Source organism: Danio rerio, chromosome 12 (genome assembly GCF_049306965.1).
Source record: "Danio rerio strain Tuebingen ecotype United States chromosome 12, GRCz12tu, whole genome shotgun sequence".
Taxonomy (NCBI): Eukaryota; Metazoa; Chordata; class Actinopteri; order Cypriniformes; family Danionidae; genus Danio; species Danio rerio.
The window spans coordinates 23,980,454-24,104,342 of record NC_133187.1 but is presented as its reverse complement, the minus strand read 5'-3'; the positions used below and the strand labels follow the sequence as shown (position 1 = coordinate 24,104,342).

General features: G+C 35.4%; 2 protein-coding genes and 1 long non-coding RNA gene across 17 annotated transcripts; 1 reads left to right on the top strand and 2 right to left on the bottom strand.

Moving 5' to 3' along the window:
- The first annotated feature begins 5,503 nt into the window (after positions 1-5,503).
- nsfb (N-ethylmaleimide-sensitive factor b) lies at positions 5,504-90,691 on the top strand. Of its 14 annotated transcripts, none has more exons than XR_012387618.1 (25): positions 5,504-5,608; positions 8,710-8,795; positions 8,924-9,023; positions 16,331-16,370; positions 18,264-18,430; positions 19,444-19,551; positions 19,639-19,714; positions 20,692-20,847; positions 26,932-27,131; positions 28,834-28,999; positions 29,095-29,169; positions 29,952-30,139; positions 32,801-32,896; positions 34,269-34,425; positions 37,000-37,133; positions 37,255-37,321; positions 39,342-39,421; positions 42,578-42,712; positions 48,222-48,335; positions 56,748-56,803; positions 56,896-56,970; positions 59,346-59,446; positions 64,139-64,238; positions 68,378-68,542; positions 84,264-87,877. XR_012387618.1 is itself a non-coding variant. In NM_001354163.1 (23 exon segments), coding segments are annotated over 21 exon segments (2,244 nt in total). In that variant the 5' UTR covers positions 5,541-5,596; the 3' UTR covers positions 56,927-56,970; positions 59,349-59,621; positions 59,653-59,758.
- On the bottom strand, positions 10,336-13,484 carry LOC137490441 (uncharacterized). Of its 2 annotated transcripts, XR_012387996.1 has the most exons (7): positions 13,220-13,484; positions 12,990-13,077; positions 12,172-12,255; positions 11,997-12,051; positions 11,822-11,897; positions 11,571-11,747; positions 10,336-11,235 (listed from the first exon to the last, which is right to left on the bottom strand). It is a non-coding gene; the product is annotated as an uncharacterized lncRNA (long non-coding RNA). The 2 variants fall into 2 exon arrangements; XR_011009908.2 differs by lacking the exon at positions 13,220-13,484 and having other exon boundaries at positions 12,990-13,146.
- wnt3 (wingless-type MMTV integration site family, member 3) lies at positions 67,947-112,013 on the bottom strand. The gene is given in 4 exon segments (NM_001114552.2): positions 67,947-68,488; positions 72,494-72,759; positions 80,619-80,860; positions 111,578-112,013. Coding segments are annotated over 4 exon segments (1,068 nt in total). The 5' UTR covers positions 111,658-112,013; the 3' UTR covers positions 67,947-68,008.
- Between the last annotated feature and the right edge of the window lie 11,876 nt (positions 112,014-123,889).

Below are 123,889 nucleotides of genomic sequence, written 5' to 3'. Positions count from 1 at the left end.
GAAAAGTTTTAAATGAGGTTTAAAAACCCTTGTTACGTCCTTTTAGATGTTAATATTAAACTAGGAGTAGATGACAATAACATACATCAGTTTAATGTGTGTGACAAGCGGATGGAGAAAGAAATAAACTGAATCAAATAATCACTGCAATTATTTATTGCCCATATATCCCATGAAAACCAGTGAAAATATATTATACAGTGAAAGAAAAATATTTACAATGATTAAATAATGAATTACCTGGGGGGAGAGGAAGTAGTTGAATGTGCTTAAATCAAAGAAATAAATATAACAAAACTCAGTAACTGTTTTCACCAAACTAAACTAAATATGAAAAGAAAAGCATAAAAAGAAACATCTTCAACGTACCAAACGTCTTAACTAAACTGCTCTAACTAAAAACAAAACATACAGAAAACAGCACATTCTCCTGAACCTAATGAACTAATACAAAATATCAATCTGAGTGTTGTATATGTATATCGCGCGACTTCCTCTCCCCCCAGGTAATTCATTATTTAATCATTGTAAATATTTTTCTTTCACTGTATAATATATTTTCACTGGTTTTCATGGGATATATGGGCAATAAATAATTGCAGTGATTATTTGATTCAGTTGATTTCTTTCTCCATCCGCTTGTCACACACATTAAACTGATGTATGTTATTGTCATCTACTCCTAGTTTAATATTAACATCTAAAAGGACGTAACATATAATTGGGGGCTCGTCCGGGATTTGAACCCGGGACCTCTCGCACACAAAACTAGCCAAAATTAGCCGAAGTCTTTTCCTAAATGTCTTATTCTCAGGAAGTTCGCCTTAGCCTAAGAAACAGGGGAGTTTTGAGATCGACCTGAGCTTAAACTCCCCTCGCCCTGCGAAAGGAAGGGAGGCCTGGGCCTTTGGATCCCCTTAGCTCAGGGCTCTTTCCCGGGTCAGCAAGTCAAACAAGCTATTTATAAATCATGAGCTAAGTGTAAACATGAGTGCTACAAATTGAATTATAAAGTACATTTAAGTTTCCCCATTCTTAAAAAACAAAAGAAACAAACATTTTATTACTCTAAAATCTTGTTAATTATAAGTATTATAACTGATGTTAAGAGCATTAATTATAATTGATATAATTGATCCCTATGTTTTAGGAAAATTAATTGAAATGAGGTGCAAACATGTTCACAGATTTGCTAATAATGTTTTCTTAATAACTTAAAACAGCATATTTAATATGTTTATAAAAAATGTTTTGATTTATAAATAAACAAATACAGGCTTCCTCATTCAAAAAAAAATCTTATTACTCAAATATATTGCCAATTAGGCTTATACTTGATGTTACTTAAAATTATGTTAACTATAATGTTAACTTTAATAATGTTAACTACATTTGATATTGATCCTAATATATCTTGAAAATGAACTGAAAAGTTTTAAATGAGGTTTAAAAACCCTCAACACATCAGCTTAATGCTTCATATTTGATAAGTTTGAATGTTTTTAGAATGAATAACAAAGTCTAAGTTTCTCAATTCATACTTCATTTGATTTTACTCTTACCTTCATCATGTTACTAATTTGAAACAGTAGGTTTTAGGTTTACCTTAAAAACGTCATTCAAGATTTCATAGCAAAAACACAGGTGTAGCTACTATCTTTCTCTGAACATCTTCCGATTTAAAGTGAATGTTGCAGATCTCTGCAAGGGTGAATCTACAATAGTTGTGGTAAGCAAGACTCCAGTGTGCTGTCTATAAAGACTGTCATTTTATTCACTTTATGTCGCCCTCTGTCCATCCATCTACCAAAAGGATGACAGAACTGACTCAGAAACTCCATCAGAAATTAGTAGATGGAGAGCAGTTGAGTGATTAATGGATTAACTTTCAACTGCATATTTTAAGTTTCCCCCAAAACCAAACAATTTCATATAAATAAAAGAGAGAAAATGAGTGAATAATTAAAAATATTACCTACTCGAATGTTATTATTGAGTACAGCCTACAGTTACAGTACATAAACCTCTTATTCTAATCAAATATTTTAATTATTATGAATCAAAATAATATAGATTGTTTAAAATAACATCGAAAATGTATTCATCTGTAAAAAGCCATGCGTTTTTAAAGTGGATAAAAGCATATTTAAAAAAATTATGCTTCATTGATTCAAATAGTTAAACAATTGTGTTCAACATCAAAGTAACTGTAAAATCATAAAATAAAAGGACACTGCTGTGACATTAAATATTTAGTACATCAAGAATATGACTTGGTGCTTAGTTTGGAACCTCTATGGCCCCAAGATTCTCACAACATTCAGTCAAGGTGGGTGAAGGAAAAATCATGGTTTGGGGTTATATTCAGTATGGGGGCATGCAAGAGATCTGCAGAGTGGATGGCAACAACAACAGCCTGAGGTATCAAGACATTTGTGCTGCCATTAAATTACAAACTACAGGAAAGTTCAAATTCTTCAGCAGGATAGAGGACCTTCTCATTCTCAACCTCCACATCAAAGTTCCTGAAATCAAAGAAGGTCAAGGTGCTCCAGGATTGGCCAGCCCAGGCACCAGACATGAACATTATTGAGCTTATCTGAGGTAAGATGGAGTAGGCATTGAAGATAAATCTAAAGATTCTTGATGAACTCTGGGAGTCCTGCAAAACACTTTCTTTGCCATTCCAGATGACTTTCTTAACGTTATTTAAGTCATTGCAGAGATGTATGGATACAGTCCTCCAAGCTCATGGGAGTCATACACAATATTCATTCTTTTTCCATTGCACCATGACTTTATATTCTATACTGTCCATTATTTCTGTTAAGTAACAAGACTTTTGTCTCAGCAAAGTCAGACCTTACTGTCTGTAAACTAAAGCGTAATCTAGAGGCCTTTGCCTTTCATATAAGCCACTCTTGATGCCAAATGATCAACTAGAATTTAAGTTATTATTTGTTGTTCCTAAAACTTGGATAGGCGACAAGACTTTTGTCCGGTAGTGTATAGCTATGTTTCCATCCGCCTATTTGTATGCACATTTTCGAATATTGCAATAAAATTGTTTGATGAAATTGCCAAGATGTGCATATATTTTGAAAATGTGCAAAAAATGGATGCACACAACTTGAGTAGAATAAACTTTTTATCCGATAAAAAAAATGCATAAACTACGATAAAAACACATTTACAAATAAAAACCTTGTATGTACATAAAAAAGTGACATAATAAGAGATCATGTGATAAAATAAATGGGTGTGATGGGGCAGCATTAATGGACAAATCAGCAGGCCAACTACATTAAACCCTCTGAAATGTTGTTTTGTGCATTCTAAAATGGGCCTTAGCCAAAGTTTGTCATCGTGCCTGTCAACTTTTTGGTGCCACTTCACGAGAAAGCGATGATTTTGTTCTTTTTAAATGATTGGACACTTTATTTGATACTTTATGCAACATTGCAGTTTTGCATATACATTCAGTTATTGGATGGAAACATTGACAACAAAGACTTATCAAAAGAGAAACTTTCTGTTGGATGGAGGCATCGCTGATGTCCATGTACATAAACATAGTTGTTACAGAAAGTGAACCAATAAATCAAAATGTCATTTTGGAGTTTATCATTTTTTACTAATTTGCTTATTTCAATTCACAGTAAAACACAAACTGAAGACACATTCATATTAAAGACTTTCTTTCAAAAGAAAAAAAAAAAACAAAAAACAGAATGAATAAATATGACAAGCTTTGTTTGACTCTGTATTTGTTTTGTTATTGTGTCTCAAATCTGAAACTTTGCTGCCTTTGTGGGTCTTCTATTGAGCACTACCAGTGTCTTCAGGTCACACTCACCAGCCACTGCATCTTGACAGTCACACTTAATACCTTCTGGTGACCCTCACCAGTCCCAGGGTCTTCCAGTCACCCACAACATAACATCTGGTGACCCTTACCAGTCCATGTGCTTTCGGTGACCCTAATCAGCCCATGTTGATTCAGTGACCCTCACCACCCCCTGTGCATGTGGTGAACCACACCAGCCCTTGTGCATTTGGTGACTCTCACCAGCTCTTGTGCTTTCGGTGACTCACACCAGCCCTTCTACTTACCCACATGATAAGATTTGGTCCCCCTTACCTGTCCATGTGCTTTTGGTGACCCACATCAGCCAAAGTGCTTTCTGTGACGCTCACAAGCCCCATTGCTTTTGGTGACCCTCACCAGCCCCTGTGCTTTTAGTGACACACACCAGCCCTTCAAGTCACACGCACCATAACATCTGATGACTTTCACCTGTCCCTGTGCTTTCTGTGACCCTCACCAGCCCCTGTACTTTTGGTGACCCACTACCAACACCTGTACTTTTGGAGAACCAAACCAGCACTTCATTCTAGCTTCAAACTTCATACGAAGCCAGTCAAATATTATACTCAGCTATATGACAAAAAGCAAATGACAAGTTAATAAAATAAAACTGATGGATCAAATAAGAATATATATTTTTTATTATGAGTCAGTGGCAGCTGAATTCCAACATTCTATAGAATATCTTGTTTTTTTGTTCAACAGAATAAAGAAACGCATATAAGTTTAGAACCACTTGTGTGTGAATTGATAGAATCCTCAAAAATTCAGAGTAAAGAAAGACTGTGCCTCTTGCGCCATCTGGTGTTTGATTGTTTTGAGACGGTTTCTCTGTAGGAAATAACCCTGATTTCCAGTCACATTTGTTATTCTGTCCAGTTGTCATTTTTTGAAAACAAGACAATAAATGACAATATAGTTATTTAAAAGAAAAATGTATTTAAATTTTTTATTAAAAATAAAAAATAAAATCTTATTTTAGAATTAGTTTGAACGAAATGCTATCATATCTTTATAGAATAACACCGTTTGCACCAGGTTATTTTGTTTTCCTAAAAATAAATCAGAATTAAGTCTGTACATTTTTACATAGGCAATTGAATTTATGTAGCATTTTCTTTAAATATTATTTAATTTAATTATCCAAACCTCAAAAATAAATAAACGACTGCACGGCGGTGCAGTGAGTAGCACGTTCGCCCCACAGCAAGAAGGTGACTGGTTCGAGCCTCGGTGAGTCAGTTGGCGTTTCTGTGTGAAGTTTGCATGTTCTCCCTGTGTTTGCTTGGGTTTTCTCCGGGTTTCTTATTAATGGGTTGCAGCTGCAAGGGCGTCTGCTGTGTAAAACATATGCTGGATATGTTGGCAGTTCATTCCGCTGTGGCAACCCGAGATTAATGTAGGGACTAAGCCAAAAAGAAAATGAATGAATAATAAAAAAGCTAATCAACTCTTGTTTTTTTCCATTTAAGTGTACAAAACGAGTAAAAATAAAAGCATATAATTTTTAAAAATGAGCTCAAATGATGTACCTGCAAACTGTGGATGTGGTTGCAAAAGTTTTTCATGCGTAAAACAAAAATTAATGCGTGCTTTTATTTTGGTGGAAAGATGCTTCCTTTGGTGCTTCCGGTCAGATGTTCGCATCAGGTTAAGCGGCCGCTAGGGGGAATCGTCTAGCAGTGTCGTTCTTACGGAATTCCTCTTGGTCACCTGATAAACGCAGAAATGGCTGGCCGAGTAAGTATTACTTTCCCGTTAAAGTTATTTTTGGTTAAAACGTCAATATGTATCTTTTTGAGAGTCTACTAAGTAAACTCAAAGCTGAACTCCATTCATACGTGTTGTGTTTGCACACGTCATTCACGCTCATGCAGAACCGGAAGAGCTTCACATCACATCTTATGACTCTCAAACTTAAAGCGCTGTTTCAAGTTTTAAGTACAACTTTCTAATGTTTTTAAAATGCAGTTGTTTTTGTTAAATGAGTTTGATAAGTGAAGTCGGCAGGATGCGTGTTGTTACCCTTTGGCTGCTGTCATTTCAGATGTTTCAATCAGAGTGAAAGAAAGTTCATATTGTTATAAAGAACCAAATGACAGCGCAACGTTAAGGGAATTGAGTTAAGAATCCTCAAGACACCTAAATGCAAATAAAAACATGATTTTAGGCATTAGTTTATCAGACATTTACTAATGTAAAGACTTGAACCTACAGAGGTCTGTATTGTTGTTATTATTGTTAACTACGACTATTGACAAATGTGCCCTAAAATGAAAATGTACTCACTATTTATTCGCCCTCAAGTGGTTCCAAACCTTTATGAGTTTTTTTCTTCAGTTAAACACAAAAGAAGGTATGTAGTAAGAAATCAAATACTATGGAAGTAAATGGTAAGAAGTTTCCAGCTTTCTTCAAAATATATTTATTTGGTTTCAGCTGAAAAAAAAAGCTCATAATGCTGTGAAACAAGTAAAGTGTGAGTGCATAATGACAGAATTTTCAATTTTGGGTAAACTGTGCCTTTAAAATCATAACAAACTAAACTATAAATGTCAAGTAATCTCTAGGCAACAAATTGAGTAAAATAAAACGTTTAATTTAAAATGACTAAAATAAAAATGTAATCAAGACTTTTAAAAGAAATACTATAACCAAAAAGGCAAAAGTTACTAAAATAAAATTAAAAAGCTAATTCTAATTATTCATAAATATTTGCACACATGAGACTACAAAACAAATGGCACACAATATGTTCAATGAAGTAATTAAAATTAATTAATATTTGTTTTTGTTTTTTAACTTTATAGTTTGTAATAGAAAACAAAATAATTATACTAATTAAAAATATATTACACGAAGTCAAGGAGCATCATATTTTGTTGTCGACATCAAATATAACTAGCAAAATTTCATCTTAACAAATATTATTACACATAACTTTGTGAAACCTCTGGGTAAATAAAATGTCCAAATATGGGTTTAAAAATATTCCACCATCATTCAGCATAACATTTTTTTTATTTATTTATAATTATTTTTTTATTTATGTTGAAAGAAACCAAAATATTCAGACCTGAAACATCAAATGTGCTTTGAAGGAAAGCATAAAGATTTGACAAATGGCAAATTAATAATTTTGAGCTCAAGTTACACATTTTAATATAAAAAAATCAATCAATAAATGAAAAGCTATTTTCTGTCATGACCCAAAATACACATTTTAAATTTTATTCATTCATTTTCTTTTCGGCTTAGTCCCTTTATTAATCTGGGGTCGCCACAGCAGAATGAACTGCCAACTTATCCAGCATATGTTTTATGCAGCGAATGCACTTCCAGCTGCAACCTATCACTAAGAAACATCCACACACACTCATTCACTACAGACAATTTAGCCTACCCAATTCACTTATGTCTATGGACTTGTGGGGGAAACCGGAGCACCCTGAGGAAACCCACGCGAACGCGGCGAGAACATACAAACTCCACACAGAAACGGCAACTGACCTAGCCGAGACTCTAACCATCAACCTTCTTGCTGTGAGGCGACAGCACTACCTACTGCACCACCACATCGCCACATATTAAATTATTTATTGTATTTGAAATGAATATTAGAAAATAATTTCAATTTGATTTTCTCAAATGTCACAGTGAAAAAAAAAAGAGAAAACTTTGTTTCATTAATGGCTCATAGGTACTTATGCAAATCATAGAAATTTGATAAGCAGCTCCAAACACAGTGTGCATTATAATTATGGCATGTATGCTTGAGGAGATTATGTGCGATTCAGAAAGTCCAGAATTTATTTCATGCTTGGTAAAACCACACTAGTGTTTAATACAGGTCTTCAGTAATCCTGTAAGTTCACAAAGCATTACTGTATGTTCTCAGCATTTCTTTCCTGCAAGCTAAACCGAGTCATTAAAGATTTGTAGAGTATTTGAATAATTGAATGTGATGGACGCGTTTCTATTTTCCATTTAAAATGTTGGGTTTTACAAATGTTTGGTTGTCTTTTTGCCTTATTTTTTGGACCAGTGTCAGTTCTAGTTATGATTTGAATTTAGTAATTAGCATTAGAATTGTTTTATTTATTATTTCTCACACCTTTTGCTCTTTTTTTCTGCCAAGTTTCTTATCTAAAAAATAATTTAATAATCTTTAAAAATTAAGATTTGAATAGTCTTTGATTCTCGAAGACACGCTTGTATTTGTATCAGAATACAATATGAAAAACACCATAAAAACACTGTGTTTTTGCTTTTTGTTTTGCATTTCTGTATATTTCTGTACATTTAATAAATATGTTTTATATAAAAAATGTTATTCAGTCAATTTAAGCAAAGCTAAATATCAGTATATTTAATTATATTTAAATAACAAATCAGAATATATAGTTAAACATTTGGCTTTTACTTTTATTCAGTTAACTCAACTCTACTCAAAATAATGATAGTATAAAAAGAACACCATGTACACTGATTAAATATATAATTACATATTTAAACATTAGAAAATTACCATTTCAAATACAATATTTAGATAGCTACGAAAGTAAATATTTAAAATGTCTTAACAAATAAAAATGCACAAGTAAATTTGACTGTTAATTTGAGAATTGTGTCAGTATATTAATTAACAGAGGTTGATCTTTGCATCGAACAAGGGGTCCTTTGTGTGAAAATGTGAAAAGACCACTGATCTAGTAGTAATTATAACAAATACAAAGAAGCATGTTCAAGCTTTTGACTGCCAACATATACAAGTCCACATTTTTGATTTCTGTTGTTTGCTAACATTTCATCAATCCTTTGCTTGTTTTTTTTTTTCTCAGCAAATGCAAGCAGCGAGATGCCCAACAGATGAACTGTCTCTCACAAACTGTGTGGTGGCAAGTGAGAAAGACTTCAAATCTGGGCAGTGAGTATTTGATGCGCATCTGAAAAAAAATAAACCCTGAGATGTGGTTATATTTAACACATATTTATCAGAATGTATGTGTCTGATCAGCTGTTCTGTCCCTCTTGCTCTCTCTCACACTTTTATAGGCATTTGACTATTAAAACCACTCCAACCCAGAAATTTGTTTTCACTGTGAGAACTCATCCAAGCGTGGTGCCAGGAACCATTGCCTTCAGTCTACCTCAGGTACATGTTTTTGTCATCTTTTCCCAAGGGATTGTCTAAAAGCCACTGATGACACATAATGTACTCTGTATGGTTTTTACACAGTCATCATTGGTTATGTCTGCTGTTCTAGACATCTAGATTTAAAGCTAAAGTTATAAAGACTTTATGCCACATAAGTGTATGGATGAACAGACTCGAGTGACGATTTGCTTCATTATGTGATGCTATTGAAGCTATTTTTTATGACTTTTAATTCTCACAATTATAATTTTTTTCCCCCCAGAAATTAGTCTTACAATCTGGAGTTATAAACAAATGAATTGATTGTAAAGTGTTGAAAATAATTTTGAACAAATTATTATTATTTTTGTTTAAAATGAGTAGATTTAATTAGTTAATGAGTCAGAACCATATGAATTAACCTATAATAAACATAGTTAATATATGTATTATTATATTATAGACCATGTTCTTTCGCAAGAAGCATATAGTTTTACTTATTAACTGCAAAAGGTAAAATGATTTGCCCTTCTGTAAAATTAATTCCTTTAAAAAAATTCTCAAATGCTTCTTAAAAGAGATTTAAAGAGTTTTTAACACCTTTTAAACAATAGTTTTAATAACTAATTTGTAATAACTTTTTTGTCTTTGACATAGTAATGACAGTACATAATATTTACTAGTGCAAGATACTAGTATTTAGCTTAAAGTGCTCAACTAATTTAATTAGCCAAGTAATTGGGCAACACAGGATTGTTCTGTAGCCAAATGAATTAAATCAATTCTTAAGGTGCCTAATGATACTGACCCTAAATATTTAAAAAATAAAACAGCTTTTATTCCAGCTAAACTTAAAATAAAAGTAAGACTTTCTCCAGAAGGAAAAAATGTAATAGGAAATACTGGAAAAAATCATTGCTCTGTAAATATTTGAAATAGCTATATTTCACAGGACAGCTAATTATTTTGTTTATACGGTGAAGATAAGTTGATTTAATTACGTGTATGTACACATTCGTATTAGGTCATAAATATATTCCTCAAAATTGATCTACACTCTCAGAAAAAAAGGTACAAAATTGTACCTTTTAGGGTACAAATGGCCCGTCACTGGGGTGGTACCCTTAAGGGTACAAATTTGTACCTCTATTTAAAGGTACAAAATTGTACCTTCTACATTTGTACCCTTTAAGGGACAATTTTGTACCCCCACCGAAGGTACAAAAATGTACCTTTTTATATTATATAGCATTTTCAGGGTACTGACCCAGGCATTTTGATCCTTTGGTGACTGCATGCACAAATAAATAAATAAAATATTTCGGTTCGCAGATGTCCATTTTTATTTATTAATGTAGAAATATTTCATTACAACTCACAACTGAATGTGTCAAGAAATAAAATTACACAGTAAATATAAAGCAGACATGTAAAACAGTAAAAAGAACAATTTAGAAAACAAATAAAAATTGTTCACTCACTGTACAGTATATAATCTACCCTTAATACAAAGACCACAAGAATACTGTTTAAGATTTATAAACACATTACACAGGCTACATCAAGTACTTCACTTTATAAAGTCCAAAGTATTTGTCTTGAGTCAGAATACTCAGTCTTAATAAATAATTTGTCATCAAAATTTTCTCTGTATTTCAGAATGAAGGCAATGTTTCTCTATAAATTGCTTCAACAGTGCAGAAAACCAAATACATCAGTAGCCTCTTCCTCAACATCAGTAGATTACTCCTCATCATCCTCAAGTGGAGTTGTAAATTATTTTAACACAATATGTGTTTATGCTTTTGATAAACACGACATGTAAGGCACTCATATCTGGAAAATGTTCTTTGATAGTCATTAGGTCCACAAGTTATTTAAAAATTTGCTTTATGCATGAATGAAAGCAGTGTGCTGGATTAACTTGATGATTGTGATTATCCCAAGAGCATGTAAAGAAACAAAAAACAAGGTTGATCACTCTGGTAACTGGAGTAGATCTAGGCTCGTCACCGTCCACCGTTCATTCAAAACATTCCACTGCAGAAACATCAAGGTGTTCTTCTAATAAGATGGATATGTCAAAAATGTATATTCATCCACATCATTAGCCCGGCCAATCGCAATCCCATCAACTCTGAAGACTGCCGTGACTCGTCTTGTTAACACAGTTGTCCAGTCGGTGGTGTCCTCCTGTACTTGAACTGTTGGATGTGGTGAAGATGGTTCACTGTAAATGACAAAGCAATAATTACATTAATATCAGTCACTCTATCACTGATGAAGAGAAAATCAACATGCATAGAAAGTAAAATAATTAATATTCACTGATTTAAAAAAAAAAGTATCAGATTAAAAGACTAATATAAATTTCATTCATTCATTCAATTTCTTTTTGGCTTAGTCCCTTTATTAATCTGGGGTCGCCACAGTGGAATGAACCACCAACTTATCCAGCATATGTTTTATGCAGAAGATGCCCTTCCAGCTGCAACCCAGTATTACGAAACATCCAGACACACTTATTCACACACACATTTATACACTACAGACAAATAAGCTTACCAAATTTAGCTATAGCGCATGTCTTTGGACTTGTGAGGAAACCGGAGCACTTGGAGGAAACCCTCACGAACACTGGAAGAATATGCAAACTCCTCACACAAATGCCAACTGACCCAGCCGAGGCTCGAACCAGCGACCTTCTTGCTGTAAGGTGACAGCACTACCCACTGCATCATCCTAATATAAAGAATATCAAGCATTATAAAATGCATTTATTACAGCATATACTGAACAGAAAACAACATACGCACCGGAGCACAACAAAATGTTGAAGTGTCTCGCTTAACAAGGCTGGCAACATGAGAAGTGCTGCTGTAAAATCAATTCCTGGAACATAAGATGTGGCATACAAACAAATATGAAGGAATCCATCCAAAGCTAGAATTTAATAATATTAATCAAGTGGAGAAAGCTTAGAAAGAGTACCTTAGAGTCAGGTCCATAGCATTCTTCAGTTGATCTCTCATCTTTCGATGAAAACCTAGAAAATAATTTTAAACACGTGGGTGTACATTTATTGTTGTTTGTAAGTAAAAACCTACAAATTTAAAATAGTATGTAAGCCATTAAAACCATGGTATAGATAATGAGACATACTTACATCTTGTAACTGAGCCATGCTTTCATATGACATGCCTTCATTGGTCTGATGCTGTTAGGCTGCATTATGTTGTTCAATCTTGTCCTGAAATACAATTGGAAACTTTATAAACTTCAGGAAAGCAATAAGATAAAGCAATAACTATTTATTTATAGTATTTTATTTATATATAAGTATAACGTTAAACGATGGTAAAGCACCAACAATTCTGGACATGAGAGTTTGTGGACACTCCTCAACATTAATGTAACTTAGACACTGAAACGAAGATATTTACAAGCATACACACGCCACGTTTGTAACTAGCCACGTTTACATAATCAGTCGCTTTGCCGGTGAAAAATTGTGATTTTTCTTCACAAAATGGCGGTGTATATAACCGTCTAAAAATACATTTCCGCGGTCAACCGTGGCTAGAAAATGGCCTCAAAATAGAAAACATTATCGATAATTACAAATTCCAGTATTAATAACAAAAGGTTTTAAATCAAGGTATATGAAGACTTCAGTCGCGGCAGCTCCGGGCCACACCGCACATTACTCACGGCCCGATTCCGGTGCATGGTTACGGCAGCGTCGGCTCGCTTCTGCCGCCGCATCTGGCCCGAGTAACGATACAGCAGACAGACTCGGGCAGGCGAGAATCTGGCCGCAACTGGCCAGAGTGTATTTTGCTATCTGGGTTGCGATAATATTCCGCCGTGGCAACACTTATTAATAAAGCAGTTACGTAACATATAAGGCGCGAATACGTAACGTAGGCGATAAAGGGAACTTTTACACCGAGAAAACTAACAGCATAACGTTATAGTACTTACCTTCTATAACGTTATGTCCCTCGGTGACTTCGATATCACATTGTATTAACTTCTTTAATAAGCTGCAGACATCTTAGCAAACTCCATCCTGCAGGCCAACGTAACGTTACACCAGCCAGCCCGGAGCACAAAGCGGGGGAAAGCCGAGACCAGAGAGTCAGACAAAATCAACAGAACACGGCTTCACATGTAAAAATGAGACTGAAAATATATCTTTAATACATTCTTACAATGAAAAGTGTGGACTCCAAAATAGACTTTTCTTTGAAGAGCGTGCGAAGTTCTGTCCGCCTCAGTAACAAACACTACTATAACGTCTCAACAAGCCAAATTCTTAAAGAGACAGCAACATCACCACCTGTATGAAGATGCTGTCACTCTGCATGGTTTATTCTACATGATCTCATATATATTATTGCGACTTAAACAGTAAGCAAAGACCAGTATTTACGTTTTTAATGATTAAAATTACATTTAATTATAAATTAAATCATTAACATTTTTGAGAAAAAATGTAATTTAAATACATGAAAAAAAATAATTATTTAAATATTTAATTCAATCAATTTATTTATTTATTATATTTTTAAATTATGTATTTTAGTATTAATGTTTAGTATTAATACATTTAAATTATTGTTATATAGTGTCTTGATCTTATCATGAGCTGAGGGTACAATTTTGTTCCTATAGGGAAACAAAATATATAATTGTACCTTTAAAGGTGCCAAATTGGTCCTTTACGGTACAATTTTGTATCAAAATGTGCTATAAAAGGTACAAAAATGTACCTTTCAAACCTAAATCTGGACATTTGTACCTTTATAGCCCATTTGGGTACAAAATTGTACCCTAAGGACCAATATGGGACCTTTAAAGGTACAATTTTATATTTTGTTCCCTCTAGGAACAAAATTGTACCCTCATTGTACCTTTTTTTCTGAGAGTGTAAGTATATTGATAGAAAATGTGTATTAACCTTGCTGATGCATGTAGTGACATTTTTTTATTGCCATATAGTGTGGGATTGTTACACTCCCGCTTAATGTTGTTGTGTTTCTTAACAACCTTTATTGTTTTTGACTGCTTATCCTTCACCTATTAACATGAGAGCAGCAAGACACCTCAGGTACTGTTGTAACTTTCTCACAGTGGTCTTATTTTTATGACACAATGTCATATTAATGAATAGGGGCGTAACGATATTAAAACCGAACTGAAATATCGCGATACACCAGCCATGATACGTATCGCGAAACTCTAGTGGCGTATCGCGGTACTCTCACTCCCCTTGCTGCCCATTGTTGAGGTTGACGTCACTTGTCTCTAACTAATTGAACCAATTTAAACACATCTTTATTATCACATTTAATTAAATTATTTTAGTAATGATGAGGTTTTGTTCTAAATATTATATTCTAAAGTTAGTATTTTAGTGCATGTCATGTCATGTGACTTGAGTGAGCATCACACTCGTTACTACTGGACGCAGGATGGCTGCTTCACATAGTACTGAGATTGCAGATTCCCCAGACACATTTAAGTCATCTGTGTGGAAACATTTTGGTTTTCCAGTTGAGTACAGGAATAGAATTCAAGTCGTAAACAAAGCGCATGCCTGTCTGTCTTAACTGTTTCACGAAACTTACTTGTAAGGAAAAACATTTAAAAAGTGTGGTAATTTCACAATGTGAGGGTGTAAGCAACAGAACTTGCAACAAAAGTGATTTAATGTACAAAAGTGAAACCAGAATAATGCCCAAATATACAAAAAAAAGAGTAATATAATAAAGTAGCAAATTCAAACAAAAGTATCTAACAAAAATTAGTTAAACTCGAGCAAGGGGATGATAGTGAGAACAAAAGAAATAAATATAATAAAACAATTCTAACTCATGAATAACCTCTTATCTCGCTAAAACTGATGAAAAGAAAAAAAGGTCTTCAGCGCCGTGCGCCGCATTCTTCCCTGTACTGAATAAAATAAACAAAGATGACCTTCACCTCTTACCTGATGTCTTTAACAATACATTTTCTATGTGTTTGCAAAATGGAAATCGTATGACATTTTCCCTATTCACCTTACACTAAGAGTGAACTTGAGGAGATACAGCTATATTGTCGGGAAGGAGCGGAGCTAAAAAATAATATACAAATCAATTGAAATAAAAATGTACAAACCTCACAAAATTACTTAAAGTGGGCAAAAGTAATGCAAAATAATTTTGCCCAAACGAAAGTTAAGCAAAAACAACGAAAATCATAATCATGTCAGAAAAATACACGAAAAACGAGATCAAAGGAAAAAGCGCTCTCTCTCCCGCTCTTCCTGACATGCTTTTTACATTCCCGCGCTGCGTCGCCAAATGATGATAGATCGGTCTCCTGACCAATCAGCTGTCAAAAAGGCGGACCTACAGAAATGACAGACATCAGCTGTCATGAAGGCGGACCTACATAAATGACCGGCATAGAGTTAGCGGGAGAGAGAGAGAGAGAGAGAGAGAGAGATCGGGAGGCAAACATACAGACGGCTACAACCCTAACATTAGTTTCAGACACAACTGCAATGTATTTTACTGGTGAATATGTCATGTAAAAACACTTTACAAACACATTATATGTATATTTTTTCATTAACTTAAACGGAAACCTATCTATCTAACTGAAACCATAGATAATCTAAAATGAGCGTCTGTGTCTGCAAGCCTCTCATCGGAGAATGTGGATATTATGGTGTTTTTGAAGATCTTTCACTAGTCTACACTGCAGTTATTTATTTAATTTTAGTTTACTTTGTTAAGATGGCTGCACTAAAGAGAATAGTTTTTTTTCTGACTAGTCTATATTGGAGGTATTTATTTAATTTTAGTTGTTTACTCAGGTATCCTGACTGTACTAAAAATGTGATTACAAAGTTAATAAAGAAAAAGTTAAGATGTTCTTGTTATTAAGTGAATTGTCTCTTAGCATTGCTGTTAACATGACATCAACTCTAACCCCACAGCAAACAGAAACCGAATCGTACCGAACCGAACCGTGGCTCCAAAACCGTGAACCGAACCGAACCGTGCCTTTGGTGTATCGTTACACCCCTAAAAAATGAAACACAACTTAAGAAATGTTCACTTAATGACACTAAAGAATAAATAATTAATGTGCTGTACAGTAAGACCATCTACAAAGAGATAGTTGTGTTTGTGTGATCTTTAGCAGTAGGATCTTATAAACTAACTGTATAATAAGTGTGTGTCTTGTGATATGTAATAACTTGGATTAATTATGCATGCAGGCTAAATAAAACATAATGTAAACTTATTAAAATGCTCTCTGTGTCACAGAGAAAATGGGCTGGACTCTCTCTAAACCAAGATGTGGAAGGTACGTGTGTAGTTCATTATTTTTTTTACAGTACTAGGTGAAATAATAAAAAATATATATATTTTAAAGAATTTAAAATAAAAAGGTTGCTCGTAAAAACAACACTATTTGATTAGCTGATGTGTGCATTGACTAATTTTTTATTTTTCTCCATTTGTTATGAGAATATTTATTGTAGTGTCACAACTCTTTGGTTGGGAGATTTTACTTTTCACAACTCTTTGGATGGAAGAGCATTAGATTGAGCCAAATCATTTTGATAAAATGTGGTGAAAAAGAATGAATTTGTTATTATACCAATAAATTACACCAATAAGTTAAAATGTAGACGAGTTTCTCAAAAATGTATTGCAAATGTACTGTCTCAAAAAACGGTAATATTGTGAATTCTTTTTATTAATATCATGAAAGTTCTACAGTAACTTGGTATTGTTCTCAAAACCATGATATACTAGACTTGCTTTTTGAAGATGCTTTTATTAATAGAAAGTTAAAAAAGAATAGCATTGAAATTGATCTTAAGTAAAACTAATATCTTCATTCTCATATTTTTTGTTGTTGCTGAAGAAAAGTCTGTATTTAAAAAAAAAACAAAGGACATTTTAAAAGCTAGATTGTAGTAAAGTGTGGTGTAAGTAAGGTGTTAGCATAGTTTAGACTGTGGGTCCAAATCTGACTATTTGTAGACTACCGGTCAAAATTTTGAGGTTAGATTTTTTATTTGAAGAAAATTATTCTGTTCATCAAGGCAGCATTTAATAAATGTAAAAAATTGTAAAATATTTGTACAAATTTTACATAACTGCTTTTTTATTGTATGCAGTTTCAAATTAAATGCAACTCTAGTTATTATTGCTTTTATTACCATTAATAATGATTAATAGTAATAGTAATAATGATAATAATAATATGTACATGTACTCTGAAGACTGGAGTAATGAAAATTCATCTTTAAAATCACTGGAATAAATGATTAAATTAAATGATAAACTACTGTTGAACAGTTATTTTATAGAGCAATAACATTTCACAATTTCACAATTTTTACTGTATTTTTTGATGAAATAAATGCAGTCTTGGTGAGCAAGATAAGCTTATTTTAAAACATTCAAAAATCCTAATGACCCCAAAACTTTTGACCGGTAGTGTATATCTAATTGGAAACGACTGACTGTTCTCATTATTGTATTGAAACTGGTCAGATGCTATTTGTGAATGTCTGCATTGGATTTTATGCCAATAATGTTGTACTGCATTTCATACATAAGAAAAAAACGAACAAACAGACGTTGTGTTACTTTAAGACAAAATGCTGCCGTTTGTGATGTATAATAACACCTTATGAGGCAGCAGCACAAACAATGGAAACTGGTATGTGTGGTTTTCATGCGTTTTGACATCTTTGCTGGTCTCAACAATTAAGGAGGTGTATAGACCAGCAGTACTGGTAGGATTTTAGCATTTTTCACCAGACTTTCACTTTGCAAAAACAACCCAGACTTGTTTCTCTAATAACATTCAGCCTTTTTTCTACAAACAACATCTGACATGTCATGTTCACATTTTACATGATGTAAAAAAGCCAACAATAACAACTCAAAAATATGATAGGATCAGTCGTGATTTTGTATCGTCAAATGTACTATCCTAAGAATGTCCATATGAATTATATGTACAGTATTTACTAACAATACACAAAATACTTCATATACATAATTACATTTTTGATGATATTAATTTTGATCAATAAAAAGTGTTCTAACATTTTTATGAGATATTTGGTTCTATTGTGTTTTATTAATGTCTACACCCAAACTCTAAACCTAGCTCTTACAGGAACCTGTTGAGTTTTGTTAATGTCTACACCTAGCCTTGATGTTGTTTTGTTTGCAGTGAGTGTCTACAACTTTGACCCGTCCAGACAGTATGTGGGAACCATGACAATCGAGATTGACTTCCTCCAGAAAAAGAGCATTGACAGCAACCCTTATGACTCTGATAAAATGGCCATTGAATTTATTCAGTGTTTCACTGCACAGGCCTTTAGCATGAGTCAACAGGTGAGACATTAATCAATCTTGAATGTTATTGTGTTTTGACAATTGTGGTTTGATCCCCTTGGTTTGTTTGGTCCAAAACAAATTGACACTTGGGGCCCGTTTCAGAAAAGTAAAAACTCTTAGTATGTTAACGTCGAACTGAGGGAAACTCTGAATTTTCCTTTTCAAAATGGAAGAAATGCCTAACCCAAGAAACAGGGTTACTCAAGCTTTTGGACTTCTCCTCCCTATTTAAAGTGCTGTTTAAATATGTATTCGTTTTTTAGGTATTTTATCACATTTCAAGTAAACATATTTAAAGATTTTTAAAATTTTTAATTTTTTATTGGGAATAATGAAAGGTATTAAGTCTGTTTTCTTATTAAGTTTGGACTTAAATTATGCCTAAATCAATTATCTGTGAATGTGGCAATAGTAAACATAGAAGTTTTCTTAATATAAATTAAAACAAGAATATTTGGAGTGTTGGCAAATTGACAGTAGCTCCACCCTACAAAGTTATGCAATATTAAATATTACAAGTGACCAGCAAACTTGAAAACTTAGAGGCTGTTTACACTACAGCATTTTCAGGCAAAAACTGAAACTTTTTTTTTTTTTTTTTTTTTTTTTTTTTTTTTTGCTTGTACCTTTGCCCAGCAACTGTGTTTTGTGACTTAAAATGCACACAAATATATCAACAAAAATATAAATAAGATAAATAAAGTTTTTGAAACTCTGTCATTATTGTGTCTATGTAAACGCACGAAAATGAGAGTAAGCACAAACAAACACACCACAATGTTGGAGTATGTGGTTGTGTTGTTTAAGGGAAAACTTTTGACTTGTTGACTATGTTGTTGTCATGTAATCATATGCACTGAGTTATGTTATATTTCAGTAAAAGAAGAAAATAATTTGTTTGAAAGTGGACCAAGACCAAGTTGTTTTAACTAACACCCTTAATAAGGTCTGTGAGTTTTGTATGTGTTGTTAATGTTGTGGCACATTAACCTGTATCTTCTTCTTAAAAGTTTGTCTTTAGTTTTTGTGACAAACTCTTTGCGCTGGTCATAAAAGATATTGAGGCCATGGATCCCAGCATTCTCAGAGGCGAGCAGAACTCTAGCAAAAAACACAAGGTACCTTTTCCTTGCTTACTTGGACCTTATGCATATTAGCATGTTAAGAGATGTGGCTTATTTAGCATTTTCCTTTTCCTTTTTCAGATTGACATTGGTCTACTGCATGGCAATAGTCAGGTGATTTTTGAGAAAGTGGAGAGCTCGTCTGTCAATTTGATTGGTAAGTGTTTAACCTGCAAATTCTCATGACTCTTATGAATCTGATATACACAAGTTTAATCACATACACTTAGACATTTATTTACCATTTAACAGAAAAAAACAACAGCATAATAAAATAATGAACTTCCCGGTACCTTGCAGAAATGACTGCCACTTATATTCTTAAATGTCTGCTAGCATCCTACCAGTGTCAGTTTTTATGAACTGTTCCACAAACTCCAAAAGACCTAATATTTTAGAATAATTTGTTTATATGGAAAATATAATATACATGATCATGTTCATTTACATTTTTTAAGTTTTTTTTTACAAACCTTACTTTTTTTGTATAGCAATATTATTTATTTTATTTATATATTACAATTGAACATCAGCTAAATAATTTTATAAAGGATTAAAATAATGTAATCTGTCAGCTCAATGAGCCTTTTTAAAGATGATTTCTTATTAAAAGTAATGACAGAACACAGAAAAGCTTCTGCAATTAATATTGCCAAAATGTTTTCATCCATAGTAACACTAGATTTTTTAATGTACAGTGCCAGGCATATTTTTATAAAATTACAGGCAATAAAAACAGATTGCAAAAAAAAAAAAATAAATAATTATATATATATATATATATATATATATATATATATATATATATATATATATATATATATATATATATATATATATATATATATATAGGGTAAGTAATAGATTAATTCAAAATAATTCATCTGTTAACTTTTATTTCTGTCCTGTGGCTAGTTTTGTCCAGTGATTTACTTGAAACGTTAACAGGTTTCAAATAGTGTAACAACCAAACTGCACCACTAGATGGCAGTCAAAACACATGTGTTTTTACCCACACCTGCTGTACCTCATGGTACTGTTACTCTACATTTTTTACATGTCAATTCATTTTACATATGGAGAAGTTAATTATATTACGTGTCTAAGCATTTGTTTTTGCAAATTATTCCACAGGGAAAGCAAAAACCAAAGGCTCTCGTCAGTCTATAATCAACCCAGACTGGAACTTTGAGCGCATGGGCATCGGGGGCCTGGACAAGGAATTCTCAGATATCTTCCGTCGGGCTTTTGCTTCACGAGTCTTTCCTCCAGACATAGTAGAACAAATGGGTGAGTCTTTGATTTTGACTGGCTGTATCATTTTAAAAACCTTCATAAGGAATCACTTTGGGTACCAGGTAAATCAGGTCACATCAGTGTCACTAGTGGTAAAATTTTAGTAAAGGTGCATTTGCCCGTATTTTTTTTTTCTTCCTCTGCATCTCTTTCTGTTTAAGTTTACAGAAGCACAACATGATATGGCCGACTTGAATCACAAAATGTTATGACTCTAGTTGAAGAAAAAATGAAAAAGTGAAATAAGATGGCTATAAGAATAGACATACAGCGCTCAGACCTTCCCAGCACTTGATCCTTACCAGAAATGAAAATTGCTTAAAGTTATACTCGATCCTGACAGAACATCCGCATGTTGTCTTCACTTTTGCTGTTGGCGTACAGTCAAAAGCCTAGTTTGAATTATATTGTCAGACTGCAATCTGATTGTGTATTTATGATTTATGTTCACCCTCTAAACAGATCAACAATTGTTAAAGATGCTATCCAGCAGACTAATTCCCATCAGATTGACTCCTGCAGCGAAAGTATTATAATCATTTGCAGTTAAAGCTGCTGTCTGCATTCCATTCCCAGCTTTTAGGCACTTGGGTCTCTTTAGTGAGTAATTATGGACAAGTGTTCTTATTTGCGTGCAAAAAAATGTTCTCACCCAGAAGTTCAGATGGATTATGAACAGGTGTTTATTTTGACGAATCCTAAATGATCATGTCCACTGCTAAAAACTAGCACGATGCCATGCAGAACACTTACCTATTATCAGAGCATCTATTATAGGCTTACCACCTATAACCACCCAGAATTCTGTAATATGGAGTAAGCTTTTAGCTTTGCACCCAATAATGTCCTAATTGATGTACACCCTGATAATTCAAATCTCTTTTTTTGGTTTGAATTTTGCAATAATTATTTAGTAGTTGCTTTGCACACAATTAGTTTTGTTAGTTGGTATGTTTTGTTGAATCTCAACGAAATGTATATCCACATGTTAAGGCGTGACGTATGGAGTACTGTTTCCGAGTCCAAGTACTGCTACTCATTTGAATTGAGAAAATATTTGTTTATGACCACTTTGTAGTCATATCACACATTAAAGTGAAAATCACGTTGTACACAACAGTCTCTGGACTTTCTGTATCACAGACATCAATATTTTAAAAATTTATAAAAAAAAAAAAAATCACTTTCTGGCCATCGGATATTAGGCATATATTAGACATCATTTTCGAATGCATTACATCGCTTTGTAAACGTTTATTATTACCATGTTTTGAGTCTCCCCATTCGGACTGATAGAGCGTTTGGACCCAGAACTTTGTGTGACATCACACGTATTGTCTACATAACAGTGAAAAGTTATTCAGTAAAAAGTGTTCCTTGTTTACATTATGTCTGCCAAATGTAACTTGTATAAAGTGAAAAGTAATGGTCATAGTACTGAGCCTTGTGTTATTCCATATCAAACTTGTAAAGGATACGGTACATCTTAATTTATTCATTCATTCATTCATTTTCTTGTCGGCTTAGTCCCTTTATTAATCCGGGGTCGCTACAGTGGAATGAACCGCCAACTTATCCAGCAAGTTTTTACGCAGCGGATGCCCTTCCAGCTGCAACCCATCTCTGAGAAACATCCACACACACATTCACACACACACTCATACACTACGGACAATTTAGTCTACACAATTCACCTGTACCACGTGTCACATGAACATGCAAACTCCACACAGAAACGCCAACTGAGCCGAGGTTCGAATCAGCAACCTTCGTGCTGTGAGGCGACAGCACTACCTACTGCGCCACTGCCTCGCCCACATCTTAATTTAGTGCTACCATTTTTTAATGGTTAGAAAAGAATAATTTCAACCATAGCAATGCAATTCCACAAATACCAGCATGATTTTCTAACTTGTCCATGTTGATAGAATCAAATAGTATCAAATGCTGCACTAAGGTCTAGTAAAGCTATTAGCAAATTGCAACCACAATCTGATGGTTAAAGCAAGTAAAATGGTCTAATCTCACACTGGAATTCTCTTCATATACATTTTTCCCCCCAGAACGATACTAGTTGTGAACATTTTTATAGCTACCATCTACCAAAAGAAGTAGGGCAAGAAAAGTAATTGTCCAAGTAGTAAGCCTTGCATTACTCTATATATCAAACTTGTGATCGATTCTCTACCATTTACTTTCATTTACTGTCACAAATTGATAACTGTGAGATAATTATGATTTAAGCAACAGGAATGTAATTCCATTAATACCAACAATTTTAAGCCTAACCAAGTTAAAGGTAACAAATAATATCAAATGCAGCACTGAGGCCCAGTAATGCTATTAACAAATTGCAACCAAGTTTAGATTATAAAAGCAAGTAATATGGTCTCGCACTTCTTTGCAGATATCAGTTCTCTCTAAGAATGAACATAGTTGCGAAGATACCCCTTTTTCACTTCTAATAGGACATTTGGTCAGAAAATTTAGTCTGCAGTTTGCTAATTCTAATCAAGTTGCGTTTAAGTAAGATGCTTAATAACAGAAGATATTTCTGGGGATAAATTTTAATAAAATGACCATCTACCAATATATTAGCAACCCCAGAACACTCTAGCAAACACAGAGAACACCCTAACAAGTGTATACCCCTGCTTTAGCAACCAACTTCCAATGGTCTAGCAAAAACCTGTAGCAGAAGAGTAAATCTTCAGAGCTGACTAATTTTCAGCTGATTTAACACTACAGATATGGTTGTGCTTTTAAAGAAAAGCAAGTCTAATGCTATTAAATCGTAAAGCATTTAAACAAGGTTCATGCAAGACAGAACAAACAGTTCTGAAGGCATATTCTTGTAATCTGTCAGATGATTTGATCACGTCTACACACACTCACAGAGAGCTATGTGTGTGTGTGTGTGTGAGATGACCTTTTGTGGTGTGAAGGCTGCAGGAGTCGGCCTCTGGCCCAGGCAGCTGCCTGCTCTAATGAGATGGCGGGTCTTGATAGCACAAAGGTGAGCACCTAATTGGGCTTGGTTTTTGGAGCCCAGGTGCTGAAGGAAGGTGCGGCTGTGCGTCTGAGTATGTTATTGTCTTACAGCACTTGGGTGGGAGTTTACACCAATAGACCCAGTTTCTCCCAAAAACTCCCACCACCTAAAGGTCATCTCAGTCTGTCCATCCATGGCTTCGTTCTTCTCCTCCATAAAAGGTCTGAACATCTACCCTCCCTCAACCTGAGTCTGTCATCAGGTGTAAATGGCCATGCTGATTCTGATCTCAGGCCTGCTGGTTATCTCCAGCCTTCCCGCTCAGTCCAAATGGCAGCCAGCAGATGTTGTTAACCAAAAACAGGCCTCTTGTCTGAGAAATGCCACTGCTCTTCAAAAAGACCTGTGTGCTACTTTGAAAACACTTGATTTGGACACACGAGATTGTTTTCCATTACATTAGAACAGAATATGTCCTCTTTATTAGTTTGTTTTTCTGTTTAACTACCAACAAAAATTATTCAAATATAGAACAAAGTCCTTTTATAACATAAAGTTGCAGACCAAAACAGTATTAATTGTCATTTTACACTTTTCAAACTTTTCCACTATTATTCAAACCCGTGTTTTACTCCTTTGTAAGCAATTGTCTATTTACATATATTTTATTTATAACTGTTTTTTAAAACTACAAAGCAGAACATAAAACATTTATACCAACCATAATACGTTTTATACAAATAATAAGGTAAAATAACAGAAAAAATAAACAAGTGAATAATATAAAAAACTAACAACAAGAAGTAATAATTAAAAAAACAAAAAAAAACAAGCACCAGTCTATCCAAACATGCACCATGCACCATATAGGGTAAATAATATACACCATTAAGTTTTACTTCATCGAACTCAAAACATTAAAGAGTGAAATTGTCCTTGAATCATGCCCTACTTTCAACTCTTAAAAAGATAAGCAAAGACAAGGCCCCAGATTTTTTCAAACTTTTTAGAAGCATCTGCCCTAACAAAACAAATTCTTTCAAGCTTAAGAGCAGCAAACATTTCAGTCAGCCATTTATGAAAAGTAGGTGGTAAAGCGGATTTTCAGTTCATCAAGATCACCCTTTTAGCCACCACCATACCAAACACGATAAACATTTGCTGATTATGTGACCATGCTAACACAGGGTCAGAGCATCCAAACACGGCTAATTCAATATCTGGACTAATGATTTCTCCTAAAATATTTCAATAAAACTGAAAAATGTTTTTCCAGAGCTCCGAGATCTCAGGGCAAAACCAAAATCTGTCTTTGCATCTTGCATCTGTCACATAACGGGGAAACTGAAGGGAACATTTTATTGAGTTTAGTTATGGTATAATGTAGCTTATGTACCACTTTAAACTGTATGAGTTGTAATCTTGCATTGATAGAACAGGTATGCTTCAGCCTCTCTTCCCAGGTATTATTTGAAATGTTAATTCCAATATCCTCTTCTAATGCCAATTAATTGTGATCAGAAGAGACCGCAAATTGGTAGACAAACAAAGAAACAAACCGCATCACCAGATGTTTGGCCATAGGAGGTTTACACAAAAAATTGTATATATTATCGCCCTGGGGCAATTCTTGAAACTCAGTAAAAGAATGTTTTATGTACCTGTAAATAGTGGTAAAATTGTGACTGGAAGAGGTTAAAAGCTTTATACAGCTGTTGAAATGAATGTAACAAATATCCCATCTATATTAAAATCTTTGTCTGTGGTCAGTCCTTTTTAATTGTCCATTGTGAAAATATCTTCTCTGTCTGGCTAGGTAAGACGTTTAAGAAATTATTAATGGACATTTGCACCGAGGGGCATGTAAAGTTCAAAGTACAATGTATTCTTCATTTAATTCAAAGTATTAATAGAATTGAGCACTAAGCAGTGATCTTTAATGATTTTAAATATAAATCAATTAAGTATGGTCAAAAAGTGATCATAATGAATATATATATATATATATATATATATATATATATATATATACATACATATATACATTTATTAATATATACATTTATTAACCTACACATTACATGCATTTAACAAAACAAAAAGCATTCAGTATAGATGTAAATTCATAATCATGGAACCCAACCAACATGCATACATATGACAGGAAATTATATCACATAGAGCCTTTATACAGACCTTTTTGTCCTTCATTAAATTTCTAAAAGCATGTGTGAAATAAATTTTAGTTTTTAACTTAGCTTTCTCTCATTGTTATTCTTTTGGTGAACCGTTAATCCTTGCAAGTTAACCTACTGAATAAAAATATTTGTTTTGGTAATCATCACCGAACAATGTCTGACCATTTTTGTGTTTGAATTGTTGGTCCTTCTCTGTTGATGTCAGTTGGATTGCTTCAGCCATGAAATTCTTAACCTCTTAACGTTAGTTTGCTACTAGAGAAGGATACTCAAAAAGAAAGCCCCCCCTACTTTTTTTTTCAGTTAGAAGTACATCAATAAACTGAAATAAAAGTCTCAGTAAAATCCAATTCATGCAGACCTGAAATGAAAACTAGGGCTGGGTCGATAAACGATATTATATCGAATCACGATAAAATATTTGTGAATAACAATGATAAGCACTGCACTTTTTTACTTTATAATGATCTAAGAGCCAATCATACAGCAGAAATGTGCAACAATGAGAATTGGAAAGTGTGTTGATATTAGAGATGGAAGGAATTTTTAGCCATCGAAAAATTATCGGACGAAAGGTTTATGCAATTTAATGGACCCTCTAATTTTTGTATCTTCAGTCATTGTTGGCATACTCTCTTAAATCTGGAAGCATTTATAGCGAAATATATATTGTTATAGTTCAATATGGAAAATAGTTATCGAGATTGCATTTTTGCCATATCACCCAGCGCTAATGGAAACATTTGTAAATACCAAAAGCACTTTAAAACTATATTATAACAAAATGAATACCATTGTGACACTTTTTTTTTTCTTTTTGCGAGCGCCCTTCTATATTATTCTGTGATCATGCTTCAGCATTCCTCAACCCCTTTTCTCTTTCCTTAGGTTGCAAGCACGTGAAGGGAATCTTGCTGTATGGACCACCCGGCTGTGGTAAAACCCTAATGGCACGGCAGATTGGAAAGATGCTGAACGCCAGAGAGCCAAAAGTGGTCAACGGGCCAGAGATTCTGAACAAATACGTGGGAGAATCGGAGGCCAACATCAGAAAGCTATTCGCTGATGCTGAGGAGGAACAGAAGAGGGTACGAAACCAGAGATGGCATTTTGTGCAAATTATTCAACACATTGCACGCTTGGGGAAAAAACTTGTGTTGTTTCCATGCATTCACAGACTTTTTTGCACAACCTTACATTCATCTGGCTCTGTGACGGAACCCGCCGATATTTGACACGTTAAAGAAAGGTTCCTCTGTCAACAGTCAAAAAATAAAAACTTTTTTGGGGTTTGCACAAAGGATGCTGTTCCCAGTTTTGGGTGCTCCAGCTGCTCTACAAATAACTCCAAATTGCTGAAATATACTTACCGAATTACTGTAAATGGCCTTGTGTTTGCTTAGAAACATTATCATAGTTTGTTTTTTCCAAGGGTGATGTGCTGGCAGAGATCTGCTGGTTCTGGCTTTGTTGCGAGTGTGATGTTGTGCTGGTAGACTGTGTGACTACATGACATTGAAGAGATCACTCGGCACCTCTTAATGAGAGCATTCGGCTATCTGTAACCCCTCACCCTGACTCACGGGAGGCCACGCACACTCATACTGGCCTCCCATCTGCGCTAAATGTTACAGCCTTGCCTCTCACTGCCTCACAGATGAAGAAGATAAGGCCTTATTGTGGACCACTGTCACCGAGTTTATTTAGTACCAGTGCATTCGCCAGCTTGGCATTTAAAGGGATAGTTCACCCTAAAATGAAACTTTTCTCACTGTTTACTCGTTTTCAAAGCTTTCTGAGGTGCTTTCTTTTGTTAAACACTAAAGAAGATGTTTTAAAGAATACTGAAAACCTGACACCCACAGTAGATAAAACAAATACTATGGAAGTCAATGGTTGCAGATTTCTAACATTCTTCAAAATATCTTCTTTTGTGTTCAACAGAAGAAAGAAAGTCAAGGTTTGAAACATAATGATGATGACAGAATTTTCAGTGTTGGCTGATCTATTTAAAATGAGAGATTAAGAGAATTATATACAGAAAGTTTTAAAGATCATATTAAAATCACAATCATATTTAAAATCTGGATATATGTTAATGTACTGATTTATAATATATTGTTTTATGATATATTATATTACTCGTTTTTGAAGAAAATCCTTTCAATAAATATTTTATCTTTGGTTATATCAGTACATTTATATCTGGAGCTTAACTCAAAGTTATTTTGCTGTCCAGTGTATGTGGATATTTACTATTCAGTGTGCTTAAATTAAATGAATTATTTACTATTCAATTGTGATGTTTGTTTAAGTATTCAACAACAATTGTTAACTAAAAACTAAAATTCAAAAATTCAAAATTCTTAGGAATTTTAATTCCGAAACCGAAAAATTTAAGCTAAATAGAAAAAAACTACATAGATAAATTAATGATCAAATAAATAAACTAATAAACTAATCAGACTAAAAACTAAGCATCACTAGAAACACACTAAAGTTAAAATAAAAACTTAAAATAGAAAACTTTTTTGATTTAAAAAATATACTTAAATCTAAAACTACTATTAAAACTTATTTTATTTGTTACTTCACAATTAAAAAAATAATAATATTAGTCTAGTATTAGTTAGTTAATCTATATTAGTCAGTTACTTATGTAATACATTTGGTATTACCGTATTTTAATATTAATATTACAAGTGTGCTTTATTTGACAGTGTTATAACATTACATTAACAATAAGTGGGAAGTTATTAAATAACTTATGTTTTTTTTCTGCTTTTGAAGTTGGGGGCCAACAGCGGCCTGCACATCATTATATTTGACGAAATTGATGCCATTTGCAAACAACGTGGCAGCATGGCAGGCAGCACAGGGGTCCATGACACTGTAGTGAACCAGCTTCTGTCCAAGATCGATGGTGTAGAGCAGCTCAACAACATCCTGGTTATTGGTAAGAACTTCCTGTGAGATTATAAAAACTGTACACTAAACTTGCACTTTAAAAATGCATACTTCCATATTTATTGCATTTATTTTCTGTTTAAGGCATGACCAACAGGCCTGACCTGATTGATGAAGCTCTATTGAGGCCGGGTAGATTGGAAGTCAAAATGGAGATTGGTGAGAATCACAGGAGCTGAGTTGGACCAAAATATTATTGCTCAGTATTTGAAATGCTATATTTTATTGCATGATGTTATGTGTCTTAATGTAGTTATTACATGTATTACATGTAGTCTTAATATGTTTGATATCATAGCAAAAATAGTAACAAAAAAGCAACAAGAACAATGTTTGCTCAACATAAAATAATCAGCATAGCAAAACTTTCAACAATTTACAAAAAAGTTATAAAAAAAAATGTGTGTATATATATATATATATATATATATATATATATATATATATATATATATATATATATATATATATATATATATATATATATATATATATATATATATATACATATATATATCTTTCATTCATTCATTCATTTTCTTGTCGGCTTAGTCCCTTTATTAATCTGGGGTCGCCATAGCGGAATGAACCGCCAACTTATCCAGCAAGTTTTTACACAGCGGATGCCCTTCCAGCCGCAACCCATCTCCAACCCATTTTTTGTTATTAACCCTTCTCTGAAATTTTAAGTATTTTTCTGTAATTTCCAAAGTGATGTTTCCAAAGTATCCTGCAAAATAACTATTAAAATATTATGTATTTTACTTTGATCATGGCAAAGACAAACAAAATTAGTTATTAGAAATTTATCATTAAAATTATTGTTAAAAAATGTATTGAATAAAATATTCTTTCCATTAAAAAGCTTAGGAAATATTTGAAAAATTGGAAAAATTAAAGCTTTGACTTCAAGTGCGTGTACATGTATTGTTTTTCTCCAGGCTTGCCTGATGAGACGGGTCGTGTTCAGATCCTAAATATCCACACGGCAAAGATGAAGCAGTCAAACATGCTGGCCAAAGACGTTGACGTAAAGGAACTGGCTGTCGAGACCAAGAACTACAGTGGAGCAGAGCTGGAAGGGCTTGTTCGGGCTGCGCAGTCCACTGCCATGAACCGTCACATCAAGGTCTGATCTCAAATATTTCATCCAGACTGCACTTTCACCGTCAGAACTAATTATGGTTATTTCAACGTGGTTGACCAGTTCTGAACTTTGTTCTTGGTTGGAAATTATCTCAATTCACAAAAATTGTTGATAATGCAAATACAAAGCAGTTTACATAGGATTACAGTGATGCTGGGGAAGAGACATTTTAATGTTGTCTAAATGCTGTACTTCATTTTAAATACAAGAAAGGATTGTGTCTGTGCTTGAGGCATTGGTGATTGTGAAGTTAATTTGATTGCTTATATTAAATATCCAAAACCCTTAAAGAAGTGTTAGATATTTTGCTGATCTATGTACTGTATGAACATTATACTCAATGTTTTAAAGAATGTTGAAATCCAGAAAAATAAGACATTTATTTATTAGGTATATCCTGCCACTATCTTCGGGCTGGGCCGTGATGAAGCATTTGTGTGTTTTTTTAGGCATTGCTTAATTAGCCTAATTGTGTGGAGACCTATACACAAACTTGTATTGAAAGCATTCAACTACTTTCATAGTGTTTGTGCTCATATAAGACAAAATTATTTGTGTTTAAAATTGAAGACAGCAGGATGGACATGTTTAAATATTATTAGGTGTATTTGTCTGTTTAAAAACGCACTCAAATCCTAAAGCATTCACTTTTGCTCATCTTCAAATCACATGTACAGAAGTTGATCTGAGAACAGTGTCTTATACGGATCGCATCTTTCACACTAGCTGCACCTGCAGTGCGCAGCTGATTGTCTGCTGCTACACAGATCGATCTAGCTTTATTCTATATATTTACCTATCTATCTGTATATATAAATACACTTTTTACTTTTCATCTGCACCAAGGCCTGCAGCAACGTCCTGTGCGTGCAGTGTGAAACAGGGGTTACATGAATTGACTGATTTCAAGTTTGCATGGTGAATGCAGCCATTTTAATATTAATTTCAAGTTGGTTTAAAGCCAAAATAAATTGAAATAAATTAATAATTCTCTCGAACAGCTCTTGCAATTAGACTACATTTAAGATCAGCTCTTTGATGCTACTTTCGTTTTTCATAGAAAGATACAGGAAAATGCTTGAATGGGATGACAGCGGGATAGAATGGTAAAAAATTAGAGAATCCTGGCAAAAACAGGAGGGTTGACGGGTATAAAGAAAGGATCATAGTCAGCCTTCAATGTCCTCTTTTGTCACTTCAAGTCAGCATACCCCTGAGAGTGAGGTAAGATAAATCTTAACAAATTTCTGCAGTTCAGATAACAAGAATTGTAGTTGAGAATGTCTGTTATAACAGCCCCACATATTAAAAAAAATAGTAAATAGGGAATAAATCGAGCTCAGGCTCATAATAACAGTGTGTTGGACAGGGTTGGGTTCGAACACGGGGTGCACGGGTTCAGGTAGAGTTGGATTTAATTTTTTGGGCTCGATCTAAGCTTTACATGTGCAACAATGCTACAATAAAAGAGCCAGTAGGTGGCAGCACTTTACTGTTTTAATGAGTCAGTAATTGTATCAAGTCATTTCAATGATTTGTTCAAATCAGTTCATTCATTTAGAATCAAAACAAGTGACAATAAGAGTGTAGCAGTGAAGCATTGGCTGTGTCCAAAACTGCCTACTTCTCAGTAGGTACTGTATTTGAATTTAAATGTACTACTCTGCGTTAGAAAAGTATGTTCTATGTACGTTCTATGTACGTTCTATACAGTATAAATGTGAGCAGAATAAATAGATTTTGGATGTACTACATCTGCCATTTTGTCATGGTTATGTGACCTACTCCCGTCAGTTGCGTCGCTTCACTCCTATTCATGAATTCTGTCGCAGGGCATCATGGGATAGTGCAGTGTGCATGGGATGCGCACTTTAGAACCTTGCCGGAAGTAGTAGGTTATCCGGATTCTTCTTGCATACTGTTTTTCGAATTCTATGAATTTGGACATACTACTCGGCTCGCATACTGTTTTTAGCGTCCTATATAGTATGGAAGTATGCGGTGTTGGATGCAGCCATTCACTTAAAGGGGTAATTCACCCAAAAATAACATTTCTGCCATTTTTTTTCTTATTGCAAGTCAATGGTTACTAGTTTCCAATATTCTTCATAACATATTCTTTTGTGTCTTTTAAGTCAAGGGTGGGTAAGCAATGACAGAACTTTAATTTTTTTAACTTTCCTTTAAATGACTCAACCAGAATGTCTTTAACTTCTTGTTTATTGATTTCTTTTGTATAAAATTAATATAAAACTTCTATTGACATTTCTGTCAAATTTAAAAATACAATATTACTTTTTAACTGCATTTTAATAGGCTTCATGGAGCAGTGAATCCTTTCACACTGTGTTTTTTCAGTGACATTTAAACAGTACATGAACAACAGTTGCCATTTTACTAAAGATGATAACTATTGCACATCCCTAGCTCTGTAAGTGCATAGATATCTTTAAATTGCTGGACAAACTGTGTGTCTGAGTGAGTGGCACAGCATATTTGATAGTGTTGACACATAATGCTCCAATGTTTGATGAAGCTTACACTAGTGTGATGGGTCTCTTACTCTCACACTTCATAACATTTCATGTTAATTAAGTGAATGAGCTTGAGGATCAACCCGTGTGTGTGTTTGTGCTTCTATAGGCCACTACTCAGGTAGAGGTGGACACAGAAAAGGCTCAGACTCTGCAAGTCAGCAGGAGTGACTTCTTGGCATCTCTGAATAATGACATAAAGCCTGTAAGTTTACCCTCCATTATTGTGGATTCCGTTTTGCATAATATTACACTGTAAAAAATTCTGAGGTTCCACAAAAATCCTCCATGTTGTTCTAACACGTAGTTAAGACTTAATTGCTTTTACAAATTTAAGTGGGCTGAACATAAAATTATCAAGTGGTCCCTAAAAATCGGAATAATGTTGTTTCAGCTCATTTTAAATAGGCAGCAGAAATAATGTTTTTTGACTGTATGTTGACTTCAAACTAGGGCTGCACAATATATAAATTTAGCATCAAAATAATCGAAATAGTCACATTGCAGGCTTGTCAATGTCAGGTTGGGATTATAGTTGACGAGAAACTGCAGTAGATAAAGTTATAGAAACAGAATAAACAGTTCAGAACACATTTAATTCCTTTTATCTTTCTTTCTGTTGTTCTTTTTCAATGTAAATTGTGTCAAACATAGGTGAAGTTCTAATAAATTAAAACTGCTTCAGTCTAGTTTTCTCTGTTGAAGTTCAGTTTAGATTAGTTCAGTGTAATGTAAATGTTACTGCTGAAAGCCGAAACACATGCAACAGAAAATAGAGATGCAAATTTAATCCTAATATAGGGAAAGTTTTTCTTTTTTTAAAGCCTGTGACTATGTAGGAATTCAATTCAACCATTTGGCTACTAGAAATGATAAAACTTGTAGCTTTAAAAAAGATTAATTGTATTTAGTTTTTTTTTCCAATGAAGTAGAAATCAAAATCATGAAATCAGACAAGAATGGGCATCGTCAGATCATTTTAAGACAACTTTAATGAAGGGTTTTGATTCAATTCAAATGTTTATTCCTGTATTCAGTGCTACTTTATACTTGATCATTTAATTTCTGTACCTCAGTACTCTCCAGAAAACCATAAAGCACCTTTGATTTAATTTGTATCTTTTCCCCATTGTATTAATTTATGCTTGTAATTAGTTTATTATATTTTATGCAGATGCACTGACTCCCAATCAGCGTGAAATGATGATTTCTTTTCAAACAAATTTATTTTAGATCATCTTGTGAAATTATGTTCATATTGTGCAGTTCGTCCAAACCACCTGATCAGATTTGATGCAGGCATACTTCATTACTGGCATCAAATCTGGTCCACTTTGCTGTTTTTTTTGTTCACAAACCACACATTTACACATGAGGTGGCTATTATTTTACATTCATCATGTAAATGAATTATTTTGTGAATTCTACACTTTTGAATGAGTCACTTGAGACTGAAACTAAAAATTGTTGTCAAAGTATTATGATATGTCATTATTCTTAATTTCAGCAGTAAATAAATTGATTAATCATTGTTTAATGATTTAATCATTTCTTTCTGTTTTTATCCCCCTGTTAAGGCATTTGGTAGTAATCAGGAGGATTACTCCAGTTACATCATGAACGGTATTGTGAAATGGAGCAATGCTGTGTCTGACATACTGGGAGACGGAGAACTTCTGGTGCAGCAGACCAAGAACAGTGAACGCACACCCTTAGTTACTGTTCTATTAGAGGGCAAGTCTTATACAAACAAACACAAATACAGTGTTAGCTAACTGAAACTAACTAACTAACTAACTAACTAAAATCAACCAACTAACTGAAATAGTGATGTTACTACTCAATGGCAGGTGTTTTGTGTTGCGTTTCCATGTTTTATGTGTGAAATCCTTCTTCCTTAAACCTAGAAATGCTTGATTTAATTTAAGGACTGGTCTAGACAGTGAATTGAGTACAGATGCCTGTGTGGTTTTTTGCTTGGTTAATTGTTCTGATGAATTGTTTGCTAAATCGGAGGTTGTTTTGCTGAAGTTGAGGTCAGTTTTGAACAAAATAATTGTGCTGCCAAAGTTTTTAAAATTGATGTCAATATATTTAAACAAAATAATAATAATTAAATAAAATAATTAAATAAATATTATCATAAGGTAATATTGCTATTGTGATGACACTGTTTAACTATAAAAAAAGAATGAAAGGGTTATTTAGTAAGAATTTAAATATTTATTTGCTTAACCAGTTAATTAAGTGTCAATCTTTTTTTGTACATAAAATAAACCTGGAATTATCCTGACAAACCATCATATCATAAGCAGATATCATATGTCATTTTCAAGTTTATACCCAAAAAGTGACAAAAAAGAGAGTTTAGTTTACAGCTGTACTTTCACAATACTTATATGTATGCTTCAGTTTCTTCGTATTTTATGTTAAAAGCTTTTTTGACAATATCTGCTCATATGAGTGACACGTAGTGCTCCTAAATCTTATAAATGACCCAAATTCAGAGCAGATGCAGAAATTGAGTTTGTGTGGAACAGCAACATTTTTCTCTGAACAAGCATCTCTGTCACATTTTTCTCTGAACAAGCATCTCTGAGTCAATGAACACACTGGGTCATGAACTACTTGTATCTATTTAATTAAACCACTGCCATTGCATAATAACAATTGCACTAATCTAACAATTTCCATTAAAAAATTTAGAAATTGTTTAGACCTACACTAAAGAATTACTCTCTGAGGTAGAATAGAAGTTACAATATGTAATAGAATAACCTAAAAATAACTCTCCAATAGCTCCAAGGTTCAAGACACCCTCGAGTACTTTTTTATAGTTTTGTTTGTGCTAAGCATCAGTTAAGACAACGTTAGCACCTGTTCGCTTTAAGTTCGGGTAAATTTCGATTATTTTGAGCTTTTGTGAGCTAATTTCTAGCTTTTGTAAGCTAAATAAATTTAAAAATCTATTTTTTAAAACAATTTTTGGGCGGGATTAACATTGCTGACGTAGCGCGTATCCGAGTGATGATGCATCGGTTTTCGTTGTTACTCATAGACAAAGTTTTCTTATCCTCATGACTGCACGAGCGTTCTGCTGACAAACTAATATGGACATACCATAGACCCACCAATCTGTGCGACAGTGTGTGACACTGTGCACGACATGCAGTATTTAGCCGTTTATTAAGGGTTTTATGTGTTTGTTTTCATGATCCACGAAGTATGTTGCATGGCTTTCTCTGCGATACTGTCTGGGCCACCGATACAGCCAAGCTGTTTGTGTGCAGCAAGCATTTTTGTTGGGAGAGCTGAACGAGAATTGGAGAAGGGCAGACTTTGTTTTTTATCAGTTCAGTTAGTTACCATTCAGACACATCACCTCTATCCATGCTGCTGCGTTCACACTTGTTTAAAATCTCCAGATTACCGGCAGTGCTAATGGTTGGAACAGGGTAAGATACCTGCTGTTCTGCTATCCACATTGTTATTCAGACTCGGGGATTCAGGAGGAAAGAAGTCCTCATTTATAGTGTTTATATAAACATGATTATCTTTATAATGGTATAACAAATTGTTGATATAACTAATAACAGGGCATTAAATTATTTGCCATTTATTTTTTTGCAATTTAACTTGAGCCAACTGACAAAAGTGACGCCCACTCCTCCCTCTGCTTGCAGCGCTCCACGCCCATCATGAAGCATTTTTGGAAAAAAAGAAGGTAGACTTAAACTGGAAGAGGCAGGTTTCATGGTCCTTTAGAGGGATAATTCACCAAAACAAATGAACATTCTGTCATCATTTACTCATATTTCACTTGTCACAGACCTGTTTGAGTTTCTTTTTTTTTTCTGCTGAATACAAAGTTAATTTTGAAAAAACTTGGAAGCTGATAACAGTTGACTTCCATAAGAAATATTTTTCCTACTATGAGTGTCAATGGTTACCCATTTCAACTATTCGTCAAAAAAAAAAAAAAATCATCAAAACAAAAAGAAACTGAGAATGTTTGGAAAGGTAAATTATGAGTAAATAATTTGTTTTTGAGTGAACTATTCTTTTAAATATAATTAGTTATATTTTATATCTGTTATTTTTGAAAACCGAGTAGCTGATTGTAGATGACATTTAAATTACAAGTAATGTATAGCTTGATGTTACAGTACACACACGCTGCTCTCACATTTACCCAAAGGCTCAAAAAATAGCATTCTTTCCTGCTCTTGTTCTCTTTTTCACACAAGCAAACACGCACCAAAATGCTGCAATCTGATATGACTGAGAGTGTGAATGTTTCTCTCTCAGGGCCTGCTCACAGTGGTAAGACCGCACTGGCGGCCAAGATTGCAGAGCAGTCCCAGTTCCCCTTCATCAAGATCTGCTCTCCAGACAAAATGATCGGCTTTACAGAGACCGCCAAATGTCAGGCCATAAAGAAGGTAACAACCTTGTATATGTGGATTAAGGCATTAGCAGACCCGTGCTTGAAAGCACTTGTTACAGATGTGATGTTCCAGCCTTTGACCTTTAATAGTGACTTAATTGTTTTTCTCTCTTTAGATATTTGAGGATGCCTACAAGTCTCAGTTGAGCTGTGTGGTGGTGGACGATATTGAGCGACTGCTGGGTAAGTTCATTAGTGTAAATTAACTCACTCTATCTCTTTTTATGATATTTATTGGCTTTTGGTCTGTCATGGATAAATGAATACGACACTTAATGCCAAGTTCAGACTGCATGATTTAGCCCCGAATTTGACTTGCCAACAGGTTTTGAGAAATTACAGAGAAATGCCTGAAATCACAGCCAAATCAGTGCTCGTTTACATGACTAACAATCACACAGTGTGAACTATCAAAGATGCAAGAGCCCTGAGAGAATCGAAGATTCAAATCATGCTGTGTGAAATGTGTTCTGATTGAAAATAACATCGGCAAATACCTACAGCCAATGAGAAAGCAGCACCTACTACTATGGGTATCTGCAGGCCAGCGGGAGGTAGGGGAGAAGTTAAAAGGCCTTCTTTTTGGTCTATTTGGACCAAAGAAATGGAGGAAAAACTACTGTAAATTTGGTAGGAGCACCTGTGTCTGTTTGATGTGTCATGTGAGCAATATCATAACCGGGTTGAAAAAGAATTTTTTAGAGAAATTCCCTACAAAAGCCACTTAAGAAAAATAAGAACATTTTCTACCCCACTAAAGGCTTCTTTATCATAATGTAGTTAGTTACAAAATATATACTACATGGCATTGCATTGTTACCATGTCACTTCTCGTGTGTGTTTGATTGTGAGCCATAGTTAGCGGACTGAGACAAGGTTGTCGGCAGTTTTCCTATTGCAAGTCATGCAGTGTGAAACCCCCTAAAAAAAAGTCTTTCAGAGTTTTATGGGAATGTGTCAAATAGTGATGAAAAGCACAACAATTAAAGAGAAGAGACATTTCATTTTTATATTCGTTTAAGGAAGAAATAATGACCAGCAGTCTGCAATGTAAAATGCAATTATAAAGTTTTCATATAAACAAAATTTGTCCTGCTTTTGTCTTATCACTGACACTATACATTCATTGGCCACTTTATTAGCTACATCTTAGTATCAGGCGTGACTCTTTTTGCCTTCAGAACTGCCTTAATCATTCATGGCATAGATTCAACAAGGAACTGAATTAATTTCGCTGAAATTTTGGTCCATATTAACATGATAGCACTATTGGATTGAGAGCTGGTGACTGGAGGCCAATTGAGTACAGTGAACTCATTGTCATGTTCAAGCCAGTCTGAGATGAGTCACGCTTTGACACGGCACATTATTCTGCTGAAAGTAACCATCAGAAGACGGGTAGACTGTGGTCATAAAGGGATGGACATGGTCAGCAACAATACTTGGGTAGGCTGTGGAGTTGACACGATGCTCAATAGGTACTAATAGGCCCAAAGTCTGCAAAGAAAATACCCCCACACCATTACACCACCACTGACCTGAAATGTTGATAAGAGGCAGTATGGATCCATGCTTTCATGTTGTTGATGCTACTATCCGAATGTCACAACCGAAATCGAGACATATCAGACCAGGCAACGTTTTACCAATCTTCTATTCTCCAATTTGTGTGAGCCTGTGTGAATTGTAGACTCAGTTTCCTGTTCTTAGCGCACAGGAGTGGCACTTGGTATAACCTTTTGCTGTTGTAGCCCATCCGCCTCAAGGTTAGACGTGTTGTTTGTTTAAAGATGCTCTTCTGCATACCTCAGTTGTAACGAGTGGTTATTGGAGTTAGTGTTTCCTTTCTCAGAAATTTGCGTTAATGAGCAGTTGGACATGTTTACCTAATAACGTGCTCAGTGAGTGTATAAATGGATATAAGGACTAAGATTAAGCCATTAATTCAGCAATTTTGAAATATCAGCATATTAATACTTAGATTATTTATTAATCCTGGGTTAATAGTAAGCTGTGTAAAGCAGTATATACTACCCAGTGCTTAGAATGAGCCAGAGTTAACTATTTCAAGCAATGTGCAGCCATGTATTATTATAGGGGCGCATGTAGGCCTCATTTCATCTTGTGAGGTTTTTAAATTAATTGATGGTTTACATACCAAACTTGGCTTACGCTGTCTTCCATCATATTTTTGACTTTACAGATTTTGTTCCCATCGGGCCTCGGTTTTCTAACCTGGTGCTGCAGGCTCTGCTGGTGTTACTGAAGAAACCTCCTCCTCGGGTGAGAATGATGTGTAATACTGGCATCCATAGACAGGGAGCAGCACCTTCTCTTACACAGAATAAAATGTGCTGGACAGAATATTTCACTCTGTAACTTTAGTCAATTTCACAAATTCAACTGAATTAATGTATCACTACATATTTTAAGTAAATTTAGGAAGAAGAGACACTATAAAAAGCATTCAGAAGTATGATTACTATTTTATAGAATTTTATTTACACTTTAATGTAATATTTGCATCTAAGATATGTGGAGACACTCACTAAGTGTTCATAGGCACATCAGAGTTATTTTAGTCTGCTATGATTTATAATTTAACCTCTAATGTTAGGGCTTTTTAAAACCTCTAACCCCAAGTATATTTCTAAACCAGTGTTTTCATAGTGTGGTCCATGTAGGATTGCTTGTGGTCATTTATAAATAAAAATATTGACAGAAGTTGCTAGTCAACTCATATCAGTCAAATAACTGACTCTGCTAAAATGTTCATGTGAAGTGTGAAGATTCATTAATTTGTCTGTTATTTTTGCAATGTATTTAAAAAAAAAAAAAAGCATTTTAAACATTATATATATATTATATATATATATATATATATATATATATATATATATGTGTGTGTGTGTGTGTGTGTGTGTGTGTGTGTGTGTGTGTGTGTGTATGTCTGTATAATGTATTTAAGGTATATATATTTTTTGACTGTCTACAGAACAAACCATCATTATACAATAACCTGCCTAATTAACCTAACCTGCCTATTTATCCAAATTAACCTAGTTAAGACTTTAAATGTCACTTTAAGCTGTATAGAAGTGTCCTAAAAATATCTAGTCAAATATTATATACTGTCGTCATGGCAAAGATAAAATAAAAGTTAGAAATGAGTTAATAAAACCATTATGTTTAGAAATGTGTTGAAAAAATGTTCTCTTTGTTTAACAGAAATTGGGGAAAAAATAAACGGGGGGCTAATATTTCAGGGGGGCTAAAAATTTTGACTTCAACTGTACATATTAAATGCTGTACTTTCTATTTTTCAAAGAATTATGCAACTGATGTTTTAGTTTACACAAATATTCTGAGCAGGACAATTCATAACAATGGAAAATGTTTCATGAAATCATCTGAAATTCAGCTTCGCCATTATAGGAATTAATTACATTTTCAAATATTTTACCTTAGAAAGTGTTATTTTAAATTATACTTTTGGTTTACACAACCACTGTACATCTTTGGTGGGAATAAAAAATAATCACAAATATAAAAAAAAAAAAAAATATTCAGCAAATATCATGCCAATGTACTCGAAAAATGTGAAAAACATATTAAAAAGCCTTTATTGACACGGCTATTTCTTAAAACTCCGCCTTCGTATTTTGGCAAACAACTGCCTTTATCAGGGTAACAGCGATCATGTGCGTCTGGAGTTTCTTTTGAATACTTTTGAATGATCTCATTAGAATATCTAAACAATACTAAATAATATATAATAATATAACTCAACAATCATCATTAATTTAACATTGAAAGAGGGAGAAGAAAAAACGTAATAGAAAAAAGTTAATAAATAAAATAAAATAAAACAAATAAAAACGATAATTTGTATAACATTACATACATACACAACAACATATGTCTTAAATAATACAACGTAGGTAGAATGAAACCACAAAAAAAAAAAAGAAAAAAAAGAAAAAAAAATATATACACACACACACACAAAATATGTACAGTTGAAGTCAGAATTATTAGCCTCCCTGAATTATTAGCCCCATTGTTTATTTTTTCCCCAATTTCTCTTTAACGAAGAGAATATTTTTTTCAACACATTTCTAAACGAAATAGTATTAATAACTCGTCCTAATAACTGATTTATTTTCTCTTTGCCATGATGACCGTAAATAATATTTGACTAGATTTTTTCTAGACACTTCTATACAGCTTAAAGTGACATTTAAAGACTTAACTTGATTAATTAGGTTAACTAGGCAGGTTAGGGTAATTAGGAAAGTTATTGTATAATGATGGTTTGCTCTGTATACTATCAAAAAAAAAAAATAAATAGCTTAAAGGGGCTAATAATTTTGACCGTAAAATGGTTTTACTTTTATTCTAGCCGAAATAAAACAAATAAGAAGAAAAAATATGATCATCAGACATACTGTGAAAATTTCCTTGCTCAGGTAAACATAATTTGGGAAATATTTTAATTTTAATTTTTTTTATTTAAGAAAAAACATTTCAAAGGGGGTTTAATAGTTCTGATTTCAGCTGTAAATATAGACAAATAAACTAGTCTAGTGTACAAATAAATGCAGATAAACATGCATGTACATATACAAATACATACCCCCTGAAAGAGAACTGATATATTATTCAAGCTACATGTGAACACTTTTTGTTTGATTTTTGTATCAAAAAATATTGTTGACCCAAACATTTGACAAAGTAATATGTATAATAGTTTATATTTTACTAAAAGTGGTCAACCACTGGCTAAACTTGTCTTAAAGTGGTTAAAAATTTACATATTACAGACATAAAACCTTTATTACAGCTCATTGAATAGAGGTGTCTTCTGTCACATCACACTTTTTACAATTTTCACATTCTTTTGACCAAAACCACTAACCGACTATCTGAGTTTTTGGCTACATTTGAAATATTTATCCGAAGCATTTATTGTTTTTGGCTGTGGCGATGTTTTTCTTGGTGAACAAGTCCCCCAACAAGCTCCTGTTGTGTCTTGCTGTCTGGTGGCAGTGAGTGTGTATGTCGTGCTGTGTTTATAAGGTGTTTTGAATAGCTGAGGGTCTTTTCCTCCAGATCAGGACTGTATAGAGCAGCTCTCAGTAGGGAGTCGGGTCTCGGGTGAGTCGATAGAAAGGGTTTGTGAGAGAGCCGAGACCTGGCAGGCCCGCAGCCTGTGTGGCACCTCATTTACATGCACTAGCATATAGTGGACACCACAGGGGGGCGACCCATAATCCCCTGTGCTCGCTGGGGCCTCTGGGAATGGCCCACCTCTTTACTACATGTAGCTGGGCACCATGGCTATACTAGGAGATCTTGAAAGTGAGCCAGTGAGAGATTCTGACCTTTAGTGTTGATTTGATATGATTTGATATGTTTGTTTGTTTGTTGATCCTGCAGGGTCGTAAGTTGTTGATTCTTGGCACAACTAGCAGAAAGGATGTCCTGCAGGAGATGGGCATGTCCGACTCTTTCAGCACTACAATCCACATCCCCAACATCTCTACAGGAGAACATCTAATGGAGGCCCTGGAGGTTAGAGATAGAGGAATTCATAAGGGCCACATTTTCAGTTTGTTTCAATCAATCACAAGTGTAAAATGCTAAATATGGGTGAAGATTATTTAAATGTATTGCTTATTGTCTGGATAAAGGCTTGTGCTTTATCGCTCATGCTTACCATGAGCATTTTTCAAGACATTTTTCGTTGTTTATACCCTAGCGATGTTAACACCAGGTTAAAACAATAATTAGTTTTGTCACGATTACAGGTTTCAAGGTAAACTACGGTCAGTTTGACCAGTTAAACCGCTTAAAGTGTGATTTAAGTCACATTAATCTTTTTTCTTTCAAACTATTTTTTACCATATTTGCTACATGAGGAATAAAGTCTGCTAGACATACTGATCAGAATTGTGTTCAGGCAGAGAAAACATTATTCATGTTTTTAACAAATTCCTAGACACAAGAAAAAAATATTACATGACAAGCTATACAGGGGTGCGTTTCCCAAACATGATGTAACTCGCAGCTGAACTATCATAGTACGATGCAACTTTTTGGAAAAGAACAATAAAGTGATGAGTGTTTCTGAAAACCCGTAGTTTCTCTCGCAGATCCATCGTTTGAACCACATTAGTTATAACGTAAAACGCCTATAATGATGCTGTAAACGAGGTGGTAACGACTTTGTTAGAGAAGAACCCCATAATTTCTTTGTGCAAATTATATTGTTTTAAGCGGACAAAGAAAAAAGAAAAAAAACAATATTAGTTTTGGTAAAAACATGCACTCGTTTTTCCATATTATTTTCCATATTTTTTCAATGGCACATATAGGGCCTATGTTTCCTTTGCAAATATTATTGAGGACATTACATGTTCTACTCTAAAACATAAAATCACTTACAAAAGCTAACACATATTCTAATCTCATATATAAATAAATAAATACTGAGGCTATTTATTAAGAAATGAAATTTAAGATTTATTATTTATTAGGAAATGGAAAAAATCATACTTATATTAATAATATTGATGATGGTAATGATTATGATAATAATAATAATTATCATTATTATTATTGCTATTATTATTATTATTAAGTGGGATATTGTTTATTTATTTTTTATTTTTTGAAAAGTCTACTTTTACAACTTGACACATGCAAACCACTGCAGAAATGTTTTAACCAACAGACCCATGTCATATACAGTACAGATTCTAAATTAATAATCTACTACAAATTTAAACGATTAACGTATGCTATGTTTTTTTTTCACAAGCTTTGGAGACTTTTAACATAATTTCCACTTTTAAATAATAGGTCACCTATAGCTTTCAACATGAGCCACGGCTGTGTTCAAAATGACATCAATGTTTTCAAAGTGCACTGTGAAGGGAGCGCAATTGTAAACACGAAGATTGCTAAAACTGAACTGAACTGATCTGTAAAAACACTTTGAAAGCAAATCACGCCTAAGAGAGATGACTTTAATGTTTTTTTTTCTTTTTTCTTGTTTTTTTTTATAATTCTAAGTTTAAATGTCAGAATGTTCTAAACGAATAGGGCATAGGGGGATAACTAGGAATAGAACACAGCCAGGAACTTTGTTTCTAACTACAGCTCCAGAAGTGTTGTTGGAAGCATACAACTGGGACGCAGTTTGCAAATGTTGGAATGACGAGTTTGGGAAACACCAAATCAACAAACTATGTTTGTAACAACAGAACTTGCAACCCTAGTTAGCTAACGATTGTTTTCGGAAACGCACAGCAGGTTTCCTGTTTCTGGCACATAATTCTATTTTTTTTATTAGCATTGCCTTCAAATTAAATTATATTTCTGCCACTGTATATATGTTTTCATGACAATTTGTTTTACATCTACAACAGAATTTTTTTTTTTACAGGTTTTGAACATGTGGAAGGATTAGATCTTTAAAGGATTAGATCACTTTCCAAAATGAAATTTTTCATATATTGTTCTCGCCCCTTTGTCTACCAATATTCATGTTTCTTCAGTCAAAACATACATTTTATAATAAAAACGTGCCTGATTTTTTTGCCAGATACTGGACTTAAATATGTAAATACTTTGTAACCACTAAATCTCGTTTCACAGTATTTGGGATGCCAGCATTATCTTGATATTTTTTCTTGAAATGTTTTCCTTTAAAACCTTAAATTATTTGGGACTAAAGAAAGAAAGAAATGAGCATTTTGGATGACAAGGGGGTGAGAAAACTATCAGGAAATGTTTGTTATGGAAGTCAACTAATCCTTTAAAGAAGGTCATCCTTAAATGACATTCACTCAAAAATGAAAATTACCCCATAATTTACTCACCCTCAAGCCATCTTCTGTGTCTATGTCTTTTTCTGACAGATGAACAGTCAGAGTAGTTTTGAATTTTCCATGTTGTATAATGGTAGTGACTTCCAAAGCTTCCACAAGCACATCAGTCTATTGTAAAACTAATCTATTAGGGTGACAAATGTCCAATGAAGCAGATCACAATGTATTTTTAACATAAATATTTATACATTTTAATTATAAACTCACCAGCCGATGGTCAGCTGTTGGCCTTCATCAGTCCATCAGTCAGGCTAGTTGGTTTGGTATGTTCCATGCGTCGCCTCTATCGGGTTAACCACTGATCTTGTTGGCCTGATTCAGCTTGCAGAATCGTCATTGGGGCTATCAGCTGAAGAGAGCATTTTAATTATTTATTCCGCAATGAATCAAAGTGCGAGTGTGACGTAGTGAAGTAGAAAGTACACAATTCCCCACATAAATGGCCCTTGTAGTTTTGAGCATTTCTCAAATATTTGCAAACGATATGAATTATTAGATTATCAGACATATTTGCAGGAGTGAATCCCTCCCGGGTAAGGGGCAATTACCGTGTTAACGATACAATAGGTTAACAATTACAATTAACGATAATGGTATTAAATGTTGCTTTGTTTATGTTTTGTCTGTATGCATCAGAAGTTCATTTTACTTCTATGGAGCAAGAAAGCATTACTGCCCCCATGCAGAGTGGAAAGATATGTCTTCTTGTGCAGGTGCAGAGTGTGGCTCTCATTTCAGTTGGCTTTCGTCCGTTTGGTGGGGGGACACGAGACGACAACCCAGTTGGGTTTCGTTGGTGCTAGTTGTTAGCAGGTGTCCACTTGGTGTGTCCTGACCCATAGCAATATTTTTTCTTTTATATATCTATGATTTTAAAGTAGCATGTTCAGTGGAACACTATCTCTATGCTGATGATGCCGCAATTTTAGTGTTTCATCAAGACAAACGGCACTGGAAGACATTGAGTTCACAGTTAAGAAATTTGTACTACTGCTGTTTGATCATAGTCTTTCTTTGCACATAGGTAAAACAGAAGCTATCTGATTTGCTTTAAAAGTGAAATTAAAGAAAGATGACTCTGTTTGTGGTTAGGATTAATGATTTGATGATTGAGTCAAAAAAACGTTCATTGATTATTTGGCATGTTAATTCATTAATTTTCTTTTCGGCGAAGTCCCTTTATTAATCTGGGGTCGCCACAGCGGAATGAACCTCCAACTTACAGAGGCATATGTTTTATGCAGCGGATGCCCTTCCAGCTGCAACCCATCACTGGGAAATATCCATACACACTCATTCACAATCATACACTATGGACAATTTAGCTTACGCAATTCACCTATATCACATGTCTTTGGATGAGCGATTATGCTACCCACTGCACCACTTGCTGCTCCTTGGCATGTTTAATTGATAATAAATTATTAGGAGATGCTATGGCAAGAAAGGTTTTAATGAAGATATGTGGAAAATTAGGTTCTTAGCAAGGCGAGCTGACCTGTTGGATGTTTATTCTTTAAAATTATTGGCAGGAGCTTTGATTCAACCCCATTTTGATTATGCTACTTCATTTTGGTATAGTAGCTGCTCACAGAGTATAAAGGAAAAATAGCAAAAGGCACAAAGTAAATTAGTATGAATAATTAAAAAAAATCATAATTTGCACAGAGTTTTTTTTTTTTTTTAAGAATTAAGTATATTAACTGCTAATAAAAGAGTGTGTTTTAAAAAATAATAATGTGGTTCCTAGTTATTTGGTGAACTTCTTTCAAATGGGGGAGGCAATTACATACATATAGTACTAGGGGTTGGGATTTTATTATTTCGTCACCTCGGTATTATAAGGTTCTATCTGCGTTCTAAATGATTTTGAAATATTGAGCTTTAAAGATTTTGCATTCCCTAGCAAACAATATGTGTGTAACGTTTTGTTTCAAAATAAAAAGTCTTAAAATTTAAACAACCTATAAAAAACATTCCATAATGTAAATAAGTTGTCATGTTATAAGAATATGCCAATAACTTAATTTTGACAAAAATGTCAGATAAAACCTTATAATTCTAAGGTGACGATTTGTTTATTTAAATTTAGAAGTGTAGTGGGGAAAAATATATTTTTAGAAACAAGTGCAATCATCTGGAACAAATGACCAAAAATGATAAAGCAAATAAAAGACTCAAAAGATGGTTGTTTGAAGAGGATAGTTTGCATGGTGCATGATGATGGTTTTTTGTAAGTCATTGTTTTGTGAATAATTTTGTTACTGTTTTGAAATGTGGAGGTACCGTTTGTCTTATGCATTAACTGTATGCAGCCATACTTTGTTTTTTTTTTTTTTAGCAGCGAGGACCACAATGGAAACAAGCCCAGAGCTTTATTGTGTTTTTATCCTTGACAATTTTATTTCAAAATGTAATGGATACTTGTATTTTTGTAAAATGTGCCTAAAATATGTCAAATAAAGATTCAATTTAATTCAAAGCTACAGGAATAGGAGCGTCTTGCAGGAACCAATTACCATACAGTTTGTTTATCACAGAATACATCAATGAACAAGAAAACTAGCCAGTTTGTCATTACGGTATAACGATAAACAGTATATTACTCTTACAATGTTGTGTACGTGTGACTACATCAATCCGCTTCATAAGACATGCATTAACCCCCTGGACCGCATATGGGTTCATTTGAAGCTTTTGAGAGCTTGAAAATAAAAGCCACTATCCAACAACGTGGAAGAGCCAGGTTACAATGTAAAATAACAGTGTAAAAATCCTGGGTTCCACACAATTCCTTCATGTTGTTTCAACACAGTTCAATGAAGTTAGCTTAATTGTTTTTAGAAATGTAAGTGGATTAAACGCAACACAATTAAGTTGACCCCCCTGCCATAAAAGCCTTAAGAATTATATTTTTGAATAAGTATTTTGAACAAGCAGAGTTTTTCTTTGAGTGTACTCCGACTGTGTTCGTCTGACAGAAAAAAAGTATACACAAAGATGTCTTGAGAGTGAGTAAATTATAGAGTAATTGTCATTTTGGGTGCACTATTTCTTTAAAGGGATAGTTTACCCAGTTTAGATAGTTGTTTTGTTGTGTTCAACTGACTTTTATTATTAAGTCATTTTGTTTTTGATTGTCTCTCTGCAACCGTAACTGATGTTCTCTCCTCTTGTGTGCATTTCAGCTTCTTGGAGGCTTTCAGGAAGAAGAGCGAGCGAATATTGGCAAACAGGTGAAAGGACAGAGCGTGTGGCTGGGCATTAAAAAGCTGCAAATGCTGATTGAGATGTCACTGCAGGTGAGACGAAGCAAGACCTTTTCACCCAGCAGGTTGTCTAGACGCCTCTCTGAGTCACCGCTTTCCTGCCAATAATTATCTGCGGTTTGAGTCACTGTCAAATGTAATCATTTTATGGCATCGTAATGAAAACAGGCCCTTCCAGATGTGCCTTCTCTGTTGACACACACACACAAGTAAACAGAGGCCCATAGTCCTCATCTGCATGTCATTTGGTGGATGTGGCCTGTTTCTGGAGCTGATTGAAACCTTTCACTTTTGCTGCCAAACAACTGACTGTTCTCAGAAATCATGCAATAATGGTAGCTGCTCATTGCTGTCACATTATAGATCAATATTGATGTGGAATGCATAAATAGAAAAAAAATGTTGCTTCATTTGGCAAATTTATATTCATTCATTCATTTTCTTGTCGGCTTAGTTCCTTTATTAATCTGGGGTCGCCACAGCAGAATGAACCGCTAACTTATCCAGCAAGTTTTTACGTAGCGGATGCCCTTCCAGCCACAACCCATCTCTGGGAGATGTTCAAACACACAAACACTCATACACTACGGACAATTTAGCCTACCCAACTCACCTGTACCACATGTCTCTGGGGAAACCAGAGCACCCGGAGGAAACCCACGCGAGGTTCAAACCAGCGACCCAGTGACCTTCTTGCTGTGAGGCGACAGCACTACCTACTGCGCCACTGCCTCGCCTAGCAAATTTATATTGAAGAACATATACAAAATTGTAAATTGATTTACAAACAAAATATTTTAATGAGTAATTTTTATAAATATTTAGCTTTATGTTTTAATTAACATTTAAGCCTTTTTGTTATTTTTAAGCTATTTTTAAGGTTAAATTAAATGAAACTTGGTAAACGTGTTCTTCGTAAATTGCTGAAACAAGACAGGTTTTTTTTGTAATATATGTTTTTTATACAAAATATTTTAGTCAAGTGATTCTTGAAAAAATTATTTTTATTTTTTTTATTTTTTAAATAAAAGAGTAAAAATAATAATATAAATAATAATAATAACAACAACAATAATAATTATTATTATTTATTCATTCATTTATTTTATTTTCGGCTTAGTCTCTTTATTAATCTGAGGTCGCCACAGCGGAATGTACCGCCAACTTGTCCAGCATATGTTTTAAACAGCGGATGCCCTTCCAGCTGCAACCCATCACTGGGAAACATCCATACACACTCACAGGGGTGATAGCGTTCCGGCACCACGCCGGATTTCCGGCGTACTGTGGCTGCGGGTAGGGTTGTGACGGTGAGGAAATTTCCCCACCGGTTAATGGACATGTGACAACACCGGTAATACCGGTATCACCGTGGGAGTGGGCATTTTTTCATTTCCTCTTTTTTTCTGCTTTTAAATAGCTTATAAATGCGTGCGTATAATACTTTCACTTTCAGTTTTGCGGGAGTTGCCAATTCGGTGTCAATTAAATGGACAGAAAGGAAACTACAAAAAAAATTCCTGTTATTAAACAAAACATAACTTTTATTTACATAACGAATAAAACACAACACTGCTACAGGCTGAAAAAAACAGTGTAAGTTGGAACCACACAAATAACAACCATAAACGCCTATGTTATATATTAACAGCTTAGTCCTTATGAACAATCCGTTTATAAAATACATTATTAACGAATCTTTAGGCTATTGAAGAATAAACCGAATATGAAATATGATCCTTGCATAATGATCACAACTAAACAAGCGAGCACTCATTTTATATTTAAACTATATGAAAAAAAATTAAGAATTGGAACATTATGTAAAAAATCAAAGGGCAGGCTAAATAAAAGCGCCTCGTCAGAGCTAAACATCACCGCACATGTGTCAGTTTACAGCTTCTGGAAAGATCAGACAACCTATACAGATCACACAATCTCAATAAACAACATGTAAATGTATAAATATTTCGATAAGTATTGTTATGGAATATTTATAACTAAATGATCTTGCTTTTTGGTTTTATCGATACAGCTTTGATCTCTCTTACAAGCGGCAGTTACAGGCGCAGCATAAGGGCGTCTCACACTGTCAGTGGCGGAATACACACAGCACTGCCAAGACGTTTTATTTTTATTTATTTTTTTGTTGCAGATTTGCGCGTTGTTCCTTTAAAAAAAAAAAAAAACCCTTTTATTTTTTAATTCTCTCAAGTTAATGTTGTCTATCGAGTAACTATCGAGTCCCTCGGATTGGAGTTCAGTGCGCATTAAGACTATTGACCAACCGCCCTGTAAGTTTAAACACTACAGGTCCACAGCTCTGGTGTGGTATGAATTAAACGTTTTAAATGACAGCGAGACATGCTACGTTTAGTTTTTATTGTAAAATATACATTATAACCAATTACACGGTAAAAGTATATGTTTTGAATGGCTTGCCTATTGACGGCGTATAGCCGTTAATTAAATATGCTGAGCATATTTTCATTAAAATTAAAACACATTAATACAAATTAGCCACCCTTTGATTTTTTTTCGTTTACGTATATTTTTATCAAACGAAAAATGCAATGAATTGTTAATTTTAGTTTTCATTTTATTAGAATTAATAGGCCTATAATTTATAGGCTACACAACTCATATATTTGGCTCCAATTGCGTTTTTACAGATATCCTACCAATAGACTTTTTTTTGGCTCAAAGACATTTATGCCTATTAATTTCAGAGGTGCATTTTGATAGATTTCGTAAAGGCTTCAGCTATTCTACCTGTCAGCTGCACCTGCCTAAGTTTTGCAACTTGACTTGTGTTGTGGCTCGATGTCTGAATGAGAGAGAGAGAGAGAGAGAGAGAGAGAGAGAGAGAGAGAGAGAGAGAGAGAGAGAGAGAGAGAAATCAGTCCTCAGATTCGATGTGTGGCCGCACGTCTCAGTTACTTTATTGCAGTTTTTAATATTGGCTCATCTAAATAAACTTTTCATATATTAAAAGCCGAAATATTGCCAGACAGAAGAAGCAACTTTCGGTTTTTGAAGAGAGCGGCCTCAGTTATAAAAGATGCGCGCACACACAGGATTCGATCTTTTTGGCCTAGACATTATGGATTTTTTTGACATTAAACACATAATCAAGTGGAAATAAGCTGAACTTCGGAAAAAGTCCTCACGTTGCCACGATGTTTCTCTGCAGTTGGATTGTCAATGGCGCGGCATTGCTAAATCACTCGTTTTAATAAAAAAAAAAGATAGGCTATTTATTATTAAACATTGTGAGATGATGGTCGCGTGATTTTTTTTAAAATGAGAGTATGCGTTGCGTATTTGTCTGTTTGATTAGTTTGCCTTCTCAGATCATCACGACTTGCCTAAAATAAAAGATATAAAACAGTTCAAGTATAAAACTATGGTAGCTTAAACGTTAAAGAATGTGTGCTATTAGGCGCATAGTTTGCTTATAAAAAGCTTGCAGGACATCGAGGCGCCAGAGCAATCACTTGCATTTTTTCAGTGGGAGCAATTTAAAGTTATCCGTCATTTTTGCTCACAAAGTACGAGTAGTACATCAAAAAACGTTACAGCGTTTTTATAAAATAAAGAAAACCAAAATTATGCGCTTTCTGTCGTCTTTGAACAGGAGCGCTTAACAAAATGAAGCAAAATGTATATGCCTCACAGACATAATAAATATATTTATAGAAAGCTTTAAATTATTACTTAACGAAATAAAACAAATCGAAAACAAAAAAACTCCTTCATGTAATCCGTAAAGATGAATTTCTCTAAAGGCGAGTCCAAGAGGAGATTGCCAGTCAGGATCTTTGCGACACTGACTCAGAATAAGTTTATTAATAAATAATTAAGATATGTCCTTACTCTTTCCTCGACACATTCATTGTTATTTGTTTTTGCCGGTGCTTGGGGCGAGTTTTAGCTTATTGTGTGCGCTTGAACGCGGATTCACAGTAGCAGTTTTAACATGGAGTGACACGACATCTGACGTACAGATGACACTGGCACATGCCACTGAGTAGTGACACTTCCGGTGGCACGTACGGTTTTCCACTGTCATGTGTCACTCGCTATTGGCATGTGTAGTGACCTGTGTCACTCAGAGTGTCGCGCTGCATGTCACTGCAGTGACATCGACACCCGGCGAAGCTTATGACATTAATTAACACGAGCAAAACCATATTTAATCATTGCGCGACTTTTAACCTAATTTATCGCGTCGCAAATTAGTTTATTTGCTGAGCTACTCCACGATGTTTTAATTTAAACGCATTTATTTTATGTATTCCTAGTCATACTTCCGTACCTAATATAGTCATTTGACAGTACATGTCAGTCAAATTTATTGTGGCATGCTTATGTATGGGAGGGGTTACACTTATCTGTTGTACTGTATATTATTGCATCCTGGCAGTTCCTTTGTTCCCTACAATATGGACTTCTCTATGTTTTTAATTCATTCGTTTATTTTATTATTTAACTTATTTTCATTTTAAGGTATTTCAAATAATATCCTTTAAAAAGTTATAATAAAATGCATGTTGAAAACTCGTAACATATATGCATGTAAGATAACAGGTGTCATTTGCCTAATGATTTTTAAATATTAAAGCAAAGAGACTTATAAGCTTAATGTGCTTATAACGTGCTTAGACTGACATCTACTGGCACATGTCACAAGATCACTGACACTGGCATGTGTCACTGACATTACTGGCATGTGTCTAAAAAGAGCCACTTGACAATAATGATGATCAGGGTTACACATAGGCTGTTAATATATTTGGGCCCAGGGGCCCACAAGTTATGTGTTAAAAGTGCGTTGCATACATAGTACCCCCACCCCTACTCACCTCAGGGGCAAGGAAAAAAAGTTCAGGCTCAGGAATTTTTTCCACTATCAGCCCTGCACTCATTTACACACATACACTATGGACAATTTAGCTTACCCAATTCACCTTTACCGCATGTGTTTGGACTTGTGGGGGAAACCGGAGCACCCGGAGGAAACCCACGCTAACACGGGGAATCATGCAAACTCCACACACAAATGCCAACTGACTCAGCCGAGGCTGGAACCAGCGACCTTCTTGCAGCACTACCTACTGCACCACAGCACCGCCCCTATTATTTATTATTATTTATTAGGTATAATTATTATTATTTAGCAAAATGCAAAAGAAAACGTTTTTTTAATCTTTCTGGTTATGAAGTAATGCTGAAAATAATTCATTCATTAATTTCTCTTCGGCTTAGTTTTATATTTATCAGGGATCCCCACAGCGGAACGAACTGCCAACTATTCCGGCATATGTTTTACGCAGAGGATGCCCTTCCAAACCCTTCCACCCAGTACTGGGAGACACCAATACACTCTGGCATTCAGCAAATTTTGCTTACCCAATTCACCTACACTGCGTGTCTTTGGACTGGGGAACATCGGAGCACATAAACACAGGGACTCAACCCAGCGACCTTCTCACTGTGAGGTGACAGTGCTAACCACTGAGCCACTGTGCCTTCCCTAAAAAAACGTGACAATGAAAATTTTTATAAAAGATGGAATAAACAGGAATAAATAATTTAATATAAGTAAAAAACATACACTTCAATAAAATTTCAAGTATAATTATATTCTCCAAAAGCTTATCCATCATATCCATGCCTAATATACATTAATTTTTTTTTTACTTCAGTGCATTTAAAAAAATATTTTTTAATTATTTATTTTTTATCATTTCATTGATATATATATATATATATATATGAATATATATATATATATATATATATATATATATATATATATATATATATATATATATATATATATATATATGTATATATATATATATATATATATATATATATGAATATATATATATATATATATATATATATATATATATATATATATATATATATATGAATATATATATATATATATATATATATATATATATATATATATATATATATATATATATATATATATATATATGAATATATATATATATATATATATATATATATATATATATATGAATATATATATATATATATATATATATGAATGAATATATATATATATATATATATATATATATATATATATATATATATGAATATGAATATATATATATATATATATATATATATATATATATATATATATATATATATATATATATATATATATATATGAATATATATATATATATATATATATATATATATATATATATATACATACATACATACATACATACATACATACATACATACATACATGCACGCACGCACGCACGCACGCACGCACGCACACACACACACACATATATCATTTTTTAACTGAAGTCTGACAATAGGTTAGATTAAATCCATAAAAAAAGCTGCTTTATCAAGATTCTTTACATTTCTATAAAAGATTTATCTCAAAAACATAAAAAAATTTATTACACTTCCCTAAATGTTTGTGATATTGTAATTCATCCTACTGGTTAGACTTCTTTATTGAAGACATTTCTCAAATCCCTGTGAAAAATAAAAAATGGGCAAAAATACAGCTACTGAAAAACTGGCATGGCACTGTTGTGCTCTATTAGGCCAGCTTTGGCTCTGTTGAAAACCAGCATTTCAGAAAATATCCTGGGTTTATTTTTGGCCTTATTTGCGAGCATTAGTTGCAGATTAGTGCTGGTCTAGTTGAATGTGTGCTGGAGCGCTGTTTGTTAGTGTTGTCTGCTGTAATTGGAGTTGCAGTGGTGTTTGTGTAATTGGTGTGGTATGCAGTAATGTGGAATGAGTCTGAGTTTGCCGGGACTTGCTGCACACAGACGCACTGCACTTTCCTCCCTTCGCCTCTATCCTTTCTGTAATTTCCACTTCTCCAGCAGCCTGAGGCAATTGAAAAGCAAAGTTATTGCATACACCTTAGTTGATTTTCCTCCTTGGTGTATTCTCTCTCCTCCAGAGCTTTCTTTCTCTGTCCTTGCAGCACAATTGTATCTATAAAGAAAATTAAAAGTTCAAACACTGTCAGAGAAAGTCCTAAAATATTGTATTTTTGGTGTGAAGGAATGTGTATTTTTTTATTGATTTTATTTTGCTTTATTTGATATAAATATTGTTAGAGCATAAGGAAATCAGTGCAGTAAATTTGATCTGATTTATTTTTTTATCTTTTTATTTTATTAAAATTAATTTATTTACATTTCATCTACAGTGCTCAGCATAAATGAGTACACCCTATTTTAATGAATGTTTATTAATTTCCCAGTGAATATTGGTTATAAATATTGGTGCATTTGAACAAAACAGATTTAATAAACAGATCTATTTATTAAAATAATATTTTAGTCACAAGCATCTTTAGAAATGAAAAGATAATACATTTAAATTCATGCAAAATAAATGACAAACTACAACATTTCAATAAAATCGTATATATTTTTTGTTTCTCTTGATTTTTCCTATTTTTGAAAATTTTATTTAATATTTTTCAAATTTGGGCCAGTAATTTTTATACCATTATTGTAAGTTATTTTGTTAGATAAGCTCTAGATTTGGCTTCAGTACTGACTTATCTAATATATATGCACCAATTTAATATTGTAAAGCATCCTATAAAATATCTCTACACTCCACCAATAGCTGATGTGTGTAGAGCGCATTGGCCCCATTGCCCTGTGGATGCTGCACATTGGTGGTCGTGTGAAGGTTGTATGGTCATACACGATAAACGCGCTATATAAAACCACATTACATTACATCTTTACTAAAATTAGATACAAAATATTTAATCATTTAATTGTTTTGATTTGCATTCATAAATCTTTACCTTTTGGTCAATTCTACCATTTTAGTTCATTATTATTATGATTATACCTGTCAGAAAAGCTTACTTACACATTTAATCTCTTTAATTATACATTTGTGTACATTTAAACATTAATTTTAAAGCATCTTATTTAAATTTTCTCTTAACATAATGATTTAATCACCATTTTGTTTAGTCAGAAAAAGCAACATCTTAATTGTCTATCTCCTTGGACATTTCATTAGAGCACAGGGAAATCAGTAGTTATTCTGATTGGCTGTCAAACAAAACTGTCAAGTGAGTGTTTGAGGCGCAGATATGGCTTATAGTCGATCAGTCACTCTTGCTGTCCAGGGTGAACAGGTACACCAGTCTGCTGGATTTATCACTAGTCTTGTCACTTCCCCATTTGCTGCGGCCCCTTCACATCTCCTCACAGACACACTCAGGGCCCCTCTGAACCCTCCAGGCTTTACATGCTGACAAGGTTTTTGTCTCTTCTATGTCTCAGAACTTTCCAGAAGATGAGGAATGTACAGGAGTGTAACCCACTCTTTTTTTGGTTACTCTTTCACTTTTTTAATCATTGTTTTCTCTCTTTTTTTCTCTTCCAGATGCCCCTGGAATACAGAGTTCAGAAGTTTTTGGCACTGCTGAAGGAAGAAGGAGCGTAAGTCCATTTTACGGTTGGCTTAAAATGTTTTTTTCCTGCTTTATCATATTGTTTTTTTTCATTAACGTGTGGTTTATGTTGTTTTCCAGGCTTGGCTCTGATAAAAATGCGGCTTTTTAGACCTGGGGTGCAGAAGAGTAGCCTCACAAACCAAGGCTATTTTGGTAGGATTAAAATGAAGTTGTTTTTTACACATTTGTCTGTCCCTAGTTCAGTGCATAATGTCTTATTGTGTAGTTCTTATACTATTATCAGTGCTAAAAACATAATCGCACTGCAGTTTGTATGTGTATTGTGCATGTGTATTATAACATTTGAAACATATTTATTTTAGAGTGTTATAAAAGATACATGTTCATACTGTTCTTTGACTGTTTTGTTCAACCAAATCAGTTTAACATAAGAATGATTTTTGACATATCACATGAAGATGGTGAAGACAGAAAAAGTAATTATGCTGGAAAATAAGCTTTGAGTAGCTTTTTAAGTACATTTTATCAATACAATAAATTTAGATAATATAAATTAATATATTTTGAATTATTTCTTAAATAATATGATTCTAGGAGCAAGCCAAATTGGAAAAAAATCCACCCACGTTTATAAATAATTTTTTTTTTTCATGTGTTTTGATTTTTATGGTGCATAGAATGTAAATGACATACTGTGAACCTCAAACACCATTGTTTCCGAATTCTCATGTAGCAAATAGGTGAAAAACAGGCCAATCAGAACAAAACGCAGATAGTTACAGTGCACGCAGGATTATTAATACACACGGCTCAGGCTGCATTTGACTGGCCACATTTCGTAGTGGGATCAGAGCAATGTTATCTTTTTTCTTATTATTTTTAAGCTTTTCTTTTTTTTATTCAAAAGTATTTTTATTGAACATATTAGGTATGAAACATACAGTTCAAATAGCTTTTCACTTTTTCTTTTTTTACACACATATATATTTGGGTTCTTTAAAAATCTATAAAAAATATTACAATAAAATACAAATAAATATTAATATTAAGTAAAACATTTGTTACTCATATTTAAGGGGAAAAAAGAAAGAAAAAAATTATAAAAAAGCAAAAACAAGGAAAAGTTCTACTCCATCTTCTTTATGTGATCTAAAACAGGTTGCCAGATGAGAGAAAAAAAAAAAAAACATTAGTATGGCCTCCTACATTATATCGTATTTTTTTCTAAGGTCAGGTGGTGTAGGAGTTCCATAAGCCATTCATTTTTAAGCTTTTCTAAGCTTATATTACATGTATGCATGTGGGACTATTTTCAAAACATGAGAGGCATAATGTAAAGCCTGATGGGAAAAAGAACTGATGGGAAATGGCGGTGCTGGTGTGTGTCCACAATATTTAGAACTTTATAAGACACAACGCTTCATGTACAGTGTGTATTTGACTTTAAGGAGAAGTTCTCAGCCAGCCATCTGTTCACAGTGTGTCAGAACATGAAATTCATGATATATGGATTATAAATGTGTACAGGGCAACCCCTAAGAGACATGTGTATATTATGAAATTTGAGGGGCTTATAGATGGCTCATTTTTCTCCTTCTTGCTAAAATAAACTTCTTTACCACTTCAGTTGACATATACTCAGTTTGTTAAAAAATCATTTTTGACTGGAGTAGATTTATTTTGCACATTTTTTTAAGAGTACATCACACTAGGTGTTTGTGTGTGAGAGAGTGCATGCACAGACACAAGCTTCGGACAATCAGAGCTGAGCTTGTTAATATTCATGACCATGCCAAATATGGTCAAAATGGAGTTTTTTTTTTAATTTATTTTTTAATTGATACCTGAGCAAATAAAACCATTCCTTGAAAATGTTTGCACTTAACTACTGTTTATGTACAGTTGAAGTCAGAATTATTAGCCCCATTTTGATTTTTTTTTTTTTTCCTTTTTAAATATTCCCCCATGCTTAACAGAGGAAAGAAATTTTCACAATGAGACTATATTTTCTTCTGGAGAAAGTCTTATTTTGTTTTATTTTGACTAGAATTAAAAATTTTTAATACCATTTTAAGGTCAAAATTATTAGCCCCTGTAAGCTATATTTTTTATAGTCTACAGAACAAACCATCGTTACACAATAACTTGCCTTATTACCCTAACCTGCCTAGTTACCCTAATAAACCTAGTTAAGCCTTCACATGTCACTTTAAGTTGTATAGAAGTGCCTTAAAAATATCTAGTAAAATATTATTTACGGTCATCATGACAAAGCTAAATTAAATCAGTTATTAGAAATCAGTTATTAAAACTATAATGTTTGGAAATGTTTTGAAAAAACTCTTCTCTCCGTTTGGGGAAATTGGGGAAAAAAGAAGGAGGGTGCTAATAGTTCTGACTTTAACTGTATATGTATTTCCCACAATTTTTAGCCACATACCTATGTTGATAAAATGTAATGTATTAAATAAATGCACTCCATGACACTTTTAATGTTATCTTAGTTTTCATTCATAAATTATATTTTATAAGGTTTCCTGTTTGTATTCTTATAATGTATTTTTCAGAAGCAGTTCAAGGAGTCAGGAAAACACTGGGTGCACTTGAGAGAGAGAAAGAAAGAGCGAACGTCCACACAGAATCTCTCGTTATCCTTCACTTTCCTGAAGTATGGAGTACTGCATGTATACACGGCATCTACACCACAGTGCCCCTGTTCAACACTAGCTCTTCAATTCTCTAGTACTTGTGCACAAGCTCTTATATTTGTACAGTGCCTCAGATGTGTAATGACATCAGATTGAATTGTTTATATATGTATATGAAGACCCATTAGGACTTTTATATACTTATATATATATATATATATATATATATATATATATATATATATATATATATATATATATATATATATATATATATATATGAAATGTTATGCACATATAATAAGGTTTATTATATGGAAATTACTGACAAAGCATTCCTGTTGTTGTTGCCTTACTCCTAAATCCCCAAATCTGTCTTTACTGGGCAGAGTACATTTAGAAATGCCTAAATTCTCTGACCACTTTTTTCGTCTTGTTTTTCTAGTTGTCATAGATGGACTTATTATCTTAGAAACAGTAAGTGCCTGCCAAAAACAATTCTGAAACGCTCACTCTTGTGCCTTTGCATGCCAGTGTATTGTTGCAGTTTGTTTATTAGTTTTATATATTTTTTTTTAAGAAAGGGAACTATCTGTCCTCCTTATCCCACTCAGGACATTCCATGTCAGGAACATAGGAAAGGTCTTAGATGAACAGCCTGTCGTCTCAATTTAATGGGTAACATTATGACCTTAACAGTTGTTAAAAAAAGTGACCATTGACTTGCCTCTCCATGTGCCAAGATAGTTCACACTACTCTTGAATTCATTGTCATGTCTCTTAAAGGCATTTTTTCTCCCCTCAGAACATTATGAGCTCATTATAACTTTTACTGTTAAACCATGAAAGTAATTGCAATCGAACCACACTCAAATGTCTTGCTCTTTAAATCAAAATACAGAGTTTTGTGTTTGTTTTGGATGGGTTTTTTTTGCACGTCAAAATTTAGTACTTGGAGTAGATTTCCTTACTGTAATACGTTTGGTGTGTAACATGCTATAAATTATGTTTTTGTGGCAAGAAATTAATGACTGCAATAATTGAAGTATAAATATTGTCTTAAATCATTGCGCAATTAAATGCGGTTTTAATATTGCAGTAAATGACTGGTGTTTTTGCTTCTGATAATTTGATGCTTTTCCAAAAGGTTGATCTCTATACATAAAATGTTTTAGTTAGCTACCATCACACAGACAGTGGTGCAGATTGAGAACTATGTTTTGACAATTTATTTTGATTATGCCCTTTTAGATGTTTTGATATGTTGACTATATATGTATATTTTTAACTACATGTTACCTAACTCTTAAGAGTATTAGTAGATTAAGACAAGGGGCAGTTCTGCAATTCAATTTTATTATTAAATCTTTTCATTTAAAAAAAAGTGTAATATAATTGATATGTAAACAGACACAGGATGATAACCGGTTTTAAAGGTTTACTGCGGTTTGGAAAAGTCAATGTTTTTTAAACCGCTAAAATTTTATGTTATTTCGAGATATATGAACGTTTTTTTAAACGTGTTGTAAAGAAATCTGTTTTTGAAAGTCTGTATTTTTGAAGTCATTGATTTATTTTACTTGTTTAGCCTGACATGTTGTATTTTTAAATATAATATATATGTAAATATGAAATTATTCATTCATTCATTTTCTTGTCGGCTTAGTCCCTTTAATAATCTGGGGTCGCCACAGCGGAATGAACCGCCAACTTATCCAGCAAGTTTTTACTTCCAGCCACAACCCATCTCTGGGAAACATCCATCCACACACACACACACACACACACACACACACACACACACACAATTTAGCCTACCCTATTCACCTGTACCGCATGTCTTTGGACTGTGGGGGAAACCGGAGTACCCGGAGGAAACCCACGCGAAGGCAGGGAGAACATGCAAACTCCACACAGAAACGCCAACTGAGCCGAGGATCGAACCAGCGACCTTCTTGCTGTGAGGCGAACGTGCTACCCACTGCGCCACTGCGTCGCCCTGAAATTATTCAGTATTTTGTTAAATGAGGCTCAAAGTTTTGTTACCCAGACATTTAAAAAGAACTTATTTTAAAGCAGTAATCACAATACCGAGATACTGTGATACCAGGATAATTTTAACCAAGGATATCACACCGTCAAAAACTTATACCGGCCCATGCCTATATGCAAAACTGTAAAATATAATTGTAAATATATAATATATAAATTTACATTTCTTGATATTTTTTTATCTTGTTTTCAGTTAGTGATCAGTTAAAAACTCACTTATAATGACTTACTAAATTAATCAGTGAATTACATCTCAGTACTTTTATTTGATTGTTTGTGACTCAGAAATTAAAAAGTTCAAACGACTAAACCTGCAAGTTGCGATCATTTCATAAAATTAAGATTGCATAGGTGTGTAAAGCGAGATCATCATTTTATTTTATTGGGAAAAACGTTCAAATTCGAATTTATTTATATATTTTACACAAAATATATTTTGATTAGTTTAATAGCTCATGGTTTTAGGAATGAAAGACAGGGTTACTATAGGCACCGTAAATAGGTTTTGGAACTGTCCCGGGGTTAAGGGTAATTAGAACAAGTTTAAGTACTTTCATGGTTATAGGCAAGAGAGCTGCAGTTTACACCTGCTAATATGGTGCAGTTTGGTTGATTAGATCAGTGGTTGCCAAACTTATTCTTATTTTAACATTCACAATCTCCTCACCCCTTAAAAAAATCTAGCAGACAAGAATAACAAGAATAAAATAATGTTATAAAAATTGGGGTGAGATTATAAATAAGGTTGGTTTGTGATTTTTTTGGCTAATAAACATTATCTACTAAGATTTACTTTGTCCAAAAGGTATTACAATGTACAATATGTATACATATTTAAAACTTTTGCTGTAGATGCATTTGAACTCTGTCTAGCTAAAAACTGCAGATAGCATTAGTGAAAATGAAAGACAGAAATTCTGGAAGATATTGGGATGTTTTCTGTTTATTATATACTTCAAACTAGAGTGACCCCTCATAAATCTTTGACAACCCCTCATGGAGGTCGTGGCCCTAAGGTTGGGAGCCATTAGATTAGATCACAAGTAGACGTCTTGTCTACTTGAATGCATTTTTGATTACCTCTCAGAGTGGATAAAAGTGGATAAGCTCACAATCCGTTTACACTTTTACACTAGTATTTAGCTTTGTACATTTTTTAATGGATTCATGGAAATGCATCTGAAAACAAGGCCTAAAATACATTTGTGGAGATTCAATCACAAATGGATCGTGTCAAATACAGGTTTAAACAGGGTCTGGAATGTTTTGAGCTTGACAACTTTCGGCCACCTCCAGAGGTAGTCACAAATGCATTTGATATAATTAGATCCAATGTAAATGCTCAAATTGTTGAATGACTTCAAACAGTCACAAAAGGACATCAATATTATTGAACAATCAACATTTGCCAAAATTCTGAGATCACTGCTAATTTGATGTTTTACTAACAGCTGTCAAAGAGGAATTTTTATAAGAATTTTTCATGAGTTCTAGTTAAAAACAAAAATTAGTAACATTTTTAATTAGGCCTCCTATGAAATTTAAGTTCTTTTCAAATATAAAAGTGTGTTTTATATATATATATATATATATATATATATATATATATATATATATATATATATATATATATATATATATATATAAATAATGGAGAAAGTCATATTTATTTAGTTTAGATAATTTATTTTAGGGGGACACAGTGGCACAGTATGTAATGCTGTCGCCTCACAGCAAGAAGGTCGCTGGTTCGGTGCCTCAGCTGGGTCAGTTGACGTTTCTATGTGGAGTTTGCATGTTCTCCCTGCATTTGCGTGAGTTTCAGAGATGGATTGCGGCTGAAAGGGCATCCGCTGCGTAAAAACTTGCTGGATAAGTTGGTGGTTCATTCCGCTGTGGTGACCCTGGATTAATAAAGAAACTAGGCCGAAAAGAAAATGAATGAATGAATGAATTTAAGGCGAAGCATTGGCGTAGTAGGTAGTGCTGTCGGCTCAAAGCAAGAAGGTCGCTTGTTCGAGCCTCGGCTGGGTCAGTTGGTGTTTTTTGTGTGAAGTTTGCATGTTCTTCTTGCGATCGCGTGGGTTTCCTCTAGGTGCTCCGGTTTTCCTCACAGTCCAAAGACATGTGGTACAGGTGAATTGCATAGGCTAAATTGTCCATAGTGGATGCATTTGAATGAGTGTGAATGCATGTTTCCCAGAGATGGGTTGCAGCTGGAAGGGCGTCTGCTGCGTCAAACGTGCTGGATAAGTTGGCGAAAAAATGAATGTATGACTGAATTATTTTATATATTTTTAACTGCTAGGATCAGTATTAATTTAATTTTAGTTAACCTAACATGCCTAGTTAAATTAATTGACATAGTTAAATACCAGTATCTATAAAATTGATTTTCTATTAAATCAAACTAAACATCAAGGGTATCTGATGTCATCAGCATGCTTACACAAAACAGTCCATTTGAATAGCATATTTCTCTAGATTTTAACTTTCTTTAAAACATTTGGGATAGTGTAAATACATAAGTTAGCAATATATATATATATTTTTATATAGATTTTTTTTTCAGATTTTTTATCTATTTTAATAAGCAAAATCATACATACTGTGCCTTTATTTGCTTTGTGTATTGTGTCATGTTTTACTCTGTCATTTAGTAGAGCTACTGTATGAGGTTTGCCTGCGAACCTACCGGATGATGTCATTGCTGGAATGACAGAGTAGATGCAGACATGCAGCTCAGATGATTGTCATCAGGTAGGCTGAACCCTTTATTTAGCTGCGTGCCAATGTCACACAGTATTTTAAGTTTTATGCCACCGTGGAGAAAAGAAATCTGTTGTGAAAAGTGTTTCCCACATTGCATAATACATCAACAGTCGAGTTCCATTAAAAATCAAAGTCATGAGACGGTTTTGTTCTTCAAATATATAATCTTAGTTCAGTCATACAGATATATACACTGTGTAATAAATAATATTTATAAAAACATAACATTTTCAGATTATAAAATAAAAAGGGAATTATGAACTTTTAAAGGCTTTGTACAAAACTTTGGATATAGCGGAAGGAGAAGTGGAAAAGTGAGTGGATATGTGAGAGAGGGCTCCTCAGGGATCGGGGTGGATGTGAACTAGTGCTGCATGGTTAAACGTAATTAATGGGAAGCGTACGGGACTGTCAGAACATGTCACATGGAAACCTCCGCTAGTCTGTTGCAGCTTTGTGAAGCCTGTCCTTCTTCCATTTATCGCACAGCAAAACACTTACATGCCAATTTGTAACTATTTTATGTCCTTTGCATATTCATATAATCTTCATTCGTTCTTTGTTTTAACAGGATTTGCTTACACAAAAGGTTAGATCACTAAAAAAATTTGAATTTATTAATTACTCTCAAGTTGATTCAATTCTCTTAAACCCTTTTCCTCCTTTAGAACACAAATTAAAATATTTTAGATTAAATCCGGCTGGTTCTTTTAAGACAACGCATCCCTAGACATTCAAAATCTAGAAAAGGAACCAAAAAGTGGTCTTCAGTGGTTCAACTGTAATCATAACGAAGCTCCACAAACACATTTGTGCACCAAAAGTAACTGTAAAAATGTATAAACTCACATTTATAAACATAGCATACCCACAAAATGGTGGTAAAAACGTGTGCAAGCCACTTCCCACGCAAAAGTTCTGATCTATAAAAGACAAAAGTGTCTGGAGAATGTACGCAGCTGTATTTCACTTCAATGTTGGCTATACTGAACCACTTAACATCATCACATGAGCTACAACCATTAATAAATAAATAAATAGAAAGTTAGTCTGCAATATGTTAACTTTTAGGAAGGTTTCTACTCAAATTTTATAAATGTGATGAGGTTGTCCATTTATTACGGCCAAAGCGATGCTTTGACAAAGTCTTTAGTGCTTTTTTTTGACATTTCTGGAACATATCTGTATATGGAGGATGAGAGAGCTCTCGGATTTCATCTAAAAGGTTCTGAAGATGAACAAAGGTCTTAGGTGATTGGAACGACATGAAGGTAATTATTAAAAGGTTTTTAATTTTAGGGTGAACTAACCCTTTAAGCCAAAAGTATACTTTGTTTTTATATGTTCGTTAGGGTATGAATACAGCTTAGTTTTTTGAACCATTTGTACATGTTATGCTCAGCGTGTGCTTTGAATTGTTTTTGTGCTGCTTCGTTTGTCCACTAGGCGTCAACACTGAATAGGCCAATTGTTTTGCAGTCAGAAAAAAAAAATGGGGAAGCAGAACAATAACTAATTCCCGAAGAAGTCTGCGACAGAAGTAGACAGCCATGTTGAATTGACCTTATCCGCTTGTTAAGTGGGACTTCACGTAAATATAATATAATATTAATTATAATATAATATAATTCACGCTATATCATACTGTTGTGTTTCTCAACCATGTTCCAGGGGCACTACCAGCTCTGCACATTTTTCATGTCTCCTCAACCAAACACACCTGATTCAGATCATCAGCTCATTAGCAGAGACTGAAAGACCTGTAATGGGTGTGACAGATAAAGGAGAGATTCAAAACATGCAGTGCTGGAGGTCCTTCAGGAACATGGTTGAGAAACACTGTCATACTGTATGGGGAGACTCAACAAATGGCAATAGGAAATGTTTACAAAGCTATGTAATAGTTTTGGAAATCCCGATCACAATATATATATATATATATATATATATATATATATATATATATATATATATATATATATATATATATATATATATATATATATATATATATATATATCCTTTACTAATATCCGATGGCCAGAAAGTGATAATTTTTTTATAAATTGTTAAAATATTTGTCCAGAGACTGTTGTGTACACCATGATTTTATATATGATTTTATATATTATGACCGAAAAGTGGTCATAAACAAATATTTTCTGAATTCAACTGAGTGGTGGCTTGTACCTGTAAACAGTATTTCATATATCACGACTTAACAATTGAATTTTTTTTGTGTTTAAGCGGGCGCAGCTATTGGAACCTGGACTTGACACTTTCGGTCTCATTCACTTCTATTGATTTTTCTATAACATTCTATTGAATGTTGTACACTGGCATTTTGGCTTCTAGAAACAAGTATGTTTCTAGAAGCCTAGTAAGAGCTTAAATAGCTAGTCCAGGTGTGTCTGATTTGGGTTGGAACTAAACTTTGCAGGACACTGGCCCTCCAGGACTGAGTGTGGACACCTTTGAACTACAGGGAAATGAATCAGAAGTTCTAAAAAGAATTGCCGAAAAGGTCTTTCGCATTGGAGAATAAGGTCAATAAGTGGATTCATAGATTAGCACAATGCTCATTTGAATTTGTACAAAGACATTTTTGTTACTCATAACGTATGGAGAGAAATATCTCAGACACCTGACATGGATTGCTCTTTTCTTATTGGCACATGTAATCAAATAGGATATACTTTGAAATGCTGAATGTCCGGCTAAGTGAAAAACAAAGTATATTTTGGGGTTAAGAGAAAGATCCTTATGTTTGTTTTTTTAACCTCGAAAAATGGTTGCTTTTCTCTCAAGAATGGGTTGCTTTTTGCTTAGCTATGTTCCTCCTGGTTCTCCTTCCTCTATGCAAACCTATCATTGGGGAAGTGTTGAAATGGAGCCTTCACAGTCATATACGAGGAGCTTTATCAAAAAGAATATGTTAAAAATAATCATCATAATCTCTAGACTTAGTATAATCATTAGTAGTTTTGTAAGTGCAAATTTAACTGGTCGGGTGCACAACAGCCCAGTGTGTGTCATGCATTTCATCAGCTGTCATGCACTCATCTAGCTGAGTTTCCGATGACTTTGCATGTATATTTCTGCAAAAAAAAAAAACATTATTGAAACCGCCCTTAGCGATCTATGCTGATTTATCGATTGCATCCTTTTAACTGTAAAGCAAATTACCATAGCCTTTATGTAGCAAGTAGCAATATGTTCCTTAAATGAAACCATTATTATAGGGAATGTGGAAGTAGGGAACTACAAGTCCTTGGGCTGGGAAAACCTTGAGGGAAAACAAAAGAATTGCATTTGATTCAGTAGTATAGCAGGGCATATTTTAAGACCCAGCAATCAGTAGTTAATCGAGAGTTTTTTTTGTCATCCTCTCTCCCTCCTCTTGTTCTTTCCTACATGCCTAATGTCATTGGTTGTACGTGAACATATCCTGTTTCGGCCCCTGGGCAGTAGGCAGAGATGATCAGAGAGATGGTGTTACAGATAAAGAAGACTGAATGATAACAAGGCATTTCGTTCTTTTGCAGAAGTAATGCATGCCACAAAAAAAAGAGCGAGAGGAATGGCAGTAGTAACCATGATGCTCACAGTGGGCATCTTTTGGGGTGCGTATATCTTAAAGGGCACATTAGTAAACGGTTCTACCACAGAAGTGCCACTATCATGTGTTTTTTTTTTCCTCAGTCTCTCATTCTCTTGCTTAATGTCCACTAGTCCCTTTCTTTCTGGACCCGCTGTGCTTATTTACATGTATGTACGTCGTAGACCCTCACACATTCCTGGCAGCTGACGTAACAGCACCAGTGGAAGATGCAGTGGCATTTCTCTTTGCGCTTTTCTGTCCGTGTGTTATGGCCACGGCCACAGCACAGCAGGTCACAGCCTTCGATGCCGTGCGACGACACGTTGCAGGCACGGTCACGGGTGCCGAATGAGCCTGTCTCTGGGTTTGGCTCGCAGAAGTTGGGTGATCCCTCATAGTATACCAGGTCTCGCTCAGTGGGATGCTTGAAGAAGGCGTATTTGGCTCGTAGTGTTTCCACCCAGCCTCTGGACTCCCGGTGTTTCTCCACCACCATCTCAGAGGCGCTGTCGTACTTGTCTTTCAGGTAGTCCCCCAACAGTCTGAAGTCAGGCTGCGCCCACCAGCACGTCTTCACTTCACAGCTGCCTGACAGCCCATGGCATTTACAGCGCAGGTGCATGTTCTCCAATATGGTCTGGGAAAGAGAAGATATTAGAATTGGTATTTACCGAAGACCATCATAAAATTGGTAAAGGTGCAATTTTTTTGGCTCTTCTAAAGCATAAAACACCCTGATATGTTTGCATTCATGGTAAGTGAATATACTTGCTTGAAAAACAATGCTGCAGTGAGTTATTCTCCTGTGCATTCCTTGTGCGAATGCCTATCTGTGTTTTGTTTTGCCCTCTATCTATTTATCCTATTATATTTTGCCACCCCTAAATACCATTCCGGAAAACAGTGCATTTGCGTTATGAAGGCTCCTTTAATAATCGTAAGCACGAATGAAAATGTGACCCCTGGAGGACAGTAGCAGCCTCTGAAATGAGAAAGATTCAGAGTTCTACATGAGGTGGTTTTTAATTTGCAAATAATACAAGTATTACAAACATAAACATTAGCTGAGCAGCATACACTGCATGGTTTGATTGCCAGGCATGCTCCCTCCTGTTTGAGCCATCTATCTGGCAACCTGCATGTGTGTTTTGTCGGATGAGGGGTTGGGTGAAAAAAAAACTCAATATTTCGATATTGATTGCAATACCTAGTATGACAACTAGGTAATCTTACATACTGTGCTTTTAGGGAATATTGCTAAATAACGTTCTTACTGCCTTCCTCAAGCCTACATCCAGATACCACTTAAAATAACCATAAGATGGTTTGTTATTAGACTGAATGACGGAGTGTCATTATTAAAGCAGGAGCTTTATGATTGTTTGATCTATTTTGATCCTTATTTATTGCCTGTGTTGTCAGCTTTTACTTTCCAAACATGCTTTAAACCAGGATCCACATAGGCTAAACTTGAAGTCCATCTCTGCATCTGATTATGCCTTCATCCATGTTTACATTATATATAGTATTAGGCTGAAAAGTATGTGAACCAAAAAGTATGCTTTGTCTCACGATATTTATGTCAGAATTCATAGTATTCATTGCATTGTAAACAAAATATCACTGGATGACCAACCATTTCCCGTCACGTTTACTTAAATGTATTTCTCATCAATTAATCCCCCTCTACTTGTTCCAAACAGGGTCGAGTTTCTTTCCTCTGAAAAGATCTTTTGAAGCGTGTTGGAAAGCAGCAGCCATTGACTTCCTATATTTTTGTTTCTACTGTGGATGTCAATGGCTGCTGGTTTCCAACAATCTCTAATTTGTGTTAAACAGAAGAAAAGAAATTTATGAAAGTTCAGAACCACTTAAGTGTGATTAAAATGTGGGGAAATGTACAATTTTGGGTGAACTATCCCTTTATGAATCTGAAACATGCTTTACTATTCAGTGAGGCTTTGTAAAGGTGTTAATGCTAGTTACGTGACACAACAGACTCAATACTCTTGGTCACATGACAGTAACAACAACTTGACAAAACATGAATAATAAGTGTACACTGGTGTCAAAATATTTACATTCATTACCTGGGTAGAAGTATAGATACTAGAGTTTAAAAGACCCTAGTCTTTTGTGCCAACTCAAGAGTTTTACTCATCCACAATTAGTCTTGGGCAGTATCCAAATTTTTATACCGTCAAACCTTCTCCTTGTTGTACCTCAGTATATGGTATTACCGTGAAAAATAAAAAAATATTACGCAAGACTCAGACAGCATCACCAAACTGTTGGCTTGTGCCTAAACTGTTCATAAAGTGAATACCAAACTCTAATACTGAAACAAAAACAACTTTTATTAGCAACAAATTGCAGTTTATGAAAAAGTGAAAATACAACAGTCTAACAGAATAGAATAGAACAGTTTTCGTGCACACAAAGCAATTGTATTTTACCATGTCCTTAAAGGACTTTTTGTCATTACATCAGTACAGGTTTTCCAACTGACACTGTCCCTTTTGTACTTTGTTGTTTACCCGAAGGCCCCCCATGACCATCGGCTGCATACTGGTGGTGGACTTACTGTAGATGTTGTTGGTCTTGCATCCGGAGGCATTGAAACTGTTGCACTGAGTGAACTCGGGTCTATCCTTTAGGTTCGAGGTATTTCCATTTCTCATGGTCACCTTTTTGTTGCACAATTTGAAAATTGCCTCGTCTGTATTTACAGCCTCTCCTTTATTGTTTGGTTGCAACCTGAAATACTGCCAAACTGCAAACTGTATTTTTTCGAGACCACGTCACTTGGTTCACAGCTCACCAGCTCTCGTTTCCTCCTCCACCCTGTCCCGTGATGACGACGAACGTATACGTATCTTTAGCCATTAAATAAATTACATTTAATATTTAATCTTTGTCACTTGTATAGGTGCATTGTTTTTATGAAGGTATAAGTGTATTGAAACTGAAACCGTTGCTATTTTTAGATACCATATTACTATATTACTGCCCAAGCCTATGTACAAGTATTAAAATACTGTTTTCAAAACTACTTGAAGTATAAAACTAAAAGTAATGTATGGAAAAATGTCATTAAGGACGATAGCTTAGGCTGCTCCACAGGGGCCTACTTTACACTAACACTTACACTACTTAACCTCTTCAAAAAAACATGACAATGACTAAAAAAAAAGCCAGGAATCGAAATGCATGCATCTTAATGAATAGACCTACCTGGGATGAAAATCAGTTGAAATTAAAAAGTAATGAGGCTATTTTGTAAATTTAAGGAGTAATATAAGAAAGATACCCAAAATATTTACTTAAGGTGACAAAGTATTTATATTTTATTACTTGACACCTCTGTAGGTGTATATAGAATGTCCCTTTTAATGGCTGTAAAATTCAAACGAGATATAATAGCGACTATACCATGTATAATATCTGACCCGGTGCAAGTTCTTCTGCATGATGTTAGGATCAGGCCACAGGTGTTGTTCAGGTGCTGAGCCTGCAGACAGGCCCTAGCAGCTCTCAGCTTATTCTCTTCTGAAGTCCCGCTTAATAGAGTGTGCCACCGGCACTATATGTCTTTGTTTTGGTTTGTTTGCCTTAATTCACTCGCTATATTTAGCTGCAGAATTCCCCAGCTGCGGCGGAAGGCAGGTGTTTGCAGGTCCCTGGGGGTCTAGTTGAGGCTGCTGACATCATGTCCTGAACTCTTTGGGCCATTGGCGGGTTCCCCAGGCTACGTCGAAACAATGGAGTAGGCTTGGGGTCCTGACAGGGCTGACTGTCCCAGTGGCTGCTCCTGTGGTCTCTGGCTGATGAAAAAGTGGCCTGTTGCAGTGTGGTCTCTCCTATTGCCCCTTAAGCAACTTTTGCGCAAACCTTTAGACTCTGAGTCATGACAGTAGAAGTGACGGGCTAAACCCCGAACCCCAGTGTTTTTCTTCCCTCCCTGCTTTCGTTAAACCACCAACTGAGTTTACACTTCTGTCATGGATTCAGTACAGATGCAAGTTATGAGAGGCATGAAAGGATAAGAGAGGTAATTACCCGGTAATTTCTCATGAAAATACCAGTTTTAAAGTTGAAAGTCTCTCGGAAAAGGGATCAGGAGATATTTGACAGATCTGCGGTGCATTAACACCTTTGTGAACTGTAGGGTAAGACCCACCCAGGAGCAGCACAAGTACAGCTTTGTTCATTGTTTGATTATCATCAACCTGCTGGCTTAAAGGTGAAGTGTGTAATTTCTGTGGTTCTTCTGGAATCACAATCAGTTTCAATGGTCTGGCGAAATGGCCTGAAAATGTTTTTACTTAGGAAATGTTTCAAGTTTGGGATGAAGCTATCTATTTATCTGAGCAATGTCAAATGCAGTATTTAAGGTCACTTGTTATTGTTCATTTCTTTCTGGTGCATCATTGCACACTTCACTAAAGTGATTGCACACATATGGAGTGTATTCTCAGCTTATCTCTTTTCACATTACATATGTCACCCTTGGGCATGTAAACAGCAGACACAGTATGAAGTTTCAAAACTGTAATGATGATATCCAGTGGTACTGAGCTGGGAAATATTTAAGGATACCAAGTAGCAACTTTTTTTTAAATGAATTGAAAAGATCTCTTACCATTCGTCCTGCCTCATTGTTGTGCCTGTTCATGGCACTCCGAGCATCTGGCCGGTTCTCACGAGCGTCTGCAAACTCTCGAGATACCAAAACCCCAAATTCAGCATCTTCACTGCAGCCACCCCACTTCCATCCCTCTCCCGGTGGGCCTTTATGATGGGAGTCACAGCCACACATTGTGGAGGTCCCTTCTGCACATGAACGGGTCACTGCAAATGCTACTCCAGCTGAGGCAATCGCATGAACAAATGCAGATTCTCTTGTAGCTACAGAGAAGAAAGAGAGAGATTTGTAGATGTCAGTCATGTAAACATTTCGTCCCATTCCTATGACTGTTACAAATCTCTATTGTACCGACAAATGTATCTTCATTAATTCATTTTCTTTTTGACTTAGTCCCTTTATTAATCTGGGGTTGCCACAGTGGAATGAACTGCCAATATATCCAGCATATGTTTTATGCAATAGATGCCTTATTCACACACCATGGACAATTTAGCTTACCCATTTTACCTGTACCGCGTGTCTTTGGACGGTGGGAGAAACTGGAGCACCCGGAGTAAACCAACGCGAACGGGGAGAACATGCAAACTACACACAGAAATGCCAACTGACCCAGCCAAGGCTTCAACCAGCGACCTTGTTGTGAGGCGACAGCACTACCTACTGCGCTACCGTGTAGCACAAAAATGTATCTTGTGCTGGTCCAAAGCTTAGTGACCTTCCTACATTATTGCAAGTAATTATGTTGTCCCTTGAAGGAATAATTAATCCCCAAATTTAATGTCTGTATTGTCATCTCATTTACTTCTGATTTTAGAATTTTAAATAAATTCACGTTTCATATTTTTTTAAAGCAGAACTTTATGTAGTTCCTTGACTGCTGGATTCTGCCTTAAACCTGATTTGTGCTCCTGTGTACCCCACCAAGCACATCTAACATGTAGCCAGTGTCGTTGGGAGCTTTTGTATTTCTGCATTCTGTTTGATTTGTTTTGCAATCACACCTCGGATATGCTAGTTGAGTTGCTAGTGGATTTTTCTATGTTTTGCTGTGTTTCTTTGCAGGTTTCATGGTAGCGCAGTGGATAGCACGACCGCCTCACAGGAAGAAGATTGCTATTTCCTGGTCAGTTGGTATTTTTGTGTTGAGTTTGCATGTTCTGCCTGTGTTCGCGTGGGTTTCCTCCGGGTGCTCCGGTTTCCCCCACATTTCAAAGAAATGCACTTCAATTGCCTGGACTGTACCCAAGTTTGATTGTCCTCTCTTGCCACCATCTCGGTTGGTTTCTGTTCACACATTTTTTTTCCCTTCTGAACCCTGGTACGCTTGCATCATCGAGGTGCTGTGTTGTGTGCGGCTGTTGGTAGGTGACAGACACAAAAGCAAAGCGCCAAAATAGAAAGACGTCTGCACATCGTGGCTATTCTGCTTTTACTGAATCTTTTGGTTTTAGTAACATACAGAAAGCGACTCGTGTCCATCTGCTGCAATAATATTACAACTGTTCAGAACATATTATGATGTCCATGTACATGTATAGTTAAACAGCCAGACACCAATGTATCCAATGTTTGTTGTATTTATGCTTGTTGCAGACATTCTGTATTAGCTTAGTGGCAACTCGTCATATATGTATAATCTCCATTGCTAATCTCAAGCCATGTACATTTACTATACAGTTTACACTATATACTATATCTAGAACTTTCCTAATCAAGCCTCATTCAAACTACGAGCTTCTCGCAGCAGCAGAACAACAAGCAACCATTCATTTCAATGGCGTGTGAACGACTTCTGGCAATCTTTATCTACATGAGCGACCATTGGCGACAAGGTGGGCATGTCAAGCGGTGCTAAAAAGTTGAGAATCCTTCAACTTTATGCAAATGAAGAGCAAATGTCTTGAGTGACAGCCAATAGGAGCATCAGTAGAGCTCATGCGATCCTCTCTCAGCTCTCTCCGACGTTGGTTGTATTCTCTAATGTAGACCTACACAGATCTGCGCTTACAGCAGATTGCCACCCGGCTACAAAGTCGCTTTTAGTTTGAGTGAGGCATCGAGGCATTGAGTGAGTCGTTTATGAGGTTCCATGACAGATGCTGCCTTAAGCCATGCTCACACTGCACGCTTCGCCACATAGACTTCCATTTATATGCATGTGAATGTGGCAGACCGGAAATGCAAGCCACATTTGAAGTGAAAAAATGAAGTTTTGCTTGTGCGACAAGTTTCGCCTGTTGCTGCTATAAGCCGTGGTCACGCTGCACTTTTTGCCCCGTATTCATATGCATGTGAATGCGGCACAGCGGAAATGCAAGCTTATGCCACAAGTTTTGCATTCATTGCATTCTAAAGTTCAATCTTTGTGAAATCTGACCTATGAAATCACATCACTTGGTTGTGTAAGACCAATAGATCAGAATGTGACCTCTATGTACAGAAATGTAAAATGTGGAGCAATTAATTGCTTTATCAATGTCTAATCATCTTGTTTTATCTTGCCTTTTTTTGCAGTGCTGTACGATAGAATTTCACATAATCAAACTCTAATGTGACTGCGACTTAACAAAGTTCAAACTTGGTGATCTCAGACCTGTGAATTTGTATCACGTGAGCCCTATAGAAGATCAAACTGTGACCTCACTCTACAGCAATTTTAAATATGGAGAAATATTATGTGAATGTAAGAAAAAATTAGTAGGATGTTGAAGATCTCATCAAAGATGTTTATTTAGCATAGTAGTCTCAAAGTACCCCTGTTTCATCCCAGTCAGAATGAACCCTGAACATTTATTTTTTTACTTAAACCTTTATACTGTTTTAGATGTTACCTTTAGATTTCCCTTTAGATGTTAATGAAGGTACTCTTTGGCTGTTGATACAGCTGTTCTCTCTATCTTTCTATGTTAATCTAGTTTGATGAGATGGTTAAATTGATGAGATGGTTTTCTGTGCCACATACTCATCCTCATTCTACAATTGCTACCAGTTGCTCAAGATGTAGTCACCTTAATCAATGCAGAGACAACAAACTGTTGACTTATCTTTTCTATCATAATTCAGCCCATTTTGTGAAATGAGCATCAACACATATAGAGTGGAAGTTGGTTCGAGGCAGACTTAATTTCTTACAGTGACCGTGGCTTTAGATGTCTGTGTAGTAAGACAGCTAGACAGCATTTTCCAACTGAGCTACAATCTATCCCGAGGCTTCTGTAAAAGGTTTGAAGGAGATCCCTACCTCTTTAACTGTGGCCCTCCCAAAAGTCTCTCACCTGTGTTTGTGTCTCCAGGGCATGAATCGTTTTCTGTGACTGCCTCTGCAATACTGTCAAGGTGTTTGAGTACTTGGCTGTAAACGTCTGTGACAGCACTGGGACGATTGTTGATCATGTCACTTGTGGCTAATGCAGCCTGAGGTTTCACTGACACTGTGTCATCTCAAAGGTGTGCTGGTTTCTCTCTGGATAGTGTTTCAGGATCCCCCACACCACCACAAATCTCCCACCCGCCCAAGCCCTGCGGCCACCTGTGTGTAAGCCAGCAATAAGTCTGCGTGTTTGGTTTCTGAAGGCATGTGCTGAGAGATGGAGTTACGCCCCCTTTGAATGCAACAGCTTATTATGTAACTAGACACCACCGTTTCACAATCATAGCGCACTTACTGTGGCTCACCAATTCGCTCAGTCCCCACAGGAAAAACTGCAGCTCAACCAACCCATCTGACTTCATCACCCCAAACATTTAAGTGCCTGTAATGACAGTGGTTCTCCGACCAAGTTTGTCAGGAATCAGTAAGGCCTATAATAGTGTAAGATTATCTAAAGGAGTGCCCACACACATGGAATATGCCGGTGTATTGTGGGTAATGTGAATATATGACCAAAAAACACATCGTCGTTTCCCAATTGTGTTTATATGGTAAGTATCATGGTAACATATTGTTGGCCTGCAACTTGCTCTCTGCAACTCTCACATGGATGCCCACTGAAGCTTAGCAGGGCTGCGCCCATCAGTACCTTAATGGGAGACTACATGGGAGAGCTAGGTTGTTGTCAGAAGTGGTGTTAGTGAGACCAGCAAGGGGTGCTCAACATGGGTTCTTTGTGGGTCCTAACGCCCCAGTATATTGACGGGGACTCTTTCAGAAGAGACATTAAACCAGTGGTCACCAAACATGTTCCTGGAGGGCCGGTGTCCTGCAAAGTCTTACTAGCCTCAAAGTCTTACTAGGTATACTTGAAACATCCAGGCAGGTGTGTTGAGGCAAGTTGGAGCTAATCCCTGCAGGGACACCGGCCCTCCAGGACCGAGATGGGTGATCTCTGCGTTAAACCGAGATCCTGACTTTCTGTGGTCGTTAAAACTCCCAGGATGTTCTTCGATTAAAAAGTATCGGTTTAACCCCAACATCCTGGCCAAATCTGCCCACTGGCCTCTGTCCATGGCCTCCTAACAATCCCCATATTATACATCACTCTGTCTCCTCTCCACCAATCAGCTGGTGTGTGGTGTGTAGTTTGGCACAATATGGCTGCCGTCGCGTCATTCAGGACGATGCTGCACACTGGTGGTGAATGAGGAGAATCCCCAAAAAGTGTGGTGTCCAAAAAAGCCCTATATAAATGTAAGGAATTATTCAGAATAATTAATTGTTCTAATTCTGGTAAATTGCTTTCTGTATAAATTTCATCTGGGGTCCAAAACAACACTATACTAGTAGCTGTAATTGATATGGATTTAAAAAAAATATATTACAAAATGCACTTTGTCTTAGAGAAGAAAGTATTTTTGTTTTAGTGAAGAAGTATGTAATTGTGTAATTAGCTTAGCTTAGCGCCATGCTAGTAGCAAACTGTTGAAACTGAGGTCAAGTTATTGCATCCAAAATTTTGGGGTAAAAATGTTCACTTCAGTCAGGCATTGCTTTCCATGATAGTTGTAGGGTGACGTACAAGGAATTTGTCTATGTAGACAGTCCTGAGGCATCTTAGACTTCCAAAGCCTACTATTCTAAGGTTGATCAAGAACAAATATGTGTCCCCAAGCTTTGAATTCGGCTACTCTGCTTCTGAATATGCTGATTTACCTACTATATAGTGAAATCATTATGTGAAAGAAGTAGTGTGTCTGCATTTACAAAACAAAGGTCACACCTACACTTTAAAACCACTGATATTCTGAAGTGGTTGTATATTATGATCACGTTACTACAACACGAGGCCATTAAAGAGGAGATGTGATTGACAATGAAGGGATGCAGCTCACTCCACAAGTTACATGACACAGGCATCACAGCTGGTGCACTACCTTTAGTTTTCATTCTACACTAATTTGTGCAATTTAATGAATTTTTTTTTTTTTTTTGCTCAGTATGTGCTTTCAGATACAAAATGCTATTGTGGAATACTCGTGAGAACTCGACACAATCTAGTGAGCCTTTTTTTTAAAGACTGGAGTACTATAGGGTTGCCTTTCTTAGCAATTAACACATTTATGGTTGATTGTGTGCCACATAAACCTGTTTCAACTGGAAATACATGAACAAAGAACTGAAAACAGCATTTTGCTCTGTTCCAGTATCCAATCTGTTCGTCTCCTTTCAGACTTCGCTTGGTTACCCGTTGTATTGTGTGCACCTCTCTTGCTAGGTAATGAAGATGAAGGAAGAGGTGCTAAATGTGCAGAACTGTTCACGCCACATTAGCTCTTTCCTTCTTAAATCTTTAGTTTTTTTTCAAAGAATAAATATAGAAAGCCGCTTTTATCTGCCTGTTTAAAAGCTTTGAAAATGCAAACTGTTTTCAGTCCATTTCTGCATAGAAAAAAGACCTTTCTACTGAGGTAAGTCCTATTGCTTGGGTAAGTGAACACACCGATACACACACACACACACACACACACACATGAACTATCACGAATGTCATCAATGGCAATGCCATTAGTACTGTGATTTAGTTCCATTGCTTTCACATCAGAAGCAAATCGTACCAATTACTTGTTTAGGTGGACCTTATGGGCATTGACTGCTGTCTCGCTGTTTCTCATGAATCTGCAGACTCATCTCGCCCCAGTATTCTTGTTATATTCTTGCAGGAAGTTCATGTCCGCACACATAGACAAACAGTCCTTTTTAATAAAGGTTGTGTTTGGGCGCACCTCTCTGGGTTTGCGGCCAGAAGGAGGCCCAGTTGGTTCTGGCAGGCCCAGCTGGGTTCACCACAACAGAGAACTGTGAGCTCTGGGCCCCAGGAGCTCTGGCCAAGGGCCAAGAAGAGCGCTGCTCCCGCTACCTGCTGGGTCCATGAATCCGCCTTTGTCTCTGTGTTGTCACACCGTATTACCCACACAAAAGGGCCCAGCACCCCGCACCCCATAGCCCAGTTCAGCTCTGCCCAGAGCAGGGGCTGGCATTCCCAAAAGGAGCAACCCCCCCACCTCCTGTGACACACATACACAAAACACACATACATCTCATACCAGTCAAAATATTATAAAGCATTTTTAAAAATCCAGTCAGTCAGGACTCATTGGGCCAGTCCCAATACAAGCGAAGAACCTTCTTCCATATCTCCACTTCGCATTGTCTGTCTCCTTCATCCTCTCCTCATCCCCCTCTCCAGTTCCCCCTGCCTTCCACCTCTCTTCCTCATGATGGGGAAGGATGGAGATTCCCTTTCAGCCTGCTTTCATGACACAGTCAAAAGGGCGTGTGAATGGGGCGTCCGTGGGAGCCGGGCGGTAAGAGGCACACAGGGATGGCTCATACTGGCCTTCATGCACAGTAGGGGTCGAAGTGAACCCTCTAGCCCTTTTCTATTGCTTGTAATCTCATTTGGCCTCCCTACTCTTTTTCTCTCTCTGTTTCTCCCTAACTCACTGCCTGTTCCTGCACAGGTCCTGCACTGTGGTTAACCATCCTGGATGTATGTGATTTTCTGAGACCCATTTAGCATCCTTTCTGTCATGGGCTATGACAGAACATCAGTTCTCAGTCATTTAAGTAGCAAGTTTTTCAGGAAGCACATCATTCTCTACTTCACCCAGGATTTTCAGAAACATTCACATCTACAGTATCAGTACATTTCTGAAAAACCAGGAAACCTACTCAAATATTAACAAGATATGCATGGAAATGGAAATGCATTTTTTTCTATTGCTTTTTCTATCTGCTGAAACACAAAGTTAAATAGTACTTATCAAAGAAAGTGTTGACAACAGTTTAGTTTTGTTCAAAGTTTGCCATTTTATAAAAATAGTTTGATATGTCATTATTTTTGGTTATTTCCCCCCCCCCCCCCTGTCCATTTTGACTGATTTACCACAACGGAGGATTTTTTACATTGCACTGAAAATGTGAAAGACTAACTTATTATTTGTACAAAAAAAAAATATGCAAAAATGCATAGTTTATTAATTATTAAGTTAATGTTAATATGTCAAAAATATTTGACTCCTTTAAAGAAAAATATAATAGGTGAGAAGTGTTTGACCTATTTTACTTAGCATATTGTGACTATAATCTAATCATAAATGCATAGTTCATCCAAAAATTAAAATTCTGTCATCATTTACTCATCCTTTACTTGTTTCAAACGTTTTGTGTATATATATATATATATATATATATATATATATATATATATATATATATATATATATATATATATATATATATATATATATATACTAGAGTTTGAATCTTTCAGCAGAATAATTTCCAATATGAGATTGCATTTTCTTACTTTTTTTTTTTTACAAAACAAGTTCATTGATGTCTTGCTGAGTTACAATGTTATGTTTTTTTGTCAACATTTCTTAACTTAATTTACAGTTCAGTTATTATTATGATTTTAGAAAAATCTTCTTTTTATTGATTATTTAACTTGATTTAATAGAAGTTAAACTGAAAAGCATTTGTCTCTTTTTAAAATCTTTAGTTAAAATCCAATTTACCACTAGCCTTCTGTATTTTTAACACTTCTTTTACACTACTACTCTACTAGCACACGCATGACATCTCAAAACAAATTGTAGGTATGTAGAGGCTGATCATTCTCTATTACTGGAATTAAAATACTATATATTATGTAGACTGATGTGTACTGTTAACCGATACCTTTATCAAGCACTGGTCCAAATATTGCTAGACTGTCCTTGATAGTGGTGCAGTTCCACCTGCGACCACGGAACTGGTGCTGACACTCCTGGATACCCAGTTTGACTCCTTCCGCTACACTGGGCATGATCTCTATGTAATTGCGGCAGAAGCGCAGCTGTTTTGGCACCAGGCCAGGTATGGAGCCACACAGGATGGGTTGGGATCCAATGGATGAGTACTGCTGCCCAAGGGCCAGGGACCTGAAACATAAGCATGAAGTTTAAACACGTATCAGGACACACGTGACATCTAAGTCTTTTACAAGAAGACGGTTGTTCAGAGCAGTTACGTAATCTAATCTTTTACTTCAAGAGGTGTCATTTACTGACCCTAATGTTGTTTCACACAGCTAGAATGTTTCTAAATTGTTAGAATGCAAATGACAATTTGTAATTCAATCCCAGCCATTTCTGTTGGATTTAACCCAAAACTCGGAAGAGACTTGAGCACTTTATGTAATGATGAACATATTAAATGTTGCCTTAATATTATATATCTGCAAAACTGTTTTGTTTAAGTGTGTGTACATAAGCTTAAGGAAAATAATTAATTCTGATCCGGTGTTCAAATATTTTCTTTGCTTGTGTGTGTCTGCTATTAGATATTTGGCTGTTGCAAGTGTATGCATGTGTGTGGTTATGTGCAGTAGCTGAGCTGACAGCAAATTCCTCAGAGATTTCCTTCTGCTCCAAACATTGAGTGGTTCAAGAATTTCATGAACACTTCTTAGAAACAGACCCAATCTATTAGTTATTCCAGAAACAGTAGTACTTTCACACTGGTAATTAAGTTTATTGCCATCCTTCTGTGTCCAAAATGAGAATAACATCACACCATTATCGTTACATCCTTGTTTTGACATGCATACTTTAATAATAGGTGTAACCATTACACTGCTTAAGCTATCATTGATTTTTATCGCATATTTGTAAAGTTAAATTTGTATGTGTGTGTGATTGTCTATTTGATAACATATGTGGAACACACACGCTCTGAACTGGAAGCTCTGAAGCTGTAATAAGTCAAATATTCAGTGTTATAAATCCTGCAAATGTTTGGAAAAGATTCAGTTGTACAGCAGAGGAATCTATTAGCAGTTCTGTCCTCATTTTCCCACAGACGACGCTATAAAACATATCTACATGAACCTATGAACTCAGAGACTGCTGCATACTGTACAAATCATTTCAAAAGTAATAAAACACTGACTCCGAATTCTCATTGTAAAGGGCAAATAGAAATTTTACCTCGGTTTTATTATATATACAATATTATTCTGCAAAATCATTTTCTAGCATTTTCTAGCATTTAGCTGTCACCGTCATTTTATAAAACAATAAGCCAAATGGTAAAGGTCACTAATAAAGGAAGTAGAAACTGATATTTTCTTAGATGTTATGTAGCCACTTACACCCTTGTGAGAAAGACTAGGGATGTGGTTCTATACTTTTGTTAACTGGTTGTAGGATGGAGGCAGATCTGAACGTGAGATTGTAATGTATTTGATCGGCTCTTGTTCTCCTCGTTCTACTCTAAATGGTATTTTTTAGGCCCACTAACAGGGACACTTAACACCACTGCCTCTAGAGTTCCCCTTACATTCAAAGAAGTGAGATTTACCTGGACAACTCTTACAACTCACGCCCATCCACATCACAAGTCTAGATTATCTCCTGAAATCTGAAGAATAAGGTTTGAAGTCATCTCATATGTAAACCTCGTTTCAACTTGAGAAAAATGCCACCAAAGTAACCTCCTAAACTAGCGATGCCCGATCCTGTTCCTGACAATTTGCCTTCCCGCAGAGTTCAGCTCTGCTGATCAAAAACAACTAAACCAACTAAGTAGGAACTGAAGAAGCACTTGGTATTTAACACATATGTGATTGGTCAAGTTTGCAGCTAAACTCTGCAGGAAGATCTCTGTAGACCTCCAGGAACAGGACTGGGCACTCTTGCCCTAAACCTTGCTTCCTTCCATGCCATGCACCAGTCTAATCCCTCTGGTTCTTGAGCTTAGAGGAGTAAGGTTTGCCTGCACAGCTCATAATGGCTGGCCTCTGTTAAACACCTCCTAAACCCCACTCCAGTCAGAGTCCAGTCAACAATGTAATCCCCAAATCCTCACTCCTATCCAGGTCATGGCACCAGTGTTACCCACCTGCTTCTGGAGTGCTTCACACCTCCCTCCAGTCTGGGTTACATGTCTCTTGAGGTCAGGAGAGAAAGGTTTGGCTCCACAGTTCATGCTAGCTGACCTGAATTACACTCAACCTTTAGACCTCTCTCTAATCTAACCCCGAAACATTGTCATCAAGGTCACGTCACCAATGTAACTTATCTGATTCTAGTGCACCTATTCAAGCCAAGGGAGTGATGTCTACCTGTTGTATTTTTTTTATTAGCTTGCCCCCATTACCCCTTCCCCTGTCCCAAACTTCTGTCCAATCTGGATCATAGCTGTAGTGTGATCCCCTAAACCTCTCTCGCGTGTAGGTCAAGGTACCAGAGTAAATTTAGCTTCTTTCCACTCTGTGGTATGGTATGTTTTGGGACAGCTCAACTTGCTTCAGGTTCAGGTTCATTTCTATTTCAGCTTAGTACCACTTAATAAGAGTGAGATTATAAGCAAAGTATCACTGCCTCTACTGCTGTGACTTTCTTGGCAGCCAATTAGAGAAACATCTGGACTAGTTCTACGGAAAAAGATGCTGTCATTTCTGGTATCTTTTTTAAAAGTGATTATAACAAATATTTAGTCGTTCGAACCAGCAAAAGAGCAGTGGCTGCTGCTGACTATTTAAATATAAAGAGTTGGTGGACACTGGTAGTCGTAAACTCTTGGACCAGTTGGTGATCAGCAGTGTGTGTATATATCACGCTTTAGCTTCCATTACACTTACTCATTCTAATCTGAGAAATGCCACCAAAGTAACTTCCTAAAATAGGGGTGCCCAATCTTGTTCTTGGAGATTAACCTTCCTGCAGAGTTCAGCTCTAACCCTGATCAAAAACAACTAAATCAACAAACTAGGCTCTGAAGAAACACCTATTAATTAAGACAGGTGTGTTTGATCAAGTTTGCAGTTAAACTCTGCAGGAAGATAGCAATGTCTCACATAAAAAAGCACAGGTACAAGGTAGAGAATGCAGTAGAAAAGGCCTTAAAACTGAGCCATACCAAACCAAACTCTGTCATAAAGTGGAAAAAGAGCCTTTTGTAACATTGACACTGTTATGAAACTGAAATAAATCATCTGAATAAAGACACTATTGTCTTTTGTAGAGCTAGAGATATATTTCAAAATTCTGTTTTCCTGTTTATTACCGTGAAGCTGCTTTGACGCAATCTGTATTGTATAAGCACTATAAATAACTGTGACTTGACTTTATGAAATGATTGAAGAAATCTGTTGTTTTTTCCGGAAGAGGAGGTTTTGATTAAGACTTATGACTTAAGAAGAATCATAAAAATGAAACATGCACAGAAGAACTGTTCACAATAAGATCGATAACATGCTTTTACAAAATGAGACAGGTCCCAGTAAAAGCATCACCACATTGCCAGATATGTATTTGTTTATTTTTGTTACTTTTTTTCCAGAGCCTGTGAATTTAAGCATCTACCTTGGGTGTGCAGAGGCATATTTCCATGCTTTTATGATGAGATATGCTGCCTGAGAGCACTGGCATAGACGCCGTCTTGTTGGCCAAGGGTTTACATGGTTCCCCCTTCAGGCCAGCGGAGGATCACACCTATTAGAGATCAGCCGCGCACGATGACCTCAGGAACCCCGCTGGGTGCAACCCTATCACAGCGCCAATCTCTCTGACAGATGAGTGTACTACTGCACCCCTCATACACAAAAGCATTGAAGTCAGGAGAGAAAAATCCCCCTCAGAGGCTTCTCGGCTTCTCTTTACTGTCCTCCCTCACTCCAGTCGCACACTCTCCGTGTTTGATGTTGTGTGAAAGCGTGAACACAGAGCTGGGAGATGTTAGCGGGCTGCCAGGTTTTAGAGGAGGCGAGTCTTTGTATGAGAGTCTTATGTCGAGAGAAGTGCGTGTCTGGATGGCTTTGATGCTTCATGTGTGTGCGTCACTCCACCATCAGCTTTGTCAAGGTGTTCACGTCATAATGCTGATGTTTGTGTCTGCATGTAGGTGAAAGTGAAGTAGTTAAGCAGATGCACAGGTAAGAAGTACACATCCTAAAGTTACTTTAGGGTTCTTGGGTAATTGCCAGATACATTAAACACAGATACATTTTATGGCAAACAGCAAAAGAAAGTTTCTTTAGCTGTTTATTCTGATGAATCCTTTAACCAAAGAGCAGCTATACATCAATCAAGCTACCCCTGAGCATTTTTTGTTTGATTTTACAATTTTAACTCTAAACTATTTTTCAATGGTTTGTTGTTGTTTGTTTTATTGGTAAAGCACATTTAAAAACAACAGATGTTGAGCAAAGTGCTTTAGAAGTCGACAAACACATGAAATCTATACTTGTATACACATATACACGACCTAATATGTAAAGGCAGACCATTCCACAGACGAGGGGTTGTGACAGATAAAGCCCATGTCACCTTTTGATTTTAACTGTGATTTAGGAAAAACTAGCTGAAACTGGTTTTCCGAGCCGATTGGCCTCAATGAAGTGGGCCAGTGAAGAAGCTCACCAATGTAAGTAGGTGCCAGACCATTCAATAACTTGTATTAAATCTTAGATTAGACTTGGATCCAGTGAAGGGATGCTAAAACTGATGATGTTTTTTGTATGTTATTCTATTGTAAATAATTTAGTTTCTGTTTTAAAATGTGGAAGTACTGTTTGCTTTATGCATTAACTACATTTTCAGCCATACTTCGTCTATTTTAACAGTGAGTACCACAATGGAAACAAGCCCAGAACTTTATTGTGTTTTTATCCTCAACGGTTTTATTTCAAAATGTATGGGATACTTGTATTTTTGTACAGTTAGTTTAAAATATGTCAAATAAAAATTCAATTCAATTCAATACTTACTACAGTAGTCAACATTTGAAGTGGATCACAACCTTTTATTAAAAACTAAAATACTTTTAACAATACCCATTCTTGTCTTAGGACCACTTGTTGACTACTGCATATAGTTAGGGTTAGAATGCAGATTAGGTTTAGGGTTTGTTGCTTGTAATTATGCATTATTATTTGCAAATTCTATAGCTAGTGCATGCAACCAACCCTAAACATAATCTACTGTAAAAGTACATGCGATTAATTTATATTTCTGAGTAGTAAAGCGAATAGTTACATGGCACCATGGACATCTTAAGAAAAGTGTTGCCATTTAAAAATGTGTTTAAAAAAAACAACTAAAAAACAAAACACACACACTGTCAAGGACCCCTTTAAAAACAGTGTTATCATTTACTTACCCTCATGTTATTCTAAACTTTTGAATGATCCCATTTTACATGCTATAGTACTTAATTCGATTACTGTCATTGCGTCACCGCAATATCCACATTTCCTTCGTAGTTTCATGTCATTTCAGGTGTTTCATGTTTAATTTGTCGACTTTAACTGCAGTTTGGCACTTTCACTTTCAAATTCGAAACATTTCATACATGCCCAGCTTAACGAACGAGATATTGGATGCGAGTATGAACTGCTGAAAGACTGTTGTTTTAAAAAAAAAAAATTATACTGCAAGCTGTATTGTAAAAAAATATCTCGAGGCTCTCGACTTTGTAGGTGCAGAGAATAGTGTCGAACAGCTGTGTGTATAGTATATAGACTATCCTGTCGCAAAATGACGACTGCATTTCAATAATGAATAATATTCCACATGTCTTAATTTGATTTCTGTTTAGTTCGATTATGACCTTAATCGGATTAATCAAAAATCTCTGTTTACATGGTAGACTCTTAATCAGAGTATTGTCTTAATCCTATTAAAATCGGATTGTAGATGTCCATGTAAACACACTCCATGAAAGTCAAGTGACTTTTTTTCCCACTTCAGAAAGATCGTCTACACCACAGGGAGCCCAAACTTAGTCCTGGAGGGCCTGTGTCCTTCATATTTTAGTTCCAACCCCAATTTAACACACCTGAAACAGCTAATCAAGCTTTTTTGGGGTATACAGAAACTTCCAGGCAGGTGTATTAAAAGAAGTTGGAGCTAAACTATGCAGGACACCGGCCCTCAAGGAAGAGTTTGGCCACCCCTGAAAAATTGCTGATTAATTGATGACAAAGTTTCATTTTTGCTTGGATGAACTTTTACTTTAAAGAAGAGCAGTGAAACCAACGTCTGTGTTTCTTTGTATCTATGTTTTACCATAGACTCCACTCCTTTCCATCCAACAAGCCATGGTTACAGAATGATATTCTTTCTAGTATGCCATTTTTTTACTCCACCATGTATTATTCCTATCAGTTTAGATTATTATTTTCTAAGTGTCTGACAGAAATCCCGGCCCCTTACATAGCAACTTACTGGAAGCGGAGCCTGTTTTTCTGCAGTGTTTGCTGAGTGAGTAAGTGGCATAATTACACATCTGCTTGCAGTGTAACTGTCCATTAATCTCTCACCCATGAGGATGATTAGTGTGTTGGTGTGTGTGTGTGTGTGTGTGTGTGTGTTGTGCTGAATTGTGAATCAGCCATTCTTTGTGCCTGTGCATCTTAATTAGAGGCGGATGTGTTTAATTAAGTTAATTACTAAACCGCATGCTTTGATACAGATCTGAGCGTGCTTTCATTGCATGCTTCACAACCTCAGCGAACTGCGGTCTGTGAAATGCACCGTTGATTCTGAAGTGGATGAGAAGGAGGGATTGCGAACGTGTAAATATGCGGCGAAAACATCTCAAGGAACGAAGGGTGTGGCGACACTACTGAGTATGGAATACAAACATTGGCTTGATGTGAGTTGCTAATTTGTCTGCTGGAATCTGCTACTGCGAGGAGAGACAGTGAAGCTTTAGGGTCTAGCAGGTGCTTGTCTGAGCAGGTTTAGGGCCACCTCTAGCCTTCGGGTGATGCGGTTCAGTTTTGTGCTGCTGGGTGGGTGGTGACTGCAGTGCGAGATTGAAAATAATGACGCAAGCATTAATAAGCCATTGCACACCACACTACGAGGATAATGAAGTGAGGGAATTCCTCTCTACACAAAACAGAGAAATGTTATTTTGCCATTGACTGAAGAATAAAAGGATACCCACCCAAACATTAAGCCTCGCTTTTCTACATAATGAAAGTGAATGAGGACTGGTGTCAAGTTTTAGAATGACCAAAAAAGCATAATGAAATTCATAAAAATAGGGCCCTGTTGAGGAGTTTTCTGTATTGATTTACTGCAGGCAGGACTGTGCGATTTTGGGGAAAATATCTAATTGCAATTTATTTAAAAAAAATTTTTTTGAACAGATATTGATAAGCTAATCGCAACATTTCAAATCATGATTGCAATTCGATTTCGATTAATCGAACAGGCCTAACTGCAGGGATTTCCCCCATTTTTTTAAATTATCTGGACCAAAAAGCTTTGCTTGCATAAAATGACTGCTGACTGAAACGAGAATGCACAGTACATTCTGAGCAAGCTTGAGACGATGTACCAATACGATCTCATGGCAATTCGTAACTTTTTGATTTATGAATTTGTATGATCTCAATTGTATGATTTGTTTATCTCCCAATGAAGGTTGGGATTAGGGGTGGGGGTGCCATGGTTCTTTTTTTACAATCTTACATTTTCATATGACTGAACTTGTATGAATTAGCCACTAAACTGACAAAACGTAAAATAGTTAAGTTTCCTTGTGAGATCAGGCTAGATGTACCTTTCCATACATGCAGTAGTCTGTATTGGTAGTCCACAAATCTGAACTAATGCTACACATACACAAACTGTAAACAAATTAGCACTTACTTACTTAGCATTTTCACAGTACTTCTTACTCACCACAAAGGTGTCCGCTCATGAAAATATGTCTGTTGATCTGATAAACAATATTGCTTGCAAATATTTAAGAAATGTGACAAAATGACAGCTGGCTTCTTTGTGTTTCCTCTTGATTTGCATCATTCGGTTAGTTTCATCACTTCAGTTTTTGATCTCATGCTCTGACTTTGTGTTTTCAGGGCTTCAACAATATCTGCTTCATGAATGATCCTTAATTTTGTCAGGAATCTTTTCAATAAATCAATCAATCCAGATCAGGAACCTAGTTAAAATCTTTAGTTTGTGAATCACTTTTAACTCACTGTGGCCCATTCAGTACTTATTGGGGACCTAACCTCATAAAGATTTTGGGTACAATTTTATTTTCAAATAACAATGAAAAAATTGTTATGCTTTCGCATGTTTATTTGCTATATGACGTTGATTTTACAGTCTGAGAATATCAAATTTTCAAAAAACCTTTTCTATGTACAAATTTTTGAAATCTTTTTACATTTGTGAAAATGATGTCATGGACATATGCATTACTAGTTCATTGTAAATCTAAGTGCAAGTACTTAACCAAAACAGTGGTGGACCATAGGAGAGCACATATACAAGTGGGTTCATAGTATTACTTTATAAAGTGACACCAAATACTGACGTGGCATGCAAAATACTGCATTTTTAGACATTTTTATTGATTGTTGGCATTGTTGATCGGCTGTACACAAGCCTTGCACAATAGGTATTAGTATAGATGTTAGTGCATCACTGTTGTGTAAATGTACCTAATATATGAATCATATGAGCATTTTCATTCCCCATTTATTGTAGCTGCATGGAAACAAGCCACTAAAGTCATTTTCTTTTTATTTTCATTCGGCTTAGTCCCTGATTTACAAGGGGTCACCACAGCGGAATGAAATGCCAATAACTTCGCATATGTTTTATGCAGTGGTTGCCCTTCCAGCTGCAACCCAGTACTGAAAAACACACATACACACTTTCTCATTCACACACACTCATACACTACAGGCAATTCAGTTTATTTAATTCACCTTTATCGAATTTCTTCGGACTGTGGGGGTAACCGGAGGACCTGGAGGAAACCCATGTGAAAATTAGGAGAACATGCAAACTCCGCAAAAAAATGTTAACTGGCCCAGCTGGGACTCGAACCAGCAACCTTCTTGCTGTGAGACGACAGGATTGTCCCCCCAGCAATCAACACATATTGCAAGTTTGAATCAATCTGAGGATCAGTAAAATATTAATTTAACAGCAGAATTTGCATTTTTGCAAGAACTATCCCTATAGTAGCATTTTTTTTTTCGCCCATCCCTCACTGTCCAAATGCAGCAACCTAGACAAAGCATATTTAATGTCCCTCTCTGAATGTTTTTCAGCACCCTTACGTTCAGCAGCTTCTCCAGAAAAGTGGGAGATGAGGCACCTGTCTATGACCACACTGCTGAGTGTTCTGTTTTTGTCCACAGGCAAAAGAAATAAGAAACTCTTTGAACTTGTGAGTTTGTGACATCCGACCCCTGGAGCTCTTGAGGTTGATGCCTTGTTAAAGCTGTGTTTGAGTTCATTACAAGGCCACAGCTTTGGCCTGCTACCCCAGGCCCCAGACAGGTCAGGGAACATTCACCAGACATTCCTGGCCAGCTTCTGCTCCTTCTGAGAGTGGCTTGGAGGTACTCTGAGGTATGTTTAAATGTGGAGATTTTCACTTTACATGCCCTGATACATGTTAAGCCAAATCAAGAGAGGTGTGACATGGTCAGACATGAAGAATTAATAGTTCAAACTTTATTTTGATGGTCCGTTTGTTGAATTTAAGTTACATTGCATCTACATTAGATGGTAGACTGTTAGAGTTGGGGTCGGGGTTAGGGTTGGTGTAAGTTGACATGTACTTGCAAAGATTCTTATAGTCAGTTAAATGTTTGTTTAGCAGCAGTATCAACAGGTATTAAGCAGACAGTCTACTAATATTCAATTGGACCATCAAAAAAAAAGTGTTACCAAGTAATAATTTGAAACAAAATTAAATGTATAATAAAAAAAATTAACAAATGTGAGGCCAAAAATGTAGTTTGTTTGAAAATTATTTTGTGAGTTCAGGACCACTTACTTGTGAACCAATATACTACTATAAGGTAATAAAGAAGAATTAAATGGTGTAAAAAACAACAGACAAAATTAGTTTGGAGTTAAAAAGTAAAGCTTATCCAAGTAAACCATCATTCATTCATTCATTCATTCATTTTCTATTTAGCCTAGTCCCTTTATTAATCCGCTGTCGCCACAGCGGAATGAACTGCCAACCTATCCAGCACATGTTTTACACAGCGGATGCCCTTCCAGCTGCAACCCATCTCTGGGAAACATCCATACACAATTTAGCCTACCCAATTCACCTGTACCGCATGTCTTTGGACTTGTGGGGGAAATCAGAGCATCCGGAGGAAACCCAAACGACCGTAGGGAGAACATGCAAACTCCACACAAAAACACCAACTGACCCAACTGAACCAGCGACCTTCTTGCTGTGAGGCGACAGCATTACCTACTGCTCCACTGCGTTGCCCAGTAAACCAATATACTTTTAGCTAATTTTGAGAAACAGAGTACTGTGCAGAAAATCAGGGCAAAGAAATTAGTCAAAATAACTCAAAAGAAATTAAACTCAAGTTTGTTAGAATCCAGTTCCCAAAATGAACCAAAACACATCAGTTAAAATTGAAGACCAGAATTCATGTTCATTTTCAGTGTTGGGGAAAGTCACTTTTGAAAGTAATGCATTATAATATTGAGTTACTCCCCAAACTCCCCTGACTAGTTGCTTTACTTTTTATGGTAAGTAGTACATTACGTTACTTTTAAGTTACATTTCCATTCCTTTTTCTGACCTGAGGCTTGATCTATTTCAGAATTTTCTTTTATTTAATAGATTTGTTTAATTAATAACATACTGTATAACCTTAATTTACCTTTTTAAAAAAACACATAAAAATGAATTTAGGATAATGTTGTTTATTTTTATTTTTTTTGGAGAACTTCCTGACCCCAGAGCTACATGCTGTATTATTGAAAGATTAATGAAAGTTTAAAGCAATGCGTTTGCTACTTTTTGTCCATCAGTGTCCATTCAGATAATCCTTTTTTCCTTTTCTTCCATGTGTTGAGAATAATGAAAATATTTCCATCGCAGAAGTGAAAAGCTCTACTGTCTTCAATTCTGTCTGTTCCTGCATTTTCTCATTTTGTGCAGGATTCAACATGACTATGCTTATTTTAATCCTGCAATTTATTTCCTAAAAGCAAATTAACTAAACTAAAAAGTAAATCGCCTTAGATTTTTTAAAAGTAACTCATTAAAAAGTAACACTTAATTTTTAAAAGTAATGCATTACTTTACTTGTTACTCAGAAAAGGAATATTATTACGTAACTCGCATTTCTTGTAATGCCTTACTCCCAACACTGTTCAGTTTCCTAAAACAGCTTGTTGATGTACAATTGGGGAGTTCCAAATCATGTAATAATGTGAGCCTATACTTCAAGGTAATAGAGAAGAATGAAATCATGTGAACGACAATCGTGCAAACAAAGTTAGACTAAAACAAAAATTGTTTAAGGGATTTTTTCGAGTTTACAACAGCTTACCAAAGTTCAATTCAATTCAAGTTTATTGTATAGCCATTTCAGAATAATTATTGTTTCAAAGCAGTTTTACAAAAGCTGCATGTTATTGCATGTTTTATTAGTTCCATAACCTTACTAATAACTTTACTGTAGCTAATTAACTAGCGACTTTTAACTAAGTTGCTAGTGAATAAACACCCTTTAGGCTTTATTCAAAGAAGTTCAGAAAAGACCTTTGCAGAAAAACAGGCATAAATTTTACCAATTTGAAATTTGTTTGAAACAGGTTTCTAAAACCAACCAAAATAGTTCAGCTGACATCGAAAGATAAAGGTCAGAATTTGTGTTCATAATTCTTAGCAAAGCTAAATTAATTGTATTTTAACAAACTTTACTGAAAACCAGAATGTTAACTAAATAACACCAAAATGAAGTTTGTTTGTAATTCAATATGGAACTTTGAAACAGGCTCCAAAAGTGAACCGAAAAACTTCAGTTAAAATAGTTCACATGTGTTCATACAGTAGCTCTAAAATTGCTTGCAAAAGACAAATTACTGGAAACATTTTGACAACATTGGGACCACTACCAACAACAGAAAATAACTATAATTATACCAAAGCTTTTAAGCTCTTAGTTCAAATATAAAGCTTTATCAAGCACTCTCATGTCTCTGTGCCTTACATGTAACACTATAATGATCGCTCCTATTATACATTTATATATGTGTGCAAAGCATGAGCTCTATCACTACTTGGACTTCTTAACAAGTGATTAAAGCCACAGCTTACTCAAATCCCAGATATTGCTCAAGATCGACAGCTTCTACTTTGTTAGGAATGAATCTAGCCCCTTCACTCAACTCACACTTGACATTTTAAGACAGGATGTAGGAGATTTTTTTGAAGAAAAAAAAATTTGCACACCTTTCTGTGTTAAATGTATGGAAAGCATCTGTGCCTTAGGCTGCGTGACCAAAGTAGGAGAAACAGAGAGCAGAAGGATTAGAGAGAGAATCACCTTGTCATAATCAATCCCTCCGTACTGAATGATGGAACATTTGTGTAATTTAATGAACGCCTCTAATTTAAATGTCAGTAACATTGATTAATTTACTATTTCCCACAGCGGGCCATATATTTGCTCCATTTCAGAGTCTTGCGAACCTTTACAGTATTTATGGAAAGTATCACTTGAATTTTCAGAATCATATTTGGAATTTTATCAAGCATTCAAAGTGGGATCCATTTCGTTTTAATTATATGCTGCTTTAATTTTGGTCAGTTGCCTTATTATGACTTGAGCTCATTTTCCACTGACTTTAAAAAGGCTTATAAAGGAGAGAGAGGGTTGTTAGCCTGAGGATGGGGCTTTTCCTCAGTCATTCTGTCAGAACAGGAACACAAGCTCTCTCTCGCCACTTATTTGACTGGCATTTCAACTGCTCAGGGCTCATCAGATAAAAAAAAATGTCGGAATCCTTGAAAAATGTTCAAACCTGTTTTCTATCTCTGTTCCTGATGACTCCCCATGCACCCTTGCTAGTGAGTGAGGTTACACGAGAGCACTTGTATAATAATTAGCAATGCGCTGCTTCAAATGTTTCACTGATTATTGCCTTGTGGGTGTCTATATTTGGCGATTTTTATTTATTATTTTTTTTGTGGGAGATGGCCACCCCCCATTGTAATGACAGAATTAACAGTAGTTCCAAACACTGCTGTTTATTAAAAAAATCAGCACACTTGTGAGTAGAGTAAAATACAAGCTGTTGATGCTAACTTGAGAACATAAGGTAGTGCAAGCAGGTGAAAATCATTCAAGAAAAAACTAAATCCACCTGTAGCAGCTTCCAGACAGCAGTCAAAATAGTGACATTTGAAGATTAGTTTAGGTTCTCTTCAGCAAATATTGTTCTTGCTACCTGCTTAGATGTGTTTCCCTTTCATGTTAATAAGGCTTATTATTCTTGTCATTGTGCCCTGCTTGTTATGGCTAATTGCTTATTGTTAAATGGACCTGATAAAGACCTTGTAGGTTGAAACTTTGTTCAATTAAATTAGTCTTTTAAGAGGTAATTTGGCAGTGTGGCGATTTTTTTTGACTATTTAAATTGTATAATGTAAACTACCTGACAATGCTCGATCCTAGTTGTTGAATTTGGAAAAGTGGCAGGAGGTAGTTTTTTCAAATGAATCATCTGTTGAACTGCATCCCAATTATCAGAAATACTGCAGAAGAACTATTGGAGCCCGCATAGACCCAAGATTCGCACAGAAATCAGTTAAGTTTGGTGAAGAAAAAAATCATGGTTTGGGGTTACATTTAGTATCAAGACATTTGTGCTCCCCATTACATTACAAACCACAGGAAACAAATTCTAAAGCAGGAGAGGACTCGTTTTTCTACTGCAGCCATCATATCGGGATTGACCAGCCCAGTCACCAGGTATGAACATTATTGAGCACGACTAGGGTAAGATGGTGGAGGCATTAAAGATGAATCCAAAGAAACTTGATGAACTCTGGAAGTCCTGCAAGAACACTTTCTTTGCCATTCCAGATGACTTTATTAATAATTAATTTGAGTCATTGCAGAGATGTATGAATGCAGTCGTCCAAGCTCATGGGTGTCATACACAACATTCATTCTTTTCCCACTGCAATATGACTTTATATTCTATACTGTACATTATTTCTGTTTAGTGACAAGACTTTTGTCTAAACAAAGTCAGACCTTACTGTCCTAATTAAATAATTAAAAATCAAGGCATATATTATTTTGGTAAAATAAGTGTAGTCTAGAAGGCTTTACCTTTCATATAAGCCACTTTTGATAGCAAATGATCGACTAGAAGTCAAGTTATTATTTGTTGTTCCTAAAACTTGGATAGGCAACAAGACTTTTGTCAGGTAGTGTACAAGTGAATATGTCATTATATTAGTAATATTTGTGATGTTTTAAACTAAGTGTAACACCGCTGGTATTTAATCTGTTCTGAATGTTGTTTACAGGGGCCATTCAATACTGTTTTTCTTTCGTTGTGTATAAGGGCATGTTTTTCAAACATCTTTTTAGATGTTAAATTATGGTTTTGTGTTGTTGTGTGCTACTTCTGTTTTGTTTTATGTGCAGTTTGATGGTTCTGAAGTTTGTTTAGCCTTACATAAAAGAAAATTATTAGTTGCTAAAATATGTATTCTGTTTCAGAGAAGCCAGTTATTGTCGTTTGATTAGATTTTTTATTTTGTACTTTTGCAAAGAATTCATAGTTCTCGTTAGTGCAAGAAAGGCCGTTTCAGTTTTGTTTTGCTTTGCTTTTTTTTTTTTTTTTGACGACTTGACATGATTCAGGATCGTTTCGTTCATCAAAACGCATCCAAGAGTTGTTGTCATAGCAGCACTTCTGGTAACTCAAACCTACTTGGGAGCAGGCTTATTTCATATAATCAGGATTAGATTGGGTGATTTCAAGCAAAGATAATACTGAAAGTATGTACCAAATTCAGATATTTTCTTACAGTAGTAGTTATATACACTTGGCAAAATAGTAAATAGTTTAAAAAGTTTAAAAAATATATTAATAAAACTTTTGCAATCTGCACTTCGAAAGAAAAGTACAAAGCCTGTCATGGGGTAGTTCTCCCCAAGGGGTTCAAAGAGAAAATGTATTTAATTTAATAATATGGACTTAATATGAAACAAACGTGTCCTATTTTAAGGTGACCAGCTTTAGTACAATATGTGTATGATAATAGACATGCACAATATTTAACTTTTTTTTTAAAAGGAATAATAAATTATGCAGTCATGCACATGCATGTTTTGACAGCTAAACTGGCGGTTATTTGAAATTAAAAATTGCTAAATACTCTTGATGCATGAGTGTAAATTGTAAAGCCTGCAGCCCACAACAAAGGTAGAAAGTTATTATGTTTCATATTTAACAAACCCTTTACTACGAATTTTATGTAATTTTGCTCACATGGATAGTTGAACATTAATCAGAAGATGTCATAACACTACTGTCTCGTCAGCCAAGTTTTGCATTGCTGATCATGATTTTAAGGATCCGTAGATCAGTTCTTTGCAACACATGCAGCGATCTCAAATCAGTTCATCCAGACATTTTAATCTGATTCACGAATGTATAACCAAATTAGCCACAGATCAGTTATCAAGATTAAAAGATCTAAGATCTGCAAAATCATCTAAGATCATTTAATTGAGGTACAAAAAATGTACCCCTGTTATGTTATGCTATTTTATGCTAAGTTATATGTTATATTATATGTTATGTTATATGTTATGTTTTGTTCACATTGCCCTTACTACCTGACTGACTTCACTAAGCTACGTTAGTTGTCATGAGAAATCAGATCTTAAGGGGTTTAAGAAGAGAAAATGTTTGGGTGGTCCAATACTTTGACTAATTCTAATGAGAAATGTGGAAATGGGACAATTTCCACTGCCAAACAGTTTTCCTGTCCACAAGAAATACGAAACAGCTGCACATCTTGATACAATCAAAGCCAATCAGAATATTTTTCAAATCTTATTTAAATCTAAGATTAGACCAAAAGATATTAGAGGGGATGGGACTTTATACTACAAATGCTTCTGATTAGAAAGCTACTAGTTCCATTTTAGTATTAAGTAGATTTCTCAGTTTGGCAAAAAAAAAAAAAGAAAAAAAAAAGAAAAGAAAAAAGGATTGGGTTAATGTTTGTAATTTACACTGTGCTAAAAGTGCAGTTTTATGTTTAAGATTTAGGATTTGTTTTTATTAATGCGTGTGTGTTAAATAAAACACATTAAAATAGCTCTAAAATTAATTTTAAACTACTGTTACACAGCATAATAGCTGCTTTCTAACAGATCTATATTTGACCACTGTTGCTCTCTTCACATAGTAGCCTAACATTTAGAGCTTGTCAACACTGAACACGCCTGTTTAATTTTTGTCTTTTGCGTCAGTATATAAAAAAAACAGATCAGTTTATAGTTAGAAAGTTGTCACTTACAATGTTGACTGACTATCTAGCTGATGTAGACCGGTCCAAACTAATCATTAACTGTTGATTTTTTTAAAAGGGTCATGTTTTGTGTTCTTCGTTGACATTTTTTGTGCAGTTCTTTAAGTGGTGTAATTAGCTGTGCTGTTAACCTCAGTCCTGTGTTGTGTTATGGTCCAAAACCTCTGTGACGTACAACTTTGGGGTCTGTCTCTGAGAGCTGCTGTCTGTCACTGTTCAGCTAGCGGAGCTGTCAGAGGGCTAGAGCGTGCTAACAACTCAGACTCCACCGCTACTCCCTACGTAAGCAAGCTGACACATTTGATTAAACTTGTGATGTATTACACAACTCCCTAAAGCCCCTCTAGATGAACTGACATAGATGTAGATGTTTGGTTTTCACCAGAGCCAAGATCTTTTTTCCAATTCCATTCAGAAGCCTGACCGAACATTAGCAAAATGTCTGAAAGTGGTATAGCCGCAGACGGTGCAGACAGCAAATAAATGCTTTTTGTGATTAATGTTACAAAATGTTAACAGTTGTTTTTTCTACTAAAACTACCTAAAACTAAGTAAGAATTATACTTACTTATTAAGTGAGCTTTTCTGTCTTTCAGTGAATCTGTTGATCCAGTTAATAACGCTGACCTGAATGATTCAGACTTCAGAAATACTCGTTTGAAAAACTGTTTTCTAAAGGAACACTTTACTTGTTTTTTATTTTATTTTATTTTTTAAATTGGCTCATTTTACAACTCCTCGGTTTACAGTTGAACAGTTGAGTTTTACCATTCACTAATCCATTCAGCCGACCTCTGGGCCTGGTGGGAGCACTGTTAGCTTAGCTTAGCTTAGCATAGCATAAATCATTGAATTAGATTAGACCATTAGCTACTTGCTCAAAAAAAAAAAAAAAAAAGGTTTTAATAACTTCATATTTAAAGCTTGAATTTTCTGTAGTTACATCATAAGATCGACAGAAAATGAAAGGTTGTTAATCAAAGAATACACCGTAAAACCCAAAATGTTAAGGTAACTCGAACCGCTTGAGGAACTATTCCTAATGAGTTCTGTGAACATAGTCCATTTGAGTAAATGAAGCAATTTGAGCACAGTAAAACCGAATAAATAAAGAGAACTTAAACCAGTTGAGTACTGTAAAACCCAATAAGTTAAGGTAACTCAAACCGTTTGAGGAAACCGATTGCTACAAACCATTTGAGTTGAAAAACGAATCTATATGAGTACTGTGAATTTACTCCATTTAAGATGAAGCAATTAGGTATTTAATTAACTCATTACCTTTAACATTGAGTTGAAAACTCTTTTAAATGAGTAGAATTAACTTTCAGTAAATTTTGAGTTAACTACACTCATTACATTTGATAAAGTTGACTGTTACAGACATCCAAAGTCTCTCGGAAGTTGCGGGAGTATCCCTCAAATGCATAGACACTCCCGGATGCCCGCAAATGAATGATAATCTCCCGGAAATGGCGCGCTTCCTGCCCGGTCCTTAAATACGTTGCACAGCCCTCTCTCCACCGCATCCCTCATAGCTCTTCAGGTACGTCGCGCGCAATTCACCCCCACCACTCTTCAGGTAATGTTATGTCGCGTCGCACGTGCGCGCAACTCCCACCGCTCTTCGGGTACGTCTCGCGCGCACACGCCCCCCTACCCAGATACGTCGCTCACTCAACGCTCACTCAACAGCACAGTAGTTCCATAGCACAAAGTTCCTTAATTATTACACCAGAATGAGAGTGTAGTTCTTAGCCACACTGGACTGTAAAAAATGCTGGGTTCCCCAAAATTGATTTGTGTTGAGACAACATGAAAAGAATTAAGTTAACATTTTATTTTCACATTTTAATGAATTAAACAAAAAACAATTAAGCTGTCCCCCCAAAAACCCAAGAGTTGCGTTGTTTTAGCTTATTTTAAATAAGCAGTTAACAGCAAACAACACTAAAAATGCTGGGTTCAACACAACTGCGTTGTGTTGGAACAACATGAAGTAATTGAGTTTTTATATGTTTAAGAGGACAATTGAATTGAACAATTAAGTTGTCCCTACAAAATCTAAAGAATTGTATTGATTCAGCTCATTTTAAAGTAAACTTTTATTAGTTTGAACAAGCAACAAAAATATTTTTTAAAGTGAAGTAACAAAGTGCAAATGTCATTTTTGAGTTCATATCACCCTAGAAAGTAGCAACTTTTAAATTTCTGTTGATCTTAGTGTATGATGTAACTACAAAAGACTTAAACTTTAAATTCACTGTAAAACTCAACAGTTAACTTTATCAAATGAAATGACTGTAGTTAACTCATAATTTACTGAAAGTTAATTTTACTCATTTGAAAAGAGTTTTGAACTCAGTGTTAAAAGTAATGAGCCAATTAAATACCTCATTACTTCAGCTTAAATAGATTAAGTTCACAGAACTCGTATAGATTCATTTTTCAACTTAAATGGTTTGTTGCAATCAGTTTCCTTAACTTATTGGGAGTTGACTTAACTTATTGGGTTTTACAGTACTCAGTTGGTTTGAGTTTTCTTCATTTATTGGGTTTTACTGTGCTCAAATTGCTTTTATTTTACTCAAATGGATTAAGTTCACATTACTCATTTAGATTAGTTTTTGAACTTAAATGGTTTGTTGCAATCGGTTTCCTCAAATGTTTTTTTGTGTTACCTTAACTTTTTGGGTTTACAGTGTAGGAAAATTATTAACTTTTTTTTATCAAGCAAAATGCTAATGATCTAATCCAATTCAGTGATTTATGCTAAGCTAAACATCTTAAAATTGCTCTTGCCAGACCCAAATGAATGGATTAAAAAATAGTAAAACTAATTTGGGAAATTAGCCTAAAATGAGCCTATTTCCAAAAATAGTGGAGTGTTCCTTTAAAGAAACTTCTAGTCAATATTTTTCCCTACAGAAATGCCAGCCATTTTTATCTGTCTCGACTGTCACTATTAAAGGTGTGTGTGTGCGACAGGATGACTTCAGAGATAACCTCAGGTGGTCTGGAAGATCCACAGGTGTAGTCTGTACCCATTCATCATCAGATCCTGAATGAGGGTAACTATGCGCTCCTCTTCTTAATCCAGTTTGGTTAATAAGGCACCTTTGTGCATTTGTGTCAGTCAGAGAAAGCATTTGCTGGCAGACTTGACCTGCCTATGTGTTCTAACAAGTAAATTGCAAATTGCCGAAACTACAACTTGCAAAATCTCGAGAAATCAAAAGTTAACTGCTTAAAGGCTTGTTGTCATTTATTCACTCTCATGTCTTTCCAAACCTTTAAGACCTCCTCTCATCTTTGGATAACACATTAAGATCATTTTAAGCAATTCAAAAAATAAAGAGATCTAAAAATAAACGTGAACAAAATAAATGTGAACTGAACGGTTTAGTTTTCTTAATAGCCACATCACTTTCTGAACAGAATAAACAGGTAAAATGTAGGGATCAGAACAATATAGCTTTTAGATATGTTCACAGAAGATCAAGCATGCTTGGTTAATATGCATAATATACATTCAGTGACATTATTTTTTGTGTTTTAAAAATTGGAACATAATTAACACACAGGCTCATTGGAAATATGGGTTTTAGCCTACATTTTTATGAACTGCACCAAGTAAACTTAGCACTATGGTGTACTATGATACCAACAAAATTTGTTCCTTTTCACACTAATGATGTTTAAATGGTCATATTGACTAATAAAGGTTTATTTTGTGCAGTTCTTTGCACGACACCATATAAATACTACAAAATGTTTAATGGTATCTATGATTTGTAACCGAATATGTTTGCTTGACATATTTAAGATGTTTTTAGTGTGGTTTTAGTGTGCATGTAGTTTACTTTGTACAGTGTTGTACTTGTGATCCAGAGTGCTCAGGTTTAAATTCCACAAAAGTATTGTAAAATAAAGGTAAAACTAAGTGGTCACTGTGGACTTTTATCTTGAGTTTGGCTTTGAAAACACAATTGGTTGGTTTTAGGGAAGGTTTAGGTCAGTGGGTTGCTTGGTGTTTGCATGGGCTTGTAAAAGAAAGAAGTACATCTGAAGCATACATCAAGACATACCCTAAGTAACGTGTTTCAGATTTCAGGTGTTTCAGTTCTGGTTTATTTGTTCTCTGAAATGTGCAACAAAATATACCCAAAGCAGCATATTTTAAATTTGACGAAAATGTAGGCTAAGGCATATTTTTCCCATGAGCCTGGGCTGCATGTACCAAAGAAAAGATGACTACAATTCTTAGTCGATACATTTCACCATGTTAAATAAACTGCTGTTGTTGAAAAACAGTTTATCGTTTCATAAATCAACTTTTTTTTGAGTAATATTAAAATATTTACCCTCAAAGACTAATTTACAATATTTGGTTTACATAGATTATGCTTTGATGACAAATCACACAGTTTTGTGACAGAAAATTTAACAGGATTTCACATTCATTTATGTAGTCTACACAAACAGTAAATAGTCTGGATTTCATCTCGCATTATTTGCATTAAAGGTGCTGTATGTACAAGTCTTTTAAAGCATAAAAATACCTCAACATGTTTGCAAATATTTAAGAAACATGCTATGTGAACATCTGTTTAACTTAAAAACAATGCTGAAGTCATTTATTCTCTTTTGAAATTGCAAGATTCGTGTCGGAATGTCTGTCTTTGTTTTGGTGTCTATAATCGTCCACTGTCAGTTTACTGTTATTTCAGCACCGTATTTTATTTCAGTCTTGAAGGCTGCATCAATGTATGTGACTGCGGCCAAAAATGTGAACTCCGGAGGACAGCAGCATCCTCTATAATCAGATAAAGTTCTGAAAATCCAAATGAGGCATGTTTTAATTAGCAAATAATATAAATATTACAAACACAAACATTATAGCCAAGCTGCTTACATTGTAACACCGTGTCCTAACAACATCTGACAATATAGTGACATTCAAATGCAGCTATTCAGAAGCAAAACATAGTGTACTGCACTCCAACTAATGATAAGGTTTAGAATCTAAATCACGATCGTCTACAGAACAAACCAACTTGCCTAATTACCCTAGTTAACCTAATTAACCTAGTTAAGCCTTTAAATTTCACTTTAAGCTGTATAGAAGTGTCTTAAAAGATTTCTAGTAAAATATTATTTACTGTCATCATGGCAAAGATAAAATAAATCAGTTATTAGTTATTAAAACTATTATGTTTAGAAATGTGTTGAAGAAATCTTCTCTCCGTTAAACAGAAATTAGGGAAAAAAATAAACAGGGGGGCTAATAATTCAGGGGGGCTAAAAATTCTGACTTCAACTGTACTACTACCACTTGTACTAATAATAATAGTTTTGGTTTTATGTTTGTGGTAATTTAGTATTTAGATATTGCTATTATTATTATTATACATTTAAAATATTAGAAAACAATCAAAAAATATTATACTGCTTAAAAAATATATTGCAGCAAATAAAGCGAACCTTAAAGATGACGTCCCAGAACTGCCCCTGCATTATAAGCTAATTGCTTACACACTGTGGACAGATCAGTGTTTAACAGCATGTGTTATGCAAGTGAAGTTTCGCAATGGATACCCTTAAAAATTAAATGGCTTTAATCAACATTCTTCTATATGTATTTTTTTTTTTTGCCATAAAACTTTTCTAAACCATGTCAATGTTTTTCTAAAAGATCATTGTAGATCTAAAAAAAAAAATGCTATTTCAGTCTTTCTAACTCAAACTTTAACCTTTTTTTTTTCTATGTTTTTCTTGTACTTACTAATACCATTTACTACAAGGTCTGAATGCAAATAGTTTTGGAGTAAATCCTGCACCATTCTCCTCTACGAGATTGCTCTGCCCCAGTGCTATTGATATCGGATTGGCTTCTAATGCTGAACCAATACATCTGAAAAGTAATACCGGTAAGACGGGCTATCTGTTTCACCCTCCTTTTCCTAAGTGGCCCCCATTATCCATGAAACATCCTTGATCTTTTTCCCAGTGAATTGCAGCTGGTGGATTTTGCTGTGCTGTGTTTCAGAGGGGGTTTTTGCTATGAAGGGTGTATAATGACATTCCTCTGTCGCAGAGATGAGTCAAGTCCCATTGAAGCCAGCAGGAGCCCAGAGCAGGTCAGAATGCTTACTGGCCTCCCGATGCTGCCCTCCTTCATGCCTATTCTCTCCCAAAAGGAGTTTTCACAATTTTAATTAATTCAGAATTAGTGTTTTATGTTAAGTGTTTGTGTATGTTTCCGACTCAAAGGGGCTCTTTGCTTTTGAGAATGGAGAGTGAAAGCCTATGTGTGCTTAAATGAGAGTCTCATAAGGCTTTGTTGTGGTTACAAAAAGAGCAACTTGAATCCAAGTTATATGTGATGAAAGTGAAAAGTTCATTTAAAGATAATTTTGACTCTTTTATTTTGCTTGGGTATCAATTTAATAGTATACCCAGGTGTAAATACACACAATCAAACATTCCGATGTCTGTGTATATGAGAATATCTGGTAACACTTTACAATAAGGTTCATTAGTTAATGCATTTACTTACATGAACTAATCATGAACAACACTTGTACAGCATTTATTAATCATAATTGAACATTTACTAATGCATTATTAACATTCAAGTCCATGCTTGTTAACATTAGTTAATGCACCATGAGTTAACACAAACTAACAATGAACTACTGTATTTTCATTAGCTAACGTTAACTAACATGAACAAATACAGTAGTAAATGTATTGCTCATTGTTTGTTCATCTTAGTAAATGCATAAATTAACATTAACTAATGAACCTTATTGTAAAGTGTGACCGAATTTTCTTTATTGCAATATTGTATAAAGTGATTAGGAGCATATCTAAAAATCGAGATCATATTGATTCTTTACGTTCTAAAACAATTGTGTCTTAATAAGGATTTACAAATTATATTGTGATTGTATATATTGTAAATACTGTATATTAAATGGTTTTTTATAACGTATATTATAATTCTATTGTTAACAGTTCACAATTCACAGTATTAACAAACTATTAATTTACACCACTAGCTTAAACTACTGATTCGCTGTTTCTTAATAGTTAGTTAGGCATTAGTTGGGTTTAGGTTTTAAGTAGGATTAGGGGTGCAGAATAAGATCAAAATAAGATAATAATATTCTAACAATGCAGAAACTCAATGCATTTAGGCATGTAGACATGGTCAAGACCGAGTCTGCTGCAGTTCAAACGGAGGAACATAATGGGGAAGAAAGGTAATTTAAGTGACTTTGAACGTGGCATGGTTGTTTGTGCCACACGGGCTGGTCTGAGTATTTCAGAAACTGCTGATTAACTGGGATTTTCATGCACAACCATTTCTAGGGTTAACAGAGAATGGTCAGAAAAATAGGAGATATCCAGTTAGCGACAGTTCTGTGGGCGCAAATGCCTTGTTGATGCCAGAGGTCAGAGGAGAATGGCCAGGCTTGTTCCAACTGAGGTATGCAGAAGAGCACCTCTGAATGCACAACACGTCCAACCCAGCAGCAGAAGACCACACTGGATGCCACTCCTGTCAGCTAAGAACAGGAAACTGAGGCTACAATTTGCACAGGCTCACCAAAATTGGACAATGGAAGATTGGACCAACGTTGTCTGGTCTGATGTGTTTCAATTACTGCTGTGACATTCGGATGGTAGGGTCAGAATTTGGTATCACAACATGAAAGCATGGATCCATCCTGCCTTGTATCAACGGTTTAGGCTGGTGGTGGTGGTGTAATGGTGTGGAGGATATTTTCTTGGTATACTTTTGGCTCATTAGTATCAATTGAGCATCGTGTCAACACCACAGCCTACCTGAGTATTGTTGCTGATCATGTCCATTCGTTTATGACCACAAAGTACACATCTTCTGATGGCTACTCAGACTGGCTTGAACATGACAATGAGTTCACTGTACTCAAATGGCCTCTCTACAGTCACCAGCTCTCAATCCAATAGAGCACCTCTGGGATGTGGTGGAACTGGAGATTCACATCATGGATGTGCAGTCGACAAATCTGCAGCAGCGTGATGCTATCAAAATCTCTGTGGAATATTTCCAGTACCTTGTTGAATTTATGTCACAAAGGATTAAGGCAGTTCTGAAGGCAAAAGTGAGTCCAACCTGATAATAAAGTATCTAATAAAGTTTCCTGCTGTAAATATTCATATATCCCTACTGCAAAACTCCCTTTTTTGATTAGTTATATGCATTGCTAAGAACTTCATTTGGACAAATTTAATAGTGTTTTTTCTTAATATTAAATGTTTTTTTGACATGCCCATGTTCCAGATTTCCAAATAGTTAAATTTAGGCCAAACATTGTCCAATCCTAACCCATTTAAATGCTTACAGTATTTATTCAGCTGTCTTATGATGTAAACATATTAAAATGTTTACATTTATGACTGATTTCGTGGTCCACACACACACTTGGAATCTTCACAGGCATAATGTATTTTATTCTGTAAAAAAACACTTTGCCTTACCCTACTCCTATCCCGAAATTAAACCCTTGCTTCAAACCTGTAGCCTTTTTCATGCTGCAAGACTTAATTCTTTTCAAAAAATTGCACTGAGCAAATTCTTATTAGCATAATTTTTTTAATCTAACTAATAGTGCCTACAGTTTTACCCAGTTGACTGTTTTGACAGGTACTTCAGATAATAAGAGCTACTGAAAAGTGTTTCCAGGTCAAGCCGGGACTTGATCATGCGTGGTCAGGCTTCTTCAGAACTGTTGTGTTGTGAAAAGTTTTGATAGATAACAGATGAACTGTGAAGAAACCAGCCAGCTGGATCCGAACGCACAGTGGCTTTGTGGTGCTGTTGTGGGTTGGAGCCACAAATGTGGTGTTTCTTGCTGTCTGGTATTGGGAGTGACTGCTGATTGAGTCTCGGATCTGTAAATGCATGTGAGATTGAACAAAGCGAGACAGGCTGATGGCTTTCAGTAGCTCCCCCTGCTTAAGAACAAGCTTAATTAGTTCATCTTGAGAGGATAAAGTCAGATATTAGCAGCCTGGTAAGCTGTTGAAACAGATTAGGGAATGAAATTGGCCTGATTATTGCAACACTGTTCATCATAGATTTAAAGTCCATTCAGTTGGGGAGGGATTAAAGGGAGACGATCTGCCAGGATGGATTAAATGCGCACTATAAGACACAAATACATTTAATTGAACTGAAAGCAGAAAACACACTATGAAAAGTTACTTATTTTTTTCTGTGTAGCTTAAAAGTCAACATTTTTGAAATATTAGATTACACTATTATTCTGAAAATTAAATTGTTGATCATATTGTTATTATTTTTTTACTAAAAGCTGTTTGTTAGGAATAGCTGTTGTTGTGTCAATTCATGCCTATTGAAAAAGGCTAATATTTAAAAACTTTTTAACACAATAAATTGCACTGTTAAATATAAAGCAGCTATTCTGCTTTATCTTACTCCACATCCCCAATCCTAGTCAATACCTTACCCAAACTACCACCTTATTAACTAATAAGCAGCAAATTTTTGTTTATTGACCTAAAATCATAGTTAATGGTTTGTTTTAAGCAAATAATTACCCTAACATGGACAAAAATATTTGTGCATATTTAGAACAAGAATAGTTTGATGACATTTTAAAAGATTCATTTGTGGATCGAAATGCAGCCATAAAATATTTAATAGTAATTTTGAATCTTTTTGAATTCCCTCTGTCTTTAATACCACAAGGCTATGTGCCATCTATTTGACAACCAAATATATTTTGAAACACTTAAAATAATGGTCCATTAGATAATGTCAGTTAATGTGTTATTAAATACAGTATATTCATATTATGTTATTGAAAATCAAGTTTTTCAATTTTAGTTTATGTTAACTTGCTGCATTAATTCATGTTAAAAAGCAAAATTTTGGATTTTAATATTAAATTGGTAAATCAGCCATGATTATTAAAGGCTGTGCATGTTTGTTCTTTATTAATATATGTTAGTATATGATTTTTTAAAAATAATTAAATATATTGTTTAACCAATAAGCCATTCAATTAAAATATTATACCAATTTTTAAAAATAATTTAAAATAGAATTAAATTAAATTAAATTAAAATCAGTGTTCTTATTCAGTTATACATTTTCTTTGATTTTTACATTAATGTATTTATTATGTATTAATGTATTTATTATGCTGAATGACGGGAACTATTTTCAGCCATATTATAACATTTTATTACAAAAGTGTAACACTCTAAAGTACCCACTCTCACTAAGATTTTAGTTCAGTACCAATTCTCATGAGCAGCAAATTAGGAGTTTACTGAATTAAAATTTGTATTTAAAAATTTAGTAATAGTAATTGTAGTTTAAAAGAAGGTTTGACCAAAAAAATGACAATAGTACAAGCTTGTTCGCTATGAGTGTTAGTAAAAACATTAATTACTTTAACTAATAGACTATTCTTTTAAAGTGTTAACAATGATAATTCTAATCTAATTCAGTATGCTCACTTATTCTGTAATACATTTTGTTAGATTTTTACATAATCATCTGTTCACTTTGCTGAATGCAACTAATTTTATATAATAAAATAAACATTGTATTAAAAAGGGTAAGACTTTAGTTTAAGTACTAATTCTCATTAGTAATAATTAGCAGGTTTCATCTGCCTATAATGAATATATTGGCTGTTAGTTAGTTCTTAAAGCACATATTTTGCATGATTTTATTGTACATCCCTAAACCTAGCCAACAAATTAACCCAACTACTAAGATGATAACTTATAAAAAAATAAAGAAAATGAGAAAGGACACATATCAAATCAATTCAATTTGAACACTGAAATAGGATGACCCTCTTTAAATTGTGCATACTTTATATATTTTATATTTCACCTGTTATATCCATCTAATATAATTTGTTTCTCCATATCTGTGCCCTTTCAGAATCCTTCAGTGATGTCATTCTGACTCCTTTAGGCAGAAGTTGAGAACTGATGATGCATCTGCCCATCTACCTGCAGCCTTGTAAGTTTTTGTATCACTTTCTTTTGTCACGAATGTCTCACACTTTCTCTCTCCTACACTTTAACATGAGACACCACCGGCATGAACACTGTTTTGTCCTGCACCTGTCAGTTTTCAGATGAAAACTATTTGGACTATTTGGAAGAAAATCAAGTGTTTTGTTTGTCACACTTTAGCAGTTTGTGCCTGGCTGTTTTATCAAAATTAGTTCTTTCTCCTGCACTGAGCCATAAATCAGCAGCACTTACTTATACACCAAATGTTATTCATATCTATATTGAAGAGATATACACTAGCAGTCAAAAGTCTGGGGTCAGTAGGATTTTTAAATGTTCTAAAATAAGCTTCTCCTGCTCACCAAGGCTGCATTTATTTTATCAAAAATACAGCACATATTGTACGATTGTGAAATATTATTGCACTATAAAATAACTGTTCAAAAGTAGTTTATAATTTAATTTAATAATTTATTCCCGTGATTTTAAAGATGGAATTTTTAACTTCATTACTCCAGCCTACAGTCACATGATCCTTTAGAAATCACTTTAATATTAATTATTATTATTATTATTATTATTATTATTATTATTATTATTATTATTATTATTATTATTATTATTATTATTAATTAATTAATTATTTATATAATGCCTGGAGTAATAATTTAATTTGAAACTACATATAATAAGAAAGCAATTATTTAAAATGTTAATACATTTTACATTTAAATAATACATCCTAGATGAGCAGAAAAAAAAAAAAACTGACCCCAAACGTTTGACTGGTAGTGTATGTTCATTCATAATTTGCCTGATATCACTTTAGTATAGGGTCCAATTTTCACTATTACCTTGTTGATTATTACCTACCTTTTATCAAGATGTTGCCTGTTTATTAGTGCTTAAAGTACATATTCTGCAAGATCTTACTTATACATACCTAATCCCAGCCAACATCTAAACACAAATACTATTTTAATAACAAATAACAAGCAGCAAAGTGGGAGTTTACTGAGGTAAAAGTCATAGATAATGATTTGTCATTATTTAAGTGTGACCAATTATAAACAAAATGTTACAAAAATATGACAAACATTTTACAAAAAATAACGAAATTTAATACTGTTGTGGATATTTTCTGAATTATGGAGTGATAAAAAAGATGCTTCCCAAAACTGCCTCTGTAAAAACTTTTGTCTCTAATATGTAAAAGAAATAAATGATAATAATTAACTTAAATACACAATGTTTAGAATAAATTATTCATTGGATTTGTTAAATCTTTTTAAGGTAACTGATTGCAAACAATTCATATGGGCTGAATTTAAACAAATTAAATGTAGTAATGTTCAACTTAATTTCTTTCAACTTAATTTTTTCAATGTATTTGTGCTAGAAAATAGTCAAAATAAACACATATTTAACAAAATAATGCCTTATTTACTAATTTAATCATAAAATTTTTGAGATCTTTTTGAAAAGTTTGAAATTATTACTATAATGAATTAACTTTAGGAAAATATGACGATCACTTACAATTTTTTCTCTCTCTCTTTTCATCTGCAGTGCCTTAAATTCACCCAAATCAACGAGACTCTGCATTCTCACACCGGTTACTGACTGAGTATCTCTATATGTCTGTTTCTAAGTAAAAGCACACAAATAATAACTGTGGCCTCTGAATATGTAAGCATATGAGTGCGACTGCATGTTTGGCAGGCCTCGCTCCATAAACGAAACCAGAAGATGCTGGTGGTTTGGAAAGCGAGAGCAGCGGGGACCACATGCTAACTGGGACTACTAAAGCACATTAGTTCTGACAAGTATTGTATCATGAGCCAGGGGGGCTTTTGTCGTTCGCCTACACAAATATTTTCGCAAAAAGACTCACGTTACAAGAGAAGCCTGTGAGGTCAGTGGCATTTTGAGGATGGGGTAATTAGTGGAACTATGACATATCAGCACCATTCAGAGGCAAATGTGATCCTCGTCGAGTGCTGAACGTAAGTGATTTAACAGTACGAGCCTAATGGCAGATCAGAGTATGTGGGAAAAAAAATGTTTATTACTTCATTTAAGATTGAGGAATTTGAATTGCATCAGATATACAGTAGTGGAGATAACACGGTTTCAAAGTTAATCAATAAACTTATCTGTATGTGTTTTTGTTAATCATCATCATTCATAAGTAAGATTTCTGCATAGAAATGTATACATAATGTTTTGTTTTGGATCAGCTTGTTAATTTTCACTTGTGATTGACAAATATGCATTACTTTAAGACTTTTATAATATAATATAATATAATATAATATAATATAATATAATATAATATAATATAATATAATATAATATAATATAATATAATATAATATAATATTTAAATGACAACTCAAGTTTTAAAAAAAAATAACAATGATTTTTTTGTTTAAAACAAGGTACTAAATATTATTTAATTTATTTTTACATTTTGTAATGTTACAATGTTTACATTTTTTTAAAGATTTTTTTTGAAGAAATTAAAAAGTATCAAAATTATTTTATATATATATATATATATATATATATATATATATATATATATATATATATATATATATATATATATATATATATATATTTATTAGCTTGAATTATGCTTTAAAACAAGTTCCTGGAAAAGATTAGTTCAGAATTTTAAATCCCACAGATCTTTCAAACCACACAGTGACTTCAAACCAAAAGTGCACATTTAAAACAACTGGAGGTTTATACTGTTAAATGACACTTAGCGTTAAACCCCAATGAATTTATTGAGTCCCAAGCCAAGGGACATCCACACTAATGCCCCAATTAACACTCCTAACACGGCTGGAGTGCTGAGGCTATTAGCGAAGACAACAATATCCCCAATCCAGCAGCCCGCTGCCTGACACCTTAACCTAACCTTATCTCTGACAAACACGCCGCATCCATTTCACAACCCTCCGAGCTTCACAAACAAGCTTTAAAATAAATGGAGCCGGGGCGAAAAACACAGCAGCGAGGGGAAAAAAGACGAGGCTAGCCTTTTCCGTCCCTCCAGTGGCTGAGGTTAAGATTCTTTGGACTGAGCCGAGAAGCTTTTTTCCACGCAGTCAACTGAAAAGTGTGCTGTATTTTTACTGCCCTCTGAAAAATGATCACTGACCACCAATTCTCCCCCAGTGCTGCTGGAGAAAGTGATGCCGAAAGTGGGGATCGTTGCTACTCACCACCAGATGGGATAGCCTCCAAGCACCCGAGAGCTGGAGAACCACATGCACATGAGAAATCCAACCAGGTACAAATCCATGAGGTATGTCTTGTGTGGATGGAAAGGGTCTATTGATCAGTACATAGGATTCCTAGAGAGGGGGTGAAAATTAAATCCCGGCAAGGCAAAGATGGATGCTTGAGAGAATAATTAGGAATTTTTTTAGGGGGGTTCGCGAAAAAACAAAAATAAAACAATTCTCCAAGGTTTGCTGCTGCTTTGAGTTGGGTGAGAAAAGTGTGTGTCTTCCAGTAGTAGTTAGGAGAGTAAGTGTCTCTTTCACACACTCGCACACACGCTCCTACTCGTCCTCTGATTCCCTCCCTCTTACTGAGGTTCTTCCCTAAGGTACATATCTTTTTCTCTCCCCACTTTTTTCCCCTTAGGATCATCAGGGCCAATATTAGAGAGAGAGAGTGAGAGAGAGAAAGCGAGAGAGAGAGAGGGGAAAAAAACGACAAGAGAGGTTTGGAGATGTCAGCTGGCAAGCCAATCACAGAGCATGGCCTTAGGTTACGCAAAAAAAAAAAAAAAATTATTATTCCTGCCCATCTGTCAATCATGCACCACCCCCTGGTAATGTAGCAAAGAAAGAAAGAAAGAGAGAGAGAGAGAGAGAGGAGGCTGGGAGGGAATAAGAATGAAAGGGTGTCAGGACTGAGTTTCGGAGAGGTAGATTTGTCTTATTAAGATCTATATTGTCTGCGTTAGCATCAAGGAAACCCAGCTGTGCCAGACTCGGGCCTGCTGCTCGGCGAGGAGGTGGTGGCGAGAAGTGTCGTCTCCGTTTTTTAAGCACCCGTGCTCCTGAACTAATTGTTCCGGATGCGTGTGCGTGCACATACATTCAAGAATTTTGTCTTGGAGAATTTTGATGGCCGCGTCCTCCCCTTGTGACACAAAGGCAACACAATAAAAAGCCGTAAAAGGTGGTGTGGCAGGGCCAGGCATGCAGTGTTCTGTGCCCCAGCGGCCCAAAGGCAGCACATTTTACATAAACACTATTGTCATTCGGATGGGATGAGAGCAGACAGCACAGAGTAGTAGACACGGCATTAGAAGTTGACAATACATTCAAATATAGAGTCTCTGTGTCAGAATGAACGGCAGGACAGAGGTGAGAACTGACAACAGTTTCAGGTACAAACACTGGAGGAATTGCAAATGGAGGCAGAATGAAATATAAGTTCATGTGGGTAGCTGTAAGTTTTGGCACTTTTAGCACTTTAAACAGTCTAGGAATCATATCATTTGGAGCTTTGAGTACTAATTTAGTTTTGCCATTTGAATAAAGTTGAAACAAATCAATGTTAGGAAGTAGAATTAAACTGCAAATCAAAGAATTTTTTAGATTGTTAGTTAGTTTACTGAATTTCTTTGAATTACAATTTCACAAATGAATCATCCTGTCATTAAAAATTATGTAGGTTCCGGCCAATTTTCTCCAACCCATTACAAAAAACATTTGCATAAGTGCCACTTTTCCCCAGAATATTTAATTATGTTATTGTCCCATGTTGCTTGCTTGACTCTGGTTGGATAAAGCTCTTTCCTGCAATCCAGCGACCAAGTAGTAAAGCCTGTCTGTCTGTCTATCTGCCAGTGCATCTGTCTATCTAACTCATAGCAGGGACATGGACTGTGCACCACAACCATAGGAGCCCAGGAGAGACACTCACAGTTCTGACCGCGGTCTGGATGTCATATTTCCATCGCCTCTGTTTTTTTGCTTTTATTCTCCCTCTTCAAAAGAATAAGCGCTGTGCGGGGACTCAGCTCAGAGGCATGACGGGTCATTCTGACATCTTAAATGTTCATCACAGTGTTTCTTCCAGGATGATGCATCCTTGATCTCATCAGATATGAACCTGTTGGTTAAATTGCAGCTTCCAGAAGCACTCGGCTCGTGCTACGTTCCTGATGTTGGAATAAAGATCTGCTTTCCATCAGCTGTATTGTGCCTAGATCAGCGGTTTGATTCAGCATTCTTGCAGAGTGACAGATGCAGATCTGCTCGCCAGGATTGGCTGGGAAAACCTGATCGGAGCGTAATTTACGAGTGGAGGCAAGGAACGGTCTGCGGTCGGCATCTCAACAACACTGAAACCACGTTTCCCAGGTCAAGGCCATAGGGGCGCAACACAACGAACCAGCTGGAAATGAGCTTACGATTAGAATCTCGAGGACTCAAACCCCAGCATGCACCGCAATGGTGCGAAACCAGGACAAAAGCCAGAGATGCTTGACATAGCTGCAGCACAAACAAGACCATTCCCTCCTAGCATAGCCATTGTGTTTTGGAGGAAGTCTTGATTCTCGTATCAATCGCACTTAATGAATTTACTGAAGTGGGCCCTAGAGCATGGAAATGAAGTGCACCAGCAGATCAATGGGAATAAAGAGAGTCGCCCGGAGCTTTGACCTCTGGGTCAGGAGTCTCTCATCCTCCCTCATTAAGTCATGTTTGTGGACACTCCTGCATTTTATTAGCGCCTAGCTAATACATCACCCTACACACCCACAAAGTAGTCCCTGTGATCTGGGAGAGACACCCTTTTGGCTTCCTTTGAGTGGACGGGCACAAGTTGATAGTTAGTTAAAATGCACATTTTTAAAAGTATGTTTATGAGCAATAATCATAAAAATTCATGCAGGCTGGAATTTATAGGGCAAAAGATTTCCTTAAACTGGTCCAAATGGACCCACACAACAATGTTTGGTTTCAAAGCGAGTTCTGCTTCATACATTGATGGACTGTTGACAGGAGTTTATACAACTATTGTCAAAGTTTTTTTTTTTGTACCTAATATAGCCACACCTTCATCATTAGCATTAATCCGTATGTGTTTGCTAGCAACATGCACGTTGAATTCAGAGACATACACAGAGGACCCCTGTGGTGCAGGTTTCTTAGGCGACCCCAAAACGGCCGTAACCAGGTCCGGCTCTTTCTCAGGCTTTCCTCAAAGAGGGACATGTGTAGACCCCCACTATCCCTGACACACACTCAATCCGGACAGTGTGGCCGGACACAGGCAAGCAATAAAACCTGGATTAGCAGAGTGTTCACACATAACACTAGAGCGAGAAAGTTTCTTAACACGCCCAAGCCCACCCTCTCCTCACACACGTCTCTCCTCTCTTTCATTCCCTCCATCTCTCCTTCTTTTGTGTCTGCGTCTCTCCTCCCTCCTCTTCCTTTGCCCCTTTCTCTTCAGAATTTCATTGTTTGTTATTACCATGTTAGAGATAAAGGAGGTCTGAGGAATTAGCTTGTTCTTACAGTTGCAGAGAAAATCCGCTTAAGTCCACAACCCCCAAATTTGCGGTACCCAGAAGCCCCAGCTCTCGGGGTTTATCCCCAATGCCTATCTTTGTGGTGGGGGGAAAAAATCATTTTGTAAGGTGCCAACGGGGCTGAGATGGAGCAGTCCGACCCATCTCCAGGCCCCCGTCCTCGCATCATGTCCTGGAAATGGGTGCATTTGTATAATATCACTGCTTTTGTCCCTACTTTGTAAGCTGGAGACAAAGGCCAGACACTCCTCAATCCCCTCCCCACTCATCCCCCCCAAACAAACCTTTTTCATTAGAGCCGCAAACACTTTCCCCTTCAATAGCCCTGATATTACGCATCATCCTCTGCATCTCCGCAGGACCCGAGCGCTCTAAAGCTCCTCTCTTCTCTCAGGACACAGAGCTCGCTTAATTAAACCGCACTTAAGCCGGACAATAAGCCTTCGCGCAGGTCTGGGCGAGCCCGCCGAGAGTATTCATGGCCGTCGTAAAGCGAAAGCCGCAAGAGAGCGAGAGAGAGAGAGAGAAAGCTATACGCCAGATACTTTGTTCACACAAGATGAAGAGTCAACAGCCACCCCCACACCATTTCTCTCCTAATAACCACCTTTAGAAAGGCTCCGTCCTCGCACAATGCTTCTCGGCTCCCCTCCTCTCGCTCTCAATCACCCTCCAGGACAATGCCTAAAGCTCCGCAGCCCCCCAGGACCCTCGGCCCCACAACAGACACTTCTTTTATTGAAATTCTTTGGTGTTCTAATCCTCAGCTTCCTCTATAGGACAATAATGGAGTGTCAGTACTTTAGCTTTTTCCAGTGTGGCTATCATTAGACCGGCTTGGGTCACAGGCCCTCTCTTCCTCCTCTCTCAGGTTTGAAATTATTCTTGACTCAGGGTTATTGAAGCTCCAAAATGAATACATTACTGGTGCATATTGCATATTTCGCCGTACTGTTATCCTTGCGGAGCATGTCATCTGGCTCACATTCTTAAGCAAATATCGAATCAGAAGTGAGAAGCGCAGACCGTATTTATTTTCAGAGTGCGACAGTCCAAACCCCAGGCCCCAGACGAAGACATTAGACTTTTGAATGAATGGATTTCATTTTGAATAGGAGTAGTGGAAATTATGTCACTCGTATGTGTTGAATATGTCATTTTTGGGGATTGAAGGATTGTCTGGGTCAGGTTTTCAGGGTTTAGATGAACCTCAGATTGGAAAAGGCTTACCATGGCTTCTTAAATAGTTAGTTCACCCACAAAATGAAAACTCTGAGGTTTATCCTCACACGCCAAAAAAGTCTTCTCTTTATCATTTTTGAGGTGGTCTGTGCGCTGATGAGTGTTTATATGTGATTAAAAGCCTAAATTAAATCTGTTCATCATATAAGGGTCTTTAAGTCTTAAGTCTTTCTAAATGGCTTACATCAAACAAGTCAGTTCATATGGATTACTTAATTTTTTTGAAGCATCAAAGTTTTGATATAGACTATTAGAGATTTAAATATGTATTAAGAGTTTGAAAGGACAAATTATTTTTGGGGAAAACTGTATAATATTCAAAACGATAGTAGTTGAATATCTTGGTATCTGGTGGTATTTGATGATGATTAAGTGATTACATAGTCTTCATAAAACTATTCACAGTTCACATGATGTATGCACTATATTCCAAATGATCAGAAGCCATACAATAGCATACTGCATACAGCCATCTTTATGTTTTTCACACAAAACATCTGTATTATATCAGATTTTGTATGGACTTAAGTTACAGTTCTTTTCTGGTGCTACTGCTTGACAGCATCTGATCACTGTTTACTTTCATTTTAATGATAAAACAAGTGTCAGAAATAAAGCCATCTTGTCTGTCATCATCATTGGTGTCCATACAGGAAATGATAACGTAACACTTTACACTAAGGTTCATTAGTTAATGCATTTACTAACATGAACTAATCATGAACAACACATGTACAGCATTTATTAATCTTAATTGAACATTTACTAATGCACTATTTACATCCAAGTCCATACTTGTTAACATTAGTTAATGCACCATGAGTTAACATGAACTAACAATGAACTACTGTATTTTCATTAACTAACGTTAACTAGCATGAACAAATACAGTAGTAAATGTATTGTTCATTGTTTGTTTATGTTGGTAAATGCATTAACTGACAGTAACTAATGAACTTTATTGTAAAGTGTGACCAATGATAAAAGGATGAGTAAATGACATAAGGTGGAGTAACTGGTGAGTAAATGATGACAGAATCTTGATTTATGGATGAACTCTCCCTTACCCCTAACCTAATCTCGTCATGGCAGTCATTAAGTGCAAGTGGTTCTTTTTAGGGCTGCCCAAACAAACCTGTTCATATGCTAATTTGATACTTTAATTTATCAATATAAAATAGTTCCTACTTTTGCTGGTAACACATGCAGAGTGCAAATGTATCTTTAGTTATCAGTTCTTCTAAATAAATAAGCATTTAATCTTCCATAATAATAACTTAAAATAGCTTTTCAGTACTAACAACAAAAATACAATGGCTGCCAGAAGCATCAATTATGAAACAGATCTTAAATTTAAACAGTTATAAAATTTCAGATATAAAGCAGCAATACACTCTCAGAAATTAAGGTACAAGAGATGTCAATGTGATGGGCACCTTTTAAAAACACTTTTGCAGTGACATGGTTTGTATTAAAAGGTGGACTATTAAACAAAAATGATTTTTGTATGTTTTAAAAATTTGTTCATTCATTTTCCTATGGCTTAGTCCCTGATTTATCAAGGCTCGCCACAGCGGAATGAACCAACAGTTAGTCTGTCATAAGTTCTATGTAGCAGATACCCTTCCAGCCACATCCCAGCATTGAGAATACACTAACTCGGAAACCCCTAGTGCTGGAAAACACTCATACATTCTCTCATTCACACACACACACACACACACACACACACACACACACACACACACACACACACACACACACACACACACACACACACACACACACACACACACACATACACTATGGAAAATTTTAGCTTACCCAATTCACCTGTACTGCATGTTTTTGGACTTGTTGGGGAACCTGGAGTACTCGGGGGAAACCCACACAAACGCGGGGAGAGCATGCAAACTCCACACAGAAATGCCAACTGACCCAGCCGAGGCTCGAACTAGCAACCTTCTTGCTGTGAGGCGACAGCACTACCTTCTGCGCCCCCCCTAATCAGCCTCCACCTAATTTCTAATCAGCCAATCATATGGCAGCTACTCAATGCAGTTAGGCATGTAGACGTGGTCAAGCTGATCCACTGCAGTTCAAACCGAGCATCAGAATAGGGAAGAAAGTTGACTTTGAATGTGGCATGTTTGTTGGTGCCAGACTGGCTGGTCTGATTATTTCAGAAACTACTGATCTACTGGGATTTTCATGCACAACCATCTTTAGGGTTAATGACTAGTATAGTAAATGCCTTATTGATGTCAGAGGAGAATGTCCAGACTGGTTCCAGCTTATAGAAAGGCAAAAGTAACTGACATAACCACTCGTTACAACCGAGGTATGCAGAAGAGCATCTCTTAATGCACAACACATTGAACCTTGAGGCGGATAGTCCACAGCAGCAGAAGACCACACTGGATGCCACTCCTGTCAGCCAAGAACAGGAAACTGAGGCTACAATTCGCACAGGCTCACCAAAATTGGACAACAGAAGATTGAAAAAATGTTGCCTGGTCTGATGAGTCTTGATTTCTGCTGCGAGATTCGGATAGTACGGTCAGAATGTCTTAAAGCGTTAAGGTAGTTCTGAAGGCAAAAGGAGGTCCAACCTGGTTGTGAGTGTATGACCAACAATAAAGGATCTTAATCAGTTGAGGCTTAAATGGGAATATTAAAGTCTGGTCCCTTGCTTATTAGATTCAATACTGACCGTTTATTAGTAAAGCAAATATCAAACAAACAAACAAAAAAACAAACATGGTTATTGTGGTTAAAGTATAGTGACCACATTTTAATCTTGTTTTTTTACACTAACCATAGCTTAACTATATTGTTTGTTGTAAAATGACGGTTGCATCACAAACTTTTATTACAAAATAATGGCTTGATTTATTGAGTATTTCATTTTTGTAAAGCAAAACCATAGAGCAAAAAACTGTCTTGAGACTGTCATGTCTGAATAACAATGTGTTGATACTGACATCTTCTGGTTACTCTTGGCACAGTTTTGAAATTGCATATAAATTCTTTAGAATTTTCAGACTGAAAACTTAATCTTATGAACTTATTGGCATTAGGCATTTAGCTTGGCATTAGATTTAAATTTCTATGAACTGAAATTGTTGTGCATCTTAAGCCCACCAAATCTTGTTGCATATACTTGGTAAGTGTCTTCTAGTGTGAATTTTAAAGCAGGAATATGTTGGGATTGGCTTGAAATATGTGAGGCATGCAGGTAGGGGAATGTTCCAAATTCAAGTAAAAAACCTCAGGGGCAAATATGCCTATATTTGTAAGAACACGAACAGTCAGCAAAACAAGCTCCACTGTTATCTTCAGTAAGTCGAACAGTAATTATGAAAGCTCTTAAAATGAAATAACGCAATGTCTCTGTCTGTACCCTTAATGATGTCCGTGTTAATATAGCCTCATCAGAGAGTCATTCAAAACCTCTAAGCATGGTAATTAGACTGCTTGATACTGATTGGCTAATGAACATTCTATAGTGTGCAGTTATTTGCAGATAAACACACAGGTAAAGTAGGGGTAAAGTCTATATGATATACAGCTGTGGATGCATCAATATAGCCTAATTTTGTGACACTGTGTAACAATAATTCATATTTTTACGTTACTGTGAGGGTTAGGTTTAGGGTTGGGGTAGATGTTAATAAAATACAATTTAATAATTGAATAAATAATATGAATAATACTCTGTTTTCATTCTGTTTTTACATACTGTGATGGTTGGGTTTGGGATATGGGTAGACATTAATAAAACACAATTAGAGGGTAATTTAATAAATAATATGAGTAATAATCCAGGCCTGTAGTCAGCCTGGTGAAAGAGGTAGTTAATTTTTTTTCTAAAAAAATTGACCTTTTTGCTGTTATTTGCCATTAACTGTAAAGTTTAAATACTGCATTTAGTAATATTTTAAGCATGATTTTTAGCTGGACTAGCTTTTAGCTGGACTAGTGGTCATCATAACCACATTTTTGATGTACCAAAAACATTTCCTAAAGATTTAAAAATTATTTAAAAAATAACTTATTTATACATATTATTTTTAAAATACAAATTTATCTCATCATATAATATTAGAAAAAAAAGGACTCTGTTGCTTTAAATTAAAAAACCCACTATTAAGGCTATTGTGATGGTTGGGGTATGGGTAGATTAATAATAAAATACAATTTAAAGGGCAATTTAATAAATAATATGGATAATACTCTGTATAATTTTTGTTTTTGCATTACTGTTATGGTTTGGGGTTTTGGTAAGAGTAAACGTTAATAAAATACAATTTAATGGGTAATTTAACGAATACTCAGTATAATTTCTGTTTTTACATTACTGTGAGGGTTGAGGTATGGGTAGACACTGATAAAATACAATTAAAGGAGAATTTAATAAATTATATAAACAGTAACCTGTACAATTTCTGTTTTCACATTGCTGTGATGGTTGGGGTAGGGGTAGACATTAATAAAACACAATTTAATGGGTAATTTAATAAATGATATGAATAATACTCAGTATAATTTCTGTTTTACATTGCTGTGATGGTTGGGGTATGGGTACACATTAATAACATGCAACTTAATGGGTCATCTAATAAATAATATAAAATATACTCAGTATAATTTCTGTTTTTACATTACTGTGATTGTTGAGGTATGGGTAGACATTAATAAAATACAATTAAAGGAGAATTTAATAAATTACATAAAAAGTACTATGAACAATTTACAAAGTACTAATTACAATTTTACAAATACTGATTGCAATCTGTATTGTTCAAAGTAATCTGTATTTGTACTAATCCAATTTAATGGTTTACCGAATGAATAATACTCTGTACAATTTCTGTTTTTACATTACTATGATGGTTGGGGTATGGATAGATGTTAATAAAATACAATTTAATCAGTACTTTACTAAAAAATATGAATAATTCTGTGTATAATTTCTATTTTTACATTACTGTGATTGGGGTTAGGGTAGAGAGTAGGCATAAATACAATTTAGTTAATGGGTAATTTAATAAATTATATGAATAATACGCTATATAATTTCTGTTTTACAATATTGTGTGTGATAGTTGTGGTTGAGGTACGGGATAAACATTAATAAAATACTATTAATGTGTAATTTAGTAAACAATATGAATAATACTCTGTATAATTCCTGTTTTTACGTTATTGTGATAGTTGGAGTGTGGGTAGACATTAATAAAAAACAATTAATGTGTAATTTAATAAATAATATGAATAGTACTGTGCATAATTTCTGTTTAAATCGCATCAATACAAATCAACAGGCATTTAATGAGAAGTGTACAAATTTAGTACATTTTTAGCAGTTTAAAGATAAAACTCTAATTATTTAGATAATTAAAAATATTTTTTGAATTATAAAGATAAATGGAATTATTTAAAAATAATATACCACACAGTGTAATGGCATTACATGCTCATGTGTACATAATTCAACAGTTGGGCGTCCCGGTGGCGCAGTGGGTAGCACGATTGCCTCACAGCAAGAAGGGCGCTGGTTGGAGCTTCAGCTGGGACAGTTGGCATTTACAGTATGTGTGGAGTTTGCATGTTCTCCCCGTGTTCGTGTGGGTTCCCTCCGGGTGCTTTGGTTTCCTCCACATGTCCAAAGACATGCGCTACTGTACTGTAGGTGAATTGAATAAACTAATTTGGCCGTAGTGTATGGGTGTTTCCCAGTGTTGGGTTGTAGCTGGAAGTGCATCCGCTGTGTGAAACATATACTGGATAAGTTGTCAGTTCATTCCGCTGTGACGACCCCTGATGAATAATGAGAGTACGCCAAAAAGAAAATGAATGAATGAATAAATTCAACTGCCCATTGTCAATTACTCCTTACATAATTAGTCATTTGATGACAATAGCCATCTCCTAAATATCATAACATGCTAGCATTCTGATCATCTCATGACCATATGCTGTGCAGTTATTTGCAGATAAAGTAATTCCAGGTAGGTCCTCTTTACACATTACAGTGTAATACATATCACTACATTGAATGATGACATAATATGCTATTAATCATCTGCAAACCTGCGGTTTACTCTGCATAAGGTTCCCAATTAATATCATAACTATTTGTCCCGCAGGGCAGGAGAAAGACACAACTTACTGCGATTCTGTTTAGCTTAAAATACTTCATCTCTTCTTTAAAGTTAGCCTTCTTCCAACAGCCTTGGATCTAGCACAAGGAGTCACATCACGCTGGGAAACATAAATCTTCGAGCCTAAGGGATGCATTGTTAAAGAATATCACAGTAGCATGTTCGGTGCTCCAAGATATAATTTAACAGCTTTTTAAAACGTAGTAGCGCCCGCCGAGAGCGCTGAAAGAGCAAGAGAGGGAAGACCACAGTGCTTTGAAGTTGTGTGCGTTTGCGACGGTTTAATTATCAGTGAAAACGCTCCCACGTCATTCAGACACATAGCTCACGTTTCAATTCCTACAGGGCAATATGAGAGAGTTTATGTAGCAGAGTTGCAAGTTCCTAGTAAATTAACTTCTTCGGCCTACAGACTAAGTAGTCCCCCTCTTGAGGCCTGTCAGTGGGCTTACAGCCTACTAGAGCACATTTAGCAATTGCTGAAGCATTAGCTTTATGAAAGGGAGAGGTCATGAGATGTGCAATTTTCCTGGACTACAGCCATAAAGAGCTGACTACATAAATATAACTTAAAGTACATTTTTAAATATAATTTAAAGGGCATCCATGATGAAAATCCTCTTTTGGGAGATGTTTGGGCCAGAACTGTGTGCAGGTGTAGTGTGTCCACAGTCATGTTGGAGTGATAGAAACACTAGTCTTGTTTAAATTTCCTGACATTAAATAGGATCCAAATCCCTCCCCTTTTGAGGCCCACTGCAACGAGGTGTATAGAAGTGTGGTTTGCCCGCCCACTGAATTGATTTACAGCTAGGTATTAACATGTCTCCGTAGTAACACATATAATCATATCAACAAGACAGGGCATGCGCAAAGCAACTAGGATTAATAGATCTGTTCAGCTCTCTGTGATCATTAACCATCATCAACTGTGATCAACGTCAAACGTTTTTAAAAAGGTGCATGTTGTAATGAGATACAGCAATTTACTTTAGCTTTACTTATCACCACAGCCGCATATCAGTACAATTATAAAAGAAGATGCTTCAATCCCGGTTTGTGGACGTTAAAACAGGTTTATTTTATACATTTACATAACGGATATCTATACAGCAGTGTATATTAACGTGTAATCTGTCACAGTTGTGTGCAAAAACAGTGCAAAGTTAAATGAGTGTGACTCATCATTCTTATCGACTTATTATCTTCACAGCAAATACATCAAATAATTATTGGGAAAGTTCTTACTGTAGTATTTCTCACAAACATGATGTGAGATCTGCTTCATGTCTGTTACTGTGCTGTTTAACTGACATAGCCGAGGTGGAGATTAAGGTGGAGATTAAGGTGGAGATTAAGGTGGAGATTAAGGCACGCTTGGACAGGCACGTGGGAATGGTGGGCGGGGAGAACTATAGCATTAATGGCAAAGGCAACTATAACAGCTACACTGTTCAGAGCAGAAAATGCTAATATTCTGAAAACTATAATAAATAATCTGATGGGTGTTTTGAGCTGAAACTTTACAGACACATTCTGGAGACACACAAGACTCTACTTAAATC

Bases quoted from the DNA above. Each gene is read 5' to 3' on its own strand.
- nsfb (XM_073917652.1), top strand. The intron at 19,715-20,691 runs GTAAGTGTTTAA...ATTATTCCACAG, and splicing joins CTCGTCTGTCAATTTGATTG to GGAAAGCAAAAACCAAAGGC. The intron at 37,322-39,341 runs GTAAGTTCATTA...TTGACTTTACAG, and splicing joins CGATATTGAGCGACTGCTGG to ATTTTGTTCCCATCGGGCCT.